The sequence below is a fragment of the Neoarius graeffei genome, chromosome 20, assembly GCF_027579695.1.
Source record: "Neoarius graeffei isolate fNeoGra1 chromosome 20, fNeoGra1.pri, whole genome shotgun sequence".
In the NCBI taxonomy this organism is placed as follows: Eukaryota; Metazoa; Chordata; class Actinopteri; order Siluriformes; family Ariidae; genus Neoarius; species Neoarius graeffei.
In genome coordinates, this window is record NC_083588.1 from 59030571 (window position 1) to 59174749 (window position 144179).

Below are 144179 nucleotides of genomic sequence, written 5' to 3' on the forward strand. Positions count from 1 at the left end.
GGTGCTGTTAGCACAGCAGTCCAGTTACCTTCCAGCCGGTGTAGCAGTAGCATTAACGAAGGCCAATGCTAGCTTACCCACGACTCGGTGCTGTTAGTGCAGCAGTGCAGTTACCTTCCAGCCAGTGTAGTGTTAGTGAAGGCCAGTGCTAGCGCAGTCAAGCTGAATATTATTATTTTCCCTGTGTAATTTACCGAGTTACTTTTAAAATCAACATCAACAGCTACACACAACGGAGCGACCTGGCAGCCAAAATTCTCTCAAAATATTCCACTTTTAATGAAACAAACCTGGCAGCAAACCTGGAACCAAAAACTCTTCATATATTGAAAAAAAATAACCAAATGAAATAAGTTAAAAATGCATAGGAAATCTTACACTGTCTGTCTGGGTTTTGAATATTCCACTTAAGTCCATATCACTGTAAAAAAAGAATAGTTGAGAATACTTGAAATTTCAAGGCAACCGTCTGCATTAAGAATTTTATGTTTTGCCAACGATGTGCCCATGATAATCCAAACTATGATAACACTGTTATCTTTATTAAGAATTCTTAATTAAGTCAATTTTCAATTCCTCATTCTGCAAACATAGATTTCTCTTTTTGCTGAACTGTGGCATTCACAGTAGTATAAAAAGGCAATTGAGGTTATCACAATTTATCATTAAACTATACATGCCTTTTTTCATTGTTCTACACAATTACAAAACTTCAATAATGTACAATAAACTTCACACCTTTTTAAAAACTTTATTTCAATAAGCACTTTTGAACAAAATCAAGTATTTGTATAATTACAGCGCATGCCCCCTGAGTTCAATCTATTTTCCGTCTTTTTAAGCATGAATAGGCTACATGGGGTTCTCATCTCATTATCTCTAGCCGCTTTATCCTGTTCTACAGGGTCGCAGGCAAGCTGGAGCCTATCCCAGCTGACTACGGGCGAAAGGCGGGGTACACCCTGGACAAGTCGCCAGGTCATCACAGGGCTGACACATAGACACAGACAACCATTCACACTCACATTCACACCTACGCTCAATTTAGAGTCACCAGTTAACCTAACCTGCATGTCTTTGGACTGTGGGGGAAACCGGAGCACCTGGAGGAAACCCACGCGGACACGGGGAGAACATGCAAACTCCACACAGAAAGGCCCTCGCCGGCCACGGGGCTCGAACCCAGGCCTTCTTGCTGTGAGGCGACAGCGCTAACCACTACACCACCGTGCCGCCCCCTACATGGGGTTTCATTTCTTTAATCAAAACATGGCCCTTCAGTACTTGAACTTGGTTTCACAGGCCAAGCTAGAGTGCAATAATAAGTGCACTTGTAATTGGGGCGTCTTGTCATTCTAATCTAGCTGCTCTGAAACACAAGCTACATCCATGTCAAAACATTGATGTTTAAGGGGGGGACATGGCCCTTCTAACTGTTAAGATGCAGATTGACTTAGAACATGACCCTGCACAGCCTAAATACACACAGCCCTTGCATTTGGGAGAGGAAACCCCGTGTCTTGGTCATTAAAGCACATGGGACATGGATTTTTTTTCTGGGTATAATTATGTATAAAGGACATAAGAAATGCCATCTAAATCACTGCAGGGCGTCAAAAATGTGAAAATCATCACATTATTCAACTTTTTTATACATCAGCGTAAAACAATGATTCGTTAATTAGCTAGGTGGTCACGTGACCCGTGACGTCACAAAAACTTTCCAAGGAGCCAGCGCTTGGGAATCTAATGTAAACAGGTTACCGAAATGGACACCATCGACAGTGATATTCCCGATGTTTCACAGAGATGTGAAGTTAGACCCTATCAATTCGAACCGATAGCTGGAAATTCACATGAACATGGATCTTGTCTTTACTCTGACGGGTCAGATGATTCTGAGAGTGAGAGTTCATTCAATCCCCATGAAACTGAAAGCGGTCGGCTCGATAACACTTCCTGGTAAGTTAAAAACAATTCTGCTCAAAGGCTAATGATCTGTTGAAAGACGTATTATTTTTGTATCATACATTGAAAGTTCATCATAGATCTAGCTAAAGTCCGTTGCAAGCTAGTTTTTTTTTTGCTGATATTTTTCGAGATTGATTGAGATACAATGCTTCCAGAATCCGAGATGAAAACATTCAAAATGGCGAAACGAGTCAGAATTATGATAATCAATAATTGATACACCCAAAATTATAATACTAATCCTTACCTCGGCTTTCAGTCGCTTAGCAAATGCACCTCGGCATTTTTCCGCATGAGGCCCATGGTAAAACCACACTTCCAGGAGAGGCTGCCGTCTGCCTCCCAAGCCGGCCGAGAGCGCTCCTCGTCGGGCACGGCCAGGCGGGCGAATGCCCTGGTCCGTCCACCCTGTCTAAAAAATAATGGTACAACTCCGAGTGAAGGTATCAATGCGCTGTCGAAACGCGCAGAAGGTGTTAGTACGCCTGTCATTATAGTGCGGACTTTCCATAGCATAGAAAATCGCCACGTTTCAATTTGTGTAACTGAACTTTGTTTCATGTCACTGGTCATATAAACCTATGTAAACAGGAAAAACGTGGAAGAGTTTGGTCGCATCTAACTACAGCCCCAAAAAATACCATTGGCCATGCTGAGCCTAGCTACATTGCTAACAGGAGTGACAGCGCGTCTGACTGACTGGGAGGTCGCAATACACCATAATGTTCAATGTACGTTAAACACTCTAAAAACGAAACAATTTTCTTGTCATCCAAGACACAAAAACTATTTTGTCGCATTCGTCATCATCACGATTCACACTTCTCCATATTCATCTACCCGCTTGTGCTGTACCCGAAAGTTTTAGTGACGTATGATCACGTGACAGCGGCTCTTCCGGTTGTAAAATATGCATATCGGAGCTCGAGCAGAAATGCCATATAATCATCACGAATATAACGATTTTGCTGAATTTAATAGATAATTTTGTATTTGTTGATGCAATTATTTCATATTTTTAATGGAAAGAAACTGATATAGCGTGCATTTATGTTTCATGTCCCATGTCCTTTAAGAGCATGCGCTGAATAAACACCTGTGGCAATTATGTATTTTCAATTCAGATTATTCACTATTGTATATTTACACATCATTGAGGTGCACCCTATCAGTTTGATGTGGATTTTTCTGTTCGTTAATAATTATTCATATTTTCTTGTCCATTCAATTGTGAATATGGAATTACTTGAACAAAGCGTAATTCTGTTTTTTACAGTGTACAGGACGTATCTAAAAGGTACAAACTATAAGATGCCTCATCATTATTGTATAATCAAATAAGCAAAATAAAGTGCATTTCTATTATGGTTGCCAGATATTCCTACTCTACTGGTCTGGAAATAAACAAAATCAACTGTGAGCTACTGCTCACTTATGTATCCCCTGCTCTCACTTATATCAAAACGCAAGCAATTGAAGGAATAGGACACTTATTATGAATGTTGACTTCAACAAATAATTAACCCTGAAACGAGTAAGTAAAGAGCCGTGTCGCTCCCCAGGGATTTCAAATAGCATCCTGGGAAACTGTCATTCTGAAATAGCATTTCGCTTCTTGAAATAGCATCAAAATCCACCCTATGTTTCGTAAATACATTTAGTTGGTAAACAGGAAGTCGATGTGCGACAGACCTGAAAACGGTATACACGGTATAGAACCCCAAGCTGAAGCTCAGTATCAAATATCAAGCATTTGTGATCTATAGTTGCTGAGAAAAGTTTTATGAAAATTTTGTAAATCCACGCTATACGTTTCGTAAATGCAGGGTGTTTCAAAAAATTTTGATAATTCACAATCCAATAACTTTGCCAATTCTCGTTCAACTGACCTCAAATTTTAACAGCATGTGTGTGGAAACAGGTCAAAAGTTTACGTTTTTTGTTTTTATCTTTTTAGGTAGGGTGGCACGGTGGTGTAGTGGTTAGCACTGTCGCCTCACAGCAAGAAGGTCCTGGGTTCGAGCCCCGGGGCCGGTGAGGGCCTTTCTGTGCGGAGTTTGCATGTTCTCCCCGTGTCCGCGTGGGTTTCCTCCGGGTGCTCCGGTTTCCCCCACAGTCCAAAGACATGCAGGTTAGGTTAACTGGTGACTCTAAATTGACCGTAGGTGTGAGTGTGAATGGTTGTCTGTGTCTATGTGTCGGCCCTGTGATGACCTGGCGACTTGTCCAGGGTGTACCCCGCCTTTTGCCCGTAGTCAGCTGGGATAGGCTCCAGCTTGCCTGCGACCCTGTAGAAGGATAAAGCGGCTAGAGATAATGAGATGAGATGAGATCTTTTTAGGTATAGAAATTCCATACACGGGGGTGGGGTGGGGTGTATTAGAGTACGCTCGAACACAGTCGAATAAGACTGTGCAGTTTGCATTTATGACAGAATTCTCTAAAAATGCACCGTTACCAGAAAAGACAGTTACCAAAGATATGCTGCAGTGTGGTTGGCAGGAGCCGGACTACCAACTTGACATGTGCCGTGACTCATTTGGCACGCATATTGAAAATTTGTGAAATTGTTCATGGAATCCACATACTTTTGAATTTCTCAAATTTTGAGGAATAAATCTTATACTATTCAACATTAAGCCTGTTCAGTTTCATTTGCTTAGACTATATAGTTTCTGGGATATTTACATCTCAGGCGGCACGGTGGTGTAGTGGTTAGCGCTGTCGCCTCACAGCAAGAAGGTCCGGGTTCGAGCCCCGTGGCCGGCGAGGGCCTTTCTGTGCGGAGTTTGCATGTTCTCCCCGTGTCCGCGTGGGTTTCCTCCGGGTGCTCCGGTTTCCCCCACAGTCCAAAGACATGCAGGTTAGGTTAACTGGTGACTCTAAATTGACCGTAGGTGTGAATGGTTGTCTGTGTCTATGTGTCAGCCCTGTGATGACCTGGCGACTTGTCCAGGGTGTACCCTGCCTTTCGCCCGTAGTCAGCTGGGATAGGCTCCAGCTTGCCTGCGACCCTGTAGAACAGGATAAAGCGGCTAGAGATAATGAGATGAGATGAGATTTACATCTCAAATAATATCATTTTTTGAAACACCCTGTACGTTCAGTCGGTAAACAGGAAGTTGATGTGCGACAGACCTGAAAACGGTATACACGGTATAGAACCCTAAGCTGAAACTCGGTACCAAATATCAAGCAGTTCTGATTTGTAGTTACTGAGAAAAGTGTTACAAAAATTTTGTAAACCCATGCTATATGTTTCGTAAATGCATTCAGTTGGTAAACAGGAAGTTGATGTGCGACAGACCTGAAAATGGTATACATGATATAGAACCCCAAGCTGAAGTTTGGTACCAAGTGGATGGATGGATGGACAAAGATAAACCAGTATTCCCCCCCCCCCGACAACCATTTGCTGGTGTGTGTGTTCTTTACATCAAACCTAAATCACCAATTTAATTCATTTTTAGTTAAGAAATCACACATCATCCCCAGCAACATGCTAGCACGGGCTGTGAACCTCAGATATGAATGGAATCCAAATACTGATAACATCAATATGGTAGAAAATCCCTGGTAAAGGAACCGTTTAACCGTTTAAAAAATGGCAAAGACACAAAAACACAGACACAATTCAAAGTTATAAATTTATTTTCCATACACAGACCTGCTTGCTTTCACATCCACATCTACCTTCCATGGCATTTCAGTCACCTCACAGAGCTCTTTTTATAAAGAGTAGGTTGGCGTAAGCAATGATCGTATATACGTAGTAGAGAAATAATATTCTATAACAATATATTCAGTCTCAAATCCTTTAGAGCTTGGATAGTATTTTATTGTCTCATTGTACATGTAGAATATATTAAATGAAAACTATTTCACAAAAGGGGAACTTGAAATGTGTCATAAATTCCAAAAGTTAAAGGTAATAATTCATTTTTTAAAAGCGCTATGAATTCCACTTTGCTTTCTGAGTCAGCGTATCTCGTATTTGGCACATACTGAAATGGGAAGACTTCTTCAGAAGATAAAGAATGTCTTAACATGAATACAGGAAAGGGAGTTGTAAAAGAAGTGACGGTTAAATGGACACAATGTTTTAAGGTAGGCTTCAATTTTTCTTTTAACCCCGCAAAAAAAAACAAAAAAACAAAAACCCGAATGTGGTTCTATGACTGAGTGGAGGACCAGACTGCCATGTTGATTTCCTAATATTCCCGTTTGCTCGAGTCATCGCCGAGTCCCAATCAGAAAGTCGTAACCATGACCTCATGTATGCGGCCTATAAAAAACCCGACTGTTACTCTCCTCCTCTTTTCCTTTGTCGTGTCCTCTGTTTTTACTAAGTGTACTTGGCAATGAAACAACAAAAAAAGGGAATATTTCGAGTTCTGAACGAAACCACTACGGCATTCCAAAACAAAAGGAAATTTCGGAAAGTCGAATTCTTAAGTTTCAACATGTAAAGTCAAGAATAGCTCTCTCTCATTTTTTATATGGGTCAAAAACAAACAAAAAATAAAAACTCCACACCTGATTCTGCAACAGTAACCAAATACGTTGATAATGTCTTCTAAATGAATACGATAAAAAGCACGGATACGAATACAAGGGGTGCTATTATTTTTGTTATTCCAGAAATGGCACCTATTTGAACCCAATGAGATCCTGCTGGATGTACAGCGTGCAAGTTGCACAAGGAGGAGGTTTTTACTTTCATGAGATACAGACGCTCATCTCCATTTAAGACGAGTTATGAACTGGAGCGATGTAGCTGAGGTTGAGGAACTGTCCTGAGTCAGAATTCACACGTGCTGACAGTGGTGATCTGTTTTTTTTCTTTTTTCTAGTGCTTTCCATTGTTTCCAGAGGTGTAGGGTTTATTTAAATAAAATAAATAATAATAAACAATTACATCAATAAGCCACGCCCATTTTGGATTTAAACCCAAACAGATAATTATATTTGGCGCACTAAATACTTTTTGTTCTTCATATCAGAACATTTAACATCAATATTTACAAATCGATCCGTTCAGAACTTTATTTCTTTCTTAGTAAGAGCTTTTCGAAACACGTTTGAAAGCTAAATTCAATGGAACGATATTTCATACACTCACTGGGCGGCCACTTTATGAGTGAAATTTAGTTTCCTCTGAAATTTGGTTATTGTGATACGTGTTTATTTCTGTAATGTCTCAAAATATTTCAGGTCATTCTGTGGCTGGGAAGTTATTTAATTTGAGGGGATTAAAGCAAATAAATGTGCATGAAATCGCTCGCTTCGCGCAGTCAAGCAGACAGAGGAAGTCCGTGTGCGCATGCGCAGGTTTACCTTCGTCATCTTCTTCTGGGTTTTACGGCAGCTGGCATCCACGGTGTCGCATTACTGCCATCTACAGGTTTACCTTTGAGCATGCACTGACAGTTCCATCGTTCTGTCGCCAAACGAACAGCTGATCACACCGAGGTGCTCGCTGAGCGCCAATATTTATTAGTTTGGTCCTGCGCTTCCTTTCCTTCGTATATAACATAACATCTTTTCTTCTCGCTTTCTTTCCGTTACTGTAGTCGGTCTTTCACGTTTCATTCGCACATTCGCGTCCTCCATTTTTCTCTCCGGTTTCAAATTTGCATCCCGCAATGCCTTGCGCGAACGGGGAAAACCCACCACGTGATGCATGACATAGTATCTTGTATTGGGTCATGGTGAAGCAGGAAAAAGTAGTGGAGAATTTAGAGCGACGTGGAGATAAATTTATTAATTGTTCTATTTTTAAAAAAACTAAAAATTGGAAAAAAAGTCTGTGATTCAAATTCAGTAGCTTTCGGTCCACTAAGCAGAAATAACTGGGTGTCGGGAAAAATTATTTTTATGACCTACACTTGAAAAATCTGAAAGGCAGTCTAGCTTTAATGTTCACTTCAAACATCAGAATGGGAAAATTGTGATCTCAAAGTGTGACTTTCTTTCACTGGTGGCATGGGTGTTGGTTTGAGCCAGATGGACTAGTTTGAGTATTTCAGAAACTGCTGCTCTCCTGGGGTTTTCACATACAACAGTCTCTACACAGAATGGTGTAAAAAACAAAAAACACTGAGTGAGTGACAGTTCTGTGGGTGGAAACAAATGTCGTCTTGATAAGAGACGGAGGAAAATGGCCAGATTGGTTAGAGCTTTTTTGCCAGGAAGGACATAGTAACTCATAGCAACTCTTTACAACCGCGGTGAGCAGAAAAGCATCTCAGCATGCAACAGCAGAAGAACAAGTTCCTATGAAAGTGGCTGGTGAGTGTATTTATGCATATTAATAATTTTCTGTGAAATGAAAAGCCTTGAGGCAAAACAACAACCAAAAAACCCCCGTCCTAAAGTGGTGTCTTTGACCCATATACTGTATAAAAATATGATCAGCAGATAAAAAGCAAATGAAGAATCTTGTCTGATTTTGATTCTGCTTTCTTGTAGGATGTATAACATTTGCGATTACTTACGAATTGGTGTGATTTTACTCGTGTATATAGATCAGTACCTTAAGATGGAATGTGTAGGAAACGCCTTGTGGATTGGTACGTGACGTTCCTTCGGCGGAAGATTTGAAGAGGTCGATTTGGCAAAAATGGAGCTAAATATTACATGTCACATCATGTCACATCAAGCACAATGATGCACAAATGTTATGCACTAAAGATCATGTGCGGTTAACAGGATTAAACTAGCACATTATGTTTTCTGTTCTGTTTAGCATGCTTTCGTTAATATTACAGAAATTATAGCATGGTTAAAGTTTTCGCAGCCTTCTCAAATCCTCCGTGTGGAGAACGCACTAAATAGTCGGTCAGAACGGTGAATTTAGTTTGGATTAGCTCATTACAACAGGGAGAAGAATCATAGAACCCACTCGCTTTTAAAACAACAACAAAAAGATAATAAAAGACCCTATGAACGAATCTCGGACAGTTCTTTCCTTTATCATTAGCTTGAAGTGCACATTCACCTTGTCGGCTTGTATGGTTCTTTTTTTTTTTTTTTGCTTCTTGTTACAGAACACCAGATGTGCTATGAAGATTAAAACATAATGGATACCCAGGGTTGCCAGAGTCACGCGTTTAAAAAAAAAAAAAAAAAGGTGCAGCGTATATCTATTTTTTCTTCCAATAATTACAATTACATCTCATGTCCAAAACATATGCGACAGCAAACAAAAGGAAAGTGAAAGTGTGGACAGTGTTGGCCATCTATGATGGACAGAATAATTTCTTTTGTAAGAAAATATATTGCCCCCCAAAAATGGAGAGGAAAATGTCCGTACCTGGTGATTAAAAAGTTTTACTACAGATAATGTCTATCAGAAATTATTCTATCCACATTCACTGGATATGAGCAATCGTGTGCTCTGATTGGCTACTCTACTACTAGGATAACAGCTCATATACCATGAGTGGGGGGAGGCGCAGCGTGTTGCTGAACCAACCGAGGACAAAATAACTTCTTGAAAACAAAACCCCAAAAAATAAAAAAAAAGTGAAAAAAAGAAGTATTTGAAGGTAAGAACGTACCTTTTTTAAAAAAAAAAAATTCAATAAATATTAATATTATCGCATTTTTCACAAATTGCTCCTGTCATTTCGCCGGTTTGTTTACATTCTAAGTGGAAATTATTTTGTTGGACGTTTTGTGTAAAAGTTTTTATTTATTGAATTTGCAAAAAATAAAAATGCTCCGTTTCTCAAAATCCAGTGAGTGTGGATAGAATAAAACAGTTATTCCACTTAACCTCGGTGCTACGCACCTCGTCGGCTATCAGCTCATGTACGACTTGATTTTGTGGAATAACTGTTAATGATTCCTGATTCCAATTCCTGAATATTTTGGGATAGTCTCAAGTCATTTTTGTGATGATGTGCTGTTGGTCTAGAATTCCTGCTGAAACATGGCAACCCTGTGGAAACTTGTGACTGTTGCTAGTTTATCTGCTTGTTTGTGCTACATAGTTAGCCACAGCTGAAATGTTAGCGCTGGAGTAGCCAGGGATCCCGTTTCGATACGGATTAGCGTTGCTGATATGAGATGGCATCGTTATAGAAACATTTCTTAAAAAAAAAAAAAAGTGTGTGAATGTTAAAGTAGCAAATGGCAAAGCTTTGCAGATTAGCGTAACAAGCTAACATTACAGCACGCTGCATAATCGCTAACGATAACATTATTGCAGATGTGAAGTTCATCCGTTTCCGTGTGAATAAACTGACCAAAACTAACAGCAACCATACATATGTCTCCTAGTTTGCAACTATACATGATGTAGAGGATATAAGGATGCTAAAACCGCTATTCAGAAGCTTGTGTACAGAGTTTACCACACCGTGAAAACGTTAACTGAAGTGAAGAACGCGCTCTGCTCCAGATTAGCCAAATTAGCAGCTTTTGACGCCTTCTTGTCAGGAAAAATAAAAAATATGTGAGTAATGGAAAGGGACACCCCTATCTGAGGTGATTTTTTTTTTAACTTTTCAGATTGATAAGTCGTTCCGTCATTGCTGTAGCATAGCTAAGTGAACATGAGGTACAAATATTCCCACATTACTTTGCTAATCGTATCATTCGTGTGCTAGCTCTGTAGCAAGTGCTACCATTCAGGACTAGCTAATGTTCTTAGTAGAATGTGAGCCATTTGCATTAGTATAATAGACTGTTATTTCCTGTACTAGCCTGCATGCTGCTAGCATAACAGAAACTGCTAAGTTAGCACATTTAGCTATGTGTATCTTATAGCTGGGGATTATTTGTTTAGCATTCCTGTCAGGTTAAGCTGGGAATGTTAATGCATCACTAATTAGCATATTAGCTAACCGAATAAGCTAACATTGTTAGCTAGCTTACGCTCTTTTTTTTTGTATAAAATAATTGTTGGAAATCCTTGACCTGTAAGAGTGATTTCTATTAAGAACACTAGCCTCTTTTTTTTTTTTACTTTACACACCAACAAACATGCTAGTCCAGACAATTCAATTAACCCCATGTTCTAAAATACCGAAAGTTTTTTATCCAAACTTTTTTTTTTTTTAATTTTGTGATATTTTGTCATGAGCGATTCTTTGATATCATACCGTTATCGTAATGTTATGACATCACAGAATCCCTTCTTGTAACCGAAGATGTATCCAGGCAACCACATTATAGAACTGCAGTCCTGAGTGAGGGGAGGTGCATTGCGGGCAGGAAAGACGGAAGGCGGGAAAATCAGACCACATCAATCTCCCTCTCGATGCCCACGTATTTGAGAGCGTCGGCTTGACTGTACCTACGAGGGATCCAGGGATGTACTATAAGTGAATATCAATGAGATGCAGGGTTTCAATCCAGCACAATCTTTAAAACATCAAAATAAATGTATACAAAAGCAAGTTAGCCTCTGCGCTTAGCCGAACTCGGACGTCCCTCAGTAAAAGAAAGCCGTTCTGCTCAAATCGAGGCTGCTTCCATGGACATTTTGGTATGCGTCAAAAAACATTACCTTACCTTTGGATTCAACATGAACATGTTGACTAGAACCTGGCACCACCATGGCACTACGTGGAAGCTAATCTTTCCAAGGAATGTATTCTGAGGTAACTACGCGTCAGTCAATAGGAGAGGGTCGGAGGCAGGGCTTCAGTCATTCATGCTGATTCTGACGAAGATGGAGGAGCAACTAACCTTGGCCAGCTACTCCATTTTTTCCCCTTATAGATTACAGATTATACTGCTTGTTTGAAAACAGTAATATAATGAGCGATAATACTAAAATGAAGTTAAAAAAATGGAAATGGATAACTATCAGATTATCAGTGTGAATTTAGCTACATGCAGCAATTTTCCATTAAAATGGAAAATTAAAAATAAATGTTGAATTTTCTCTAACATTTGCAAGAGGTTTTGTTTGGGAATTTTCTCTAACCTTGGCAAGGTTTTGTTTGGGAATTTTCTCTAATCTTGGCGAGGATCTGTTTGGGAATTTTCTCAAACGTTTGTAAGAGGTTCTAACGTTTGTGAGATTTTGTTTCCTAACATTTGTGAGGTTTTATTTGGGAATTTTCTCTAATCTTAGCGAGATTTTGTTTGGAATTTTCTCTAACCTTAGCGAGGTTCTGTTTGGGGAATCTTCTCTAACCTTGGCGAGGATCTGTTTGGGAATTTTCTCAAACATTTGTAAGAGGTTCTAACGTTTGTGAGATTTTGTTTCCTAACATTTGTGAGGTTTTATTTGGGAATTTTCTCTAATCATAGCGAGATTTTGTTTGGAATTTTCTCTAACCTTAGCGAGGTTCTGTTTGGGGAATCTTCTCTAACCTTGGCGAGGATCTGTTTGGGAATTTTCTCAAACTTTTGTAAGAGGTTCTAACGTTTGTGAGATTTTGTTTCCTAACATTTGTGAGGTTTTATTCGGGAATTTTCTCTAATCTTAGCGAGATTTTGTTTGGAATTTTCTCTAACCTTAGCGAGGTTCTGTTTGGGGAATCTTCTCTAACCTTGGCGAGGTTCTGTTTGGGGAATTTTCTCTAACCTTGGCGAGGATCTGTTTGGGAATTTTCTCAAACGTTTGTAAGAGGTTCTAACGTTTGTGAGATTTTGTTTCCTAACATTTGTGAGGTTTTATTCGGGAATTTTCTCTAACCTTAGCGAGGTTCTGTTTGGGGAATCTTCTCTAACCTTGGTGAGGATCTGTTTGGGAATTTTCTCAAACGTTTGTAAGAGGTTCTAACGTTTGTGAGATTTTGTTTCCTAACATTTGTGAGGTTTTATTCGGGAATTTTCTCTAATCTTAGCGAGATTTTGTTTGGAATTTTCTCTAACCTTAGCGAGGTTCTGTTTGGGGAATCTTCTCTAACCTTGGCGAGGTTCTGTTTGGGGAATTTTCTCTAACCTTGGCGAGGATCTGTTTGGGAATTTTCTCAAACGTTTGTAAGAGGTTCTAACGTTTGTGAGATTTTGTTTCCTAACATTTGTGAGGTTTTATTCGGGAATTTTCTCTAATCTTAGCGAGATTTTGTTTGGAATTTTCTCTAACCTTAGCGAGGTTCTGTTTGGGGAATCTTCTCTAACCTTGGCGAGGTTTTGTTTGGGAATTCTCTCAAACGTTTGTAAGAGGTTCTAACATTTGTGAGATTTTGTTTGGGATTTTTTTTGCCCCTAACATTTGCGAGGTTTTATTTGGGAATTTGTTTCTAATATTTGCTTGGTGTTTTAGGGAATTTTCTTGAATGTTTGCAAGAGGTTTTATTTGGGAATTTTCTCAAATGTTTGCGAGATTTTGTTTGGGAATAAACTTGGGTCCTTTCTCAGCTGGCCTCGAGTTCAGTCTTCTCACAGTAGACTCCAGATCCACTGCGACCAGGATAGAACACTTACTGAAAATGAATGAATGATGAACTTCCATTTTTAAACCTTGATTTCCGTGTATGCTTTTACCAAAAAGTTATATTTTCAAATTTTTGTTTGAAGAACAAGAACTGCCAGCAGTGTTGACTTTTACACATCAAAATCTCCACCTACCAACACGGGCTATCACAAACCAGCAACACATCACTGAGTTCACCAAAATGTCCTTGTAAAAGCAGCCTTAAACTCCACCTATTTTTATTCTACATTTCTTCAAAAAGCATGAGTTCTCTGTTGTCGATCAGGTGTAATATATATTTTAAATGCATGTATACTACACATTTATATAAAGACATAAATGCATGCATTGTGGTCTGGGAAAACCCACCGGACATCTCTGTGGCTGAATTTGGAAACTGGATGTTGGCCAAAATTAGTTTTTTTTTCCTGCCTATAAGATATATTTTGACACCTCATTGTCAAAATGAAACAGAAAATTCTGAAAAACCTGTAGCTTTAATAAGTCAGAAAATATCAATATTTTACCGTGTGAATGGTTTCCCCAAGCCACCATACACATGTTCAGTGGTGAAGTTTAACGGGAAGGGAACGACACAACAATGCAAACTTTTTAAAATATACTAAATATCAATAACAATCCTTTCACAATGTTCAGCTCCAGATCCAATCTGCTGCACTGCGCTGGATACAACAACCTCTTCTCTTAGATGGATGCGCTGGATCAGCTGTGTTTAGGTTTACAACCGAACACTTCAGGAAGTACAATGAATATAAAAACATACAAAACCACACATGAACAGACCGTGAAATCATGTCGATTCGTGTTTTCCTGAAGCCCTTAATCAACATTACAGAATACCTGTAGTCGAAAAACAGCTCCTCTCCCTGCTGGATGGCCCTTTTGGCAAAGATCCCGATGCGATGGTCGCCATTCACCATTACCACTGCAACAAAGTCCACCAATCAGATCTCACAAAAACAATACCATTTAAAAAAAAAAAAATCTGCACTTCATCCCTCAACAAAGACTACGTTCAGACTACACCCTGAAACGACCCATATCCGATTTTTTTGCCCATATGCGACCTGTATCCGATTTGTTATTGACAATCTGAACAACACAGATCCAATTTTTTCACATGCGACCCAGGCCGCTTGGATATGTGGTCCTAAATCCGATGCATATCCGTTATTTTCACATGCGACTGCAGTCTGACCGGACAGGTCGCATTCATGCGACCTACACGTCATCAACAAGAGACAAACGTCACTATTCTGCGTTGGCTAATCCCGCCTCTTTGGTGGAAAACAACAACATTTGTACAGTTTTCAGAATTTAAATAGACTTTTATAGAATTGATCAAGCTAATAGTGGATTTGGTAGGGACCTGGATGTTGATCTGTTAGCCTGATTAAATAAAACAGTTTCTATAACTGATTTATAACTTAAACCATCCTGTATTACAAGATTATAAGATTGTTCTGGAAATTTCCAGTAATTTGACACCTTCGGTCTCATTAGTCTGCTGCCCACATTAATCAGATTATTGTGTGAGTTCCGCCGCCGCCACAAAAACCACATCGCCAGGTCTCGCCTCATCTCCATCGCAAACTGCACTGGTGTTTCTGCACCTTGAGCCAGCGCTGAGAGAAGTTGCAGAATTCAGCTGGCTATAAACAATCTAAATAAATATTTATAAAAATGTAGAAAAAGTTTATTAATATGACAAAATAAATATGTGCAAATTATTAAGCCTGAATTAAGAGTTTGGTAATACAGCGGCCGTATCCCAAATGACTGCCTACTGAAGCTCGAGTGCACTATATAGAGTTTAAAAATCCATTACTTCCTAGTAACATGTAGTGCACTTGTATAGAAATTAGAGAGACATTTAGGAGTCAACCCTCGTTACCAGGCTACACTTTCATTTCAGTTCAGAAACAAAAACACACACGAGACCTCACACTTTAACACTAACCAGATAATTAAACAAACAAACAAAAAAAGAAATCATTAAACATGAAGAGTGCGCTTTTTTTTTGTTTACGTATTACGTAGATGTGCTTATTACGTGTCAATTTGCGCATGCGGGACACTTTTGGGTCGTTTTCCGTTCATATTGGAGATCGCATACAAGTCTCATATAATTGGTAATGTGAACGGCCTAACAAAGAAATCGGATTTCACAACAAATCGGATATGGGTCGTTTCAGGTTGCAGTCTGAATGTAGTGAAAGAAGCTGAACTTGCCTTTTGCGTAGCAGTTGGGATTGACCGAATGGTTAGCGAAGCGAATCTTGTTCCCTTTCCGTGTCGCGTCCACCACAAAGTCTGTCGAGGTCAAACACAGGGACAGGAAGTCTAAGCTCTCTCCATATGTAAAATAACGCAAGGTGGAATAAAAAACAAACAAACAAAAAAACCCCAACATCACAGGTATGATATGTACCGTTGTTCAGGTTGAACAGGAAGCTGGACATGTACTTGTCGTAGATTCTGCCTCTTCTGTCTGCTTCATCCTGGGAAATAAGCTGAACATACAGGAAATATATACACACACATATATATACACACATACATTAGGGTTATGACTGTGAAAATGTTTTCAAAATTCCTACTTTCCTGATGTTGCACTTGGTGAACTTTTACTCATATACTACTTTTTTGAAGTTATTTTTATCGGGTCATGCAAAAACCTCCCGCACCCAACATCACCTCACTTTTGATAAATACATTGCCCAAGCGCGAGAGTCCTGGATGGACGGATGATTTCAAGTTCCTCTTTGAACTCTGTGAAGCATACAAGTTTTACCAAAAAGAAGTAAAATGGCCTCAAATCAAATGGTGCAAACTGCCTTCGCTTCACAGTGCCAGACGGAACTCAAGAGGAATTTTTGCATTAATTGCCTTTTTCCTCCTTTCCAAGTGGAGAGATAACTTGAAACTCATTTGCAATTTTATTGCAACCACATGGGCACAGGTCTGGTTTTCTAATCAGCACTATTCACAGAATGCTTACGATGACCTGCTCTCGGTCATCTCAGAACTTAAGTGTTCCTGCTGTGAAATGCTTCACCACTCATTGGGTAACGGAACCTTCACTGCTTGATGTGCCTCGCTCCAATATAGTGGCTGAGCGAGGTGTAAAGCTGATGGAGCAGATCCACGCCACTTGCAAAACTGACAAATATCTGAACAGTAAATTTATCAACACTAATTCAGACATTTGAAACCCTTTGCTGCAGATCTTCAATAATAATATCTCATCTCATCTCATTATCTCTAGCCGTTTTATCCTGTTCTACAGGGTCGCAGGCAAGCTGGAGCCTATCCCAGCTGACTACGGGCGAAAGGCGGGGTACACCCTGGACAAGTCGCCAGGTCATCACAGGGCTGACACATAGACACAGACAACCATTCACACTCACATTCACACCTACGGTCAATTTAGAGTCACCAGTTAACCTAACCTGCATGTCTTTGGACTGTGGGGGAAACCGGAGCACCCGGAGGAAACCCACGCGGACACGGGGAGAACATGCAAACTCCACACAGAAAGGCCCTCGCCGGCCACGGGGCTCGAACCCGGACCTTCTTGCTGTGAGGCGACAGCGCTAACCACTACACCACCATGCCGCCCACATCACATCACATCACATCACATTATCTCTAGCCGCTTTATCCTTCTACAGGGTCGCAGGCAAGCTGGAGCCTATCCCAGCTGACTACGGGCGAAAGGCGGGGTACACCCTGGACAAGTCGCCAGGTCATCACAGGGCTGCGTGCCGCCCAATAATAATATATTATTTCTAACTTCTTCTGCCAATGTACTGGTTCATTTTGAAAATATATTTGGTTTACAGACGATTCTATGACTTAATTTGCTGTTTTAGCAATGTGAGGCTTTTGTGGGGTTAGCGGGCGTCATTTTTTGTTGTTTAAATAGTAAATTACTTAAGGTGCGGGAGGTTTTTTCAATGTATGAACATAAAAAGGTTATTTTTGTGAGTTTTAGGCTAAAGTTCATCATTTAAACCCACAGGCTCATCTCATCTCATCTCATCTCATCTCATCTCATCTCATTATCTCTAGCCGCTTTATCCTTCTACAGCAGGGGTGTCAAACCTGATCCATAAAGGGCCGTGTGGCTGCAGGTTTTCATTCCAGCCATGCAGCAGCACACCTGACTTGGCTCATTCAATCAACTGAACTGTCTTCACACAGTCAAATACTTGCAGCCACACCCACTCTTGATTAAAGGGTGGGTGTGTCAGTTGATTGAATAAGCCAAATCAGGGTGCTGCTGCATGGCTGGAATGAAAACCTGCAGCCACACGGCCCTTTATGGATCAGGTTTGACACCCCTGTTCTACAGGGTCGCAGGCAAGCTGGAGCCTATCCCAGCTGACTACGGGCGAAAGGCGGGGTACACCCTGGACAAGTTGCCAGGTCATCACAGGGCTGACACATAGACACAGACAACCATTCACACTCACATTCACACCTACGCTCAATTTAGAGTCACCAGTTAACCTAACCTGCATGTCTTTGGACTGTGGGGGAAACCGGAGCACCCGGAGGAAACCCACGTGGACACGGGGAGAACATGCAAACTCCGCACAGAAAGGCCCTCGCCGGCCACGGGGCTCGAACCCGGACCTTCTTGCTGTGAGGCGACAGCGCTAACCACTACACCACCGTGCCGCCACCCACAGGCTTAAAAATCTAAAATTAGTCATAACCCTAACGTACATACATACACACATACAGTATATAGAGGAGAGAGAGAAAAAAAATGATTGGGAATCAAAACACAGAGTGTAAAACGGCTCGGTGTTAAATTTTTCCTGTACCTGTATTTCTTCTTGCGATATTCTAGAGCCCGCTTGCTATAACGTATCCACTGTTTACAAAATACAGACGAGTCATGGAATACGGATTCACGGGAAAAAAAATACAAAAAGCATGGATCTTTTATTCATGGATATGTGATAATTTTCTATGAAATATCAATAGTAAATTCATAAAGTAAAGGCCCGGTCCCACAATACTGATAATGAGTAAAAATAAACAGACAAACACTTATTTCATGAAGTCAAACGTGAAACTGGTGACATGGTGAAGATTTGTGGAAGACGTGGTGTGTGTGTGTGTCGGATATCCGTACTGCACTTGCCTCTCCACAGTACTCGGAGATGAACTCGTTTTTCTGAACCGGCTCCTTGATGAAAGTTCCCCATCCTGCTACATCTGATGGAGCCAGGAGCAGGTGCTAAAGAGGTCAGAGGTCATTCGTTAAACTGCTTAAAGGAGTACGCCACCCCTAAGTGAAATTGAGTCAGTCCCTGCAGTCCCTAGAGTTGGATGAGTGAGCCAAAGCGTTTTGTAGCCGACCCAGCCATTGTCCTGATCTGGAAACGTCCTGGTTAGCTTTAGCTTAGCGTAGTCGCTGTAATCCGGCGTGTCCAGCTAGCATTGTCGTTGCAAAAGTGAATCAAATAACTCAAGATTTTTTATAATTATTTCTCATGACCTGTACATTCACATCGAGTCCACATATCAATGCAAATTAACACGAAGGGATTTACTAGACCAATTTATATCTGGAACTATTTTCGGCCACGGCACAGGCAAAGCACCGCTGCAGGCGCAAAGACACCACGCAGCACCGCAACTTCCGTCAATGCACCAGTGTTACCAGGGAAACCAGGGTCTTCAGGTGCTGCGTGGTGTCTTTGCGCCTGCAGCGGTGCTTTGCCTGTGCTGTGGCCGAAAATAGTTCCAGATATAAATTGGTCTCGTAAATCCCTTCGTGTTAATTTGCATTGATATGTGTACTCGATGTGAATGTACAGGTCATGAGAAATAATTATAAAAAATCTTGAGTTATTTGATTCACTTTTGCAACGACAATGCTAGCTGGACACGCCGGATTACAGCGACTATGCTAAGCTAAAGCTAACCGGGACGTTTCCAGATCAGGACAATGGCTGGGTTGGCTACAAAACGCTTTGGCTCACTCATCCAACTCTAGGGACTGCAGGGACTGACTCAATTTCACTTGGGGGTGGCGTATTCCTTTAAACCCATAAAAGCTTTAAATATCACCGTGAGAATGATTTACATGCTAAGAGACAACCCGATGTTGATTTCGATTCTTTACGACAAGTTATTAAAGCGAGCTAAGAGATACTGCATTTCACATAAATTATTTAACAGTTTATCCAACACTGAAAAACAAAAACAAACCCCACATGCTGCAGACTTTATGCTTCATGTCCAGCACTCCTGTCCACCTTAAACTTATAGTGATATTAAAAAAAAATCCCTGATGAACTGGATATGATTTTTCAGGCAGACGGTCATAAACTCAGAGTGTAATACTAATAAATGATCCTTTCATGTTTTATTTCGAGTCCATGACATGTGAGTTTTGTCCACATTGCCACGCCCCTGTGTTTTGGTCTTGTCTCCGCCCATCGCTGGTCTGTTATCTCATTTGGGCACCTGTTCTGAGTTCAGCCCTTGATTATTTGATCTATAGGGGTGTTCACACGGCAACTTTTACTCCGGTGTAGCACCGGGGCTGCCCCGGTAGAGCGTTCACACGGTACAAAGTTATACCGGTGTAGCCCCTGAAAGCTGCTTAAACCAGTGCAAATCTAACCCTGCTCGGGAGGTGGTTTAAGAAATTTACTCCGGAGTAAATGCTAGTTTGCGGGGCAGCACCGATATAAAATGGGACGTCTGAACGCTACAGGGGTAGACTCGCTACGCGTGAGGAGAGTTGATTACATACGGGCATTGCATACGTGTCTTCATCCACGTTGTTTTCCCGGCACTTGGTGATGCCATGACAACCGCCCACATGGCCATGAACGACACGAAGTCGTCGATTTGTTGCTGAATGAATTGTAGAATGCATTGTTTTCGTGCTCTCTTGTACTTGCACAACCTTTCCTTTCTCTCTTTTACCCTTTTACGGTGTCTGATAGACCACAACGTAGAAAGTTTGTCTGGAGAAGTATAAACCATGGTTTTTCGATATATCAATCACAAACAAGGCGGGAAAAGGAAGTACCGTATTTTTCGGACTATAAGTCGCACTTTTTTTCATGGTTCGGCTGGCAATGCGACTTATACTCCGGTGCGACATATATATGTTTTTTTTTTTTTCACCGCGGAATAACTGGAGCTGATGCTGAGTCTGACGACAGCCACGCAGAAGAAGAGGAAACGGCGCTTCATCTGCCGCTGGAGTTGGCAGAGTTGTTCAGAAGCGACACCGAGGATGAGGAATTCAATGGATTTGCTGATTTGGAGTGAAATCATCAGCTTGATAAACTTGATTGACCTGTGTTTTATTATTAATGATAGGGCTATAGTTATTTAAATAAGTTATGTAGTGATTTTAGGCAGTGCTTAATTTGTGAAGTGGGAGGTCCCGGAACGCAGGAGGTGGGTGGGTCCGGCGACTCAAAAAAAAAAAAAAAAAGGCGGGGGATGGTTTAATATAACTTAAAGCACATGCGCTTATTGTGTGTGTAAAATAATAATAATATCAGACATTATGATCTTAGAAAACGCTTTAGTGACAAACAGTTACAGACAGTAATATGTCGTGATATTATATTATAAAATATTAATTTTTATTAGTCTATATATTAAATTATGGCGGCACGGTGGTGTAGTGGTTAGCGCTGTCGCCTCACAGCAAGAAGGTCCTGGGTTCGTGCCCCGGGGCCGGCGAGGGCCTTTCTGTGTGGAGTTTGCATGTTCTCCCCGTGTCAGCGTGGGTTTCCTCCGGGTGCTCCGGTTTCCCCCACAGTCCAAAGACATGCAGGTTAGGTTAACTGGTGACTCTAAATTGAGCGTAGGTGTGAATGTGAGTGTGAATGGTTGTCTGTGTCTATGTGTCAGCCCTGTGATGACCTGGCGACTTGTCCAGGGTGTACCCCGCCTTTCGCCCGTAGTCAGCTGGGATAGGCTCCAGCTTGCCTGCGACCCTGTAGAAGGATTAAGCGGCTAGAGATAATGAGATGAGATGAGATGAGATATTAAATTATATATTACATTTATCTTCTAAAATAACAGACTGTACTCATCACAACCGGTTTATTTCACCATTGGAGATCAGATCACACAAGACATGAGTTAAATGACTCATTTTAAGGATTTAAGTAGGGGATTTAAAAGCGGTTGTTGTTGTTTTTTCACTAGACGGTTGTTTTTACTACCGTACCTGTCTTTGGAGATGATATACCTATAGCCTACTTGACCTCTGATTTGATGAAATAAAATTCGACAAAAATGAAGAATGACACTCCTCGATGATGACTACAGCTTTAATAACACAGATGAAAGAGCCATGGGGCGATAATAAGCCCTACCGGTAAAAATATTCTAAAAGCAAACTGATTAATGCATCAGTAATAGGCTACTAATATTAGTTATAATAATAATATAGGCTATTAGTAATAACGATAGTGATAGTATTAAAGATAGTAGTAGATATTTAAAATAATCAGACTAGGCTACTTACAGGGCAAAGGGCGCGTTATCACTGCTCAGCTGTTCGTTTATTAAATAAACAATGCAGTCGTGCAGTAACCACGCGCCGCTTATCAGATACAATCACAGATTCTATGGATAGAATAACCCTTCAAAAAAGTGCGACTTATAGTCCGGTGCGACGTATATATGTTTTTTTCGTCTTCATAATGCATTTTTTGGCTGATGCGACTTAAACTCCGGAGCGACGTATAGTCCGGAAAATACGGTACATTTTCACGCATGCGCATATTTCATTTCCGCATTATTACTATCGTATAGCACGGTCGCAAAAACTGCCGTGTGAACGCAAGTGGGGCTGCACCGGTGCTAACACGCTTCTCTCTAGTAAGCAGGTTTGTGACGTGTGAACGCAACACAATATTTACACCGGTGTAAGATATATCGCAACAAAATACATCGGTGCAGCATCGATGCAAATATGTGCCGTGTGAACACCCCTTATGTATGTACATCCTTCTGTTCTTTTGTCTTTTTTCATTTTGAGCAGATAATCAGTTCAGACCAGCCTCGAATCAGGAACGGCCCCTGCAATTGTCATGAAGGAGGCTATAATCTGGGGCCGATATTACACAGATTTACAGAGAAGATTTTATCTTTAGGGGAGACTTGAGACAGTTCGTATCTCTGTAAATTTATTTCAACCAATCAGGTTTTAGATTCCATCAGAAGTTCGATGTTGGCCCTTAGAGTAACCGACTTCCTTTGGAGACATGAAGCTGGACACTGCAGTAAAATCTGTGCAGTGAAATATTTTATCAACCAAAACTTGCAAGCAAAGTTTACAAGATGATAACTGTTTTGTGGAAATTTTGGAATGGATCCGAGTCATAGGGCGGTTCTAAGAATGTAGTTTCACTTTTGTTAATGTTGCAAGATGCAGCATTTGGGTTTGATGGAAGTCTGTGTTCGACAATGCCATACATTTTGAAATCCAATACATGGCAGTAAAGTTTCACAGGGATAAAACCTAACCAGTGTAGAAATACGATGACTCCGTATCACAGTCCACATTCACGGGTATCAGTAATCGTCTAGGATACACTTGTAGACACAGTTCTAATAGTTTTGAAATATATCCAGACACAGTATAACGTGATTGCGGTTGCAGACTTGCATATCATATCATGGAGGTTTGTGCTTTCCAAGTGTCTTTCGAGTATTTGTTATGAAGTGTCAATATTCTTTTTCAGGGAAACTTCATTCACCATTCAGTCAGGAAGCTCAAGACATACCCAAGTGCAAGTATTTTGAAGCTGCTGCCACCTTGTGTTTTAAATTGTGCATAATCTAAACCAGTGATTCCCAACCACTGTGCCGCGGCACATTAGTGTGCCGTGAGAGATCATCAGGTGTACCATGGGAAATTATCCAATTTCACTTAATTGTTCCGAAAATTATTATTTATTTATTGCAAATAATTTGTCTTTGTTCGTCTATAACAGCGACCTATAGTAACAGGCAGAACAATTAAATAATCTTCCACTAGATGGCAACAGGTAGCTAATTAACCTGTGTATCTACCTGTTGCCATTCAAACAATAGAATTAGTAATGCTTCGGGTGTGACAGCAGTGATGGCGATGGATAAATATTTGGAAAAAAAGTACACAATCCAAACTGGGTCCTGGAGAAAATTCTGACCCAGATGAAGGCCCTAGTATGAGTAGAGGTCAGAAGAAAGCAAAAAAGGTGATTTTCCACAACCTATCTATGCGAGCTGGGCTTTTCAAGCATGACTGCTATAAAAACTAAAAAAAAGGAGAGAGACTCCGAGCTGTTGAGGAAGATCTTTGTGTGTGTCTTTCTTCAATTCCTGCAAGTATATCAGCTTTGTGTTCAACTAAACAGGCCCAGGTTTCACACGGAGTAAGTAAATTGTGAGTAAATTGAGATGAGATGATCATACACACACACACACACACACACACACACACACACACACACACACACACACACACACTTTTTTGTGACAATTTGCTTGGTGGTGTGCCGTGGGATTTTTCGAATGTAAAATATGTGCCGTGGCTCAAGAAAGGTTGGGAAACACTGATCTAAACTCCCCCCCCCACCCCACTCCACTCCACTCCACTTTTCCTTTTGAAGCCTCTAGAGACCGAATTTAATTTTGTAAAAGAATACAATGCTATAAAGTAAATTGAATGAGCACAGTAAAGTGGGCCATCATGCTTTGTACTATATTTGATCATAAAATACACTCTGTTTTGCATCTCTATTATTTCTTGCAGTTTTATTTCAAGTACACCTTGGATCTTGATGCTTAATCTAAAGGAGGCTCATAAAGAGGGTTTTAAACGCAAACAGATCACCAACTGTATCTAACAGATTAGATACAGTACGACGTTTCTAGCATTTCATACAGGTTTAACTTCCAAGATCAGATGAGAAGAAATCTTGCATGTATTTTTCCTGTCAAAGTGTGAAGCTGCGAGTGGATTTACAATCATATTTATTTTCCAAGTGAATCACATTTCTTTAATAAGGTGTATTCATTTAAAGAAAAACTCGGTGTTGAATAATTCCTGAATCCTTAAGGAATACTGGATGTAAGACATGATTTCTTATTGCACAGCTGCCATTGTTACAGATGTTCAAAGCTAGACGGCCTTTCGATTTCATAAAATCGGTGAAATTTAGTTCCGTCTGAAATTTGGTCATTTTGATAGATGTTTATTTCTGTAATATCTCACAAAATATCAGGCCATTCTGTGGCTGGGAAGTTATTTAATTTGAAGGGATTAAATCAAATAATGTGCATGAAATCGCTCGCTTCACTTCGCGCAGTCAAGCAGACAGAGGAAGTCCGTGTGCGCATGCGCAGGTTTATCTTCTTCTTCTTCTGGGTTTTTCGGCAGCTGGCATCCACAGTGTTGCATTACTGCCATCTACAGGTTTCCCTTTGACCGTGCACTGACAGTTCCATCATTCTGTCGCTAAACGAACAGCTGATCACACCGAGGTGCTCGCTGAGCGCCGATATTTATTAGTTTGGTCCTGCGTTTCCTTTCCTTCGTATATAACATAACGTCTTTTCTTCTCACTTTCTTTCCGTTACTGTAGTCGGTCTTTCACATTTCATTTGCACACCCACACACGTCCTCCATTTTTCTCTCCTGTTTCAAATTTGTATCCCACAATGCCTTGCGTGAACAGGGAAAGCCCACCACGTGATGCATGACGTAGTACCTTGAATTGGGTCATGGTGAAGCAGGAAAAAATAGTGGAGAGTTTAGGGCCACGTGGCCTTAAATTCATTAATTGTTCTATTTTTAAAAAACTAAAAATTGGAAGTCTGTGATTTGAATTCAGTAACTTTTGGTCCACTAAACAAAAATAATTGGGTGTCGGGGAAAATTCTTTTTATGAGCTACACGTGAAAAATTTGAAAGTGTAACTTTTTCCCCAGAATGTAAAGAAAGGGGAAATAAAACATTTTAGGACTTTTTTTGCCCAAAATGGCCAGATAGGGAGAGTTGGGACAGTTCATCGTGTTCCAGGTTTTTTCCTGTGGTTTCCCAATGTAAAATTGTTTTAAAAATTTTTTTATTTTGATTACGTTCATTATGTCTTATATTAAATATAGTTAGTTTTTTTTTTTCTTTTTTATCAGACATCTAGTTTTTGGGTTTGTTTACCTGACATGTTTCGACGTACGACTGTCGTCTTCCTCAGAGTGTCACCGGATGTTATTGGTGACGCATCTTTTATCAGCTGATGTTTCGAATACATCCGGACAACAGATGCAACACCATATATGAGATTCCATGTCAATTATGCAATAAAACTTACATCGGGGAGACAGGAAGGAGTTTCAACACAAGAAAAAATGAACATAAGAAAGAGTGCGAAAAGGAGACAGCTACAAGACAAACCCGAACAATAAAAGAAAAGGCACAACAGGAAAATTATAAGTCAGCTATAACAGATCACTGCAAAAGGGAAAATCATATTATGGACTGGGGGAATGCCAGAGTCATCCGCACAGAAGATAATAAACATCAGCGCTGGATCAGGGAGGCCATAGAGATCCGTAAGCGAAGCCCGAGGACCATCAACCGGGATGAGGGAGCATACATGCTCTCCCACACCTGGAGTGCCATCTTGCAGGGGACGAACAGACAGTAGAAGGCGTGACCGACCTGTCAATCCAGACAGGAAGGCCACGCCTTCAGAAACATCAGCTGATAAAAGATGTGTCACCAATAACATCCGGTGACACTCTGAGGAAGACGACAGTCGTACGTCGAAACATGTCAGGTAAACAAACCTAAAAACTAGATGTCTGATAAAAAAAAAAACTATAAAAAAATTGTCCCTGCATGAGGATTAATCTTATTTCATTCCTTCTTGAGAATGGAACTGTTTTGTTTTTGAATGGAACATTTTTCTATCGCTGTACCAGCACTGTGTTCATACAGTTCATATGTTACAAGTTTGAGATAATAAATAAAAATGAAACATGTAGGATTAAGCTAGGTATTTTATTTCTGTCCCAAGTCTCCCAACATAAATGTCCCATGTTTCCCTTCAAAAAGTAATGACAGAATAAGTGAAGTGAAGCCTGAAGGCCAGGATATGTGACAAGCTGTGAAATTAATGTTGTGGTGAGATTAAAGGGTATAGTAAAGACGCTCTAATGCAGTATGAATGGGATGCTACCTGCAAAGAATTTCACACAATCTACACTACCGTTCAAAAGTTTGGGGTCACTTTGAAATGTCCTTATTTCTGAAAGAAAAGCACTGTTCTTTTCAACGAAGATCACTTTAAACTAATCAGAAATCCACTCTATACATTGCTAATGTGGTAAATGACTATTCTAGCTGCAAATGTCTGGTTTTTGGTGCAATATCTCCATAGGTGTATAGAGGCCCATTTCCAGCAACTCTCACTCCAGTGTTCTAATGGTACAATGTGTTTGCTCATTGCCTCAGAAGGCTAATGGATGATTAGAAAACCCTTGTACAATCATGTTAGCACAGCTGAAAACAGTTGAGCTCTTTAGAGAAGCTATAAAACTGACCTTCCTTTGAGCAGATTGAGTTTCTGGAGCATCACATTTGTGGGGTCGATTAAATGCTCAAAATGGCCAGAAAAATGTCTTGACTATATTTTCTATTCATTTTACAACTTATGGTGGTAAATAAAAGTGTGACTTTTCATGGAAAACAGAAATTGTCTGGGTGACCCCAAACTTTTGAACGGTAGTGTACAAAAGATGAAAATATGTCCCAAGTCTCCCTGCTCTCCCCAACTGATTGACTATGAAGATTTTTTTTAAATATATTTTTTTTCCTGAAATAAACCTGTACCTTTTTGAATCCTCTCTGGATGCTGCAGTTCTTGCAGGAAACCTGCTTGCTGTCCCAGCGGTCCGAAGCTCCACAGGTCAAGCAGAGGTCGGGGTCACACTCACGCACAGCCAGGTAACACGGACACTGCTTGGTGTTACACTGCGTCTTACAGCGGCAGCCTGGGAAACGGTTCTGACCTGCAGCAGGAAATGAAACAGTAAAAGAACTGAGTAAACCTGATTACTGAGGTACGTTTAGATTTACTCACATGGCATAAACTCCAGGACGAAAACCTGTCTGATTCGGTCAACCATTTTCAGAGTCGCTTTATATGCACTTTATATGCATGCACGGTAAATCTGTAGCAGAATATTTGGTGCAGTGTTTCCAGATATCATTTACTCTATCCACATTCACTAGATATGAGCAATTGCATGATCTGATTGGCTACTCTACTACTAGGATATCAGCTCATATACAGTACAGTGAGTAGAGAAAAACAAAATGGCGGAGCGTGTTGCTGAACCAACCGAGGATGAAATAAAAGCTCTACCTGAAAACAAAACCCCAAAAAGTGTAAAAAAAAAATTGAATAAAAAAATAAGTATTTGATGGTAAGAATGTCTTTTTTTTTTTTAAATTTCAAGAATTATCATCACATTTTTCACAAATTGCTCCTGTCATTTCGCCGGTTTATTTACATTCTAAGCAGAAATTATTTTGTTGGACATTTTGTATAAAAGTTATTTATTTAATTTGCAAAAAATAAAAATGCTCCGTTTCTCAAAATCCAGCGAATGTGGATAGAATAAAACCAGTGGCGTGCACAGATAGACACGAGGTGGTGCTCAAGCACCTGCCCCTCTGCCCTCTGTCCAAAAAAGCGCCCTTTTGAAATTTTTTTTTTTTACAGTTTACTGAGGCCAATGTCGACATGATCGTTTAGAAAAGCCGCGGCATTAAAAGCGTGTGTGAAAATAATGTCCCGATGTGTGCCCCCTCCGCACACACACCGGACCTCTGTCTCTCTTGCTCTGTCACGTGAACAAGCGTGCAGTGCATTCAATGTGAGTTTGCAGCAGCATAGCGTCCTGGAAGCCACGGCCTTGTCGTAGCGCAGACAACACATCGGGCAGTCAGTCAGCTCTTCCCCTGCCCCACCAGCCAGGTAACACATGAATCGAGTGAAAATGTATTGTTCGCCCTCTAAGCCCAAGCTGTAATTATTTTGTCGTGAAGTAGCCCGTCGCATACAGAAACAACTGCACGTAAGTATTATATTTATTGCTAGACCATTTTCAGATTTAGGAAAACAAAAATTTCTTTTTCTATTTTGTTCAACTAGAGATTCCTGGCAAAGTCAAAAAGCCTTGATGTAATAAATTAACATTAAGTGGTTGTTTTACACCTTTAAAAACTAAAACGGGTCAGTGGCGACCCGAACACAAGAGGAGGGTTAAATCTCAGACTTTTATAATAATAAGGTGTTCCACATGTGCAAAAAAGTGCCCTTTTCCCCCCCAGAGCACTTGCCGCCCAAAATGTCTGTGCACGCCACTGAATAAAACAGTTATTCCGCTCAATCTCGTCGTACATGGCTTATAGGAACTCGGTGCTACGCAACTCATTGGCTATCAGCTCATGTACAATTCGATTTCGTGGAATAACTATTAAATATATACACAGAAATATCATGAGCAACCCAATGGCCATTCAATCCCATCCGAAAAATGAACTGATGGTCAGTGGGATGAGTCCATTCCAAAACTTCTATTTATCCCAAACTGTATTAAATTCCAAAATCATGACTCATTGCCAAAGTATAACACCATACCATTGTTAGTTTTATAATGGTCTTATATTACTGAAGTATATTCACTGATGCACAACACATACTTTCATACAGTAAAAGTAACCTAATTTTATTTCATAACACATTACAGCAGAATGTTACATTACCGTATTCTTACATATATGCACACCGGCCACTTTAATAGGAGCTTGTTCTTGATTCTAAGATCCCTGTTCTTGGCTACAGGACTGGAACCCAATGTGCTGTTCTGCTGTTGCATTCTGAGATGCTTTTCTGCTTACCACGGTTGTAAAGAGTTGCTATGAGTTACTATATCCTCCTGGCAAAAAAAAAAAAAAAAAAGCTTGAAACGATCTGTCCATTTTCCTCTGACCTCTCTTATCAGCAAGGGGTTTGTTTCCGCCCACAGAACGGTCACTGACTCACTCACTCGATGTTTGTTTTTTGCACCATTCTGTGTACTGTTGTGTGTGTGAAAACCCCAGGAGATCAGCGGTTTCTGAAATACTCAAACCAGTCTGTCTGGCTCAAACCAACACCCATGCCCCAGTGAAAGAAGGTCACACAAAAACTGAGATCGTAATTTTTCCCATTCTGATGTTTGAACACTGAGTGATAACTGAAGCTCTTGATTTGTATCTGCATGATTTTATGCATCAAGGGCTCGGCTGATTAGAGAACTGCATCAAACAGCAGGTGGATGGATGGGTCTTTCTAATAAAGTGGCCGGTGAAGACCGGCATATCATGTACACACTTTTTTTCATGAGAAAACCCTTCAGCTTGTTATTCGACCTGCAAGCATTGATCTAATTCATCTCATCTCATCTCATTATCTCTAGCCGCTTTATCCTTCTACAGGGTCGCAGGCAAGCTGGAGCCTATCCCAGCTGACTACGGGCGAAAGGCGGGGTACACCCTGGACAAGTCGCCAGGTCATCACAGGGCTGACACATAGACACAGACAACCATTCACACTCACATTCACACCTACGGTCAATTTAGAGTCACCAGTTAACCTAACCTGCATGTCTTTGGACTGTGGGGGAAACCGGAGCACCTGGAGGAAACCCACGCGGACACGGGGAGAACATGCAAACTCCACACAGAAAGGCCATCGCCGGCCCCGGGGCTCGAACCCAGGACCTTCTTGCTGTGAGGTGACAGCGCTAACCACTACACCACCGTGCTGCCTGATCTAATTCATTTAAAAGATATTAAAAAAAACAACCAAAAAAACCCCACAAAAAACTCACAACTGACCTGTCACAGCGAGTCAAGACCAGTTGCAAACCTGGCAACCCTGTCCTGAACGTAATATTTAATCTCAGATGCTTTTCATAAATGACATGAAAACGCTGGATGACATTTAAACTTTGGGAGGTGGGGCTTAAATGAGAAGTGATGCAATCTGCATTGGAATAAACAAAAAGTACAAGCTTGTTTGGACGAAACATTACAGTTTAACCAAGAATCAATTTTTTAATTTTTATTTTATTTTTGAAATGTTGCAAAGTAATAAAAGTAATGAAGTTACAACAGGGGCAGCATGGTGGTGTAGTGGTTAGCGCTGTCGCCTCACAGCAAGAAGGTCCGGGTTCGAGCCCCGTGGCCGGCGAGGGCCTTTCTGTGCGGAGTTTGCATGTTCTCCCCGTGTCCGCGTGGGTTTCCTCCGGGTGCTCCGGTTTCCCCCACAGTCCAAAGACATGCAGGTTAGGTTAACTGGTGACTCTAAATTGACCGTAGGTGTGAATGTGAGTGTGAATGGTTGTCTGTGTCTATGTGTCAGCCCTGTGATGACCTGGCGACTTGTCCAGGGTGTACCCCGCCTTTCGCCCGTAGTCAGCTGGGATAGGCTCCAGCTTGCCTGCGACCCTGTAGAACAGGATAAAGCGGCTAGAGATAATGAGATGAGATGAGATGTTACAACAGTTAAACTGCAGTGCAGGTTGTTTCAGTAACTGTCCTGTCACTTGTCTGTTAAGGCCTGGTTTTACAGACAAGCACATCTGCCCTCTGGTGGTGAAGAACACATCTAGTGCTGGATTTACAAATCGTTGGTCGAGCACTAGAGGAAAATGGTCCATTTTGTCAACCTGTCACTGTTAGTTGACTGGAAAAGCTTTAAAAACAATCAGCTGAATGAATAAAAATAAAGCGTCTTACATACCATCAGGCAACTGACTTCATCGCAAAATAACAAGGACACCGGGTAACTGATGTGACGCAGATCTGAGTGACAAATACTGTATTTATCCTTTGATATTTGTATTTCTGGCTACAGAAATGTGTCCTGCTCTGACGGAGGGAAAGCTTCTGACTTTGGTTAATAAAAAAAAAAAATAAAAAAAAAAACACCCCAGTCGTCCCTGTGCAACAGAAGCAGACTGAAATATGTTATACAATACTGTGTATAAAATACAAACACTTACAATTACCATAAGTTAACGTTCGATGTTTTATATCTTTTAAAGGGGAACTGAAGTCATTTTTAAACTTGCTTTATTTCTTAATTAACGTGTTATTCAATTACGTTTTCGGTTTTAGTAACCTTATATCGTGACTCGTATTGGCAACTAATTGTAATTAAATATTATACTTATCAGCCTATTCGGCTTTTAGCCGTGTTGAATTTAGTTCGTTTGGTCCACGGCAGGCGTCGCTTATCTGCACGATCTTCACGAGACTTCGAAACGTGAAGTGTCAGCCAGGTGTCAGCGCCACCATTTTGAAAACTGTTTTCCAAACGAAATATTGCACAAAAACGAGTTTAAATGACGATTACTGTCTACTTTTTTCAAACTTTCCTGATCGCTATCAAAACAAACAAAACTTCCGGCTTGATCACATCAGCATTTGAAAGAGGGCGCGCGCGTCTTTTGACAATGTTGGCAGATGTCGGTCAGTTTGATTTCCGCTGTACGTTTTACTTCCGTCCTACGATGTCTCGCACAGGTCGCAACGAATCTCGTTTACGGCCGTCGCTTTGACATATGGACTGATATATTACAGAGCATATTTCAAACACTCATAACTTGCTATAGCAGCGACAAAATAGCGATCAGATATGCGTTCCTATATTTAATACTAGAAAAGCACTCGGAGAGCACAGACCTCCGCCAAGAATCCTTTAAAAAATTCCGGGATCCAGAAGGTGATCTGGATCATTGCCAAAATTTAATGGATTGTTACTTGTGCCCAGTCACACGTCTGGAAAAAATTTCAGAGCAATCCGTTCTTAACTTTTTCCGTAATGTTGCTAACAGACAAACCAACAAACCAATGCTACCGAAAACATAACCTCCTTGGCGGAGGTAAAAATGAGAAATAGAATTTTGATAAAATTTTGCCTTGAGTTCTCCTTTAAATGAATTAGATCAATGCTTGCAGGGCAAATAGTAAGCTGTGTGCATAATATGCAGTTACACTCACCGGCCAATTTAATAGGAACACCCTATAAACCAGTGGTTTTAAGTAGTTCTCTAATCAGCCGATCCCTTGATGCATAAAATCATGCCGATACAAATCAAGAGAGTTTCAGTTAACGTTCACAAATGTTCAAACATCAGAACGGGAAAAATTGTGATCTCAATTTTTGTGAGACTTTCTTTCACTGGGGCATGGCTGCTGGTTTGAGCCAGATGGACTGGTTTGAGTATTTCAGAAATTGCTGATCTCCTGGGGTTTTCACACACAACAGTCTCTACACAGAATGGTGCGAAAAACAAAAAACAAACATCAAGTGAGCGAGTGTTCTGTGGGTGGAAACGAATGTCTTGTTGATAAGGAAAAAGTCAGAGGGAAAAAAATAAAAGGCCAAATTAGTTTGAGCTTTTTTGCCAGGAAGGATATAGCAACCCATAGCAACTGTACAACTGTCGTGAGCAGAAAAGCATCTCAGCATGCAACAGCAGAACGACACATTGGGTTCCACTCCTGCAGCCGAGAACAGGAATCTTAGAACCAAGAACACGTTTCTATTAAAGTGGCCGGTGAGCGTACACGCATTATAGTGTAATTGTGCAAATACAATACACATGCGTTCATCTAAGCCTGTTTTTGTGTCGCTTCACACCAATCTCTAATGTGGAACACAGTCCTGGCTGTCAATGGATTCTGTGCCATGAAATGCATTAAAGGCACGGTAAGTAATTTTTAGAAGCTTTTAATTTGGTATATATGACCCCTCACCGAATCCAGGGACACATGTCGGCCGAAACGAATCCGAGATAATCGCAAAAGAAGCATTTTTTTTTCGAAATTTGTGATTTTTGTTTTTTTCCATCATGTGCAAGTTGAGATCTTGAAGAATGCAATCAGTATTTCAGATAAGAGACTGTTTTGTTGGAAAAGCATACATTTTTTGTTGCAAATTGTCTCGTTTTTGTCAGGACTGTAGCCTGCTGGGGGGTGTGGGTAAATTACCATATGGGCCATTCACATGATGATTTAAGTCTTTTTTTTTTTTTTTTTCGCGAATCAGCTGTATGATACGAGCTGAGCGCATGGCTACTTAGCTGCATACAGGCATGTAATTTCACTATGGAATGAGTTACTAAACAGAGCGCAGAGGAGCTGAAACACCGCGAAGCAAACAGACGCACGGTATTTACATCGGAGATCACCATTTCTAGCAAAAAAACCCCGCAACCTCATTTTCCAGATTGAATGGAATACTTGAATGATCGGATTATACACGGACCGTTCTAGGACTACATTCCATCGGAGACATTGGTGTGTGCAAGGCGCCGTTTCTCTTTCTGATGGGGTGAGTTTATTAATCTAAGGCTGTGTGGTTATTTTTGCATGTAACGGAGAGTGTTGTGGTTTGGTTAAGCCTAGGTCACAACCGGAAGTACGATTTTTTGGCCGTGTGATTTTTGGCGTTTCCCAAATCGCTGCGTTTTTTTTTTTTTTGTTGTTGTTCATGGAGAAAGACGCGCGTTGGCTGTAAGTTTGTCTTGCAACCTGAAAAAAACGTAAGCGCCCGTAGAGTTTGTTTGACATGACAAAGAACCTCTGCGGCCGGTCTGCAGCTCGAAAATCAGCACATCACACGCGCGCTCTCGTGCGTTTCATGCGCGCTCTCCGTGTGTTTCTTGCGTTTTTTGCATGTAGACCGGCCGTAGGAGCGCGTACAGTACGGCCGGTTGTGACCGAGGCTTTACATGAAACTAGTGTTGTGTTAGTTGTGTCATCATCGTGCTATCTTTCTTTCTTACGGTGTGAGTAATTTTTCAACCACAAAACGTTAAAGTATACTTTAGGACTTATTTTTGTACTTCATAATTGTGTTGGGCATACTTTGCATGGAAGGAAAATTGACGTGGTGATCTTTGTTTACATGAAAGTAGCATCGTGCTAGCTGGTAGGGGGTAGGGCTTTCCTTAATATCATGCAAATGAGCAGCATTATGTGCCCGCCCTGCACCCAGAGTAGCTGAGATGGAAAACTTTGAGGGCGATTTTCTCCCTTTTCTGTTTTAAGAAGTATACACTTTCAAAAGGCCACACATTCTTCAAATATTGTCAGATCTCCACATGGAAGGCATCATTGGAAAGCTTAGAAACTGTACTTTCTGAATCTGTCAATAACTCAAAATGCCCCCGGGCTGACATGTGTTCCTGGATTCTGTGATCTGCCACATATTTCTTGAAATTCTCTTTACATCCTGACTGGTATGAATAAATCAAATGCCCTGACAATAAAAAGGAAAAAAGAATCCGTCATCTGTAGCAGTCGCAGGGCTGTAAAAAGCCCGTCTAATCATTTCATTCAGACCATTTCTCTGCCTGAAGTCTCCCACAAGGCAAGGCAGACATATCGCAGATACACTGTTAAAGCGAGCGAGCTAGTCGACGGCTATGAGGAGTTACGATAGCAATGTTTGTTGGTTACACTGATTATGATAATGTTAGTGTTTTCTTACAGGTGAATGAAACATGAGGTAGTTAGATAGAACAGTGATGTGCGTCGCTCCTCCCCCAGTGCTCCCTCTCCATCTCTGGTGGACTCGTCCTCTAGCAGTAGTCAGGCAGTGCACGTTCATGTGTTTTGGAGCGAGGGGGTCGGATACTTTCAAAACTGGCTTACTCTTGCTGCCCTCATAAGGTCCACACCTTGTAGTGGTGTGAGGGCTTGCGTGCCTCAATGACCAAGAGAACTATGCCAGGGGGAGCATAAGCTCCTGGTATGGAGAAAATGTGGACCACCCTCTCCCCAGAGGTAAAATGGGTTTGCATCAGGCAAACAACCCGACCTAGAAAAAGCCAATGATACTGAAGCATCGACGAAAACCCAAATCCACACTTCCTATGTACACAAAGGACTCAACCTCTTTGACTGGCTCCCCACCTACTGTGACTGGAGTGTTTGCAGTGGTGTTGATCTTGCTGGTTTCTCCAAAATTACATACTCATGACACCACAGAAATCTCTCCCTTTCTTCCCCGTACTGCAGTTTCCCTGATCTTAACAGCTAAAGTTACGGTCACACTACAGCTCGCGATGCTTTGCAATGGATTATCGATGAAAATGAGGTGTTTTGGTGACTATACATGGTGATATACAAGCGAGCTAAAAGTTGTGGCCACACAGCAGGCAAACATTTGATGGTCACGCCTCTGCTCGCTCACAGGAGCCAGTCATTATGGGAAACACCTGATGATTTGAGTGCAATCAGCACGAGCATATAAGGACACAGAGGCTTCGCAAAGTACAGGTAGTCGTTGACTTACGACCTATGCGACTTACGACCGCTCGACTTTATGACCGTCTGGTTATGACTGGCAAGTGTTTCCCAGCTGAGCTAGCTGAGCGTACGACAGTTTCCGCCCCAGCTCCCGGCAGCGCCCAGCATCCAGCCAGTGTTGCCAGATACTGCTGACGGTTTCCAGCCCAAAATATGTTCAAAACCCGCCAAAATGCACTTAAAACCGCCCAATCTGGCAACACTGCATCCAGCCTCTTCTATTATGTGTGCAGTGTTTCATTGGGCAAACAACGAGCGAGCTACAGCACGCGTACAGCTTAACCAGATCTTGTGCTATAACGTGCGCAGCTGGTAATCAAAGTAACTTTCACTTTTCTGTTCTGTTACACTGTTCTGTGTCCAATGTCCAAAATGAAAAGTTAGTTTTCAACTGTTCAGCTAAAAAAAAAAAATTAATTAAAGGTGGAGTACGAGATTTTTTTCAGGAGTATTTTTTACCATATTGCTTGAAAAGCTCCTCACGCCCATGCTGCAAGCAGTACAATAGAAGGTTTGACCCAAAAACGAAATATTTTAATCCAGTCTACAGTGTAAAATAAAGGAAAAACGCCATCCAATCCTATCGAGGTACCACCTCAAAATGATTGGATACTGACACTTCAATCAGACTGAAGCCCGCGACCCCAAACCCCCCACCCCACCCCTCACCGCCCCACCCCCACCCCTACCCTTGCGCGTACAGTATGCGCAGGGACCACTCCTGCCATTTCAAAGCAACGGATACACAATGTAGGTTTTGCTAAGTTAGCATGATTTGCAAAGTTAGCTGACACGGATTGTTATACTAACGCGTATAGTCGTATTACGTCCTTGATGGTAGTTTTTCCATGGTATTTATTTCATGCATACAAACGATTTGTTAGCTTAGCTGTATGTGGCACAAACGATAACTCTTATTTATTGTTTTCTTAGTTATGAAGGCATGGCACAAGCCAGTTCGACACCAATGAAGCATGGGTTTTTGAAACCACCTCCTCCTCCCGTATCCACTATTCGTTCGGCTTCACTCTCAGGCTCTGACCTGTAAGTACCATTATGTTCACATAAACATGGTTTTAGCAACATGCTTTGGAGGCGCGGGTAGGGAGGGGGGTGGAGACGCGGGGGGAAGGGGGAGGAGGGGTGGAGACGCGGGGGGAGGGCGAGGAGGGGTGGAGACGCGGGGGGTGGGAGCATGGCGAGTGCTTCTTTTCAAAATATGGCTTGCGGGAACCGTTATTCCAAAATCTCGTACTCCACCTTTAAAACGATTGTGTAGTTAAAATGATGTGTTTGCAATTTATTTATAATCAAAAACTGATACAGGTGGATGAAAAAGAGTGATAGTGTGATAAAAAAGTACTATACTAGTACTACTGAGTGATAAGAAGTCCTAGTGAATGCTTGATAAGTAGACAATAATAAATAATTAGGTGTATTTTTTGGCACGCACTGCGCACTATGGCTCAAAATAATATACCGGCAAGAAATAAAAGTTACTTTCACCCCTGAGTATGCAGTGTTTGACTTAAACCAAATAATGAGCCAAGGTAATGAAATCAGAAAATGTTGATAAAATAAGACTTTAAGATGATTACAATATCATTACACATCACAATATACTTGCGTTCATTTAACATAGGCCGACTTACGACCAGATCGGTTTACGACCGGTCAGTCGTAACCAAACGCAGTTGTAAGTCGACGACTACCTGTATTATTACTATCACGTTTGTTTCTAACCATGTTTATGACTCTGCTTACAGTTTCATTTGCGTTTTGTTTTTGTAAATATCACGCCTGATAATAAACACTCTTTCTACACTTATATCCGTCTACCGCTGCATACCTGACAATACTTTGCAAAGTCTTTGTGAAAACAGTGTCCTTATACGTGTGTGCTGATTGCACCCAAATCAGCATCAGGTGTTTCCCATAATGACTGGGTCCCAAGCGTGTGGACAACATGCTCAGAAGGATCCCCGAATGTAAATGCACTTTTTAAGTCTTGGTGAAGGTTAGGCTCTGCTATACACGATGACTGTGGAAGAGCTGAGGTCGTTTTCTGTCACTCAATTCTCTTAATTTATTGTGCGTCACAAAGCATCATGAGCACTTCACGTAAAATAAGTCTACATTTCATAGTTAAAGGAGAACTGAAGGCAAATTTTTTTTATCATCAAAATTCTCATCTCATCTCATTATCTGTAGCCGCTTTATCCTGTTCTACAGGGTCGCAGGCAAGCTGGAGCCTATCCCAGCTGACTACGGGCGAAAGGCGGGGTACACCCTGGACAAGTCGCCAGGTCATCACAGGGCTGACACATAGACACAGACAACCATTCACACTCACATTCACACCTACGCTCAATTTAGAGTCACCAGTTAACCTAACCTGCATGTCTTTGGACTGTGGGGGAAACTGGAGCACCCGGAGGAAACCCACGCGGACACGGGGAGAACATGCAAACTCCACACAGAAAGACCCTCGCCGGCCACGGGGCTCGAACCCGGACTTTCTTGCTGTGAGGCAACAGCGCTAACCACTACACCACCGTGCCGCCTCATCAAAATTCTATTTCTCATTTTATTAAATATAGGAATGCATTTCTGATCGCTATTTTGTCGCTACTATAGCAAGTTATGAGTGAAATATGCTCTGTAATATATCAGTTCGTATGTCAAAGCAACGGCCGTAAACGAGATTCGTTGAGACCTGTGTGAGACATCGTAGGATGGAAGTAAAACGTACAGCGGAAATCAAAGTGACCGACATCTGCCAACGTTGTCAAAAGACGCGCGCGCCCTCTTTCGAATGCTGACGTAATCAAGCCGAAAGTTTTGTTTGTTTTGATAGCGATCAGGAAAGTTTGAAAAAAGTAGGCAGTAATCGTCATTTAAACTCGTTTTTGTGCAATACTTCATTTGGAAAACAGTTTTCAAAATGGCAGCACTGACACCTGGCTGACACTTCACGTTTCGAAGTCTCGCATAAGTCTCGTGAAGATCGCACTGATAAGCGACGCCTGCCGTGGACCAAACGAACTAAATTCAACACGGCTAAAAACCGAATAGGCCGATAAGTATAATATTTAATTGCAATTAGTTGCCAATACGAGTCACGATATAAGGTTACTAAAACCGAAAACGTAATTGAATAACACGTTAATTAAGAAATAAAGCAAGTTTAAAAATGACTTCAGTTCCCCTTTAATAAAAAAAAAAAATCTTGATAACACGAGCAGCTTGATGGGGGGGGGGGGGGGGGGGGGAACAGGAATTTTGAGAGGAGAAAACAGAGAGAAGGTTAAAGGGAGTTCAGTGGCTTAAGGGTATTAGGTACACCTGTCCTTATCTCATCTGTCCTCATAAGAGTTTCCTCATTCCACAGAAAGAGGAGGAATAAAAGGCTCTTTGACATCAGTGTGCGTGTGTGTGTGTGTCCTCTCACACTCTTGATCACACTGGCAGAATTTCTCGCAGAAGTTCTGGGTCATCACACAGGGACACGAGCTGTCGCACGGATGCTCGGGGTGGTCACATGGCTGGTAGTTGTACACCTGATTAGACGAATTATCTAAAATAAATAAATAAATTAATTAATTAAAAAAAAGACAGCCAGACAGATGGATATTTTTCCCATAATTCCTTCCTGTTTTTAGATACGATCAATTTGCTAGCTTAAACAGGAAGCGCTCACCTTTCTTTAACTGGATCTTGGCCCATAACCTGAACAACACAGAGACGTGATCATGATTTGTTCTGGTGCGTCACATGACATCAAATATAAATCATTAAAAACATATGAAGTATTATACAGACTATAAGAAGTGTTTATCTGCACTGCAATGAATACATACAATCATTAAAACCAAAAGATCCAAAGCAAATGATTATACAATTTCACTTTAAATTTGCCTGGAAACAAAAACAGTTGTTATGGCAACCAAATGTTAATCATGCCCATCCTTAGTATGATATGCTGATATGCTGATGAAACACTGTTTATTTATGCACCTGTTTTAAACACTGAATCTGGATTATTGAAAGGTGTTTGGGGTTTTTTTCCCCTTAGAACATATTACCTCTGGCATCTGTGGAATTTAAACCCATGATCTCCTGGCATGTCCAAAAAAAATTCAATAATGTTTGTTAAAATTTGCTAATAAATGAGAATAGTCCTGTTCTACCGGTGTTTTCTTTTCTTCTTTTGGGGTGAGATGCCTCCATCTTCTAGAGGAACTCGATGAATCAGGACCTCTTTCACGGCAAACTCGTATACCTGAGAGACACACACACGTAAACAAGAGCAATGAAAGAAAAGCTCGCTAATGTTTGAGAGAATTCCTGAATAAAAGTTCATTATATCTACCAACTGTGTTTGAAGAGGTCATGTTTTCGCCTCCGTTTATTTGCTCGTTTGTTCCCAACATAACTGAAAAAGTCGTGAACGAATTTGGACGAAATTTGGAGGAAAGGTGAATCATTGGCTAAGGAACAATTGATTTGATTTTGAAGCAAATCTGAATACGTGGCTTGGCAGAGGTATGCACTCTACTGAGTTTCCTTCTAGTTCATTTGTTGATTCATCTTCACCAAGTGTTTTATCTTGGTTCATATCGTGATTGATCCAGAGCCAATTCCGGATTCACTGGGTGAGAGGCGAGAACACACCCTGGATGGATGGGACGCAGGACACCAGGACATTCTAGACAAAGCATAAAGTTGGTGCAAATTCTCAAACAAAAGAGAATGATGGAGAAAATTTCCAAACAAAAGCTAATTGATCTGCAGTAACCACTTTACCCTGGTCCTAGCGGATCTCGAGTCTATCCTGAACATTTGAAACGCACCCTGTACGAGATGCCAGTCCTTTGCAGGCAAAAACTATAGTTAGAAAGGTTAAAATTTCCCAAACAAACCCTCACCAACTATAGACAGTGTTGTAGTTGAGTCGCTAAACCTCGAGTCCGAGTCCAGTCTCGAATCCCCAGTGTTCAAGACCGAGTCAAGTCCAAGTCATTAAAGAAAATTGAGTCGAGTCCGAGTCGAGTCCACTATTGATCCGAGTCGAGTCCCAGAACAAGACTCCAACCACACCATTTGATGGTGGCTGTTGCTGCCTTTATGTGAAACCGTCTCTGCTAACCCTAACGTTCCTGCTCGACTGCCCCATTTTAGTTAAAAGGCTACAGATAAAAAGCCTCTTCATCGCTCAGCAAGCCCCGCCCACTATCAACAGGGCAAATAACCATGAGAGAGGATTAACACTAGCTAGTTCATCGCTCAGCAAGCCTCGCCCACTATCAACAGAGCAATGAACATAGTGTGTCACTTCCTTCTCTGGGTGGAGTCTTACCAAATGACGATTGAAGTTCGAGGTTGTCCCCGTCGTCTCCTCGATAGTTCTTCTACATATGGAACACATAGCAGTGCGTTTTTTCCCACTGCACGAGAAGTCTGTATAAACAAAGCGGACAATCCTAGGGGCGTTCTCTCCAGGTATTTTAGCGCCATTAATGTTAGTTTATTCCTGAACATGATGTATGAACAGGTGAATGTGAATTCCCTTGCACGAAATTAGTATAAAAATTAATGTAAATATAAATATCTTATGACAATTATGGCATGTTACAAAAAAATAAAGAAAACATCCGAGCCCTCGTCTCCAGTTTACGAGTCTGAATGCAGTTAATGCACGAGTCCGAATCATCAGTGCTCAAGTCTCATCTCGTCTCATTATCTGTAGCCGCTTTATCCTGTTCTACAGGGTCGCAGGCAAGCTGGAGCCTATCCCAGCTGACTACGGGCGAAAGGCGGGGTACACCCTGGACAAGTCGCCAGGTCATCACAGGGCTGACACATAGACACAGACAACCATTCACACTCACATTCACACCTACGGTCAATTTAGAGTCACCAGTTAACCTAACCTGCATGTCTTTGGACTGTGGAGGAAACCGGAGCACCCGGAGGAAACCCACGCGGACACGGGGAGAACATGCAAACTCCGCACAGAAAGGCCCTCGCCGGCCACGGGGCTCGAACCCGGACCTTCTTGCTGTGAGGCGACAGTGCTAACCACTACACCACCGTGCCGGCCCAAGTCAAGTCATGAGTCCTTAAAATCAGGGCATGAGTCAGACTCGAGTACTACAAGCCTGCCTGTAGATACAGGGGCAGATCAAACAGGAAGGCCACTGGAGGATGACTTCCTGTCCTTCTTGATGCACAAATGCCAGTCAAAACATATCACCCAGCTCGGTGCTTCATTCCCATAAGTTTGCTGAAGCATTCCCAGGGTGTTTTGTTTTTTTTACTCTGATGCGTAGTAAAATCTCGAAAGTGTACATTTATTACACACATTTTTGTAACATCCTGACTCACGAGAGTTACTGCTCGCGCCTGCTGCATGTGCATAACTTTGTCGCGCTCCTCCGTTCATTCACAACAGGAATATTCGCAGAACTTTTTGACATCGTATGTGTGTATACCTGTTTGCAGGTCTTGGTGCCGAGGAGGCGTGCGATGGAGCAGAAGTTGTTGTAATACGTGCCGTGCAGAACTCTGAAGAGCGACTCGTCTGCGCCGCTCCACTGCAGAGGAGACGCGCCTTCCTCCATCAGCTCCTCACCCTGCCTCAGCTTAGTGGGGCTGGGACACCGAGAGTTACCCTCTAACACACACACACACACACACACACACACACACACACACACACACACACACACACACACACACACACACACACACGTGGCATTAGTACACAGCTGCCAAACAGCTTCGATGTGGAATTTTACCCGTTGTTTTAGTTCTTTCAACTTCCTGTTAACAAAGTATTCATTAACAGAGTTCATTTAAAACTCAATGAAACAAAAATGTGAATAGTGGAGGATTTTAACAGGTTTTGTCCGTACTCTATTTTCTATTTCCGCAATAAATTACACAGATGTGAAATTAATTCATTCTCACTTAAAGCTGGTTATGTTTTGCTATTTTCCCCCCCACACACACTCAGGCACTCCAGATGTTTTCATCTGTCTAGACAGATGCTGCTTCTTAACAGTTGCCAAGCCTTTGCACAGTGTGTGTGTGTGTGTGTGTGTGTGTGTACCCGAGGAACTTGTGGTCTCATGGTCACTCTCTCCATCTTTCCTCTCCTCGGCTGAACCCGAGGGGGCAGGGCCTGTTGAGCTGGAGGGGCGTGGCTGGCGCCTGCGCCGACGAGACCTCCGTGACCTCAACATGTACTGATCGGCAAACTCTTTTGCTCCTTTCTAGATGTATTCAGAGAGAGAGAGAGAGAGAGAGAGAAAGAGGGACTGTCAGTTGATGTGGGTGGAGTTTGGGTAAAGTTTCTGAATGCTGATTGGCTTTAACCTGTAGCAGGAAGCAGTCTAATCCACAGGGCTCCGTCTCTTTCCGGATCTCTTTAGTCTTCCTCTTATAGACATTAGGGGAGGCATGGAATGCTGTGTGCGTGAACACACACACACACACACACACACACAAATACATGATCTTTACAATGTGATGTACAGGAATAGATTAGGTTTGGGTAAATGTAAGTCACAGAAAAGCAAGAAGATTAATAGACAAAAAGGGTCATGATTTTTACATAAATCACCTGAGTGAAGCTATTTGAGTGGATTGTGATCATCTTCCATACCGATTAGATTTTCATGTTTACTCTAAAACAAATGTGTATTAGATACACTGGACACACTGAGGCAAATACCCAACACACAACTACCTGGGACACAAACCGTCTGATACACAAATAAACTCCCTGATAACCAAATAAAGTCCCTGACACACAATTAAAACATCTGACCGACAAAACTCCCTGAGACACAAATAAACTCCCTGAAGCCTAAATAAACTGTCAGACACAATTAAACTCCCTCAGACACAAACAAAACATCTGACACACAAATAAATTCCCTGAAGCACAAATGAAGCATCTGAGACACAAATAAACTTCCTGATGTGCAAATAAATTCCCTGACACTCTAATAAACTCCCCGAGACAAAAATAAACCATCTGAGACACAATGAAACTCCCTGAAGCCTAAATAAACTCCCGAGGCACAAACAAAACACCTGAGACACAAACTTCCTGAAGCACAAATAAAGCAACTGAGACACAAATAAACTTCCTAACACCCAAATAAACTCCCTGACACACAATTAAAACATCTGACAGACAAAAAAAACCCAAAACAAAAACACCTCCCTGAAACCCAAATAAACTATGAGACACAAACAAAACATCTGACACACAAAACTCCTTGAAGCACAAATTATCTGAGAAACAAACTCCTTGATGCAAAATAAACTCCCTGAGACACAAACAAAACATCTGACAACCTAATAAACTCCCTGAGACAAAAATAAACCATCTGAGACACTAACAAAGCATCTGAGATACAAATAAACTCCCTGAAGCACAAATAAAGCATTTGAGACACAAATAAACTTCCTAATACCCAAATAAACTCCCTGACACACAAAACATCTGACAGACAAAAAACTCCCTAACACACAAATAAACTCCCTGAGACACAAACAAAACATCCGACAACCTAATAAACTCCCGAGACAAAAATAAACCATCTGAGACACAAATAAACTCCCTGAGACACAAACAAAACATCTGACAACCTAATAAACTCCCGAGACAAAAATAAACCATCTGAGACACAAATAAACTCCCTGAGACACAAACAAAACATCCGACAACCTAATAAACTCCCGAGACAAAAATAAACCATATGAGACACAAATAAACTCCCTGAGACACAAACAAAACATCTGACAACCTAATAAACTCCCTGAGACAAAAATAAACCATCTGAGACACAAATAAACTCCCTGAGATACAAACAAAACATCTGACAACCTAATAAACTCCCTGAGACAAAAATGAACCATCTGAGACACAAATAAACTCCCTGGGATACAAACAAAACATCTGACAACCTAATAAACTCCCTGAGACAAAAATAAACCATCTGAGACACAAATAAACTCCCTGAGATACAAACAAAACATCTGACAACCTAATAAACTCCCTGAGACAAAAATGAACCATCTGAGACACAAATAAACTCCCTGAGATACAAACAAAACATCTGAGACACAAATAAACTCCCTGAGATACAAACAAAACATCTGACAACCTAATAAACTCCCTGAGACAAAAATGAACCATCTGAGACACAAATAAACTCTCTGAGACACAAACAAAACATCTGACAACCTAATAAACTCCCTGAGACAAAAATAAACCATCTGAGACACAAACTCCCTGGGATACAAACAAAACATCTGACAACCTAATAAACTCCCTGAGACAAAAATAAACCATCTGAGACACAAACTCCCTGGGATACAAACAAAACATCTGACAACCTAATAAACTCCCTGAGACAAAAATGAACCATCTGAGACACAAATAAACTCTCTGAGACACAAACAAAACATCTGACAACCTAATAAACTCCCTGAGACAAAAATAAACCATCTGAGACACAAATAAACTCCCTGAGATACAAACAAAACATCTGACAACCTAATAAACCCTTCTGAGACAAAAATGAACCATCTGAGACACAAATAAACTCTCTGAGACAAACAAAACATCTGACAACCTAATAAACTCCCTGAGACAAAAATAAACCATCTGAGACACAAATAAACTCCCTGAGATACAAACAAAACATCTGACAACCTAATAAACTCCCTGAGACAAAAAAAAACCCCATCTGAGACACAAATAAACTCCCTGCTGAAAAAAAGTTAACGCTGGCTAAAACAGAAAGGTGTCAGCATTAACTTTTTCAGCAGTTTGTGCTACAGTAGCTCTTCTGTGGGATTGGACCATATGAGCTACCCTTCGTGCCCCATGCGAATCAATCAATGAGCCTTCAACACCCATGACCCGGTTGCCGGTTCACAGGTTGTCCTTGGGATCCCTGGACCGCTTTTGTTCGGTACTAACCACTGCATACCGGGAACACCTCACAAGATGTGCCATGTTGGAGATGTTCAGGCCCAGCCATCTCACCATCACGATTTGTCAAAGTCGCTCAGATCCTTACGCTCGCCCATTTTTCCTGTTTCCAACACATCAACTTCGAGAACTGACCGTTGTCTTGCTGCCTAATAAATCCCACCCCATGACAGGTGCCACTGTAATGAGATAATCAATGTAATTCACTTCTTCACCTGTCAGTGGTTTTAATGTTATAGCTGGTCGGTGTGCACTTGTGAAAATACATGGATGTGGAAATTCAAAAGATATAATTTAGTAGCGTTTTTCCATTTCATACTGGTGTGTAGAGTTTCGATGCAAAAATACTATTTTGAAAAGAGTCGAAATGGTTGTTTTGCTTTTTGAAGAAACGTGTGATGTTTTGCATGTTGTGTGTGTGTGTGTGTGTGTGTGTGTCCTTGGATTTTGAGTGTTTGACAAAGTGAGCCATAGTTTCAAACACTGTTGAAGCATTAGTTACGGGGAAAAAAAAAAAAAAAAGAGCTGTACTAAATAACATTGTTAAATCCTTTTACTACGATGCTGTGTGTCTGCTTGACAAGTGCCAGTGGTCTCACGGTGAAGGAAGCAATCGTATTTGAAGCAGCGGCGGCAGAAGAGCGTATGGAAAGAGTGCAGACTCTGTTCTCGCTGCACGGACTTGGCGAAGGGGCCGTCCATGTTGGGGGTGCAGAGAGGAGGAAGCTTCACCGCACTCGCAGGCTCCAGCAGGTCTTTATACCTGACAGAAAGTCAGACACAAACAACGTGGCTCTTATATTTTTTAGTGGGTAACAGGCTCAGGACAGATAAAGATACAGATAAATGTGCTTACTTCTCCTTGAGCTCCTCCATCGTGCCTTTATAAGGGAACATGGACGCGATGGCAGTGAAGATCTTGTCGTGAGGGATTTTCTTACTGACAGACAGCTCACTGCCTAGAGGAGCAGAAGTGCAAAAACTTTACTCGTTTATCTTCAGTAAGTGCTTCATCCTGGCCACGATCACGGTGGATCATGATGGAGATGAGACTATCCCGGGAATACTGGGGGTGAGGTGGGAATACAAACTGGATGGGGTGCCAGGGCAACGTGCACACACGCTTTCACTCTATAGGAAATTTATCTTCACCCAGCCACTTTGGGACGTGTGAGGAAACCTTCAAGGACATGTGGAGAATATGCGACAGGAGACAGAGACGGAGTGAGCTCAGAGAAACTTGGAACTGCCCGGTGTGTCATCGCACCGCTCGGTACACCTCAAACAATAATCAACGAAAATCAGTCGCATCTGATAGATAGATAGATAGATAGATAGATAGATAGATAGATAGATAGATAGATAGATAGATAACCGTTCAAAAGTTTGGGGTCACTTTGAAATGTCCTTATTTTTGAAAGAAAAGCACTGTTCTTTTCAATGAAGCTCACTTTAAGCTAATCAGAAATGCACTCTATACATTGCTAATGTGGTAAATGACTATTCTAGCTGCAAATGTCTGGTTTTCGGTGCAATATCTCCATAGGTGTATAGAGGCCCATTTCCAGCAACTCTCACTCCAGTGTTCTAATGGTACAATGTGTTTGCTCATTGCCTCAGAAGGCTAATGGATGATTAGAAAACCCTTGTACAATCATGTTAGCACAGCTGAAAACAGTTGAGCTCTTTAGAGAAGCTATAAAACTGACCTTCCTTTGAGCAGATTGAGTTTCTGGAGCATCACATTTGTGGGGTCGATTAAATGCTCAAAATGGCCAGAAAAATGTCTTGACTATATTTTCTATTCATTTTACAACTTCATCTCTAGCCGTTTTATCCTGTTCTACAGGGTCGCAGGCAAGCTGGAGCCTATCCCAGCTGACTACGGGCGAAAGGCGGGGTACACCCTGGACAAGTCGCCAGGTCATTACAGGGCTGACACATAGACACAGACAACCATTCACACTCACATTCACACCTACGCTCAATTTAGAGTCACCAGTTAACCTAACCTGCATGTCTTTGGACTGTGGGGGAAACCGGAGCACCCGGAGGAAACCCACGCGGACACGGGGAGAACATGCAAACTCCACACAGAAAGGCCCTCGCCGGCCACGGGGCTCGAACCCGGACCTTCTTGCTGTGAGGCGACAGCGCTAACCACTACACCACCGTGCCGCCCCATTTTACAACTTCTCATCTCATCTCATTATCTGTAGCCGCTTTATCCTTCTACAGGGTCGCAGGCAAGCTGGAGCCTATCCCAGCTGACTACCGGCGAAAGGCGGGGTACACCCTGGACAAGTCGCCAGGTCATCACAGGGCTGACACATAGACACAGACAACCATTCACACTCGCATTCACACCTACGGTCAATTTAGAGTCACCAGTTAACCTAACCTGCATGTCTTTGGACTGTGGGGGAAACCGGAGCACCCGGAGGAAACCCACGCGGACACGGGGAGAACATGCAAACTCCGCACAGAAAGGCCCTCGCCGGCCACGGGGCTCGAACCCGGACCTTCTTGCTGTGAGGCGACAGCGCTAACCACTACACCACCGTGCCACCCCATTTTACAACTTATGGTGGTAAATAAAAGTGTGACTTTTCATGGAAAACACAAAATTGTCTGGGTGACCCCAAACTTTTGAACGGTAGTGTAGATAGATAGATAGATAGATAGATAGATAGATAGATAGATAGATAGATAGATAGATAGATAGATAGATAGGTGTGTGTGTAGTGTAGTGATGGTCAGTATAACCCAATACTGCAAAGACAAACAGGTTTATCTTGATTTAACAGGGAACAGAGTCATTCACATCAAACACACACACATTCACTGACACACAAATCCCTTTACACACACACACGCAAACAAATCCCTTCACACACACACACACACACACACACACACACACACACACACACACACACACACACACACAAATCCCTTCACACACACACAAATACCTTTACACACACAAAATCCAGATACTTACCCTTTCAATGACTCACACAAACACACTCCAAACACCCACACACTTCAAGGGCCAACACACACACCTCACTTTCTTCCACGCTAACACCCATTCGCATTCATGGTACATTCACACACACGATATGCATTCTCAGTCCTATTATTTCAGTGTGTTATGCAAATGGTGTATAACCCCCCCGCCCCGCCCCGCCCCCCAGCTGTAAGTCAGTCACTTATCTCACCCTCAGTGACTCTCCTGCGCTTCCTCTTAAAGGCCAGAGATCCAGCCTTGTTCTCAGCCGAACTCTCTCCTGTGCTCTTCCTCAGGCATCGCTCCTGCTCTCCATCCTCCTCCTCCTCCTCCGTGCTCTCCTCCTCCTCATCCTGATCCGAATACTGACTCAGAGCCTCCACAAGCTCCTTAAAGATCTCGTCGTTGATGAAGCCTCTGTCTGTGTCACACATACATGTACACACACGCACGCACGCACACACACACACCTCACTCATGATCGGTTACTTGGACGTTTATAGGATTTATAAATAATTATCACTGTATCCAGCAGATAAACATGAGCTTTGAGAACTGATCCAAACAGGGTCCATTTTGTGCTAATTTTGTTCCTTGGTCAGAACTGTGAGCTGAAACGTCAGCTATCACTGATATACTGAGCTAATGTTACCGATTTAGGTCACTAATTACTTACTGTGTGGGGAAAAAAACCCTTGTATTTCCTGCTTTCTTCACTTTTTAGCTGTTACTTCCTTCATTTGTTCACCTCCACTGACTGAGCAACTTAACAACCCCGTCAGATTACGACCCAAAAACTGCGTGGCTCTGCCCACTAATCAGAGGGTTTGAGAAGCTCTTTAGCAGAAATATATAATTAAGTTCATTTTCACAGCTTTGGCTTTTGCTAAACAACTCGGCTCATCCGAGTCAGATTAACACACACACACACTTCAAGCGTAATCCACTGCTAACACACTTTAGCCTTTTAAACACCTCCGCTGAAAACACTGGATGATAAACGATTGAATTGTGTCTCAATGTGGAACTGAAAAAGTTGTGCATTTGTTCACATTTTATGAAGAACTACAGGTGTGTGTGTTTACCTCTATCCCCATGGACCCCATCATAGTTATCTATGAGCTCCTCAAGAAAAGCTTCATCCTGCTCCAGTACCTCGTCTCCCATATAAGGGATGTTGTGCAGAAATGTTTCATCCTCCACCTGAGAGAGAGAGAGAGAGAGAGAGAGAGAGAGAGATGGAACGAGGGAGGTTTGTATAATATGCCTGCATATCACAATGAAATAAGAGGACTGAGAATGCGCATCATGCGTGTGTGTGTGTGTGTGTGTGTGTGTGTGTGTGTGTGTGTGTGTGTGTGTGTGTGTAAAAAAGGGATTTATGTATGTGTATGAACATCATGAAAGTGAATGTGTGTATAAAAGGATTTATGTGCATCACTGTGTGTGTGTGTGTGTGTGTGTGTGTGTGTGTGTATATTTTGGCCCTTGAAGTGTGTGGGTGTTTGGAGTGTGTAAATGTGTTTGTGTGACTCATGTAAAACGGTAAGTATCTGGATTGTGTGTGTGTGTGTGTGTGTGTGTGTGTGTGTGTATAAAGGGATTTGTGTGTGTCAGTGAATGTGTCAGTGTGTGTCTGTTTTTAAAAAAAAGCTCCTTCTTTATCCGAGAGCTGACCTATTTTCACACACGACCATCTCATCTCATCTTTCACTCACTCTCTCTCTCACACACACACACACACACACACACACACACACACACACACACACACACACACACACGCAATCCCTGTTACTCTCTTTCTAAATTTTAGCTGACCAGGTTGCAACTGTAAAGATGTGTGTGTGTGTGTGTGTGTGTGTGTGTGTAAGATCACATGACACATGCGGTACCATGAAGTTCTGCTGCAAGGGGGACCAGGAGTACATGAATGGTATCCCAGCAACCGTTGTCAGGGGTCTCATGGCAACTGCCTGGCTGGGGAATGAGGGAAAGTCGAACTCCACCATGCACTGCTGTGGGGACGGAGTGGACACACACACACACACACACACACACACACACACACACACACACACACACACGTTCCTTAGTGGTAGCAGAATTTCAAGCCAACTGTATCCAGTGACTGAGAGAATGGAAAAGTTATTTGTCACATGATCACATTATGGGATGTAAAGAGAGGTTTTTTTTTTTAACAAAAACAGAGTTTAGATTCAGGATGTTTATCATCGGCATGACCTCAGACACTCTCGCACGCCACCACCAGGTGTCGCTCTCTGGTATTACCAAATGGTTTGGTGCTCTGGCCATGTACAGATGTAAATATCAGGAACAGGTGAATAATTTCTGATAAATGCGTTTGTGTCTGGTAGGTTTTCGTTCACCTTCTTACTGGCCAGCGAGCCACTCGGTGTGGATAGAGGGATGGACTGGATCCTGAGCTTAGACCACTCCTCGTTTAACAGGTCGGTCCTTCCCTCAATCTTACGCCTGTTTGACAGGAACAGAGCCTGTAACACACACACACACACACACACACACACACACACACACACACACACACACACACCTAATGATCTGGTGTTCACTCGGACAAACCATTTCCCCTTTTCAAGTCAAAGACTCTAAGCCATGCAGCTTATGGACTAAATGAGCAAGTGATGACTGATAAAGCAAAATAACAGCTAAGACATGACTGATTACTGAGAGAGAGAGAGAGAGAGAGAGAGAGAGAGAGAGAGAGAGAGAGAGAGAATACAGACAAAGCACCAAGTATCAGGGAAAACATCTATGCTGGGTTTCCCGGAAGCCTCTTAAGGCTGAGAGCGTCTTTAATTGCCTCTTAAGATCCATCGTTAAGCTAATGTAGTTTTCCCGAACCATGACGCTGCCAAAGTAGTACTTTAGTTCACTCTTAACTTATGATGGATCTCAATCACGCTTTCATTTTTTCATTTACTTAAAGCTAGATGACCTTTCGATTTCATAAAATCGGTGAAATTTAGTTCCCTCTGAAATTTGGTCATTTTGATAGATGTTCATTTCTGTAATATCTGACAAAAAATATCAGGTCATTCTGTAGCTGGGAAGTTATTTAATTTGAGGGGATTAAAGCAAATAATGTGCATGAAATCGCTCGCTTCGCACAGTCGAGCAGACAGAGGAAGTCCGTGTGTGTGCGCATGCGCAGGTTTCCCTTTGAGCGTGCACTGACAGTTCCATCATTCTGTTGCTAAACGAACAGCTGATCACACCGAGGTGCTCGCTGAGCGCCGATATTTATTAGTTCGGTCCTGCGTTTCCTTTCCTTCGTATATAACATAACGTCTTTTCTTCTCGCTTTCTTTCCGTTACTGTAGTCGGTCTTTCACGTTTCATTCGCACACTCACGCCCTCCATTTTTCTCTCCCGTTTCAAATTTGTATCCCACAATGCTTTGCGTGAACGGGGAAAACCCACCACGTGATGCATGATGTAGTATCTTGAATTGCATCACGGTGAAGCAGGAAAAAATAGCGGAGAATTTAAAGCCACGTGGCCTTAAACTCATTAATTGTTCTATTTAAAAAAAAAACAAACAAACAAAAAACCAAATAAAATTGGAAGTCTGTGATTTGAATTCAGTAGCTAAACAAAAATAATTGAGTGTCGGGGAAAATTCTTTTCATGACCTACACTTGAAAAATCTGAAAGGCGGTCTAACTTTAATTATTTAGTTTATTATTTGCTCATTCTTTTGTGTGAACGTTTGTTCATTTAGTTAAAAAACACGCTTGGAATTAAAAAAAAAAAAAAAAGTTCTTGTCCAAAAAATTTAAAATAGTTTCAATTATTAATTACCACATAGTGGATGTAATGCTTAACAACAATACAATATATTTTAATACTTTATATTGCTTTCGTTTTTTTTTTTGGTTAAAAACGAACGCCACTGACGTCATCGACTGGATTTAGCAACTACTAATGCCTTTAACACTGACAATACGAACGCCTTTAGCAGCTACTAATGCCTATATCGAGGACTTGCGCTGCAAAGGTGCTCTTAGCAAAGCTGCTCTTCAGACTCCTTCTTACGAGCAAGTTTGGGAAAACCACGTACAGGGACAACGTTTGTTGCTTACGAGCATCTTTAAACTCGCTCTTTAGCCCTAAAGTGCAACGTTATCAGGAAGCCTACCCCAGCTCTATTCAAAGGAACTCCCTCAGTAAGGATCCTGAGAGTATGAGGTACTGACTGTGTGTGTATACGCCTGCGTACTCATCCTCACCTTCACCTCCTCGGCCTTGCGGAAGCGCTTCAGCTGCCTCAGCCTCATGTACTCGGACTTGACCCTCTTCCTCCACTTCATCAGGCTGCCCGGGGCTTTAGTGGGACAGAAGCGAGCAGCAGACGCCTCCTCCATCACCTCCATCCTCCACCTAAAACACAGGAGGACACACTCAACACGCGTGTTCAAATACGTTTTATCATTATTAGCCTGTTTCTCTGATCACTTGGAATAAGAAATGCTTCAGGAATAACAATCCGAATGGCTCGAATAAATAGCTGAATTATAATTGTACACATTTATCTTCTTTTCCTTTCAGCTGCTCCCGGTAGGGGTCGCCACAGCCGATCATCATATTTGATTTGGCGTAGGTTTTTACACTGGATGCCCTTCCTGACGCAACCGTCCCCAGTCTATCCGGGCTTGGGACCAGCACTAAGTACGCACCGGCTTGTGCAACCCCGTTGTCTGGGTATTTTAACTAGTCTACATGTCTTTGGAGGAAACCCACACAGACACGAGGAGAACATACGAACTCCAGACAGAAACCATTACACCACAGCGTCATCCTTATCGTCCATGTTTATATCACGATCCTAATATTTGTATAGTTTGATTATTACTCAGAACATCCGAATAATCTGCGCAAGGCATTTACAGTGTTTATTCATTCATCGTTAGTACCTGCCTGGTCAGGGGAGGGGGTGGTAGTGATTTAAATGATGTGAATCGTTTGTGTATATTTTGGGAAGTAAAACCAAGGGAACTAAATTCGTCAGAAAATATTGTCAGAATATTGACAGTATTGACAGACAGTGCTGTCATCACTGATGCAATCCTAGAGGTCAACTGATTATCAGCCCAACTGATAACCGGAGCTGATATTCAGCAGTTTGTGAGATTACCAGAATTGGAATTTGAACCTGTGTCCTTGTTGATACAAGAGTCGTCAGGAGAGGACGTATCCCCCCCCTCGGCCCCTACATGAAACGTTCTTGAGTTGAACTGGTTGGCATGGAAATACGGAAAAAATAAAAAAAATCACAGAAATCTCAAAATATAAAAAGGCACAATTCATCTAGTCACTTTACATGAGTGTCAGGTTTTGTGAAAAAAATTGCGAATAGTTTTCGAATTAGGCGGCACGGTGGTGTAGTGGTTAGCGCTGTCGCCTCACAGCAAGAAGGTCCTGGGTTCGAGCCCCGGGGCTGGCGAGGGCCTTTCTGTGCGGAGATTGCATGTTCTCCCCGTGCTCGCGTGGGTTTCCTCCGGGTGCTCCGGTTTCCCCCACAGTCCAAAGACATGCAGGTTAGGTTAACTGGTGACTCTAAATTGACCGTAGGTGTGAATGTGAGTGTGAATGGTTGTCTGTGTCTATGTGTCAGCCCTGTGATGACCTGGTGACTTGTCCAGGGTGTACCCCGCCTTTCGCCCGTAGTCAGCTGGGATAGGCTCCAGCTTGCCTGCGACCCTGTAGAAGGATAAAGCGGCTAGAGATCATGAGATGAGATGAGTTTTCGAATTATGCTCTAGAAAATAAAATGTTTACAGACAGACAGAGCGATAGTTATATCCCACCGCATTATATGCTGGGGGGATAAAGAGGGATTTTTTTTGTATGTATCAGGGTTCTCCAGAAAATCTAAACTAGACGACTTTTAAAAATAAAATAAATAAATAAAAAATAATAATAGTAGGCAGCTCTGTAATTTGCGGCAGCAAAATTTTTAAATGCGCATGCCTTCTGGTGCGTTCTCAGCTAATAAATTACTAACCATTTCCCTGTAAAATACTTGCAAAATATATGCATGAAATTTCCCTCCAGGTGTGCGAGAGCTCGTCTTTCTCAGTTCCCCTCTGTAGTACGCTGTCTGGCTCTGTAACATAACTACATACACTCCGGCGTGGTCACGTGGTCCGGCTCAGCCAATCAGAGTGCGAGAACTGATCGACAACTATGGTGTTACTTCCGGTCATGCTTGACCCGAATCAAAGACAATTTCATGGTGGAATAATTGAATTTGAAGCAAATTATGGGCAATGGAGACAATATGAACACTGAAAGGCAAGCTTTTATTTTTTTTCTGGGATTGAGTAGCCGGCGCAGACCGTCTGTCAGGCGGCGGAGAAAACCGCCAGTCGCCGGCGCTTGTCGACACCTCTGTGTATGCACATATCTGATGCAACCATGATTAAAAAAAACAAAAAAATCCCCAAACACTTCTGTAGTCTGTCTCTATGTCCCGCCCACAGGGTTATTGGATCGGTAGAAATGTGGACCATGTGTCGAATCCAATCAAACATACTTTTTGGTTTTTGTGAAAAGTGCTGGAATGAAGCAGCTCCTGTGTTCGCTTGTGCACTGAGAGGAAAGGTAAGAACATGTCGAGATTGAACAACGGAGTTGGCAAAAAGCACACTGTATAATTTCATTCACTCACTCGCACACACGTCTTGAGATGACAGCTGTTGTCAGTATACTTTTCGCAGTTTTTGTTCAAAGTACTTAACTTTAAAAAAATTTTAAAATAAATTAATAATAATAATAATAATAATAATAGGGTGGCACGGTGGTGTAGTGGTTAGCGCTGTTGCCTCACAACAAGAAGGTCCGGGTTCAAGCCCCGTGGCTGGCGAGGGCCTTTCTGTGCGGAGTTTGCATGTTCTCCCCGTGTCTGCATGGGTTTCCTCCGGGTGCTCCGGTTTCCCCCACAGTCCAAAGACATGCAGGTTAGGTTAACTGGTGACTCTAAATTGACCGTAGGTGTGAATGTGAGTGTGAATGGTTGTCTGTGTCTATGTGTCAGCCCTGTGATGACCTGGCGACTTGTCCAGGGTGTACCCCGCCTTTCGCCCGTAGTCAGCTGGGATAGGCTCCAGCTTGCCTGCGACCCTGTAGAACAGGATAAAGCGGCTACAGATAATGAGATGAGATAATAATAAATAATACATAGGGCCAAATTACTCAATTCTGATTGGTCAATCAAGGAGGGCTTTTTTCCTTAACACGGGGCTGTATTTCTGAAATGCTATTGGTTAGTTCGTTGCTTGGTTACGGTTACAAAAATGTGCAAATTTTGTCAACAAAACGGCTTTTGTAAAGAAGTTCCAATAAAATTTTGTAAACCACTTTCAAAACCCTCGTGTCGTGTCACCATGCCATGATGAAAGACGCTTTAGAAACTGATTCAAACGTGCAAGATCGTCTCGCGCCCTGATTGGTTCAGAAAACGTGAATGACAAATGTTGTGAACTTGAATGGCTTCCGAAGTATGAATTTGGCCGTATATATTATAAACACTGTGATGACCTGGCGACTTGTCCAGGGTGTACCCCGCCTTTTGCCCGTAGTCAGCTGGGATAGGCTCCAGCTTGCCTGCGACCCTGTAGAAGGATAAAGCGGCTAGAGATAATGAGATGAGATGAGATTTTATAAACAAGTAATCGTATGGTTCCTCGTAAAATTAAGGATCAATTTTACTCGTGATTTCAAAGTTTTGAAATTTTCAAAACTTCGAAATCACTCGTGAAATTAATCTTTAATTTTACTCGGCCCCATACGATTACCTATACTAATAATACTCCAATTTTAAACATTATGTTCATTTAATGGCCAGTAGGTGGTGAGTAAGAACCGAATTCTTGTAAATTTCTTGCAAAATACAAACATCAAATTTACGGTAAATGAATATTGGCTCTGAATATCGATTATGTTACTTGATTACTAATAATCAGTATCGGTCCAAAAACATATCCGTCAACCCCTAAGCTCTATCGCTGTTTTTCATATGTAATAATACTAAAACATGGGCGGCACGGTGGTGTAGTGGTTAGCGCTGTCGCCTCACAGCAAGAAGGTCCGGGTTCGAGCCCCGTGGCCGGCGAGGGCCTTTCTGTGTGGAGTTTGCATGTTCTCCCCGTGTCCGCGTGGGTTTCCTCCGGGTGCTCCGGTTTCCCCCACAGTCCAAAGACATGCAGGTTAGGTTAACTGGTGACTCTAAATTGACCGTAGGTGTGAATGTGAGTGTGAATGGTTGTCTGTGTCTATTGGCCCTTTTCGACTACCCTTTTTCAGCTCACTTCAGCTCGCTTCAGCTCACTTCAGCCCGACACGGCTCGCGTTTCGACTACCAAAAACCAGCACGACTCAGCTCGCTTCAGCCCTGCTTAGCCCCTAAAACTCGCACCGTTTTGGAGTGGGGCTGAAGCGAGCCAAAGCGAGCTGAGTGAGGTTGGGGGCGTGAGCAGACACTCCCCTGTGCACTGATTGGTGAGGAGGAGTGTCCTCACATGCCCACACACGCCCCGCGATCTGTAAACACCGCAAACCCGGAAGAAGAAGAATTACGAGAATTTCTGGAGCCTTATGCGCCTCGCCTCATCTATATGCTCTTGCCAGTATCTGTCCGCGTTGTCGGTGACAACAAGCCACAGCACCAAGACCAGCAACACTAACGACTCCATGTCCTCCATGTTTATTGTTTACTATTCGGGTCGTGAGACTACCGCTTAAAAGCTCACTGATGTCACTGTTTGCGCTGCTTAACGACATCACCTGACGTCCACCCACTTTCGCTAACTCCACCCAATGTGTCCACCCACTTCCAGCCAGCACGGTTCAGCGCGGTTGTAGTCGAAATGCAACTCCAACAGCCCCACTCAGCCCGACTCAGCACGGCACGGCTCAGCCCAACTCAGCCGCGTTTGTAGTGGAAAAGCGGCATATGTGTCGGCCCTGTGATGACCTGGCGACTTGTCCAGGGTGTACCCCGCCTTTCGCCCGTAGTCAGCTGAGATAGGCTCCAGCTTTCCTGCGACCCTGTAGAAGGATAAAGCGGCTACAGATAATGAGATGAGATATTATAAACAAGTAATCGTATGGTTCCTCGTAAAATTAAGGATCAATTTTACTCGTGATTTCAAAGTTTTGAAATTTTCAAAACTTCGAAATCACTCCTTAATTTTACTTGGCCCCATACGATTACCTATACTAATAATACTCCAATTTAAAACATTATGTTCATTTAATGGCCAGTAGGTGGTGAGTAAGAACCGAATTCTTGTAAATTTCTTGCAAAATACAAACATCAAATTTACGATAAATGAATATTGGCTCTGAATATCGATTATGTGTACTTGATTACTAATAATCAGTATCGGTCCAAAAACATATCAGTCAACCCCTAAGCTCTATTGCTGTTTTTCATATGTAATAATACTAAAATATGGGCGGCACGGTGGTGTAGTAGTTAGCACGGTTGCCTCACAGCAAGAAGGGCCTGGGTTCGAATCCAGTGGCTGGTGACGGCCTTTCTGTGTGGAGTTTGCATGTTCTCCCCGTGTCCGTGTGGGTTTCCTCCGGGTGCTCCGGTTTCCCCCACAGTCCAAAGACATGCGGTTAGGTTAATATGGGACGGCCTTGGGCTGAGGTGCCCTTGAGCGAGGCACCGAACTCCCAACTGCTCCCCGGGCGCTGTTAGCATGGCTGCCCACTGCTCCGGGTATGTGTGTGTGTTCACTGCTTCAGATGGGTTAAATGCAGAGAGGAAATTTCACAAGTGTGTGATGAATAAAAGTTATGCTTTCTTTCTAGATACAAATACAGATAAAGAGACTGGCACTGTGTTACATCCCTAAGGGGCTGGCTCTGTGTGTGTGTTAGGAGGATTTCCACTTTTTAGTTCTGAGGGATTTTTTGTTTTCACAGTATTTTTACAGATGTTGAGTCATCTTCTGATGATGCAGAGATGATAAAAAATCCCAGCAGAAACTTTTCCAGCTTTTCAGCAGCTTTCCCGCACTAGCAATGAGTCACCGACACACACACACACAGAGACAGAGGGGCCTCACAAATCCCACACATGACTCAAACTTTGTCACTGAACAGCATGCATGATTGGCTGATTCCCTGGAGCGTGTTCTCGCGCGCCCCCTGCTGGCCGCAAAACAGAACTGCCGTTCACCATTTTTAAAAGGATTTAAATCCCTTCCTCGTTTTCTCGTCATTTCCGGAAATAAACAGCCGTTTTAAACGCAGTCTCTGGTGAACCGCAGTGGCGGTGTTTTCTGTAACTCTGAACCGGGCGCCGGTGAGGCTGAAATCGGTAACGGAGGGCGTCATCCAGGGCCGCGCGTGACACGCTGTCTGCGAGAGGAGCACGCGCTGCTCGCTTCAAGTGGGCGTGTCCACTGTGCTCGCGTGAGGCCATAGCAAAACGACACGCAGAAGTGCGTAGATGCCACTTTAGCGCATTTCGCAGTGTTTCGCGTCTCCGCACAAGCACCGGAGCGGAATAAATGTGGAGGGGGAAATTTACGGGGCATAAAAGATCAAAGAAAGAGGCTCGAGGCTTCCATATCGGGGGCGCGTGCGTGAAGCGCTGGCTGCGCGCGGACTGGCGTTCGGCTCAAAATACTTCATCAACATCACAACTCCGCTCACAGCGAGCGCGAGCACACAGGAACGCAGCAAAAAGCACGCGCGCGTGCAGATTCACCGTCGCAGTTACACGCACGCACGCGCCGATCCCACCTACCTTCAGTCCAGCGGCTCACGCGCAGAACTCCGCGATCCCCCGCTCCGGAAAAGAGCAGTAACGGCGTCCCGGCACCGAAAACACACAGAGCTCGCCCACGGAAACCTTCCGGTACTGCTGAGTGCGCGCGACAACTCCTCGGGCCTCCGCGAGCATGCCGAGGCTGTTAGTTACACAATTTGGAGCTGCGCACTTCGCCTGAGTCGGACCGAGCTCGGGGGTGACGTGTTGATTAGCAACGTCGAAGAGCGCGGAGGGATAAAAACACCCCCTACAGTACCGAATACTACACAGCCTGATTAAATACTACACACTCATTAAATACCACACAGCATGATTAAATACTACACACTCATTAAATACCACACAGCATGATTAAATACTACACACTCATTAAATACCTGATTAAATACTACACTCATTAAATACCACACAGCATGATTAAATACTACACACTCATTAAATACCACACAGCATGATTAAATACTACACACTCATTAAATACCTGATTAAATACTACACACTCATTAAATACCACACAGCCTGATTAAATACTACACACTCATTAAATACCACACAGCCTGATTAAATACTACACACTAATTAAATACCACGCAGCCTGATTAAATACTACACAACCTCCTTAGATACCACACAACCTCATTAAAATACTACACAACCTCATTAAATACCACACAGTGTGATTAAACACCATGCAACCTCATTAAATACCACACAGCCTGAGTACAACATACTATGCAACCTCATTAAATACTATGAAGCCTCATTAAATATTACACAACCTCATTAAATACCATACAGCCTGAGTACAACATACTATGCAACCTCATTAAATACCACACAACCTGGTTAAATATTATACAACCTCATTACATACCACACAACCTCGTTAAATACCACACAACACAATTAAACACCACACAACCTCATTAAATACTACACAAAATAATTAAATACTACACAGCCTGGTTAAATACCACACAACCTCATTAAATGCCACACAGCCTGAGTACAACATACTATACAACCTCATTAAATACCACGCAGCCTGAGTACAACATACTGTGCAACCTCATTAAATACCACACAACCTGGTTAAATATTAGACAACCTCATTAAATACCATATAACCTCATTAAATATTAGACAACCTCATTAAATACCACACAGCATGATTAAATACTACACAACCTCATTAAATACTACACAACCTGATTAAATAACACACAGCCTAGTTAAATATTACACAACTTCATTAAATACCACACAACCTCATCAAATACCACACAGCCTGATTTAATATTACACAACCTAATTTAATACCACACAACCTCATTAAATATCATACAACCTGGTTAAATATTACACAACCTGGTTAAATGCCACACAACCTCATTAAATACCACACAACCTCATTAAATAAGACACAACCTCATTAAATACCACAAAGCATGATTAAATACCATACAACCTCATTAAATACCACAAAGCATGATTACATACCAAACAACCTCATTAAATACTACACAGCCTCAATAAATACCAAACAACATCATTAAATACTACATAGCCTCAATAAATACCAAACAACCTAATTAAATACTACACAGCCTCAATAAATACCAAACAACCTCATTAGATACCATACAGCATGATTACATTCTAGACAGCATGATTAAATACCACACAACCTCATTAAATACTACACAAAATAATTAAATACTACACAGCCTGATTAAATACCACACAACCTCATTAAATACTACGCAGCATGATTAAATACTACACAACCCCATTAAATACCACACAACCTCATTAAATACCACAACGCATGAGTCAATACTACACAACCTCATTAACTACTACACAGCCGCAATAAATACCAAGCAACCTCATTAAATGCTACACAGCCTAAAAAACCCCAAACAACCTCATTAAATACTACACAGCCTCAATAAATACCACACAACCTCATTAAATACTACACAGCATGATTAAATACTACACAACCTCATTAAATACCACATAGAATGATTAAATACTACACAACCTCATTAAATACCACATAACATGATTAAATACTACACAACCTCCTTAGATACCACACAACCTCATTAAATATTACACAACCTCATTAAATACTACATAGCTTGATTAAATACTACAAAACTTCAATAAATACAACATTTGTTTTTTTGTTTGTTTATTCCTCTCCCCCGTCCGATTTATTCCCCCCGCAGTGTCTTGGACATTAAGAGGTTAATTAAAGGTGATTTTGTGCCATAACTTTTGAGTCTCGGACCAGCAGCACGCGCACCTACCTGGCCACTGTTTCCTGTAACCGTTACTCAGACAACCGAATAACAAACCCCGAGCTGTGTTCACCTGTTTCTCTGCGTGCTCAGCTGCGGTGTCCTGTTTACACTCTGCACTCAGCTGATGGCTAGTAAGCTGCGCACTGACTCGCCGTCTGTCTCGCGGCACTGAAGGGAAAACAGTGATGACGTCAAAGTAAGTTCCGATTACAGAGGTTTAACTGTACCCAAGTGCTCGCGCCCATAATCGGTTAACACACTATGCACTACTCCTGAGTGCACTAGCTAGTGGACCAGTGGACGGAATGGGACACGAGGCTCCGAGTTCAGGCATTTTCTCAGACGCTCCGTCCGGGCAGCGCGTGCTGTTTGCTTCTCTCGCTCGAGACAGAGGGCGCGAGCGCTGGGGAACTGCCCCGTTGATGACTCACGGCGAGCGCGAGAGCGCCGCTGGAATGACGTAGAGTCTGTCTGAGCATCCAAGTTTGGACTTAGAGGCATTCATTCATTCATTGAAAACTTGGCTGCACATTATTATGCACAACCTAGGTTCTTGGGCGGCACGGTGGTGTAGTGGTTAGCGCTGTTGCCTCACAGCAAGAAGGTCCTGGGTTCGAGCCCCGGGGCCGGCGAGGGCCTTTCTGTGTGGAGTTTGCATGTTCTCCCCGTGTCCGCGTGGGTTTCCTCCGGGTGCTCCGGTTTCCCCCACAGTCCAAAGACATGCAGGTTAGGTTAACTGGTGACTCTAAATTGAGCGTAGGTGTGAATGTGAGTGTGAATGGTTGTCTGTGTCTATGTGTCAGCCCTGTGATGACCTGGCGACTTGTCCAGGGTGTACCCCGCCTTTCGCCCGTAGTCAGCTGGGATGGGCTCCAGCTTGCCTGCGACCCTGTAGAAGGATAAAGCGGCTAGAGATAATGAGATGAGATGAGATGAGAACCTAGGTTCTTGGATCATGGACTCTGGGAAAGACTTCCTCATGAGGAAAGCTCAAGCTTGGGAAGCTTGTAATAAAATGGACAGCTCCAACCTGCCAAACTCATTGTCCACCAATCCTAATGTACAGCTCAGAGGCTTGGACCCTCATTGCATGCCTCCATAAACACCTCGACGGTTGCTATACCAACTTGCTCTGCGGGGTTCAGGGTTTGTCCTGGAGGTCCCACCTCACCTTCTCACCTTGGACCAAACTTACAGTCCCCTGCTGAGGCTAAGCACTTACCTGAGCCAGCACATTTTGCATGCCACTGCTTCCATGCCAAGGAGGAGCTACTTTCCAAGCTCTGGAAATTAGCCAGTAGGGGTCGCCTTACCTATCCCCAGGTGGCTGTGAGGGACACTGAGATCAAGCTCACGGAACATGAGAGACCCGGACTGCTGGCAGAACCTTGTGCGTAGTCTCTCGCCCAAGGCCACACAATGATGATGATGATGATGCATATCTTGACACCCTGAACTTCGCACACATTAGAAAACCACAGTAGATATATTACATTTATACACATCGTTTATGAAGAACACCTGTATCTACACTTGCACATTCGTGCAATTATCCAATCCGCCAATCATGGGGCATCAGAATGGAGAAAAATGTCATCTCAGTTGCATGGTTGTTGTTGCTGCCAGATGGGATGGCAACCATCCAGTAAGCAGGACGTTCTACAGGCAGAAACACCTTCTTGATGAAAGAAGTGAGAAAAAAAATGGTCTGACTGCTTTGAGCTGACAGGAAGGCTATGGTAACTTAAATAATCACTCTTTGCAACCGTGGTAAGCAGAAAAGCATCTCACAGCACATTAAATCTTCAGGTGGATGGGCTATAACAGCAGAAGACCACACCAGGTTCAACTTCTGCCAGCCAAGAGCAGGAATCTGAGGCTACAGTGAGGCTACAGTGAGGATGAGTGAGGTGTACAGCATGAGTGTATCATCTTGGGTGAGCTAGGTGGCCTGAAAAGAAGATTTATAGTACATTTCACTTTTAAAACCCATTCCAAGTTCTTCAACTTGCACTGAGCAGGTTTCTGCCACCAGATGGTAGCAGGATGTTATTTTTGCAACTCGCCAAGAACATCAGCTCCCCATTGTAACACCAAATAAAACAGATCTGTCATCGACGTCTTTTCCTCTCTCAACCGGGGCCAAGTGGTGACTCAAATGTTTTTGGGAAGACAGAAAGTAAATTCCAGTCAATAACAATTATAAAAGTAATCAGTGCTTTTGTAATTTTGGCACAACTTTGTACTTTGTAGAACCCTACAGCACGAAAAGGGTCCCTCACTTCACATATGTATGTTTCTCATATAATTTTGTCCGTATGTTTTTCACACGCGACATGAGCCTGTGAGTGGGACACGCTCAGTTGGAAAATGATTGTGCATTTTGACATGTTATATGCCAAGAAACTGGAGACATGCACTCAAGTAAACATGTGGCATCATGTGATTGATATGCAATGAAATAAAAGCATATGTACTGCACATGAAAAAAGAAAACCATGTGAAAGAAATCACAAAAAAAAACAGTTAAATATAACATGTTTAAAACCCATATGGCTAAAATTCATCCATGAAGCTTTTGTGTGTGTGTGTGTGTGTGTGTGTGTGTGTGTGTGTGTGTGTGTGTGTGTGTTTAAAGAGTATGCTTCCAGGTGCTGGGGTTGAGTTAACAAGCTGTAACATGGGATAAACCCAGAATTCAGTGTTTCAAACCAAGTCACTGCATTTTTCACACATGCAGATAAATCATAGTATCTATTACACATATTTTTATCCATATACTGTATACAATAGATATAATTAATACAAAACACACTCACCTTGAAATATCTTTTTTCCCCTCGTAATGTCACAGGAGTCTCTATAAAGGGATTTGGTTGATGTTCCGGCAACCATTTTGTCTAAATCACCTGATCTAAGTACAGTATTTTTCAGACCGCTCCCTGTGAGCCAGGTGGAGTTTTCAGCTTGTCCGGGATATGCACTCAGCATCTGGCTCTTCTTCTGAAAAAGCGATTTCGGTCTTCCACCAGGCTTGACTCTCACCATATCACTCATATCTGAGGCGATTTGCTGTGGTATAAAAGACTTATTCTTAAGACCAACGAAACACTTATTCCTCTTGTCGGATGTGCTGTTTTTGGAAAACGATCCCCTCCAGAGTCGTATCAGTAGCTTCCACTTGGTGTCATGCTGTGTCATTGATTATTCTCATCTGTATAACAGCACGCCCATAAGTGATTGATGAATCTTTCATAAATAGTAATAATTAGTCCACTATGTACATTATTACTACTGGCCCTTGGCATAGCATCATAGACTCTAGGATAGTTTGTACACAACTGATTCTGATTGCACAAATCTTTACAGGTAACATCTTTTCTAAAACATCAACATGGCGATTTTTTACTGAATAGTTAAAGGTTCACAGGAGGACACGCTGCCTCCAACATGTGCTCCAAATCTGTCGAGCTTGCAATAGCACTGACAATGCAAAACACTGCGGATTCTCTTCAAGAACACCTCGGATCTTTCAACAACTCTTAAACATGCAGAAACACCCTTAGCCGTCCTTTCCATCTGTATAATGGGTGTGTTTGTGTCAATTAGGCTCATGTCGAACTCCAGACGGGCAGCTTTCAAGTCCAAGTCATGTCTAATGATGTTTTTACACCAATTACACCAATTAGTTTGCTTGCCAAGTCAGACTCTGAATGAAATTAATATGTTTGGTTTGTTTGGTATTTGGTTTCATTATTTATACATAATTTAACAGACCAGAAAGAAAGAAAGAAAAAAAAGAAAGAAAGAAGGCCTGAAAGGTGTATCAGGCTGAAAACGTACTCGTAAATCTGTCATTCATTGGTCAGAAATAACATCAAAAAGATAAACAAACCTTCATCAAGTGTGTAATCACAAAAAGTACCTGAACATGGATTAGATCAGATAATTAAAACATGATATATATGTCACATCCTGCTTTGCTCTTCTTCTTGTGTGTGATTTTCCAGAAAACAAGGCATTTCTGAAGCTCTGCTGTCCTGATAGACATCTTTGGCGCCAGCTTGGGGAGGCCTTCGCCCTGCAGTTGGCTGATGATGACTGTCCTTCGGTTCAGATTGGGTCTCGTGACTCAGGTTAGCAGCCCACATTTACAAAAAAAAAAAGCTCCAAGCCAATACAAATTGCATGTTTGGTTCACTTCCTGTAGTCAAGTTGATTCAAAGTTGAATCACATTTTCATTGCTTTAGAACCACACCTAGATGCTCTTGGACTGACTGTTTTGGTCTGCACCCGAGTGCAGTTGCTGTGTTCTCATCTGGCTAAAGAACTGCCTAAAGTCCTTCCCATGCCATTCCCTGGTCTTCCCAGGCAGTCTCCCGTCTCAGTACTAACCAGGCCCTTAGGGCTCATTGGGTGGCGCCGATCTACATTTCCCTCGGCCTCTCACCTATACAGCTAGGGTTACAATGGGGGGCTAGTCTTCTGGTAATCGCGAAAGTTTGACTCCCCACTCGCATCTGTATTCCAGCGTGCCTTGCCTGATGGCAATAGGTACCATTTTTATGATGGACTTTTGTATGACCAGACCACGAGTAGAACTCATGATCTCCAATCAAGAGGTGGACATGCTAACCACTAGGCCAGCTCATGGTCTAAATAACTGCACAGAGGGGAAATACCCCAGGGTTCCATTCTCATAAACGGTCTCACCTTCACATCCAAGTCAAGTCTAATCTAAGCTGCTCTACGCTGCTACTCAAATACAGAATGTCAAATCATGTGAAAGTTACTAGAATCAAGTCTCAAATCATGGATAAGTCTGGGGGTGTTTTCACACCTGCACTTTTCATCCAGCTAAATCAGACTCTGGTTTGTTTTCCCCCTTGGTGTGATTTGTTTGGGCAGGTGTGAACACAGTTATCAATTGTGTGTGGACCAAAACAAGTGCACTGAGACCCTTGAGAGGAGGTCTTGGTCTGGTCCAAAATAAACTCTGGAGGGATTTGTTTGTGCTGGGAACATGATCCGACCTCGATTGACCAAACTACCTGGTGTACTCTGCAGGCTTGAGTTATTGGCTCCTGTAGCCAGGTGTACTTTGCCTTCTGGGATGTAGCAGAGCACGCAAACTGTAGCAGCTTGTGTAGAAGTAGTAGTAGTCGTAGCAGCACATCTTCTCTGCAAAACATGAAGCAGTATAGCATTTTCAAGACATTTCTTTGAAGTGTATTCAACATTTTGCTGGTGTAGTTACCTTGCCCAGGACAGAGTCCACCAGGGGGCAAAGTATTGTTTTCAGTAAGGTTTGTTTGTTTGTTTGTTTGTTTTTTGTTAGCAATATTACAAGAAAACAGCTGGACCAATCTTCATGAAACTTTCAGAAAAGATGGGCATTGGTCTCAAATAGAACCTCCAACATTTTGAGGGTCATCCAGTCAAGGTCAAGGTCACCCAAAAGGTCAAAATTGTTTTCTTCATGATATCTTCCTTCATATTCATCATATTTCCTTCAAACTAATTCCAAAACGTTCATCGTTCAATTCTGCTTCCATTGATATGCTACATGATGGGGTATCTCTCATGTTTTTTCTTAGCAGTTGGGGGTAAAATGTCAGGGGGGGTCAAGGTCATTGTTAAAATTTGCATAGTTTCCATTATAGCTCAAAAATGGTTCGAGATAGATGTTTATCATTACCAACATATAGGAAGTCATATATGGGCGATGTAGCTTACAGCAGGTTATGGTCGCTGAACTGCTGGTTGTCCAGGTGGTGCTCTGAAAACAGTGTGGGCTTTATAGATAATTGGGCTAATTTTGAGGGCACTGCTGGCCTGTTAGGGTGGGACGGTATCCATCCCACTCGGGAAGGTGCTGCTCTCATTTCCTGCAGCATAGGTCATAGTCTCAGAACAGGCCTAGTTAATTTCTGACAATCCAGAGCCAAGGCCAGGGAGCAGACGGACAGGCTAAACCGACTGTTTGCTAGCTGCACAGAGTCGTCACTCAGGGTCCACTACATCAAGACTGTGTCTGTTCCCCGAGCTCAACAAAAAAGTAGAAATATTCAGAGAGTTTGTTCCAGTAACCTAATCAGTATAAAATTAGATCATACTGACTGTACAGCCGCTGCCAGCACCTTTGATCTAAAGGTGGGGCTATTAAATACTAGATCGCTTACATCTAAATCGCTAATGGTTAATGAACTCATTACTGATCAGGAGTTTAATGTACTTCGTTTAACTGAAACATGGATTAAGCCAAAAAAATATATAGCATTAAATGAAGCGAGTCCTCCTGGATACAGTTATATACACCAGCCTCATCTAACTGGTAGAGGAGGAGGCGTCGCTGTTATTTATAATGATTATCTAGGTGTAACACAAAAACCTGGTTATAAATTTAATACATTTGAAGTTCTTCATACTCATATAATGTATGTAGCCTCGAAAAATAAGTCTACCCAGTTAATTCCATTACTTATTATTTACAGGCCCCCGGGGCCATATTCTGAGTTTCTTTCTGAATTTGCAGATTTTATCTCTGATCTGGTTATTTCCTTAGACAAAGCTTTAGTTGTTGGAGATTTTAATATTCACTTCGATAACCCAGAAGACCCTTTGAAAACAGCGTTTGTGTCCATTTTAGATTCAGTAGGGATTAATCAGAATGTCATAGGACCGACCCATAATGGTGGTCACACCCTTGATCTAATACTAACATTCGGGTTAAACATAGAAAATATAGTCACACTTCCACAGTCTGAAGTTATCTCAGATCATTATCTCATCTCATTCAAAATATGTCTGAATAATAATATATGCACCTCACCATGCTACTGTATTAAACATACATTCATGTCAACTACTGCACAGAGCTTTATAAATGATCTCCCAGAGTTATCAACTTTGATTGGGTCACTGTCAGCCCCTGCAGAACTTGATCAGGCAACTGAATGCTTAGAGTCAACGTTCCGCCATACTTTAGGTAATGTAGCTCCTCTTAAATGGAAAATGGTCAGAGACAAAAAATTAACACCCTGGTATAATGATGACACTTGCACTTTAAAACAGACCACTCAAAAATTGGAATGTAAATGGCAGCAAACAAAATTGGTAGTGTTCAAATTAGCGTGGAAGGAGAGCTTCCTGAAGTATAGAAAAGCTCTTAGTGCTGCTAGATCAACATATCTCTCCTCCGTAATAGAAGATAACAAAAATAATCCTAGATTCCTATTTAATACTGTAGCAAAATTAACCAGGAATAAGTCCACTATAGACACATGCACACCTGTAGTATGTAGTAGCAACGACTTCATGAATTTTTTTAATGACAAAATTGAGAATATCCGACAAAAAATTCAAACTACTAATTTAAGGTCAGACAATGTAAGTGACCCTGTAGTTAACAATATAACTATATCAGATCATCAATTAGAATGTTTTACTCCCCTTAGAGAAACTGAATTACTTTCATTAATCTCGGCATCAAAAGCCTCAACTTGTGTACTAGATCCCTTACCTACATGTCTATTCAAACAGATAATACCTGAAGTAATTGAACCGCTTCTAAAAATAACAAATTCTTCTCTTAGGATTGGCTATGTACCCAAATCCTTTAAACTAGCAGTGATCAAACCCCTGATTAAAAAACCTGACCTTGATCCCTGTCAGCTGTCCAATTATCGGCCAATATCAAACCTCCCCTTTATCTCCAAGATCCTTGAAAAAGCTGTGGCACAGCAGTTAAGCTCATATTTACATAGGAACAACATCCATGAAATGTATCAGTCAGGATTTAGACCTCATCATAGCACAGAGACAGCACTGGTTAAAGTAGTAAATGACCTACTGTTGGCATCTGATCAGGGCTGTGTCTCGCTGCTTGTGTTGCTTGACCTTAGTGCATCATTTGATACCATTGATCATTCTGTTCTTCTGGATAGACTAGAAAATGTTGTGGGAGTTAAGGGAACGGCCCTCTCCTGGCTCAGGTCTTATTTAACTGATCACTATCAGTATGTTGATGTAAATGGTGATTTTTCTAGACATACTGAGGTAAAGTTTGGTGTTCCACAAGGTTCTGTCTTGGGTCCACTGCTTTTTTCTTTATATATGTTACGTCTGGGTGATATTATTCGTAAACATTGTATTAGTTTCCACTGTCATGCTGATGACACACAGTTGTATGTTTCTGCAAAACCTGATGAGAGACACCAGCTTAAAAGAATTGAGGAATGTGTGAAGGACATTAGACACTGGATGCTTATTAACTTCCTTCTGCTTAACTCTGACAAGACTGAAGTACTTGTACTCGGATCACATGCAGCTAGAAGTAAGTTTTCTGATTATACAGTAACTCTGGATGGCCTTTCTGTTTCTTCACGTGCAGCAGTAAAAGACCTCGGAGTGATTATTGACCCCAGTCTTTCATCTGAAACTCACATTGATAACATTACCCGGATAGCTTTCTTTCATCTCAGAAATATTGCTAAGATAAGAAATTTAAAGTCACTACATGATGCGGAAAAACTAGTTCATGCTTTTTTTTTACCTCCAGGTTGGATAACTGTAATGCCTTACTGTCTGGATGTTCCAATAAGTGCATAAACAAGCTCCAGTTAGTTCAAAATGCAGCAGCAAGAGTCCTTACTAGAACTAGAAAATATGACCACATCACCCCTGTCTTATCCACACTGCATTGGCTCCCAATCAAATTTCATATTGATTATAAAAAAACTACTATTGACCTTTAAAGCACTGAATGGTCTCGCACCACAGTACCTGAGTGAACTTCTGGTCCTCTATGACCCGCCACGCCTACTTAGATCAAAAGGTGTAGGCTATCTGCTGGTACCTCGTATAGTGAAGGCTACATCAGGGGGCAGAGCCTTTTCTTACAAAGCCCCGCAGTTATGGAACAGCCTTCCAAGTAATGTTCGGGAATCAGATACAGTCTCAGCGTTTAAGTCTGGGCTGAAAACATATCTGTTTAGTCAAGCCTTGTGTTAATGGTGTTTATGAGGTAAAGGTGTAGATCTGGAGGGTCCTCAGACATAGAGTGTTTTGGTAAACTGGGATGTATGGATGCTGTCAGTCCCCACTCGCTTGCTCACTTGAGTTTGTTGACGGTGTAGTGGCTGCTGCTTTATGTCCCGGGGCTCCCTCATGCCTGTGTTACCTTCTGGCTCTCCCCTTTTAGTTATGCTGTCATAGTTAGTTGCCGGAGTCCCTGCTTGTATTCAGTGCAATATGTATACTGTTCCTACTTATTCAGGTGACATTGGACATGTTACGGCATGGGCTCGTTCACACACCACAACATAAGAAGGGGGACGCAACACAAGGGTTTAAAGTTCAAACAAAAATACGTTTATTAACCAATACAAAATATAACAACTCAAAAGTGTCTAGGGTATGAATGTAGTGATGGTCGTGCCTGAGTGGATGTGTGTTTGTGTCAGTATATGGTAAATGTTGAGGCAAAGAAAAAGAGACGGGGAGAAAAAGAGCAAAAAGCCAGAAAACAGGAGGACAACAAAAAGTGCCCACACAAAGAATAAAAGTGCCTACCAGAGAGGGAGAGAGACCCCACCTTATAGGCCGTACCACCTACACAGATGTACTTAATGATCTAGCCTAATCAGTCAGGCCCAGACCTACCCGTGCACTGGCAGACTGGTGCCTGAAGGGGGCCCAAGGGGTTGTCACAGACATACCTAACAACCTGTCCCCCCCCCCCCCCCCCCAATCTGTCCCTCTGAGTTACATGTCAGTCCTGGGATCGAGATGCTGACCTCTTCTGCTCCTCGGACCTGCCTGATCCATCCTGGTGCCCTGTGTCTGGTTGGAGTCTCATCGCATCGCTCCTGTGGAGGACTGCCCCATGTGGACAGTTGAAAGTCACACCTGGAGGACGTTCTGGACACTTACAGTAATGCTTTTTATGGCTGAGGACTACAGTTGACTTGCTAACTTTAGGCCTGCAGTTGTCATGAACAGTTTTGCACTCAAGTTTCCATCAATGAAGAGTGTATAACATCAACGAAACTGACTTCATGTTAAAACTGTTAATATTATAGTCATGCTGTCTGTTGTTGCCCAAATGAGGATGAGTTCCCTTTTGAGTCTGGTTCCTCTCGAGGTTTCTTCCTCATGTCGTCTGAGGGAGTTTTTCCTTGCCACCGTTGCCACAGGCTTGCTCACTGGGGATAGATTAGGGATAAAATTAGCTCATGTTTTAAGTCGTTCAAATTCTGTAAAGCTGCTTTGCAACAATGTTTATTGTTTAAAGTGCTATACAAATAAACTTGACTTGACTTTCATTTGGCACCATGACCTTTCACCTTGTTTGTTTGTTTGTGTGCGTGACTGTCTGTTAACAATCTAGTATCTAGACGGTTGCACCGATTGACTTCAAATTTTCAGGGTAGGTGGGGAATGGTCCGTAGATTACCTGATTAAATTTTGGGGGTAATCAGATCAAGGTGAAGGTCAAGGTCACCAGAAAGGTTGACCTTTCGGTCAAAATAACATATTTTCCATTATCACTCAAAAACGGTTGCCGATAGACAAATGTTTACTATTATGAGCATATAGGAACTCCTATATGGCCTTTCATTTGGCACCATAATCTTTGATCTTGAGTGACCTTGAAAGGTCAAACTCAAGGTCATGGATTTTCAGAGGGTTGTAACTTGAAAACGGTTGTAGTGCTGCAGATTAATGAAACAATCTTTGACTTTGTGATAAAAGCATCAAATTTGGCACACATTATCTTTGGGACCTACTTTTTACAAAAAGCCCATTAGCCACCTGAAGATCCAAGATGGCCACCCTTGAAAGCCATTTTATGCAGTTTTTGACCTGGAATGTGACTGGTTAATAAATTTCTGATGATCTTGACATCAAAATATAGGTTTTTGAATATGACTAAGTTAATTCTGTATTTAAAAAGTCAAAATTGTGATAAATTGTGAAGACAGAAGCAATGTAATTGCAAAAATAGTGTCCTATGGCTCCGAATTTGACACAGTGTCTATCTAGGCAATATTATAATAGAAGTGTATACTCAAGCAGTATAAATTTTTGAAATTCTATGCTTAAACACTATGAACTTTCACAACTCTTGACTGAGGAGTATGTTGATTGATACCTATTCTTGTTTTCTTGAAATGAAAGAATTGACATTAGCATTACACAGAATTTAGGATTTTTCACAAATTGAGCAGAAAGGGACTTGGCTCAGTCCATGCTTTGTGTTACGATTGATGTATACATGAAAAATGACCATGAAGTGGGTGGATGCATAACTGAACTAGTTGTCTTAATCATCACATTTGCATGCACACAGCTGTGTGCACTTGAGGCCAAAGCGGTAGCACTTGCATCATCCATGACATTCTGTCTTGCACCCACACTTTGTCAATTGCTGACAACTCTGGGCAATTGGTGGAAGTGTTGTCCACACTACTTGCCAAACATCACCTTCTTTTTGCCACCCCCAGTTGGCAGGGCTCTCAGCATGCATCTGACATACAGTTGCTTGGGCCCAGACACAGGCCGCTTGGTATGTGGCATGTTTCATGTGCTGTGCTAGAGATGCCTTTGTAGGGGGAATGGCATCATAGGGCCTCTGCTTTCGAGCAAACAGGTCAAGCCTAGCCTCATCAACCCCATCAGCGGTGCTGTTCTTATCATATATTGTGACAACAAACTTCTCAAGCATGCTGAGATCTGCATCATCAGTTACTGGTGGATACTGACTGACACTCTGGAAGAGACCAAACACTTCAGGGCACACCTCCCATGTTTGCCAAGCAGTCTTTTTGCCTTTACCATGGAAGGCTGACACCACATCACACCCAGTGAATACATGAAAGAACAGGATGCCACGGGATTTTTCAGGGCCTAGAATGTTTGCCATGTCATGAACTGGCAGCCACCTGATGGACTGACCTCGACAAATTCCATCCACAGCTCTTCTAGGCCTGCATCCTTGAGAGTCCCAAAGGCATACACTGCAATGGTGAGAATATCTGTGTCACAGGCCTTCACCAACACAGATTTGCTCTGCTGTTCAGTTGCATGCAGTGCATGTAGGAAGATTCTGGTGTCAGCCTCTTCATGGTTGCAAGGACTTAAGTCTTCCAGACCGCTGGATTTATTGCTAAGAACATGTTCTCCTTTGGTCACAATCACCACATTGTACTGACACAAAGCTACAGTTTTGTCAGCAAGAAATCCAAAAAGCTCAGTCTTGTTGTCATTGTCTTGGGGGAAGCTTCTCCAATTAGGTGGAACTTTGGTTTTGTCAGTCACCCTGCTTCTACCTCCTCTGCCTCGTTTTGATCGAGCTTCATCCTTCAGACTGGCATCCCAGTAGACATCAAATACTATGTCTGTCCTGTCATACTTTGAAGAGTAAGTATGCATGTTTGGAACAAAGTCTTGAACAGCATAGTCCTCAAAAGTCTTTGATGCCTTTGGAGACAATGAATAAACAAGAGAAGACCCATCTATGATGATGACATCACATTTTGGTTCTGTGTCTGGAGGAGAAACAGTTTCCAGAATGTTGACAAGCTGAGACTTCTGACCACTGTGGAGTTTTCCATTGTCACTCAGTGCTGCAGGGAATGACTGGTTCTCATGCTTAAAGAACTCAAGCAGATCACATTCACGTGATTGTCAGGATATGAAGAGCTGTGAGAAGAGGCGACAGTCATCTTTCAGCACTTGCTCTTTTGATTTGCCTGCACCTGAGTCTGCCTCTTGGCGAAAAATGTCAGTCTTGTTCTTCCTAATTGGTTTGTAGAAGGAAGCCTCATCATCCAGACTGTTGAAAAATTCTTTGAAGGCAACCTTGCCTTTCTCAAGATGAGTTTTAATAAGCTCTGCAGCACTAGGATGTGCAATGGTTTTGGTTTCCTAATGTAAGAAGGTCTCTGGACTCCTCTTGAAAAGGGTTGCCCAGACAAAGCTCCATACTTTGTCACTGAAGGATTTCTGAGACCTGTAAGCCTGCTCATGGTGTCTGACATCTTCACTGGCTGCTTTCACTTGAGATACTGATTCATATTGAGAAACCAGATGACTATCCTCTGGTCCAGACACCATCCATCTCCTCAATGCAGATGAATCCTCAGTTATTGCAATGGCACCACCATCACCTTTGATGAATGCATTGGCCTGCTCATGGGCCTGGTCAATAGCCAAGTCAGAAAACTCCCTGTGGGTCTTATGGACCACAAACTTCCCCTGCTGAAATTCACTGGCCAGCTGAGGATGGGTTTGTGCCAAAGAGACCATGTCTCTGAGGTGTATGGGAAGCCAGCAAGCATAGTTAACATTGTTGTTTGCAAAGAAGAAGGGAATGAGTGCAGACAATGCTTGACAATACAAAGTGAAGTTAGCCTCTCTGAAAGACCTGATCAAGGAGAAAGTCACCAAAGAGACCATGTCTCTGAGGTGTATGGGAAGCCAGCAAGCATAGTTAACATTGTTGTTTGCAAAGAAGAAGGGAATGAGTGCAAACAATGCTTGACAGTACAAAGTGAAGTTAGCCTCTCTGAAAGACCTGATCAAGGAGAAAGTCACCAATTGCATCGACAGCGCAAGCTCCCAGAACTGAAACTGTGGACTCTCCATTTGTCATTTCTGACACTGGTCCTCAAAACTTATTCTGTCTGTCATTTGCAAGTAAAACACACATCAGTTTTGGCCTAACACTGGTATTTTTACCCTTTATATCCTTCATTATCACTGGCGCATCAAATTGACCTGAACAGTATGTGTGTAATATAAACAAATAAATGGCTGCCATCTTGAAAACAGCAGCCCTATTGATTTTTAAATGATATCATTTAATTAGTCACATCAAAATACATACATCTTGATATTTTGACAATTAAAATATATCCAGCCATTCAAGTTCTACAGTGAAAAAAACATTTTTGAAATTAGATGCGGCGGCCATCTTGGAAAATAGCCGCCATCTTGGATTTTCAGGTGGCTAATGGGCTTTTCTGAAAATACAGGTCCTGGACATTATTCATGCCAATTTTTATGCTTTTATCACCAAGTGAAAGATTCTTATGGAATATTGACTTAACCTGCAGGACTATTGATGGTAGACAGATGTTTATCATTATCGACATATAGGAAGTGCCATGCGGGCTTTCATTTGGCATCATGACCTTTGACCTTGAATAACTTTGAAATGTCAAACTCAAGGTCATGGATTTTCATAGGACTATAACCTGACAGCTGATGATTGAGAAATATTATTTTATATACAACCCCGATTCCAAAAAAGTTGGGACAAAGTACAAATTATAAATGAAAATGGAATGCAATGATGTGGAAGTTTCAAAATTCCATATTTTATTCAGAATAGAACATAGATGACATATCAACTGTTTAAACTGAGAAAATATATCATTTAAAGAGAAAAATTAGGTGATTTTAAATTTCATGACAACAACACATCTCAAAAAAGTTGGGACAAGGCCATGTTTACCACTGTGAGACATCCCCTTTTCTCTTTACAACAGTCTGTAAACGTCTGGGGACTGAGGAGACAAGTTGCTCAAGTTTAGGGATAGGAATGTTAACCCATTCTTGTCTAATGTAGGATTCTAGTTGCTCAGCTGTCTCAGGTCTTTTTTGTCGTATCTTCCGTTTTATGATGCGGCAAATGTTTTCTATGGGTGAAAGATCTGGACTGCAGGCTGGCCAGTTCAGTACCCGGACCCTTCTTCTACGCAGCCATGATGCTGTAATTGATGCAGTATGTGGTTTGGCATTGTCATGTTGGAAAATGCAAGGTCTTCCCTGAAAGAGACGTCGTCTGGATGGGAGCATATGTTGCTCTAGAACCTGGATATACCTTTCAGCACTGATGGTGTCTTTCCAGGTGTGTAAGCTGCCCATGCCACACACACTAATGCAACCCCATACCATCAGAGATGCAGGCTTCTGAACTGAGCGCTGATAACAATTTGGGTCGTCCTTCTCCTCTTTAGTCCGAATGACACGGCGTCCCTGATTTCCATAAAGAACTTCACATTTTGATTTGTCTGACCACAGAACAGTTTTCCACTTTGCCACAGTCCATTTTAAATGAGCCTTGGCCCAGAGAAGACGTCTACACTTCTGGATCATGTTTAGATACGGCTTCTTCTTTGAACTATAGAGTTTTAGCTGGCAACGGTGGATGGCACGGTGAATTGTGTTCACAGATAATGTTCTCTGGAAATATTCCTGAGCCCATTTTGTGATTTCCAATACAGAAGCATGCCTGTATGTGATGCAGTGCCGTCTAAGGGCCTGAAGATCACGGGCACCCAGTATGGTTTTCCGGCCTTGACCCTTATGCACAGAGATTCTTCCAGATTCTCTGAATCTTTTGATGATATTATGCACTGTAGATGATGATATGTTCAAACTCTTTGCAATTTTACACTGTCGAAGTCCTTTCTGATATTGCTCCACTATTTGTCGGCACAGAATTAGGGGGATTGGTGATCCTCTTCCCATCTTTACTTCTGAGAGCCACTGCCACTCCAAGATGCTCTTTTTATACCCAGTCATGTTAATGACCTATTGCCACTTGACCTAATGAGTTGCAATTTGGTCCTCCAGCTGTTCCTTTTTTGTACCTTTAACTTTTCCAGCCTCTTATTGCCCCTGTCCCAACTTTTTTGAGATGTGTTGCTGTCATGAAATTTCAAATGAGCCAATATTTGGCATGAAATTTCAAAATGTCTCACTTTCGAAATTTGATATGTTGTCTGTGTTCTATTGTGAATACAATATCAGTTTTTGAGATTTGTAAATTATTGCATTCCATTTTTATTTACAATTTGTACTTTGTCCCAACTTTTTTGGAATCGGGGTTGTATTATATTATTATTCTTAATTTCCCTGAGGGAACCCGCCCAAAGGGATCAATAAAGTTTAATCTAATCTAATCTAATCTAATCTAATCTAATCTAATCTAATCTAATCTAATCTAATCTAATCTAATCTAATCTAATCTCAACATATAGGTATAAAATAAGTGCTGCTGGGCGAGGTTTGTTTTGCCTGACAACACTTGTTTTGACTAGTATATTTCCCAAATTCCAACTCTGCCATTGCCCCATGTTAAATTGCATGCCAACGTTTCTCTCACAGAAATATGCATTCATCTAGAACACAGGCCCTTCTTCCTGTATCTACTTTTTTTTTTGCTTCAAATAAGCAGGGTGAGCATTCTCACAAGGTTTGTAGTGATGCATTTTGGTTCACTTGGATTTTTCTCTGTGTGAAAAGAAACTGAACCAAGTGGAAAATGATCCAAGTTTACAAACTCATCATCTGGTTCAGACCAGAGCAAATGAACTATAGGTGCAAAAATGCCCAGTGTCACAAATGTACAGGTCTATCGAGGTGTACTTTCACTCACTGTGCTGCAAGTGGCTACTGATTGGAAGGTCATGATTTCAAATTTTGGCATCATCAATCTGCCACCTTTAGGCCCTTGAGCAAGACCCTTAACCCGCAACTGCTCAGTTGTATCTGGTCTCAGTTGTAAATCACTTGGATTAAAGCATCAACCAAATAAACTACATGTAAACACAAAACTCTTCACTTTCATTGATGTTATATCCTTTCCCCCATATAAGTGGTAGCTCAGCTGGAATGTTGTGAGTTCAAATCTCAGAAGAGCCACTGTTGGTCCCCTGGGCAAGAACCTTCACCCTCGACTGCTCAGCTAAGCAAATTATTGCATCTGAATGTCAAAGCAACACAGACCAGACTCTCTGCTCTTATCCCAAGCTTGATTTATTGGCATGAAAAAAAGATTTGTTCCCCTTTACATATTCCCAATATGTCTCTAAATTTCTCCTGGAACCTTTCCCAATGGTTTCCCATCACTCTGACCAGCTATACGAGCTGCATAAACAACATCATGTTTCCATTTTCTGTAGCTTTCAGAAGGAGGTCCAAATGTGTGTGGGTTTGAGCGATGGGAAAACGATTTAATCACAACTGCCTTGTTGTATAAATAGAAGATTTAATAAATTGGCTCGTCCAAGTATTTATTTGCAGATCTGTTGTGCAGATATTTATTTTGGAGTGGAGTAGGTCTTTGTGTGGACTTCACATTATGCAATATTTGGGAATTGTGGATTAGACCTTGGGAGGTTTATGTGGAAATCTTGGGTAATTCGATGCATGCAGGTGTTTTGGGGCTTTGTTGGGGGGATATATATGGATGGAGCTTGATGATGGACAGGGGTTTGAACAGTTAATGAATCTCAAAGGTTGATTTCTGATTTATGTCAAGTTTATCCTGGATGTTACAACAAGAGCGAGTGTCATCAGGAAGATAAGGCATACGACAGAGAACTTATCTGTCAGATGTTTGGCATTTTGCGTAATGTAAACCAAGTATGTTGGCTTTGGCTGCTGAGGTGAAGGATAATCTGTTAGGACCAAGCAGAAACTTCCTTGCTCATGCATGAGTGATTTCAGCATCTTTAGACTAAAACAACAACAACAACAACAACCCAACACTACATATTCAGAGCACTACATGCACATTTCAGCCAGAATTCAAACCAAAATCATTATCTCTACAATCTACCATACAGTACCATCTGTACTTGGAAACAGAACTAAAACCCTGATGCATTATCTTGTTTGCAAATCACATTAAACCTCACGCTTTGGTCTCTGTAACTCAATCCGCCATCACATCCAGAAACAAAGCAGCACTGGAACACCAAAAAGAAAAAAGGAAAAATGCCCTGGATGAAATGTGGAAATCATTTGGCCCACATCAATACACAGGGCCTGAGCCCAGTCGAGTGAGAGCAAAGGGAATTGCTTGATGACGTATATATATCTGTGTGTGTGTGGCTTTTATTTGAGGCTATGCCACTGGGGAGCAAATTGTGCTTCGTCTTGCACCATCAGCACCGTGTTGTGTATGTGTGCCTGTGCTCAGATTTGTGGTGTACATGCGTCAGTGGCAGGCCTCTCATACTGAACATACGTCAATAGCACAGGGAGATGTTCCTCAGAAGGGGTGAGGATATATAATCTCTCTGTCTTTCTTTTTGAAACAAATTTGGCATTCTGCTTCCAGAACCCCCAGCGTGGTCCCATGAAGTTGGAGTACCCCCCTCCTCCATGATTATTACATTACATTGTGTACCAAATTGTGCATGAACAATGTATCATGCCATTAAAAACACAATAATGATTGAGACACCATCCTGACTCTCACTTCATTTTCCCCAGTGTAGAATTACAGGCTGTTTCTGTAGTTCTGTACTATTTCTCAAGCCATATTTTTGTAGTTCTACACCAGTAACCATAATGCTGTAAGTTCAAATACCAGGAATTCCTTAAAGGAATACTCAAGCATTTCTCAAACCCAATACATCTGAAGTAAGGCAAGAATTTCAACACAATTTCCTGTTCTGAGAAAAGAATGATGTCTAAGGGTAAAATGTATGACTACATTTACATTTATGGCATTTGGCAAACACCTTTATCCAGAGTGACTTACAGAAGAGCTTTGACGTCTCTATCAATAAACATATCCTCCTACTGTTTCACAAGGTCGGGGAGTAAGAGTACTAACAGTCTACAACCCTGTTGGGGAGGTAGTATGGTATGAAAAACACACAAGTCAACATAAGAATTTTCTTTTATAACACAAGTTCAAAATTAAAATCAGTATACTACCTGGTAATGTCTGTAACAAAGAAATAAGATGATGTTTATACAGTATGTATGAGTTAAGGAAGGACACGATAGCATAAAATCAGCATAGATCAAAAGACCATCAGAGGAACGTCCACAACCAGTAATCAAGCTCAAGAAAACAGCTACAGGCTGAAACATGGAAGTAACTAGAAATATAGCTAATGAGAACAAAGGAAACCAAGGCTTGTTAATGCACATTAACAATGATGAGACATCACAATGAACTAAAGACACAAGAGGTTATATAAAGGCAACCGAATTAAGAACTAATCCAAAAGAGGTGCACACAATAAGCAAATGATGAAACCTGGTATGGAACAAAACAGAAACCAACACAAACTTGAACACATAGTGTTTCTCGCCTTGGGAACTGCAATGTGAACAGGGAATCCTTGACATAACTGACGCTTGCACTTTTCCAAAGGTTTTATTGTGTCCATGCATCAATCTGACACACTTTTTCGGAAAGCCGATCTATCATCCATACATTTATCTTCGGTACCCTGGTAATATCCTTGGGGCGGTACAGTGGTGTAGTCGTTAGCACTGTCGCCTCACAGCAAGAAGGTTCTGGGTTCAAGCCCAGTGGCCGACAGGGGCCTTTCTGTGTGGAGTTTGCATGTTCTCCCCATGTCTGTCTGGGTTTCCTCTGGGTGCTCCGTTTTCCCCCACAGTCCAAAGACATGCAGTTAGGTTAACTCCATCCATTATCCATCCATCCATCCATCCATCCATCCATAACCACTTATCCTGTGCAGGGTTGCGGGCAAGCTGGAGCCTATCCCAGCTTACTATGGGTGAGAGGTGGGGTACACCCTGGACAAGTCACCAGGTCATTGCAGGGCTGACACATAGAGACAAACAACCATTCACACTCACATTCACACCTACGGTCAATTTAGAGCCACCAATTAGCCTTACCTGCATGTCTTTGGACTGTGGGGGAAACCGGCACACCTGGAGGAAACCCACACAGACATGGGGAGAACATGCAAACTCCACACAGAAAGGCCCCCGTCAGCCACTGGGCTGGAACCCAGAAAGTTAGGTTAATTGGCTACTCTAAACTGTCCATAGGTGTGAATGTGTGTGCATGGTTGTTTCTCAAGCCCAGAAATGGGAAGGCTGCAGCAGAAAGGGCATCTGGCGTAAAACTATGCTCCAATTAATATGACATGGATTAATAGGATTTCACATGGACCCTGACCTGGCAAAAGTGCTGGACAAGGGAGAAGATGATGATGACCCTGCTAATACCCTGGTGGATTTGGATCTGGGCTCTATCCTGTATACAAGGTTGGAATAGACCCTGGATAGGACACCGGTCCACCATAGGACACCATGCATGCACACATTCACACTGGGGCAATTTAACATATCCAACCTATTAACCTTTGTGCTTTTAGGAAGTGAAAAGAAACTAGAGAACCTAGGAGACATTCAAAACACCACATGTACATTAACCAGAGCTCAAGATTGAACCATGGACCCTGGAGCTGGGAAGTGGCAATGCTACCTGTTGCACTGCCCATGTAGGTAACCCATAACCACAAATCTTCTCTCTGAAAGGGTAGCCCAAGTCTTAAAGGACTAATAATCAATTTCTAGAGCTTAACCTACAAGTATCTTCAATCTTCACCCACATCTTCAGGGACAAAATTCATCAACGGCCCTTAGACTTCCATTTTAAGTAAGTCTTTTGAAAGCAGGTCTTCTGTTTACTTCTTTACCCAGCACCGCACTGGGAAATGTTAAAATTCTCATTCAAGGCCATTTGTTGCAGAAACAGATGATGGAAGTAAGGTTGGAGTAATCATTTAAACCCTGATTGCCCAGCCACACTTGGATAAAAATCTGTGAACTTAATAAATGTCAAATTGCAGCTCTTGAATGGTTTATCTTCATCTTTACTGTCCATAGAAACATCTTTCAGGACTTTTGTTAGTTCTTGCAAAACTTCAATGTGGCTTTTCTGTTTTTCACTGTAAATCCATCTTGCCCTCTATAAACAGCACCTCATCTCTGCTCTGAGGAAGTTGTTGGTATTTTCAGTGACAGTTGTTTTACGTTTTATCCCCCTATCTCCGGCCATTTGGCCTTGAATGCTTGGATCACTGGGTTTTTGTTTTTGCTGCAACATAATCAAACTTGTTGATTTTGCTATTCCCAACATCTGCCTGATGGTTTCTGGGTTGAATTGCTTTCTTTCAACATTGAAACTCCAAGCTAAACCAGTTCTTATGTTTTCTACAATTAACCATTTGAAGAGAGATCTGGGAATTCTGCATTAAAGGTTGCTATAGTGTGACCTTTCCACTGCTCACTGATCTGGTCACTGCTGTGGCTGGGTGATAGATAAGGATATCATGAAGTATCACACAATGATGAACATTTCTGAGAGGACTGGTATGGTTGATAAAGACTGGTTATGGTTGATAAAAGGTTTTCTTACCATTCTGGTCTCCATGACATCACAATCAAGATGGATACAAGTGGAAAACATTGAGCACTATTGGTGTAGGATTTATACACCGATGTTCATAGCATAAAATCTTTAAACAAGCAAAAAAAGAACCATTGGGTGAGCACTAAGCATCCACACTCATCTCATCACCCAACTACTGAGAAATTCACTGCTGAAGTTTCTTCTTCCAGCTACTCCTGTTAGGGAGTTAGGGGCCACTACAAAGGAACATCAAGATCTGCATATTTGATTTGGCATAGATTTTACACCGGATGCCCTACCTGATGGAACCCTCCCCACTCTATCCAGGCTTGGGACTGGCACTAAGTATGCACTGGCTTGTGCAAACCCCAGTGGCTGGGTATTTTACCAAATCAGCATGTCTTTGAACTGTGGGGGAAACCAGAACACCCAGAGGAAACCCACATAGACATGGGAAGAACATATAAACTCCACACAGAAAGGCCCCTATCAGCTGTGAGGTTCAAACATGGAACCTTCTTGCTGTGAGGTGACAGTGCTAACCATTGTACCACCGTGCTGAAGTTTGAAGTTTGATAAAAAACAACTGTCAAACATAGGCGCTGGAGGTGGATGCAAATGCAGATGTTGAAGTTTGTTGCACAGCACAGGCACACACGTCCAAAAACGTGAAGCAAGAGACGTAGTTACACACAGGTAAGTTTCAGGTGCTCAACAACCAACGTGAAAAAGAGCAACAATCACAAAATGCCAAACAAGGAAATAAGAATGATGACTGAGGCACTAGAACGACTAAATCTGGAACAAAAATCTGAAAGTCAGGCTCACAACACTGAATAAATACCTTGCAGTGATGAGTCCTGAAATAGTTTCTGTGCTATGACTCAGATCAGGTGTGCATAATCATGGGTGTTGTACTCTGTGGCAGCCATATCCACAGGGTGTGGTGAACTCTGAGAAACGTACCGGTAGTCCGGAATGCCGTCTGGAAGCATAGCTTACAAGTGCAGTCTGGTACTGACACGAAACCAACCAGAACTACTTCTCAAGCTGTGTTCCATGGACACCTGAGATGGCATTTTTGGTAAATGCATGCGACGCAAAACCTTTAAAAATGATCCTGGTGTGAAGCGTGATGGTGGTAGTACAGTAGAAAAAGATCACGTCTCAGAGTTTGATTGGTTTGCAATCATTACACGACTGACACAAGGACATCAGATGATATGTGTATGATTTAATACTGAACTGGACTGGTTCATGTGGGTCAACATGTTAATGATATAAAACAGAAGAAATATATACAAATGAAACCTTTATCAAAGAAAAAGGAACTTTCAAACAGCTGGACAGGATGGACAATGACAGAAATTTGAAGTTGAAGTTATAAGATCTATCATATGGGTAACACGGTGTACCATTGCTGTACAGTTACTGACCATCGCTGTTACAATCTATCAGTCATGCTCTACCTCACTCACCCACCCACCCACCCACCACTGGATCCTCAACTGAGCTGATTATTACAGTATTTGGAAGATGGATCATTCTCAGCATAGCAGTGACACTGACGTGGTTTGATAAAAGGGTTCTTCAAGGGTTCTCAGCTTCTTAAATTTCCTCACAAACATAAAATTTGATGGTGGCACAGTGGTGTAGTGGTTAGCGCTGTCGCCTCACAGCAAGAAGGTCCTGGGTTCGAGCCCCGGGGCCGGCGAGGGCCTTTCTGTGTGGAGTTTGCATGTTCTCCCCGTGTCCGCGTGGGTTTCCTCCGGGTGCTCCGGTTTCCCCCACAGTCCAAAGACATGCAGGTTAGGTTAACTGGTGACTCTAAATTGACCGTAGGTGTGAATGTGAGTGTGAATGGTTGTCTGTGTCTATGTGTCAGCCCTGTGATGACCTGGCGACTTGTCCAGGGTGTACCCCGCCTTTTGCCCGTAGTCAGCTGGGATAGGCTCCAGCTTGCCTGCAACCCTGTAGAAGGATAAAGCGGCTAGAGATAATGAGATGAGATGAGATAAAATTTGATGAAGGTAGAATATTGGTGAGGAGACTCCATCACTTATCACCAAATACAGTAGTGTTAACTAACTTTAACTGTTTTTTTTTTATTAATACATGGACTTTCATAGAGTCATGAAGACTACACAGAAAAAATAAAATTTTTTGTAACACAAACTTAGTCTTGTGCAAAATTTGAAAGAGTTTAAACAATGAAATGATGGAACAGTGGGATCCGAGAGTCTGGAGTCTGAGAGCACTAGTTTGACACTCTTTTTCAGTTTAACACAAAGGTTTTCATGACAAATGATATTATCAGCAGCAACTTGCATGAAAAGTAGAATCTTAACAGTATTTACAAGTATTCCAGAGTTTCTTAGTATTGGGTACATCCCATTTTTGCTTTAATGACAGTGTGCACTCAAGCTGACATGGAGAACCTGATGAGCCACGTTTAGATCAAATCCATCGGCATGTCATCTGAACATGTGCTTCAATCAAGGGTCGCGGAAAATATGACCTTTTGTTTATTTTCAGTTTTAAATAAAAAATTCCAAGATTTTCAATGTGTTGACAGACTTTTGGACCACATTTTATAAATATGAGGTTATACATTCTCATGTCAAAGTCCTTCCCATGCCAGAACCTGGTCTTCCCAGGCAGTCTCCCATCCCAGTACTTAACCAGGCCCTTAGGCTATGCCGATCTCCACTTCTATAGCCCTCAGCCTCTCACCTATATAGCTAGGGTTACAGTGGGAGGCTGGTCCTTTGGTAACTGCGAAAGTTTGACTCCCCGCTCACATCTGTAATGCAGCGTGCCTTGCCAGACGGCAGGAGGTACCATTTTTATGATGGTCTTTGGTATGACCCAAGTGCAAGTAGAACTGACAATCTCCCGATCAAGAGGAAGACATGCTAACCACTAGACCAGCTTGTGGTAATAAATTCTCAAGTATTGGTCAGAAATTATTGTTAAACATCTCATAAATTGGCGTCTATCAATACTCATTTACTTTTTGCTTTAGATTTATAATAAAGCTGTCATGCCCATCTTTAGAAACTGTTAGGGTTTTGCTGGGATTCGAACCTGGTTCGTTGGTGTGATAATCCAGCAAACCCCCACTAGGCCACCAGGGGGATGACTCAAATGCAGAGGCGTGAGGCGGAAGTAGAAAAAGAATCAAAAGGTTTATTTAAACTATATACACTATATACAGGGCAAAACAAAAGACAAAAAAAACCCAAAGAGTATAATCCAAAAGAAAAGCAAAGTGCAAAAATACAAAAGCTAAGAAGATCAAAAAACACAGTACAAAGGAAACTGGAGATAAACATAACAGCACAAAGACTCCGTGACAAGAGGACTGAACTCAGGGGTATAAATAGACAAACTAATTAAGGACACAGGTGAAGATAATTAGGCAATTAACACAAACTCAAAACACAGGAACAGTGGCGGCCTCTAGAGGCCAAAATGAACACGACATGAAAAGGAAATAACAGCGGCCTCTAGAGGCCAAAACAGTCCTAGTCCTAACAGGACCCCCCCCTCTAGGAGCGTCTCCTGACGTTCCCAGGGCGATCCGGATGGGCCGAATGGAAGTCCCGACATAGTTCTTTATCAAGGACATCCCGAGCAGGAACCCAGCAGCGTTCCTCAGGACCATAGCCCTCCCAGTCCACCAGATATTGCAACCCGCCGCGGACCCGGCGGGAGTCAAGCAGGCGATTCACAGTGAACACAGTCTGCCCCTGGAAGATGCGGGGGGGTGGGGGGTTCCTAGGGGCAGGGGCATACGTAGACGTCAGTACGGGCCGTAACAGGGAAACATGGAAAGTGGGGTTGATCCTCAGAGTCCGGGGCAACTGGAGCCGGTAGGAGACAGGGTTCACCCTGCGCACCACCTTGAAGGGGCCAATGTAGCGAGGAGCAAGCTTGCGGTTCTCCACCCGCAGTGGAAGGTCCTTAGTGGACAGCCAAACACGCTGCCCAGGGCGGAAAGCGTGTGCAGGTCTTCTATGGCGGTTGGCCTGAGTCTGGTTGGTTCTGGAGGTCTGTATGAGGGTCTTCCTGACCTTGCTCCAGGTCTTGCGACACCGTCTCACATATTGGTTGACCGAGGGCACCCCCGCGTCCTCCTCCTGGTCCGGGAACAGAGGTGGCTGGAACCCGAATTGGCACTGGAATGGCGATAGCTTGGTGGCCGATGACTGCAGGGTGTTGTGGGCGTACTCCGCCCATGGCAGCCAGGTGCTCCACGATGTCGGGTTATCCATAGCCAGGCCTCGCAGGGTGGTTTCCAGGTCCTGGTTGAGCCTCTCCGTCTGACCATTGGACTGTGGGTGAAACCCAGAGGAGAGGCTGGCAGTGGCTCCGATGACCTTGCAGAACCCGTGCCACACTCGGGAGGAGAACTGGGGCCCTCAGTCTGAGACGATGTCCTGTGGAAGACCAAAGACTCGGAAGACATGATTAAACAAAAGTTTCGCAGTTTCAAGAGCAGAGGGGAGTTTGCACAGTGGTATGAAGCGGCAGGCCTTGGAGAATCTGTCAACTAAGACCAAAATGACCATGTTACCTTGTGACTCAGGGAGACCCGTGATAAAGTCGACTGCCACGTGGGACCAGGGACGCCGGGGAATGGTCAGAGGATGCAGGAGACCCTGGGGACGCTGTCGTGGGTTCTTGGTTCTGGTGCAAACCTCACAGGACAGGACAAATGACCTTACTTCCTTCTCCATGTTAGGCCACCAGAAGCGTCTTTTCAGGAAGTCCAGGGTCCTCCGAGCTCCCGGGTGGGCGGTGAGAGGGGAAGAGTGACCCCACTGGAGAACCTTGGCCCGGGCTTGATGTGGGACGTACAAGAGGCCTGGTGGCCCCGTCCCAGGACCGGGGTCCTGGTGTTGGGCTCGTCGGACAGCCTCCTCAATACCCCAGCGGACAGGGGCCACAATCCGGGACACAGGGATAATAGGCCCGACTTCATTCTCCCTGTTAGTGGCAGAGAACAGTCTGGACAGTGCGTCAGGTTTGGTGTTCTTGGAGCCGGGGCGGTATGAGAGGGTAAAGTCAAACCGACTGAAAAACAGGGCCCACCTAGCCTGTCGAGGGTTCAGTCTCTTGGCTTGCTGGAGGTACTCCAGGTTCTTGTGGTCAGTCCAAACCAGGAATGGATGTTGTGCTCCCTCCAGCCAGTGCCTCCACTCCTCAAGGGCCAGTTTGACCGCTAGCAGTTCTCGATCCCCCACATCGTACCGGGACTCCGCAGGACTCAGGCGGTGGGAGAAGTAAGCGCAGGGGTGCAGCTTTCCTTCCGAACGTTGAGAGAGCACCGCACCGACACCACTGTCCGAGGCGTCCACCTCCACGATGAATGGTTGGGAGGTGTCCGGGAGAACCAGAATGGGTGCCGTGCAGAAGCGGTCCTTGAGGTCTTTGAACGCCTTTTCTGCCTGAGGAGACCAGCCATAAGATCCACCTGTCCCTTTGGTGAGGTCTGACATGGGTGCTGCCACAGAACTGAAGTTCCTGATGAACTTGCGGTAGAAGTTAGCGAATCCTAAGAACCGCTGAACCTCCTTAACGGACTTGGGAGTAGGCCAATCCCGGACGGCCAGGGTCTTGGCAGGGTCCATTTGGAGTTGGCCTGTCCGTACAATAAATCCCAGAAAGGAGACCTCGGGAACATGAAATTCGCATTTCTGGGCCTTGGCGAACAGATTGTTCTGTAGCAGCCTCTGGAGAACCTGGCGGACATGGTGGCGGTGCTCCTGCACGGTCTTGGAAAAGATAAGGATGTCGTCGAGGTAGACAAAAACGTATAGGTTAATCATGTCCCTTAAGACGTCGTTGATTAGGGCCTGAAAAACAGCTGGTGCGTTGGTGAGTCCGAAGGGCATCACCTGGTATTCGTAGTGCCCAGACGGGGTGTTAAAGGCAGTCTTCCACTCGTCTCCCTGTCGGATACGGATGAGGTGGTATGCGTTCCGTAGGTCCAACTTGGTGAAGACGGTGGCGCCTTGGAGCAGGTCGAAAGCTGTGGACATCAGCGGAAGGGGATATCGGTTGCGCACAGTGATCTTATTCAGGCCCCTGTAATCAATACATGGTCGGAGCCCCCCATCCTTCTTGCCGACAAAGAAGAAGCCGGCTCCAGCAGGTGAAGTGGAGGGTCGAATAAACCCAGAGACCAGGGCATCTTTGAGGTATTCCTCCATGGCCTTGCGTTCTGGCTGAGAGAGTGAAAACAGTCTGCCACGAGGAGGGGTAGTCCCAGGGAGCAAGTCGATGGCACAGTCGTAGGCCCGGTGCGGAGGAAGAACGGCGGCCCTGCTCTTGCTGAATACCTCCTTGAGATCCCAGTACTCTGTGGGAACTTGAGATAACTCGGTGAGATCAGGGGGCTCGGCAGGAGACACAGGAGAGCTAGAGAGCAGACAAGAGGCATGGCATGCAGGGCCCCATTCCACAACCTGGCTTGTTACCCAGTCTATGCGAGGGTTGTGGCGAGTAAGCCAAGGAAGGCCTAGAATAACTGGGAACTCAGGTGAAGGAATCAGGTGCAGGGATATTTCTTCCTTGTGACCTTGAGACTGGAGGAAGACTGGAGAAGTAACTTGAGTGACTCTTCCATCACCTAACGCTTGGCCATCGAGGGCAGACACAGACAGAGGGACTTCAAGAGGTGCAGTAGGTATATTGATGCTTTGGGCGAAGTGAATATCCATAAAGTTCCCAGCCGCCCCTGAGTCTATCAAAGCTTGACAAGAGTGGACAGACTCACCCCAGGAGATGGAGACCGGGATGTAGATTCCTTGGCCAGGGAGTCCGGGAGAGAGGGTAGGCCCCGTCACAACCCTCCCTCGGCTGGACGGGGCGGTCCTTTTCCCAAGAGTTCGGGACATGATGCTCGGAAGTGACCAGGCTTGCCACAGTAGATGCAGCACTTGTCCCTCCTTCTGCGCTCCCTCTCAGATGCGGAGAGGCGAGTACGACCCACTTGCATGGGTTCTGGACAGTCACTGAAGGAGGTAGACGGTCTCCAGGTAGAGGTAGGGAGGCTGGGGGGGCTCAAGGCTTGGTGGCGTTCTCTCATCCTGTTGTCCAGACGAATAGCATGTGAGATGAGGGTTTCGAGGTCACTTGGGCATCCAATAGAGGCCAGACCGTCCTTGATGGGGTCAGACAGACCATGGTGGAAGGCTGACACCAGGGCAGTCTCGTTCCATCCACTTACTGCTGCGAGTGTTCGGAACGAGATGGCGTAATCTGCGACGCTTCCTCCTTGCCGGATGGACATGAGCTTTCGGGCTGCGTCGGTACTGATGTCTGCCTGATCGAAGACCCGAAGCATCTCTTCAGAAAACAGCTGGAAATCAAAGCACTCAGGTCCCTGTCTTTGCCAGATAGCAGTAGCCCAGGCTCGCGCCTTACCAGCTAATAAGGTGATCACAAAGGCAATCTTGCGGCGATCCGTAGTGTAGGTGGTAGGCTGAAGCTCAAAGGTGAGTTGACACTGGGTAAGGAACTCTCGGCACTCACTGTGCTTGCCGTCATACCTCTGTGGTGCAGGAAGGCTGGGTTCGCGAGGTGAAGAAGGCAGCATTGCAGGAGGCACTGGAGCAGGAGTGGGAGCTGGATCAGGAGCAGGAGATGCAGGCAGAGATGTCAGCTGTGCCAGGGTTTTCCCAATTTGCTGAAGCAGTTCCTCATGGCGAGCGAGGGCCTCACGTTGGCTGGTGAGCGTACGTCCATGAGCGTCCATGGTCGCTCCGAAGCGTGTCAAAGCTGCCATAATTCCCTGAAGATTGGCCGGGTAGACAGTTGAAGCAGCCTCTGCTGAGTCGGTCATGACGGAGTCTTTCTGTTAGGGTTTTGCTGGGATTCGAACCTGGTTCGTTGGTGTGATAATCCAGCAAACCCCCACTAGGCCACCAGGGGGATGACTCAAATGCAGAGGCGTGAGGCGGAAGTAGAAAAAGAATCAAAAGGTTTATTTAAACTATATACACTATATACAGGGCAAAACAAAAGACAAAAAAAACCAAAGAGTATAATCCAAAAGAAAAGCAAAGTGCAAAAATACAAAAGCTAAGAAGATCAAAAAACACAGTACAAAGGAAACTGGAGATAAACATAACAGCACAAAGACTCCGTGACAAGAGGACTGAACTCAGGGGTATAAATAGACAAACTAATTAAGGACACAGGTGAAGATAATTAGGCAATTAACACAAACTCAAAACACAGGAACAGTGGCGGCCTCTAGAGGCCAAAATGAACACGACATGAAAAGGAAATAACAGCGGCCTCTAGAGGCCAAAACAGTCCTAGTCCTAACAGAAACACCTATCAGCTCTTGGCCTTCTAATCGACTTCCACTCATCTGTTCCTCCATGAGCATGAACATTCTAGAAACCCAGTTCCTTCTATGACACAAACGGTGCATTCCTATTTAACACTTTGTGGTTGATTACCAGGATATCATATACTGTCTTCTTCCTGTTTGGATTAGTTTCCTTAGTGCTCTATTGTTTTTTAGTGCTTGACTTGGACTGTATTTATTTCCCAGCTCTGTGCTCTCATACGCCAGCTATAAATCATGGAGGATGAAGGTTAACACGCTCCCTCCAAGACATGCAAAGCAAATATCAGTGTCAGCTCCATATTTTTATCACATTGCAGTGGAACACGCTTAGACAAAACAGCTATCTACCCTATTCTGCATACACGAGCTCACCAACACATACAAGAAACCAAGAAGCCTTTATCTGTCACACGTACACCCAAGCACAGACTTAAGCACACAGTGAAATTTAACCTCTGGATTTAACCCATCTGAAACAGTGAACACACACATGCACACCCATACACAGAGTAGTGGGCAGCTATGCTACAGCACCCAGGGAGCAGTAGGGGGTTAGTTGCCTTGCTCAAGGGCACTTCAGCCCAACCTCAGGCCATGGCTGCCCCATGTTAACCTAACCACATGTCTTTGAACTGTGGGGGAAACTGGAGCATCCAGAGGAAACCCATGCAGACAGGGGGAGAACATGCAAATTCCACACAGAAAGGCCCCTGTCACCCGCTGAGCTTGAACCCAGAACATTCTTGCTGTGAGGCGACAGTGCTAACCACTACACCATCCCAATTGGTTAGGGTTACTGTAATTAACAAAGCCATCCCTTTCCCCCAAATAACTCAGCCAATGTTTCTGTCTTGGTTCCTGGACATGGATAGCTGTGGCATCATCAAAATTTGAACTTGTATTCTCTTGATGACAGGGTGAAAGCTTTTCTGTTGCTCCACTCAGAAGCGCAGACTTGGACTGTATTTTGCATCCACATGTGTTTTGTGGGTCAAAAGACCCAAGATTTGTAATCAAATGGCTTAAATACTTTGAAAATATGGCTTGGTAAGCTGGAAATATAAGAAAAAAAAACCCCAAAAGGTTCCAACACTGGTAATCTCATTAAAATAAATGTTTTAGTCCTTTCAAAAATATTGGATGAAAATAAAAGGAACAACTTGGACGTTGCCAATATTTCGCAGTGAAGCTGTAAAATGAAGTTCTTCCCACTGTGAAGATCATCAAGTTCAGAATGTTCCTACAGGAGCTTTTTCTCTTGATGGACATTGCGGGTCAAATTGCTTCTCACAATCTTTAAAACCACGGAAACCTCAAAAGCAAGCGAGCTTTTCACATATCACATATCTTCGGAATCAATTTGTCCTTTCACTGAACCTTCGCTGGATCGCTTGCAAAGCAGGTGCTGACCTTAATGCTGTGACATTCTAGTCAAAATAAGCCAGTCACTTCAATGTGGGTTTGAGGTTACTGAAATTGGTTCCATTGGAGCAGCCAGTGTTGGCTTTGGAGGAGATCTGAGGGAGGGAAAAGACAAAATGAGGGAGACAAACAATGATAGAGTGAGAGTGGGAGTGGGTCTTGACAGACAGAGAGACAGAATGAGAAAAGAGGGAAAGAGAGGGGGAGAGAGAGAGAGGTGGTCTACACAACAGCAGCCCGCCCTATCTGTGGCTTCTGTCCCATTGTGTGAGTCCACCACCCCTTTAAGGAAATGAGCACATCCTGTTGTTTTAGTCGAATCTTCCTGCATAAAGGTTCCTACATGTGATCAGTGTTCACTAAGACACACACAGAGCTCGCAGTGGACTAAAAGACCATGTCTCCTCACGTGTCCTCATCTCGATTAAGGCCAACATGGAGCCCCTCTTTTTGGGGTAAGTACTGCCAATGCACCGCCTCCAGGTTTCTGATCTTTTTATATAACCAGATACAAATTCTCTGAACTTGAGCTATGGATAGAGTATATACTGGACTGTAAAGGTAGAAACAGTAATAATGCACTCTCAGAAATAAAGGTACCAAGCTGTACCTTTCCTCATTATAAAGGTACAAAAGATGTACCCGTGATACCATCGATCATGGGTACATCTTTTGTAGCTTTAGAACGTACCTTTCACTTAAGGGAAATAATTGGACTTTCCAGATCACTAATGTAGCTTTACTCGAATGCAGGAGTGTCACATGCTAATTGCACAAGTACTCATACCAAAAATAGTACTTTTACAAAGAGTTGTGGTTAAAGCATCAAAGTTTTGTGTGTTAATAAAGAATTGCATCATTAGCACATTTTGTCAGTAGCTAAATCTAAAGCCCTGAGGTTATTACCACCGCCAACTTTGTTGGAAGAGGTTACATTTTCACCTCCAACTGTTTGTTTGTTTGGTTGCTTGGTTGTTTGTACCCAATGTAACTCAAAGTAGTGAACGGATTTTTGATGAAATTTTGAGGAAAGATGAGCCACGGGCCAAAGAACAATTAGTTAGATTTTGATGCAAATCCAGATATATTTGCAGATCCATGATTTTTTTTTTGTTTATTCCCAACGTAACTCAAAAAGTCGTCAATAGACTTTCAGGAAAGTTTGACAAAAGGTGGCCCATTGGCCAAGGAACAATTGATTAGATTTTGATGCAAATCCAAATTTGGCTTGGCAGAGGTACCGTATACACTCTACCAAGTGCTCTTCTAGTTGCTCTGTGTTTACCCCTAGTGGAATGACAGAGACTAGCACTTTTTTTCCAAATCGTTCAATTCAATTTTGGGTCACAAGGAAATTTTTTCCCAAGTTAACATGGATCCTAAGTTTATTTAGTCCACTGGCTTACAAACTTTCATTGACCAGTTTTGGCTTGGAGGCACTTTTTCATTTATAGGTACTCATGCCGAGGGCCTTTCTATGAGGAGTTTGCATGTTCTCCCGGTGTCTGTGTGGGTTTCCTCCGGGTGCTCCGTTTTCCCCCACAGTCCAAAAGCATGCAAGTTAGGCTAATTGGTGGCTCCAAATTGAGCGTAGGTGTGAATGTGAGTGTGAATGGTTGTCTGTCTCTATGTGTCAGCCCTGCGATGACCTGGCGACTTGTCCAGGGTGTACCCCGCCTCTCGCCCATAGTCAGCTGGGATAGGCTCCAGCTTGCCTGTGACCCTGAACAGGATAAGCGGCTACAGATAATGGATGGATGGATGGATGTACTCATGCCAGTTGTTCAGCACTAGGTGGTCAGGGACATGTAGTTTTTTCCCCCTTCAGATCCAGAGTGTGCATGCATTTCATATTGGAAAAACTCTAAAATAGACAGCTCAGGAAATGTGCCAGTTGAACAGGACAAAGAGAGGATGCCCTCCTGCCATACCAGTTATCTTTCTCCTCCTCCCTTCCTCTGGGTGATGATTGAGGGAGAAAATGTGTGTGTGTAAACATCCAAAAAGTTGTTAAAAAGCATCAGGATTAGAAATCCATTTTTTTGGTCACGACATCAGCTTTGAGAGCAGACGTTTGTGTCCTCCATCATTGTTGGATCTGACAGCATCTAAGTAGCCACAAAATAAAACAGCCTACGTTAAATATCCTTCAGTTGTAGTTGTTTGTGGAGTTGTTAAATTCAGACTCATCAAGGGTTCTTTGCTGCTCCTCTAAGGAAATGTGAAAGGTTAGATGATTTCAGAATGGGTTCTATGTAGAACTTTTGGAGAACCAGATGAAGAGATTGTGTTTTAAAAAAAAATATTATTGAACTTGATTATCACTTGATTTGGTGTGTATGTCAGTGTGTGTTTTAAACCACGTGTTTCCTCTTTTGCAGTCGCCTGCATGGTTTTGATGTTTGGTCGGCTCCAGGCACTCGTTCCGAGTGAAGCCATTCCTCCTAAACGTTCAGAAGAACAGCACGGTGAGATTTTTTAGCTAACACATTGTGGACTGACAAATTGCTTGAAGTGTATTTGATGTGAATGATACCAGAGGTGTGAAAAAAACAAAACAAAACAAAAAGCAAAGCACAATTCATTTGTTACTCAAGTACCTTTCCTCCCCATGAAATACTTTTTACATTCACTCACAACATTTTAAAACATATCAGCTACTCTACAGGACGGCATGGTGGTGTAATGGTTAGCGCTGTCGCCTCACAGCAAGAAGGTCCGGGTTCAAGCCCCGTGGCCAGCGAGGGCCTTTCTGTGTGGAGTTTGCATGTTCTCCCCATGTCCGCGTGGGTTTCCTCCGGGTGCTCCGGTTTCCCCCACAGTCCAAAGACATGCAGGTTAGGTTAACTGGTGACTCTAAATTGAGCGTAGGTGTGAATGTGAGTGTGAATGGTTGTCTGTGTCTATGTGTCAGCCCTGTGATGACCTGGCGACTTGTCCAAGGTGTACCCCGCCTTTCGCCCGTAGTCAGCTGGGATAGGCTCCAGCTTGCCTGTGACCCTGTAGAACAGGATAAAGCGGCTAGAGATAATGAGATGAGATGAGCTACTCTACAATCAGCTTTGAGGCAGCTTCATGCAAGCAAAACAGAAGTCTTAAACCTAGTCTTGGTGTATCCATTTATAAATGTTTACATTTTACAGACAGGAAAATGCTAGCAAGCAGAGAGAAAGAGCAGAAACTGGGTACACATAGTACACTCTCAGAAAATAAATTACATTATTGTACCTTTAGGGGTACAACAGCTTGACACTAGGGCAGGACCCTCTAACGTACTTATTTGTACCCTTTATATACTGCTTGGGAAAATATATGCCCCTTTTTGGCCCTAAAAGGGTACACATGGTTACCTTGAGGTCCAATGAGCCCTAGGTGGTACATTAGTGTAGATTATACCTTGGGGACAGAAATGGACTCCTACTGTAGTCCTATTTCTGACAGTGTAGGATGAGGTGGATCAATGAAAAATAGCACATTCTACCCTGTGGTAGATCAACCAGAGATCACACTTTCTTTCTGTTATTGGTTTACAAAAGCACGGGCCAGGTTTACCAAGCAGGACAAATTAGCATGAGGCCACAATAATTAAATAAATAAATAAATAAATGCGGGCGGCACGGTGGTGTAGTGGTTAGCGCTGTCGCCTCACAGCAAGAAGGTCTGGGTTCAAGCCCCGGGACCGGCGAGGGCCTTTCTGTGTGGAGTTTGCATGTCCTCCCCGTGTCCGCGTGGGTTTCCTCTGGGTGCTCCGGTTTCCCCCACAGTCCAAAGACATGCAGGTTAGGTTAACTGGTGACTCTAAATTGACCGTAGGTGTGAATGTGAGTGTGAATGGTTGTCTGTGTCTATGTGTCAGCCCTGTGATGACCTGGTGACTTGTCCAGGGTGTACCCCGCCTTTCGACCGTAGTCAGCTGGGATAGGCTCCAGCTTGCCTGCGACCCTGCAGAAGGATAAAGCGGCTAGAGATAATGAGATGAGATGAGATAAATAAATGCAGATGGGAGTGGCTAGTTCAGCAGGCGTTCTGCTAACAATGCGCAAATTAATCACCATAGACGCAGTCCGTTAATTTTAATAATGACCAAGACAGTCTATCAAGAGCAATGCAAATTAGCACACAAACAGGTGCAGAACAACACACCTCTTTTTTGTGCCTCAAACAAAAAAACTGCACTCACCGGCCACTTTAATAGGAACTTGTTCTTGATTCTAAGATCCCTGTTCTTGGCTGCAGGAGTGGAACCCAATGTGTTGTTCTGCTGGTGCATGCTGAGATGCTTTTCTGCTCACCACGGTTGTGAAGAGTTGCTATGAGTTGCTATATCCTTCCTGGCAAAAAAGCTCGAACCAATCTGTCCATTTCCCTCTGACCTCTCTGATCAACAAGGTGTTTCCTCCAACAGAACTGTCGTCCATTCACTCAGTGTTTTTTGTTTTTCGCACCATTCTTTGTAAACTCTCGAGACTGTTGTTTGTGTGTGAAAACCCCAGGAGATCAGCAGTTTTTTAAATACTCAAAGCAGTCCATCTGGCTCAAACCAACACCCATACCACAGTGAAAGAAAGTCACACTTTGAGATTACAATTTTTCCCATTCTGATGTTTGAACATTGTGAACATTAACTGAAGCTCTTGATTTGGATCTATATGATTTGATGCATTTCGCTGCTGTCAAGCGATTGGCTGATTAGAGGACTGCATCAAACAGCAGGTGGGTGGATGGATGGGTAATAAAGTGTCCAGTGAGTGCATTCTGTGCATGCGCAACTGGGTGCTGACAGACACCTGCTCTGTCGCTCACAATGTCTCTAACGCTCAGTCAACATCTCAATGTCAAGCACAATATTATGACAATGGTGCAATGAGCAAACTGACTATTGCAAACCTGAGTAAATCACGTCGCATGACTCATTTAAACACTCTCCTCCCTCAAGGAGTTTCCTTTTCTCCTGCAGTCTTCCTACAAATACAGTACACATGCAATGAGCTCAGCAAGCAAAACTAACCATGTCCACAGACTTCCATTGCTAACTTTTCACTGTGCATCTTTAGTAAATCCTGACAGTATTTAGTTTAACGCCAACAGAAGGTTTGTGTGCAAATCTGGCTCCAAGACTTTGCAAGTCCAAGACATTAAAATTATTTCTGGTAAATAGGTCAGTATTCCTAGGGTGGATATAGCTTCTATATATAGCTTGTATATACTGTGTATATAGCTGGCAACATTTATTGCGCAAGGTGGCCTACTTTAGATCGTTCCTTCTGGACTAGACGGGGCCAAAGTGAGCTACGCGATCATTGACGGTTTTGCTTATACAGTACATGAATTCTGCCATGTTTCACTCTGACTCTACCAAGTAAACTTAAGAGTGCACATGAACTTAAGTGTTCCTCGCTTTTCTCATGCCTTTTGTATGCCCTGGCAAAGTTGGCCAAATCTCCCAAACCCACTTTTGACCAAACAAGCCATCCCTGGGATAGTTTCATTCAGAGACAAGGCCGACAGTACATTCTCTTCATCAAAGCACTCCCAGTTAACTGGTTTACTTTGTCATACCAAGACAGCTGAAATGAGCGACTGTGTCTCGCTGACTTTTGAATTCAATCAATCTTGGGCATTGATCTGCCCTGTTGTTTAATTTTGAGTCTCTCCTCATAAGGAAGAGCATCAAAACCAGGTCTTCTCCAAAATCAGGTCGACAACATTAGCAATGTTTCCCATTTCGTACAGCTAAGAGCTAGCTAGCTCACGAACTCCACATTTACAAGTTTATTTACAGTATATACAACTGGAAATAGGAACTGTATACTGGTAGGGAAAAAAAAACAAGAATGAGCAGCAGCTAGTCTTATGACTTCACTTGCCAACACACCACATGGACTGAGCTTGAATCCCTCTGATCGATGCGACATATAATTTTAAAATGCTGTCAATCACATGACATTCAAAAGAGATTTGAGAGTTCCTCCAATCATCAATCATCATATAGAAGCCCAGCGTCCAGTCCCGCCTTACTGTCAGCGACTCTCCATAGACCCTCAGTGAAGCCGGGCATCTGGAAATTACATTTTAAAAGCATGTTGTCCAATAAATGTGTAGCTTTGCTGCACTAAGATCAAAGCATATCCCATAGTGGTATTAAACTACAGAGACGCTGAGCATCAGTTGGTTTTCAATGGGTCATGCTTCCATGGGGAAAACTCATGTTATTAGATGATGATAACCAATGAGAAATAACTGCTGAACGAATTAGCCATAAAGCTGAGCACTTTCTAGCAGAGAATATCTCATCTCATTATCTCTAGCCGCTTTATCCTGTTCTACAGGGTCGCAGGCAAGCTGGAGCCTATCCCAGCTGACTATGGGCGAAAGGCGGGGTACACCCTGGACAAGTCGCCAGGTCATCACAGGGCTGACACATAGACACAGATAACCATTCACACTTACGGTCAATTTAGAGTCACCAGTTAACCTAACCTGCATGTCTTTGGACTGTGGGGGAAACCGGAGCACCTGGAGGAAACCCACACAGACACGGGGAGAACATGCAAACTCCACACAGAAAGGCCCTCGCTGGCCACGGGGCTCGAACCCAGACCTTCTTGCTGTGAGGCGACAGCGCTAACCACTACACCACCATGCCGCCTGCACAGAATATCGATTTGGAATAAGATAGTTAAGTCGTGTAAATACATGTTTAACAGACGAATGACATTTTACAGGAAGCTGGGCTTCCCTTGTAGTTTAGAGCAGTGGCCTCTGGTGTACAAGCAAGCACAATGTACTACATCAGAAAAGGGGTGGGGAGAACAAGCAAACAAATAAACAAAACCCCAACAACAACAGCCATAATAAAAAAAAAAAATAGAACAATTAATGACTTTAGGGCCATGTGGCCCGAAATTCTCTGCTATTTTTTCCTGCTTCACCATGACCCAATTCAAGATACTACATCATGCATCATGTGGTGGGCGTTCCCTGTTCACACAAGGCATTGTGGGATACAAATTTGAAACAGGAGAGAAAAATGGAGGACGTGAGTGTGCGAATAAAATGTGAAAGACCGACTACAGTAACGGAAAGAAAGTGAGAAGAAAAAACGTTATGTTATATACGAAGGAAAGGAAACACAGGACCAAACTAATAAATATCGGCACTCAGCGAGCACCTCGGTGTGATCAACTGTTCGTTTAGCGACAGAATGATGGAACTGTCAGTGCACGCTCAAAGGTAAACCTGCGCATGCGCACACACATGGACTTCCTCTGTCTGCTTGACTGCGCGAAGCGAGCGATTTCATGCACATTATTTGCTTTAATCCCCTCAAATTAAGTAACTTCCCAGCCACAGAACAAAATGGCCTGATATTTTGTCAGATATTACAGAAATAAACATCTATAACCAAATTTCAGAGGAAACTACAGTAAATTTCACTGATTTTATGAAATCGAAAGGCCGTCTAGCTTTAAATTTCTAAGACATTTAAAACAACACCAGGTCAATACAGTATCTATCGCTACAAATATGTTTTTAGCTATGGTTTGTATTTATTTAGTTAGTTTATATCATGACAGCTAGCTTTGAGTTATTAGCTCTTGTTAGCTTGCTGGGTTTCTTGATTCCTTGGTAAAATTTGGAAACAACAATAAAACCAGTGTGTGGTTTAATACACAAATGTCTCATTACTGATTTTTTTTCTTGTACTTTTACTTTTACATCAGCATTTACTCGACAGTATTTATACATGAATGTTTGCACTTTTTTTCAACTTAAATAAAAAACGTTGGACGTCTACCACCACAGCATGACACATAAACCATGATTCTTTATCTATCTCGATTTCAATCTCTTTGTCTCTGTGTGTGTGCACTCCAGGTCTGGGTAACACCCCCCTCTTCCCAGGAGTCCTGACCACACCGTTAACCACAACAGGTGAGAGATCCTGGAACACACAGCTGTCAAAACACACCGCGCTAGCCCAATACGACATCAAGGGCTTCGACTCATACTTAGCTTGTCACATCTGACGGAGTCATGCTACATTCCTGGGGCCAGATTTAGTGCTTTTGACATGCTTCCCAGGCCATCTCGCACATGTTCTTAGTTGCAATGCCAACAAAATTAACCAAAGATACAACTGTATCGTATAAAAGAATAAATAATGATATAAAAATTGGGGGTATAAACCAGACTGGAGGCTTGTGATGATGCTACTAAAGATCAGCTTACACAGCTGTCTGGTTTTACACTGTTGATGCCTCAGATAGCGATTAATATTTTACACATCATGCTTGTTTAGAGTTCAAAGGTCAGGATGTTTGTGTAACTTAAATATGCTATGGTGTGATTGGATAAGGATATGCATTAAGGGATTTTTCTACACAAGTCAGTACCTAGGAAGACATTTTTTTAAAAATATTTCTACTTGTTGTAAATCAGTAAAATAGTGCTTATAACAGTTAATTAGTAACATAGTAACTAAATAATATCAGCTTTTGCTTAGAGTTAGCTTTAATAGATCACTAGATGTGTTCAAATAGCTACTTATTTACCCAGAGATTGTTCCTGTGGTGTAGAACATCAGTGATAAAAAACAGACTTCTTCTTTGGAGGAAACTCTTAAGCTAAAACATATTACACTTGGATAAGGATGTCTACCTGCCTCCACATGCTTCAGGAGTTAATGTAAATATGAGTTATGGGTATGAACTGCTCACTACAACCAGAGGAACGCAATAAGACTCGTTTCAGGTCCTGGATAGTGTTACTCTTCATCACGGTTGTTTAGATTAACTCCAAAAATTTGTGAACTTTGGAAGCATGAGTCAATAGAATGCATGTAGGATGATGGTAGTCTTTTATTTCTGGAAAAACAAAAAAGCCAGAGGAATGGCTAATTGTTTAATGTAGCACCAGAGACTGTATAAGTAGAGACAGTCCGCTGACTAATATGTGAATAGTTTAGCACATGATGCTCAATATGGTATCTGTATTATATACTGTAAGTCTGGCTTCTACAATAAAAACTAAAAGGGCACACATTATAGTTCATACTTCCGCTGAGCCACATATTATCAACATCCAACTCAAGTCACTTGAACCTATGATAATACTAAAGCTGTCCACCAAATTTCATCCAAATCTGTTCACTACTTTTTGAATTACATTGGAAACAGACAAAAGAAAAAAAAATCCTGGATACACATACATGTCTGGATTGTGGGTACACATACATATTTGGATTTGCATCAAAATCTAAACAATTGTTTCTTGGCCCATGGCTCACCTTTCCTTCAAATTTCATCCAAATCTGTTCACTACTTTTTGAGTTGCATTGAGAAAAGCAAAAGCAAAAAAAAAAAAAAAATCCTAGATCTGCATACATATCTGGATCCTGGATCCACATACATATCCAGATTTGCATCAAAATCTAATCAATTGTTCAGTGGCCCAAGGATCACCGTTCCTCCAAATTTTATCCAAATCCATTCACTACATTTTGAGTTATGTTGGGAAAAGCCAAAAAAAAAAAAATCCTAGATCCGCATACATATCTGGATTCTGGATCCACATACATATCTGGATTTGCATCAAAACCTAATCAATTGTTCCTTGGCCCATGGCTCACCTTTTCTCCAAATTTCATCCAAATCCGTTTACTACTTTTTGAATTACGTTGGGAAAAGACAAATGGCTGTTCAAATGGTCTAAGGAATGTGTGGAAATATTAATCCATTTCTGCTAAACAAGTTTCTTTTCACTCATTGACTCATTGCCAGTATGGTCACTGAGGAGATGGACTTTACAAGCAGGACCTTGGGAGTCCTGGCACCTAACTTGTACCTTGCAATTTTCATTAAAAAATAACTAGCAAGCTAACTTTCTGTTCAAGGAACTACCTTTCAAAACCATCACTGGTTCTAATAAAAGTCTGAAGGCTCCAAAAGGTAGAACTCACCCTGGATTTTACTCGAAAGAAATTCAAGAACAAAGTCTGACTGGATAAAAGCATCGAATTTGTGTTGAATAAGTGGGAAGCCCTTAAAGACACACACAAAAGCATATAGAACAGGTATATACTGATAGAATGCATACAGTATAGTCAATATTCTTCTTTTTTTTCTTCTTCTTTTGGCTGCTCCTGTTCGGGGTCGCCACAGCAGACCTGTTCTGGATATTTGATTTGGCACAGGTTTTTACACTGGATGTCCTTCTTGACGCAACCCTTCCCAATCTGTCCAGGCTTGGCACCAGCACTAAGTATGCATTGGCTTGGACAAACCCAGTGGCTGGGTATTACAGTATATTTGACATTAATAACACCAAAGGGATACTAACAAAGCATTTAATATAGTAGTATGTGGTTTGGGACACAGCCCAAGTATTCATGATGTGCCATGGTTTTCTTGGTAGCATGATTTGCTGCATTCCTTCAATATTATTGATGAAATATGAGGATAGACAAACTTTATTGCGTACATCAATGTGACTGTCACTTGTTACTGAGTACCAGGTAAAGGAACAAAACATCTTGGTTGTTCCGCTGTGTTCCGTGTGCTTCTGTGTTGGCTCGCATTAATCTGCATCAGAAACCGAGTGGCACGGTGGTGTCGTGGTTAGCACTGTCACCTCACAGCAAGAAGGTTCTGGGTTTGAGCCCAGCAGCTGATGGGGGCCATGGAGTTTTCATGTTCTCTTTGTGTCTGAGATCAGAACACTGTATCTGCAATTAGGTTAACATGGGGCAGCCATGCTATTAGTCCTGGGTATGACTTTAAACTGCAACTGGTGTTGAGTCTCAGGTCCAGGAGGACTTGAATATTGGGGAAAGTGGAGTTGCCCCTTAATCACCATTGCTCCCAGGTCCGCTCTGACCCGGAGTGGTAGCACCTGCCTGGGTTCCAGCTATGGGTTAAATAGTACATTACCAATAAGATGCTGGCAGCAGGGCACTTTTTTATCATTGCTAGCGATGGACAGCTGACGCCACCGACGACGATGGGGCAGCCATAGCCTGAGGTTGGACTGTAGTGCCCTTGAGCAAGGCACCTAACCCCCAGCTGTTCCCTGGGTACTATAGCATAGCTGCCCACTGCTCTGAGTATGTGTGTGTGCTCATTGCTCACTTGTGTGTGTTCACTGCTTCAGATGGGTTAAATGCAGAGGAGACATTTCACTGTGCTTAAGTCTGTGCTTCTTAGGCTTCTTAATACTAATCAGAATCAGAAAAAAATGTATTGTCTGTCATGACAGAAAATCATCCTAGGTGTGGCTCAACAATATACAAAAACAATGAACAGACAATTGACATATAAAGGATATGTTCCTAAAAGCAGAAAAAAAATAATAATAAAGGCTTCTTGTCTTGTCGAAGTACTGTATCTTTGAGGCCAATCAAGTTACCCAGCTAACTCTAGCTAGCTAAAATGCACTAAAGAGGACAAAACTATCACATCTGGTCATTTACTACATGGGTATTTTTTTCTTAGTGTATTTTATTTGCGGAATCTCTGTACTTTGAACTCAATGCCAGCTCTCAATGCTAACCCTGAACAAAACCAACGAACCAACCAACCAAACAAACAAACAAACAACCTCCAAAAAGTATCTACATGGGCGGCATGGTGGTGTAGTGGTTAGCCCTGTCGCCTCACAGCAAGAAGGTCCGGGGTTCGATCCCCGTGGCCGGCGAGGGCCTTTCTGTGCGGAGTTTGCATGTTCTCCCCGTGTCCGCGTGGGTTTCCTCCGGGTGCTCCGGTTTCCCCCACAGTCCAAAGACATGCAGGTTAGGTTAACTGGTGACTCTAAATTGACCGTAGGTGTGAATGTGAGTGTGAATGGTTGTCTGTGTCTATGTGTCAGCCCTGTGATGACCTGGCGACTTGTCCAGGGTGTACCCCGCCTTTCGCCCATAGTCAGCTGGGATAGGCTCCAGCTTGCCTGCGACCCTGTAGAAGGATAAAGCGGCTAGAGATAATGAGATGAGATGAGAAGTATCTACACCAGAATGAGCAGAAGCTCCAAATAACACCTTTAGTTAGTCAGTAGGCAGCTATTAGGAGTTCTGTATCTTAACAACTTTACAAATCGGTAAAGATACTATTTACACAATGAAGATAAATCTTCATTGAAATGAGGATGCCTTTAGGATGAGAGGTGAAACGTTTTCAAGAATCTTTAAGCAAGTCCAGTTGCTCTCTTCAACCAGCCACAGATTACTATGTACCTGGATGACTGAGATTCGTCACAGATATGTTTCTATGCACTTTGGGATGAGATCCCTTCGACTGGTGCGGGAGTATGAGAGGACTTCCAGCAGGGGCGATTTCTCAGAGACAACAAGGGAAGCCGAGCTTCCCCTAAAATTCTCTCCCCAAACTGCGGCGTCTACGACATTGAATTCTCATTAAAACAATAACTTGCATAACATAATATATGCCCAAGATTGTATTTATGTTCATAACTATCCTGTAACTTATTTGAGTGATGTCTGACGAACTTGCAGTTCGCTACGAGAATCACCTTTGCTGCCAGGCTGTAACCTTTCTTATTTCAATGGGCTCTATGGACTGGCAGCAGTGTTGCCAGATTGGGCGGTTTTAAGTGCATTTTGGTGGGTTTTGAACATATTTTGGGTGGAAAACGTCAGCAGTATCTGGCAACACTGACTGGCAGCCAGGTATCCGTTGCAGTCTACGAGACGGCTCTGAACAGCCAATTTCGGCTAGTTGTTATTGGTTAAAATCAACAAAATCGTCACTTCCAGGGAAGCCGGGCTTCTCTGGGACTAAACGAGACAGTGGGAGGGACAAGAAGCCGGGCTGATAAAGGATTATTGGAGGTAGTGTTTGAAAGACATGAGGAGGGCAGTACTTCGGCGAGGAACACGGAAGTATGATCAGTCAGTCCCTAGCGGATGTCGAGAAAGTGTAGTCGTGTGCTAAAGTGCTGTCCGAATTTCTTTTCATATAAACGCTTCTTCTCCTTGATGTCTCTGTACATTACTCTGTAAATAAATGTAAATATTACTCGTTGTGCTCCGTTAACTTTCATCCATTCTATCAGTTTGATCATTCGTGAATTCACTCGTTTATTTCATTTGTAGTTCAATCTGGTTGTAGGCTAGCTTGAGCCTTATTGGGATCTGCAGTGCTAGCTGCTAACAGAAATTGGTAAAGTCTCTGGAAAGCACAACCAGCTGGTATGACAGGGTCACAGACCATTTTCTGGAAAAGGAGCGGAGGGCAGAATTTGTGTATAAATAGTGTTCATGTTCATGAATCTGAAGTGTGTATATTGTTCAGTAATGTTAAGAGAATGGTGGGCTCTGTGTTATAGGTTATACCTGGGTATAATATTCAAGGTTCTGTGTGTTGCATAGCCTACCTGGTTATGAATTTCCAGACTGTGTTGCAGAAGATGTTCAAGGATGTGTTGCACAGCTGGGTGTTGTGTTAAAGACTCTGTGTTGCATATCAGGGTATGATGTTCAAGGCTCTTCGTTGAATAGCCAGTGATTTTTGGATGTTTGATATTTTTGATTAAGGATATGAGGCACTAGCCTGGCAAGCCAGACTATAACATGAAATGTACAAGCAAAAATACTTTCTGCCACTAGGTAGGGTTGTCTAGTTCACTATGCTAATGGGGCACACCTTTCTATGCTTTGATATCTGGCCTACAGGTTTTACGATGAATGCGTAAAATGGGCTTCCCCTGTTTTAAAAACCAGCAGCCGCCACTGACTTCCAGAAAACTGGCAGACATCTTAGCCAGAGAGGATCGTTCATTTTTGTCAACCTGGAACGACCATCATTGAACAGAGACAGACAGAACTGAGGATGCCTTTAGGATGAGAGGCGAAACATTTTCAAGAATCTTCAAGCAAGTCCAGTTGCTCTCTTCAACCAACCACAATGAAGATAAATCTCATGACTATCATTCAGTAGCTGTTGGCCAGTTAGTCAACAAATAAAGACTCTATCTCTCCTAAACCTGTTTTTTCTTTCATAGTACCACACTGACTCGGATTTCTGTTTGGTTTGTGGATCCTCTCACACTCTTACTCTTCCCCTCTCCTGACTGGCTGCCTTTCATCATGAAGTTGGACTTCTTTCACGCCTAAAATTGGTGTGATGATGCTTGACATACCCGAACTGGCTTGGGATCTGTGTGTACAACTTTCCTGCCAATTCTGACCCAAAGTGTAAGTGAGAGGAGGTGAAGTTTAGGAAAGAACATAACAGAACAGAACAAAACAAAACAGTCAACAGCTGTGTTTGATAAAACACATCAACTTATCTTTTTTTTTTGTATTCTACAAATTAAAAGGTTTTAAACTTGACAGTAATATAATTCATCCGAGTTTAACCTCTGCTACATCCTTGGATGAGAATAAAAGTTCCTTGACTCTCCAACAATTTAGTAAAACTTTGAAGAAAATCAGGCTTCATTGAGCTACGAAAACCCGCTGATCTGAGCAAACTGGTAGACCATCTTTCATCTTTGTAATTTATTTATTTCCCAGCTTCCTAATTACTGATTAACTTTAATCATTAAATGACAAATTGCTGTACTGTTGTGCTTTTTTTGTGTGTGTATTTTTTAAACAAAATGTCTACCATGTAGCATTACTATGTAGCCCTAATTCAGAAACTGTTCCCATTCTAGCTGTGCCTACCAGCTGGTAACTTTGGTAACTGGTCAGACCAAATTTAGCCTGATTTTGCTGCCAAGAAATTGCACATTGCAAGTTCTTTGGCCTTAGAACATTACATTAATGCCATTTAGCCAGTGTTGGAGTTGAGTCACTAAACCTCAAGTCTGAGTCCAGTCTCAAGTCCCCAGTGTTCAAGTCCGAGTCATTAAAGAAAATAAAAAAGCCCAAGCTGAGTCCACTATTGATCTGAGTTGAGTCTGACAAGCCCCGCCCACTATCAACAGGGCAAATACCATGAGAGAGGGTTAACACTCGCTAGTTCATTGGTCAGCAAGCAAGCTCTGCTATTAACAGAGCAATGAACATAGCGTGTCACTTCCTTCTCTGGGTGGAGTCTTGCCAATGACGATTGAAGTTCGAAGATGTCCCTGTCATCTCCTTGATAGTTCTTCTACATATGGGACACATCAGTGCATTTTTTCCCACTGCACGAGAAGTCTGTATAAGCAAAGCGGACAATCCTAGGGACGTTCTCTCCAGGCATTTTAGCTCCATTAACGTTAGTTTGTTCCTGAACATGACGTATGAACAGGTGAATGTCAAGTCAAGTCAAGTTTATTTGTATAGCGCTTTTAACAATAAACATTGTCGCAAAGCAGCTTTACAGAATTTGAGAATGTGCATTCTCTTGCACGAAATTAGGAAAAAATTAATGTAGATATAAATATAAATATCTTATGGCAAATTATTCTGGCATGTTACAAAAAATTAAGAAAAAAATCTGAGTCCTCGTCTCCAATTTACGAGTCTGAATGCAGTTAATGCACGAGTCCGAGTCCAAGTCCAAGTCCGAGTCATCAGTGCTCAACTTCAAGTCAAATCACAAGTTGGACTTGAGTACTACAAGCCTGCATTTAGCAGACACTCTTAACCAGAGAGATGTACAACATACCCAGAGCAGCCTGGGGAACAGTTGGGGGTTCGGTGTCTTGCTTAAGCCATTACTTCAACCATTCCTGCTGGTCTAGGGAATCAAACTCGTGAACTTTTGGTCCCAAAACTGCTTCTTGAACCATTAGGCCATGGCTTCCCATGAATACATAATCTGACACATTCACCAATTTCGTGAAAATCTCATCTCATCTCATTATCTCTAGCCACTTTATCCTGTTCCACAGGGTTGCAGGCAAGCTGGAGCCTATCCCAGCTGACTACGGGCGAAAGGCGGGGTACACCCTGGACAAGTCGCCAGGTCATCACAGGGCTGACACATAGACACAGACAACCATTCACACTCACATTCACACCTACGGTCAAGAAGGTTCCGGGTTCGAGCCCCGTGGCTGGCGAGGGCCTTTCTGTGCGGAGTTTGCATGTTCTCCCCGTGTCCGTGTGGGTTTCCTCCGGGTGCTCCGGTTTCCCCCACAGTCCAAAGACATGCAGGTTAGGTTAACTGGTGACTCTAAATTGACCGTAGGTGTGAATGTGAGTGTGAATGGTTGTCTGTGTCTATGTGTCGGCCCTGTGATGACCTGGCGACTTGTCCAGGGTGTACCCCGCCTTTCGCCCATAGTCAGCTGGGATAGGCTCCAGCTTGCCTGCGACCCTGTAGAACAGGATAAAGCGGCTAGAGATAATGAGATGAGATGAGACTTTTTAACGGTAAATGTACCTCTTTTTAAAGCAGCACTTACTTTTGAAGCACTGTGAGCTTCAGTAGAGGAGCTCTGCTCTTCTGCCATGATCGGAGATCTCAAACACGGAAGAGGAAAGGAATCGGAAACGTACGAGAGTTATTTATCCTCTCCTGGATCAGAATCAGAATCAGAATTCTGATGACCAGCTCATCTAAGGTGTCATTGAGGCATCATGTTAGTGTGGGTCACTGGAGACTGGGTGTGAACGGCGAGTCATTAGAGTGATCAAAGGATTGCCCGTTAGGGTGATCAATGGCAAGTTTAAGATGCCATTCCTCACTCAATCTGGCAATCTGACTCTCTCTGCAAATTTAGGTGTTAGGACTAGGACTGTTTTGGCCTCTAGAGGCCGCTGTTATTTCCTTTTCATGTCGTGTTCATTTTGGCCTCTAGAGGCCGCCACTGTTCCTGTGTTTTGAGTTTGTGTTAATTGCCTAATTATCTTCACCTGTGTCCTTAATTAGTTTGTCTATTTATACCCCTGAGTTCAGTCCTCTTGTCACGGAGTCTTTGTGCTGTTATGTTTATCTCCAGTTTCCTTTGTACTGTGTTTTTTGATCTTCTTAGCTTTTGTATTTTTGCACTTTGCTTTTCTTTTGGATTATACTCTTTGGTTTTTTTTTGTCTTTTGTTTTGCCCTGTATATAGTGTATATAGTTTAAATAAACCTTTTGATTCTTTTTCTACTTCCGCCTTACGCCTCTGCATTTGAGTCATCCCCCTGGTGGCCTAGTGGGGGTTTGCTGGATTATCACACCAACGAACCAGGTTCGAATCCCAGCAAAACCCTAACAGAAAGACTCCGTCATGACCGACTCAGCAGAGGCTGCTTCAACTGTCTACCCGGCCAACCTTCAGGGAATTATGGCAGCTTTGACACGCTTCGGAGCGACCATGGACGCTCATGGACGTACGCTCACCAGCCAACGTGAGGCCCTCGCTCGCCACGAGGAACTGCTTCAGCAAATTGGGAAAACCCTGGCACAGCTGACATCTCTGCCTGCATCTCCTGCTCCTGATCCAGTTCCTGCTCCTGATCCAGTTCCTGCTCCTGATCCAGCTCCCACTCCTGCTCCAGTGCCTCCTGCAATGCTGCCTTCTTCACCTCGCGAACCCAGCCTTCCTGCACCACAGAGGTATGACGGCAAGCACAGTGAGTGCCGAGAGTTCCTTACCCAGTGTCAACTCACCTTTGAGCTTCAGCCTACCACCTACACTACGGATCGCCGCAAGATTGCCTTTGTGATCACCTTATTAGCTGGTAAGGCGCGAGCCTGGGCTACTGCTATCTGGCAAAGACAGGGACCTGAGTGCTTTGATTTCCAGCTGTTTTCTGAAGAGATGCTTCGGGTCTTCGATCAGGCAGACATCAGTACCGACGCAGCCCGAAAGCTCATGTCCATCCGGCAAGGAGGAAGCGTCGCAGATTACGCCATCTCGTTCCGAACACTCGCAGCAGTAAGTGGATGGAACGAGACTGCCCTGGTGTCAGCCTTCCACCATGGTCTGTCTGACCCCATCAAGGACGGTCTGGCCTCTATTGGATGCCCAAGTGACCTCGAAACCCTCATCTCACATGCTATTCGTCTGGACAACAGGATGAGAGAACGCCACCAAGCCTTGAGCCCCCCCAGCCTCCCTACCTCTACCTGGAGACCGTCTACCTCCTTCAGTGACTGTCCAGAACCCATGCAAGTGGGTCGTACTCGCCTCTCCGCATCTGAGAGGGAGCGCAGAAGGAGGGACAAGTGCTGCATCTACTGTGGCAAGCCTGGTCACTTCCGAGCATCATGTCCCGAACTCTTGGGAAAAGGACCGCCCCGTCCAGCCGAGGGAGGGTTGTGACGGGGCCTACCCTCTCTCCCGGACTCCCTGGCCAAGGAATCTACATCCCGGTCTCCATCTCCTGGGGTGAGTCTGTCCACTCTTGTCAAGCTTTGATAGACTCAGGGGCGGCTGGGAACTTTATGGATATTCACTTCGCCCAAAGCATCAATATACCTACTGCACCTCTTGAAGTCCCTCTGTCTGTGTCTGCCCTCGATGGCCAAGCGTTAGGTGATGGAAGAGTCACTCAAGTTACTTCTCCAGTCTTCCTCCAGTCTCAAGGTCACAAGGAAGAAATATCCCTGCACCTGATTCCTTCACCTGAGTTCCCAGTTATTCTAGGCCTTCCTTGGCTTACTCGCCACAACCCTCGCATAGACTGGGTAACAAGCCAGGTTGTGGAATGGGGCCCTGCATGCCATGCCTCTTGTTTGCTCTCTAGCTCTCCTGTGTCTCCTGCCGAGCCCCCTGATCTCACCGAGTTATCTCAAGTTCCCACAGAGTACTGGGATCTCAAGGAGGTATTCAGCAAGAGCAGGGCCGCCGTTCTTCCTCCGCACCGGGCCTACGACTGTGCCATCGACTTGCTCCCTGGGACTACCCCTCCTCGTGGCAGACTGTTTTCCCTCTCTCAGCCAGAACGCAAGGCTATGGAGGAATACCTCAAAGACGCCCTGGTCTCTGGGTTCATTCGACCCTCCACCTCACCTGCTGGTGCCGGCTTCTTCTTTGTCGGCAAGAAGGATGGGGGGCTTCGACCATGTATTGACTACAGGGGCCTGAACAAGATCACTGTGCGCAACCGATATCCCCTTCCGCTGATGTCCACTGCTTTCGACCTGCTCCAAGGCGCCACCGTCTTCACCAAGTTGGACCTACGGAACGCATACCACCTCATCCGTATCCGACAGGGAGACGAGTGGAAGACTGCCTTTAACACCCCGTCTGGGCACTACGAATACCAGGTGATGCCCTTCGGACTCACCAACGCACCAGCTGTTTTTCAGGCCCTAATCAACGACGTCTTAAGGGACATGATTAACCTATACGTTTTTGTCTACCTCGACGACATCCTTATCTTTTCCAAGACCGTGCAGGAGCACCGCCACCATGTCCGCCAGGTTCTCCAGAGGCTGCTACAGAACAATCTGTTCGCCAAGGCCCAGAAATGCGAATTTCATGTTCCCGAGGTCTCCTTTCTGGGATTTATTGTACGGACAGGCCAACTCCAAATGGACCCTGCCAAGACCCTGGCCGTCCGGGATTGGCCTACTCCCAAGTCCGTTAAGGAGGTTCAGCGGTTCTTAGGATTCGCTAACTTCTACCGCAAGTTCATCAGGAACTTCAGTTCTGTGGCAGCACCCATGTCAGACCTCACCAAAGGGACAGGTGGATCTTATGGCTGGTCTCCTCAGGCAGAAAAGGCGTTCAAAGACCTCAAGGACCGCTTCTGCACGGCACCCATTCTGGTTCTCCCGGACACCTCCCAACCATTCATCGTGGAGGTGGACGCCTCGGACAGTGGTGTCGGCGCGGTGCTCTCTCAACGTTCGGAAGGAAAGCTGCACCCCTGCGCTTACTTCTCCCACCGCCTGAGTCCTGCTGAGTCCCGGTACGATGTGGGGGATCGAGAACTGCTAGCGGTCAAACTGGCCCTTGAGGAGTGGAGGCACTGGCTGGAGGGAGCACAACATCCATTCCTGGTTTGGACTGACCACAAGAACCTGGAGTACCTCCAGCAAGCCAAGAGACTGAACCCTCGACAGGCTAGGTGGGCCCTGTTTTTCAGTCGGTTTGACTTCACCCTCTCATACCGCCCCGGCTCCAAGAACACCAAACCTGACGCACTGTCCAGACTGTTCTCTGCCACTAACAGGGAGAATGAAGTCGGGCCTATTATCCCTGTGTCCCGGATTGTGGCCCCTGTCCGCTGGGGTATTGAGGAGGCTGTCCGACGAGCCCAACGCCAGGACCCCGGTCCTGGGACGGGGCCACCAGGCCTCTTGTACGTCCCACATCAAGCCCGGGCCAAGGTTCTCCAGTGGGGTCACTCTTCCCCTCTCACCGCCCACCCGGGAGCTCGGAGGACCCTGGACTTCCTGAAAAGACGCTTCTGGTGGCCTAACATGGAGAAGGAAGTAAGGTCATTTGTCCTGTCCTGTGAGGTTTGCACCAGAACCAAGAACCCACGACAGCGTCCCCAGGGTCTCCTGCATCCTCTGACCATTCCCCGGCGTCCCTGGTCCCACGTGGCAGTCGACTTTATCACGGGTCTCCCTGAGTCACAAGGTAACACGGTCATTTTGGTCTTAGTTGACAGATTCTCCAAGGCCTGCCGCTTCATACCACTGTGCAAACTCCCCTCTGCTCTTGAAACTGCGAAACTTTTGTTTAATCATGTCTTCCGAGTCTTTGGTCTTCCACAGGACATCGTCTCAGACCGAGGGCCCCAGTTCTCCTCCCGAGTGTGGCACGGGTTCTGCAAGGTCATCGGAGCCACTGCCAGCCTCTCCTCTGGGTTTCACCCACAGTCCAATGGTCAGACGGAGAGGCTCAACCAGGACCTGGAAACCACCCTGCGAGGCCTGGCTATGGATAACCCGACATCGTGGAGCACCTGGCTGCCATGGGCGGAGTACGCCCACAACACCCTGCAGTCATCGGCCACCAAGCTATCGCCATTCCAGTGCCAATTCGGGTTCCAGCCACCTCTGTTCCCGGACCAGGAGGAGGACGCGGGGGTGCCCTCGGTCAACCAATATGTGAGACGGTGTCGCAAGACCTGGAGCAAGGTCAGGAAGACCCTCATACAGACCTCCAGAACCAACCAGACTCAGGCCAACCGCCATAGAAGACCTGCACACGCTTTCCGCCCTGGGCAGCGTGTTTGGCTGTCCACTAAGGACCTTCCACTGCGGGTGGAGAACCGAAAGCTTGCTCCTCGCTACATTGGCCCCTTCAAGGTGGTGCGCAGGGTGAACCCTGTCTCCTACCGGCTCCAGTTGCCCCGGACTCTGAGGATCAACCCCACTTTCCATGTTTCCCTGTTACGGCCCGTACTGACGTCTACGTATGCCCCTGCCCCTAGGAACCCCCCACCCCCCCGCATCTTCCAGGGGCAGACTGTGTTCACTGTGAATCGCCTGCTTGACTCCCGCCGGGTCCGCGGCGGGTTGCAATATCTGGTGGACTGGGAGGGCTATGGTCCTGAGGAGCGCTGCTGGGTTCCTGCTCGGGATGTCCTTGATAAAGAACTATGTCGGGACTTCCATTCGGCCCATCCGGATCGCCCTGGGAACGTCAGGAGACGCTCCTAGGGGGGGGGGTCCTGTTAGGACTAGGACTGTTTTGGCCTCTAGAGGCCGCTGTTATTTCCTTTTCATGTCGTGTTCATTTTGGCCTCTAGAGGCCGCCACTGTTCCTGTGTTTTGAGTTTGTGTTAATTGCCTAATTATCTTCACCTGTGTCCTTAATTAGTTTGTCTATTTATACCCCTGAGTTCAGTCCTCTTGTCACGGAGTCTTTGTGCTGTTATGTTTATCTCCAGTTTCCTTTGTACTGTGTTTTTTGATCTTCTTAGCTTTTGTATTTTTGCACTTTGCTTTTCTTTTGGATTATACTCTTTGGTTTTTTTTTGTCTTTTGTTTTGCCCTGTATATAGTGTATATAGTTTAAATAAACCTTTTGATTCTTTTTCTACTTCTGCCTTACGCCTCTGCATTTGAGTCATCCCCCTGGTGGCCTAGTGGGGGTTTGCTGGATTATCACACCAACGAACCAGGTTCGAATCCCAGCAAAACCCTAACATTAGGCATCTTAAAATGTTTTTATTAATGCCAAATAAAATATCCAGCACAAATTATACATGATAGACATAAATTAATAATTTATAAATTTTATTTTAAACACATTTTTAGTTAGCGGGACTGCAGCTTATCACCGCTCCCACCCGTGCCCGCGTATGTGCACTCCTGCTCCCATCCGCGCCCGCAATGAGCTTTCAAAATTTGTCCCGCGCCGCACTGCTTTGCGGTGGGTCCCACGAGTCCCGCGGGACGCCCGCGGGAGTGCAGGGCTCTAACCTGGCGGCCATGTTTGTTTACAAATTGTCAGTCACTCGCTAGCATGGAAGTTTAATGTCTCTGACATGTGACGTCATGTTGTCTTGACAACCATGCAATATCGTAAACCATATTCAACGCTCATTCTCCATTGGGTAGAGTGTCGTAATACACGTAGGATATGCTAACAATATTGCATGCTATCAAACCAAACGAATGAAACCTGCAAGAAGGGAATAGAACATGTTTTCATTCCATCGAAAAAGTGCATTGTATGTATAATAATTTAGGATAATTTATTAATTTATTTATATATGAGCTGTACACAAAAACAGTCAAAACTACAAACAAAAAAAATTGTACGTACATGCCATTAGTTTGTGTACAACTAAAATTGACATTTTGCTTGGATCAGCTGATTGTGTGTTCAAACAGAGGAGTTGCAGTGTGCCCTCTGGTGGACAAACTACGCCATAACAACACTCATAACATGGTTGAAAAATTCATCATCCGTCTCCATCATCCGTATCTCGCAGCTACAAATATGTACACGTAAACAAAACATGCCAAAGGACAGAAAAATATCCTTTTCCTCAAGCTCACATTGAAGAATGTTTGTGTTTGTGTGAACCCGATTTCTGCACTGTTGTCTAGCAGTGATGGAAACATAATGATTATAGTCATGCTGTCAAGATTTGGAGTAAACCTGTTGTTGGAATGGAGATGATAACAGGGAGAGTTTCATAATCTTCTTCAAGAGTTGAAGCCGAGAGACGGGATGTTGGGCAACAAGAAAGAAATATATTTCATGGGTGAAAGATCACCGCTCAGCTCGCGGATGTGATTGACACCAGCACATGGTGGAGGCTGTCTGCTAAATTCGAGACCATTTTACTGAATTTTTCCTGCTTGTTGTTCAAAAGTGTGACATCAACAGAACCCTGCGATCCGGTATCATTTTCACCTGTGAAATTTAACAACAAACAAGACAGATATGAATGTATTATTTTTTTTTACATGTGTAAAGCCTAATAAGAACATGTGTTTAATGATCTGCGTGATTTCAAGCGAATATTTTGTCTGAAAATTTGGCCTTGGTGTGCAAGCAACTTGATAATTAAAAAAAAAAAAGGTTCCATGAATCCACAGTTCCGTTGGACAACCATCTTTTTTTCTCAGGCGTTTACTTCATCATGGGTTACCCCAAGATGGCACCCTGTGTTGACTGGTTTTAGAGCAGTGGGAGATTAGGGATGAGGTTTTTGTTTAAAAACCAGCTGACGTAAAGAGAACAGAACAGCTGGTGGACTTTTGGTCAGGATTCCTGGACCTCAGTTCACTTAACACGAGCCGTTTTATTCGTTTATACCCGTTTCATCACGGTCCTAAATGTTTACTCGTGTTTCCTATTCGGCAACAGATGCGAACCGAAATAAATCAGAGAGGCGCAGTGAAGCAGCAGAGAGCGGCCTGTGAGAAAATACAGCAGAGGGGTGGGGTGGGGGGCGCTAAAGGGGTTTCAGATGTGTGTGTGTGTGTGTGTGTGTGTGTGTGTGAGAGAGAGAGAGAGAGAGAGAGAGAGAGGAGACAAAGAGCGAGAGAAAGAGCCCAAGATGGAGTGAGAGACAGACATGTGGGCGTGTGTGTGTGTGAGAGAGACAAAGAGAGCGAGTCAGAGATGGAGTGAGGTAGACAGATGTGTGTGTGTGTGTGTGTGTGTGGGAGAGACAGAGTCCGAGATGGAGAGAGAGAGAGAGGAGACAAAGAGCGAGAGAAGAGTCCAAGATGGAGTGAGAGACAGACATGTGGGTGTGAGAGAGAGAGACAAAGAGAGCGAGTCAGAGATGGAGTGAGACAGACATGTGTGTGTGTGTGTGTGTGTGTGTGTGTGAGAGAGAGAGAGAGAGAGAGAGAGAGAGAGAGAGACAAAGAGCGAGAGAAGGAGTCCAAGATGGAGTCAGAGACAGACGTGTGTGTGTGTGAGAGAGCGAGAGAGAGAGAGAGAGAGAGTCAGAGATGGAGTGAGATAGATGTGTATGTGTGTATGTGAGAGAGAGAGAGAGAGAGAGAGAGAGAGAGAGAGAGGAGACAAAGAGCGAGAGAAAGAGTCCAAGATGGAGTGAGAGACAGACGTGTGTGTGTGTGTGTGAGAGAGAGAGAGAGAGAGAGAGAGAGAGAGAGAGCGAGAGAGAGAGACAAAGAGAGCGACTCAGAGATGGAGTGAGATAGACAGGTGTGTGTGTGTGAGAGAGAGATAGAGTCTGAGATGGAGACAGAGAGAGAGAGAGAGAGAGAGGAGACAAAGAGTGAGAGAGTCCAAGATGGAGTGAGAGACAGACTGTGTGTGTGGGGGAGGGTGAGAGAGAGAGAGAGAGAGAGAGAGAGAGAGCGAGTCAGAGATGGAGTGAGATAGACAGATGTGTGTGTGTGTGAGAGAGAGAGAGAGAGAGAGAGAGAGAGAGAGAGAGTCTGAGATGGAGACAGAGAGAGAGAGAGGAGACAAAGAGTGAGAGAGTCCAAGATGGAGTGAGAGACAGACTGTGTGTGTGGGGGAGGGTGAGAGAGAGAGAGAGAGAGAGAGAGAGAGAGAAAGAGAGCGAGTCAGAGATGGAGTGAGATAGACAGATGTGTGTGTGTGTGTGAGAGAGAGAGAGAGAGTCTGAGATGGAGACAGAGAGAGGAGACAAAGAGCGAGAGAAAGAGTCCAAGATGGAGCAAGAGACAGACGTGTGTGTGTGTGAAGGAGAGAGAGCGAGTCAGAGATGGAGTGAGATAGACAGATTGTGTGTGTGTGTGTGCGTGAGAGAGAGAAATAAGAGAGTGAGAGAACGTGTGTGTGTGAGAGAGAGAGACTCACAGGGGGGAGAGACAGAAACAGAGAGAGAGAGAGAGAGAGAGAGAGAGTCCAAGATGGAGTGTGAGGCAGACACATGAGAGAGAGAGAGACAGGCAGACACACACACACACACAGAGACAGACAGACAGACAGGAGGAGACAGACACACACACACAGACAGACAGGAGGAGACAGACACATTGAGAGAGAGAGAGTCCAAGATGGAGAGAGAGACAGGCACACACACACACACACACACACACACACACACACACACACACACACACACACACACACACAGGAGGAGACACACACACACAGACAGGAGGAGACAGACACAGAGAGAGAGAGACAGACAGGAGGAGACAGACAGACACACAGAAGGAAACAGACACAGAGAAAGAGAGAGAGAGAGAGAGAGAGAGAGAGTCCAAGATGGAGTGAGAGGCAGACACGTGAGAGAGAGAGACAGGCACACACACAGACAGACAGACAGGAGGAGACAGACAGACACACAGACAGACAGGAGAAGACAGACAGACAGGAGGAAACAGACACACACACACAGACAGACAGACAGGAGAAGACAGACAGACAGACAGGAGGAGACAGACACACACACACACAGGAAGAGACAGACAGAGAGAGAGAAAGAGAGAGAGTCCAAGATGGAGTGAGAGGCAGACACGTGAGAGAGAGAGAGACAGGCACACACACACACACACACACACACACACACACACACACACACACACACACACACACACACAGGAGAAGACAGACAGACAGGAGGAGACAGACACACACACACACAGACAGGAGAAGACAGACAGACAGGAGGAAACAGACACACACACACACACACACACACACACACACACACACACACACACACAGGAGGAGACAGACACAGAGAAAGAGAGAGAGAGAGAGAGAGAGAGAGAGAGAGAGAGTTAACAAAGATTGTGGGTGTGTCCTATAACGGAGCTCCCTTTGAAACATCTGGCTTAACCGTGTCGACATCTCTCTCTCTCTCTCTCTCTCTCTCTCTCTCTCTCTGTGTCTCTCTCTGTGTCTCTGTCCGTGGAGCTGCGGTTCCACACCGGCCCGATCCCGATCGGATTTACTGCGCACTATGTAGCGCGTGGAAGCGGATTGTCTGTGTCGCTCACACAGTGCGCACGTGCAGGGAGCAGCGCGCGCTTCCACTCTGTCCGCATTTCCTCTTCCTGCCCCGCGTGCACACTTCACTCAGTCACTGTCCGCGCGCTCAGTGGCGCCTCGCGCTCTCTGCGATGAGGGGACCGCTCTTCTTCTGCGGGCTGTTATTCTGCGCTGCTTCCGGTGAGTTCACACTCACAGCTTCCTCTCTGTTCATTCAGCGCTTTCACTCACTGCAACAGATTACACACTGACTGGACTGGAGGCGAACAGAAGCCATTAATGAGCCACAGAACTCTTTACAAATTGCTAATGTAAATAAATACACACACACACACTGGTAAAACTCTATTACAGAAGACACCACTTTTCAGACAAAAAACAAAGGGTCGTCCCATCAAATATGGACTTTGTTTCATTTATTATTGTTTACTGATCTTTACTGCATTTATTTTAACGTAGGAGCATCATTTAATTTCATTATAGTATTATGTAAATGTGTCCAAACCTTTGACTGTGTGTGTATATAGCTCTGGAAAAAAAAAATTAAGAGACCACTTCATTTTTTTCTTAAATCATCATCTCTATGTATGGCAGCCATTTCATTCCAGTGTCTGTGCTGGAATTCCAACACAAGTACACCTCATTTTTCATTTCATTACTTAAAGGTCCCATGGCATGAAATTTTCACTTTCTGAGGTTTTTTACGTTAAAATGAGTTCCTCTGACCTTCTTAAGTCACCCCAGTGGCTAGAAATTTCATAATGTGTAAACCAAACTATGCCCAACATTTGAGAATGGCGCGTCAAAACGGCGCGTTGATAAGCTCTTCCCTTTACTACGTCAGCAAGGGAGATGATCCCCACGCCCCCCCCTCTGGATTCCCACCCACTGTATGGATTGCCCCGCCCAGTTGTAGTGAGGAGACCAGAGAGGACACAACAACATGGCATCACCTAAGCGAGCGAAACATGGAAATTGCGCTGTACATGGATGTGACAACACAGAAAAGAGTCTGTTTTTACTGCCGACGGGAGAGCCCCTGAAGACGCAGTGGCTTAATTTTATTTACTCCAATAATACGCCGTCGAGTCTACCTAAGACGGTGTATGTTTGTCGGAAGCATTTTCCTGATGAATGTTTCCACAACTTGGGACAGTACAGGGCAGGTTTTGCACATCAACTGTCACTGAAGCCTGGGTCTGTACCAAGCATCCCTGCCGCATCAGCAACAAACACCGAACAAGTAAGTGTATAACTGTTAAGTCGTTTTGCCGTGTTTTAAAATTGGTGCCACGTTAGCCTTGCAATGGCTACATTAGCTGTGCAGCTAACCGCTTCCTGCAGTTAGCCAGGTACTCTGCGCTACAAAACCAAAAAGCATGCAGCATGCTCTGTTATAATAGCCAATCAAAACAGTTTTTACAAAGACACCCACATTCTTTTTTTTAAGTCACTCGTTCATTTTATTTGTTTGTTTGTTCAGTAAAAACCCAAACATTTGTTGAATTTATTTTATTTCCTCGCGTCGCACCTTAATGACGTCAGCGCACGGTATTTTTCCCTTCGCGGTTTGTTCCTTCTCTCTCGCCATAGTAAGACACCACATCCGCTTGTTCTGACCCACTGGAGGTAGCGTCACAGTGCTGTTAGCCAATCAGAGGTAACACGTTTACATGTCATGGATATTAATGATAAGACCCGCCCCCACCCTCTACCCTTCCCCACCTCCATGCTTCTCATTAGCAAAACGACGCACTGGGAAAAGCGCTGAAATGGGGCTTTCTCCCAGGAGGCTATATCTACGTGCCGAGGGTTCATTTTGAGAAAGGCTGCGGATATAACATCCGGAAACCTCCACGAGCCCGTTTAAAGCATCAACAAACCACCATGCCATGGGTCCTTTAATGAGGTCCTGCTGAGGTGATAACTTGAAACAAATCTCATTTAATGAGGAAAAGTATAAAAACCACTGCTGTGGTCATCACTATCCTTTTGCAATAGGACCAGTTTGGATGGCAAAAACGGTGCTAGAAGTGACTTAAATTTCTTTGGAATACAAACATATCTATTTGTCATGCCAAAAGAGTTAAAAAGAAAAGTTTTGAGTGAGAAAAAGAAGGGCTCAGTTCTGGCTTTACTGTCAGAGGGATACAGTGAGCGTCAGGTCACTTCCATCCTCAAAATTTCAAAGATGGCAATTCATAAGAACAAGGTCCTTTGAATAGTTTTAGACCAAACTCTGTAGCATCTTTAGTGCTTTTAGGAACAGGATTTTCTTTAATAATTTTTAATTCTTCCTCACTTACGGTGTAAAGCGATTGGCAGCCATTTTGCCGAGTCGCTCGAGATGATTATTAAGAAATAGTCTGAATTTCTTGACCAATCAGCACACACGATTTTCTATATTCACCTGTGTATTTACACGATTTTCTATATTCACCTGTGTATTTACACTAAATACATATAATGATAATAACCAATATGATAAACACAGCTTTCATAGTTATTCAAACATATTAGAGGTGACACAGTACCAGTTTAATTTTTTTCCGATGCCAATACTCAAATCGATATCCATATTCATCCAATATGTTAAAAAAACTACTAAGATCAACTACTACGATTACTAACTACTAAGATTTAAAAGGATTTTGTAGCTTTTTTATTCAGTTAAAGTCAGTGTACTCAGTTCACAAACAAATCTCCTTCATCCATCCATCCATCCATCCATCCATCCATCCATCCATCCATCCATCCATCATCTATGCCGCTTATCCATCAGGGTCACAGGTCAACTGGAGCCAATTCCAGTTGACATCGAGCGAGAAATCATCTACATTTCCACTATAATAATTAAAGTATAAAGTGTGTAAATATCATAAATATATGACAGTAAATACAATCAAACAAGTGTAAACATTTTCTGAAGGTTCCAAATCCTGTTCCAGTGCTTTCCATTTGTTACAGAATCAGATTAAATTCATTCTTTTTTTGGATCAGATCCAGTCCAGTGTTATTTGCTGATATTGGCTTGTTATTGGCTAGCGTACCTGGGTGTTGTCTCTTTGCCATCTCTATAACACAGTTATTACACTTTTTCATTTATCTGTATGAGTATCAGTTCAGATAAAATAAAACTCTCCTTATAAGGAATAGTCAAATTACCCAGGTCTTTAAAATATCAGCACAATAAAACTGGGTTACAAAAATTAACCAGTTTAATCCAAAACGATTATAATGAATGAATGAATGAATGAATGAATGAACAAGGCATGTTTTATTCCTCTTACACCACACAAATATAATGGTACAGATTATTGTAAATGCACAGACTGCATTTTTTTAAATTAAAGTATGCTGGGATTTTTGTGTGTGTGTATATATATATATATATATATATATATATATATATATATATATATATATATAAGGGCGGCACGGTGGTGTACTGGTTAGCACTGTCGCCTCACAGCAAGAAGGTCCGGGTTCGAGGCCCGTAGCCGGCGAGGGCCTTTCTGTGCGGAGTTTGCATGTTCTCCCCATGTCCGCGTGGGTTTCCTCCGGGTGCTCCGGTTTCCCCCACAGTCCAAAGACATGCAGGTTAGGTTAACTGGTGACTCTAAATTGACCGTAGGTGTGAATGGTTGCCTGTGTCTATGTGTCAGCCCTGTGATGACCTGGCGACTTGTCCAGGGTGTACCCCGCCTTTCGCCCGTAGTCAGCTGGGATAGGCTCCAGCTTGCCTGCGACCCTGTAGAAGGATAAAGCGGCTAGAGATAATGAGATTATATATATATATATATATATATATATATATATATATATATATATAATTTACCTCCTGTCAATCATCATATAAACATGCTACAGACCATGACAGATCTTGGGGGCGGAGCTTGGTGAACATAATATGTGGAAATGGGAGAGTCATGAAAGCGTTCATGAAAACGTTCAACTCACTTCACCATTAAACTCCTAATCTTGAGGATAAAAAGACTAATTTTACCTCCTGCACCTTTGGATTTTTAACTGTTAAATATTAATATTTTGGAATTAGACCAGGTTACATGAATAAACCAGTTTAGCTATTAGTCCAGAAAGTCTGTAGCTAATTTTAAACCCTGGTTAAACTTGATGTTTTTTGTTCATTAATGAAGAAGACTTTAATGATGTGAAAGGTGTGTGAGCAGAAAAACACTCATCATAGAGTTCCAGGACTGGGACGGAAGAAGAAGAACGTTTCTTGAACTTGGGAACTGACTGAAACATAGTCAGTTGTTTTAAAACAACATACTGTATAATCGATGCCAGGTTCTCATGCCACTTACTTTAAAGAGCAGAATTTCCTCAGTTTTCCATTTGCTCCAGCTGGACTGAGTCAGCCAAGACATGTTTTTGTGTCTGAAGTTGCTGCTTTTTGGTTTAGCACTGGAGCTACGAGGCTAATAGCAAATAAAAGCTGTATTACAGCAATCAGTTTTTGTTGTTATGACGACCAGGAGCTTTCTGCCAAGTACTGTTCCATCCTACAAGTACAAGTACGTATCGTATGTTTCCCCTCTGTGAGTTCTCTATCACTCGAGAACATTCAGTATTTCAGATGTCAAAAAAATTCTCAATTTAGCCCAATTTAAATGTACACTGTGTGTAAAACGGCACAAGTCTGACTCCTGATACAGTTCAGTACCAGTGGTATTACATGTCCATTTCAGACATAAGTTCAAGTTTCTGTTCAGCACATTCTCACCAGCAGGAATAAAACATAACACAATGATCATACACTTTCATACATGTTCAGGTACAGCTAATAACATACAGTATCTCGCAAAAGTATTCATCCCCCTTGGTGTTTGTCCTGTTTTGTCGCATTACAAGCTGGAATTAAAATGGATTTTTTGGGGGTTAGCACCATTTGATTTACACAACATACCTACAACTTTAAAAGTGAAAATTGTTGTTTCATTGTGACACAAACAATAATTAAGATGAAAAACAAAAATCTGGAGTGTGCATGGGTATTCACCCCCCACCCCAAAAGTCAATACTTTGTAGAGCCACCTTTTGTTGCAATTACAGCTGCAGGTGTCTTGGGGTATGTGTCTATTACCTTAGCACATCTAGCCACTGGGATTTTTGCCCATTCCTCAAGGCAAAACTGCTCCAACTCCTTCAAGTTAGATGGGTTGCGTTGGTGTACAGCGATCTTCAAGTTATGCCATAGATTCTTGCTTGGATTGAGGTCTGGGCTTTGATTAGGCCGTTCCAAGACATTGAAAATGTTTCCCTTTAATCCACTCCACTGTAGCTTTAGCGGTATGTTTAGGGTCATTGTCCTGCTGGAACGTGAACCTTCATCCCAGTCTCAAACTTCTGGCCGACTCAAACAGGTTTTCCTCCAGAATTGCCCTGTATTTAGTGCCATCCATCTTTCCTTCAGTCCTGACCAGCTTTCCTGTCCCTGCAGATGAAAAATATCCCCACAGCATGATGCTGCCACCACCATGCTTCATGGTAGGAATGGTGTTCTCAGGGTATTGGGTTTGCACCACACATGGCGTTTCCCATGATGGTCAAAAAGATCAGTTTTAGTCTCATTTGACCAGAGAATCTTCTTCCATGTGTTTGGGGAGTCTGCCACATGCTGTTGGGCAAACTCCAAACGTGTTTTTTTAAGCAATTACTTTTTTTCTGACCACTTTTCCATAAAGCCCCACTCTGTGGAGTGTACAGCTTAAAGTGGTCTTATGGACAGATACTCCCATCTCCGCTGTGGATCTTTGCAGCTCCTTCAGTGTTATCTTTGGTGTCTTTGTTGCATCTCTGATTAATGCCCTCCTTGCCCGGTCTGTGAGTTTTGGTGGGTCGCCTTCTCTTGTCAGGTTTGTAGTGGTGCCATATTCTTTCCATTTTGCTATAATGGATTTAATGGTGCTCCGTGGGATATTCAAAGTTTGGGATATATTTTATGACCCAACCCTGATCTATACTTCTCCACAACTTTGTCTTTGACCTGTTTGGAGGCTCCTTGGTTTTCTTGTTGCTTGCTTAGTCATGTTGCAGAGTCAGGGTCCTTCCAGAACAGGTTGATTTATACAGACGTCATGTGACAGATCATGTGACACTTTGATTGCACACAGGTGGATCTTAATCAACTAATTATGTGACTAATGAAGTAAATTCGTTGGAGCAGCTCTTATTTATGGGTTTCATACGAAAGGGGGTGAATACCTATGCACACTCCAGATTTCTGTTTTTTTTTCATCTTAATTATTGTTTGTGTTACAATAAAAAAAAAAATGTGCACCTTTAAAGTGGTAGGCATGTTGTGCAAATCAAATGGTGCTAACCCTCCAATAATCCATTTTAATTCCAGCTTGTAATGCAGCAAAACAGGACAAACACCAAGGGAGATGAATACTTTTGCAAGATACTGTACGCTGTTGTGAGAACCAAGGATGAATTTCCGAAGTTGGGGTCCATGTTTCTTGTTTCATTGTTTAGCATTTAGGGGGAAAAAGGACATTCATGGAAGTCTCGTGCTTGTTTATTGTGCATGGATATTAAAAAGATCCTTTAAAAGCTTTTAAAAACATCCAGGAGCTTTGTTAGTGTTTCATCAGTGCTTAAACGTGGATGTAGGATGCAGGCAGGCGTATCAGATGCTCGCTGGCTGTGCTGTGAAAATTGTGCATACAGACGCTCATTTAAATTTCCAAACCTGTCATTGCTTAACTCTTGAATATTTTCTATCGTGAATATGATCATTAAAAAGCTTATAATCTCTGCTCTCCAAAGAAATGTATCTGGTTAAGATCTGTTCAGTACTTTGGGAGTAATGGCAGGTTGAAGTCGGTACAACAGAGTAAAAACTCTGCTCGCGTGACGTCGGGAAACTGCCGGTGCTTTTTGAGTTACGGGAAAGCAATCAGGCTCTCTCTCTCTCTCTCTCTCTCTCTCTCTCTCTCTCTCTTTCTTTCTTTCTTTCTTTCTTTCTTCTGATTGGTTTCTGACTGGATTACTCGTGAATATCGATCAGATCACTTTTATAGAGATGTTCTCTCGCTCTCACTGTTTCTGATGAAGCATTCAGCAAAATTTTCCATCAGCTAGTTTTGATGTTATGATTCACGAAGACTTTGAAGTGAGTTTTCATAGCTTTACCTACTTATTTTTTCAAATAAAACTGATTCCTGTAAATAAATAACTATTTTACAATATAACTGGAGTTGTTTTGATGAAAAATACTGAGATGTTAGTGGTCAGAATGAGATTTAAAAAAAAAAGGAAGTCAGAAACGTGAGTGTCAATTTCAATTCAGTAAATGTGAATTGTTTATTGGATGTGGATCAGACAGTTTTTTCGAGGTTCGCCTTGAAAGCTGTGAATATTATCATTTATATTCTTTAAAAGAAACACTAGTAGGCCCTACTTTTGAGAAATACAAAACCCTACAGAGCACAAAGAGGGGATTAGAAATTATCTTTTATTACTTTTTTATTGAGTGTACCGATTTAACGTTGTTACCTAATTAACATAATTAATACTAACTAAATACTAATTTGCATATTTTGTTTTTACTAAATTTTCAAACATTGTATTCAGTATCCAACCATCTATGTCCCTGCCAATTTACATGTAAATATATTTTAAAATAAAGAAGTTATTAAGAAAAAACATTTTATCTCATTGGTTAATGAGGCCCATTTTGGGCCATGTGATCCTTATACAGAATATCACGGCCGTTTTCTAAAAATTAAGCCTTTTTTTCCCCAAATCTTTGATTTGTAATATCTCAAGAACGGATAAACATAGTTTAATTCTGTAAAACGTATGTTGTTCTGCATTCAATTCTGAATTCAGTGAGAGCAGTTTCAAGCAATTTGGATTGAATTTGAATTTTCACCTGATATGCCTAATGTAGCTACCGCCTTGTCGGAATTACATTATGGCATTTCGGCTCCTGAGGAAGTTTAAATTTTTCAGAGTGGCAGTTACGATTGTACTGTAGACTTGATCTCAAAGCTACATTTAAGCTAATGGGGAAATTATTTCATTTTTGGCCAAACTGTTCGTTAATGCTGTGGTAGCTTAGCTGTTAAAGAAAACATCAAACTTTGACGTCCTGGTTTGAATATTTGCTCTGACACTCATGTCGCTTCTTTACTAGGCACCAGCGTTGAAGAGAAAACAACATGTAAGTTTTCACTGTGTTACATCCTGTAGTGTTGGTTTAAGTGGAATTGTTGTTTAGTAAGGAACAAAACACAAGTGAGCTTTTTGTTGTGGGAAATGACTCAGTGACAGGATGGTGCTATGAAGTACAAGTTGAAGCGAAGTTACTGTTACCATCCTGAAACTGATTATTTCCCAATAACACAGTGTTTTATTCCTCTTATATGACAGTAAAATTTATTGAAGAATGATACATTGTATTTTTTATATGTTCAATGTTGTGGAACATCCTCAAAATGTTGCTTTTTCTCTTGAAGACAAAAAATTTCAGCTTGTCAAAAAGCCATCAAGAATAAACTTGTGTCATGAAAACCTTCAAACTTATAGTTAAACTGTGAAATAATTCAAATGAATTGTATTTCTCCTCTCAGTGTATGGGAATGAAGCAAGCATATGTGAAGAATACCGCACCTTATGTGATGTCACTCAACTACCAAGGGTTCAGTGCTACTCTGAATTCCTTAAAGTTTGCAAAAGTAACTTTGAGAGTGAGATAAACAATGTCAACACCTCCGACTGGTGCATGTGGGACAAAGTGAAAAGGTTAGTGATGTTCCTGCACTTCATTAAATCATGTGTTAGAACTTAGAGAGAGACAGAGAGAGAGATATATACCGTATATAGAGAGAACTGAAATCAGATACTGATGAAAGACAAGAGATCACATGGAAATTTTTGCAGGTAGGAAACCCCAGATGAAAAGGCAGGAATTCTTTTTGTGGTATAAAGTGCATTAAAAAAGTCCTTTCTGCTTTCTTGTTCAGGTATAAACCAGAATATCTTGGAGTGTTACCCATGTCCTTTGAAATTTGTGTGTTAAATTCTAGTGATGCAGTGAAATTTTGAGTACAAAAACGTCTGAAAAAGTTACAATGATGAAAATTTCAACAAAAAAATTTCATTTGGTCGTTAAAAAAATTCTAAGGATGCTCCAAAGTTTCAACTACCAAAACGTGAAAATAAGTTAGAATTCTGAAAAATTAATAAAAAAAAGTTTTCATTTGACATATTTACAACTTTTATCATGAGCCTGAATTAAAAAAAAATGGCTGAAAAAGTTCAAAATTGGAAAATTTCAGCTGGAAAAGTTTTCATTGGGCATCCTAAAAATTCTAATGATGCTACAAAATCTTGACTACCAAAGTACCTGAAAACAGGTTAGAATTCTGAAAAATTCATCAAAAAAAGTTTTCATTTTGCATTTAAAAAACTTTAGTGATTATCCTTAAAAAAAGAAAGAAAATGGCTGAAAAAGTTCAAAATCGGAACATTTCAGCTAGAAAAATTTCATTCGGCATCCTAAAAATTCTAGTGATGTGCCATAATTTTGATTGTCAAAATTGCATGAAAAATTTAAATCCTCAAAAAAATTAGACAAGAGAATTTTCAATTGGTATTTTAAAAGTTTTTAGTGATGCTCCCAATTTTTCACGACTGAAATACCTGAAAACAGGTTAGAATTCTGAAAAATTAATCAAAAAGTTTTCATTTGACATTTTAAAAACTCTTTGAATGATTCTAAATAAAAAAAAATGGTTGAAAAAGTTGAAAACTGGAAAATTTCAGCTAGAAATGTTTTCCAAATCCCCCAAAAAAGATTTCAACGGGAAAAGTTTTCACTTGGTATTTTACAAAATTGTTTAGTGACTAATTTTAGAAATATCTGGAAAAAAAATTAAAGTGCTGAAAATTTCAACAAGAAAAGTTTTCATTCATTAAAGGAGTGCAGTATGGGGTTTGATACCTCACTGGAAAGCATGTTATTCAAGTCAATATAAAGACCATATATAGGATATAATTTTATACGATACTATAATATTATATTATAATACTATAATGTTATTATTATTATTTTTTTTAGGGTTTTCCACTAAGCATTAACTCATTATTTGAACTAAATTAATAATTAATTTTATAATTAATAATTTATGCAACAAAGAAAAAGGCTAAATAACATCAGCACCAACAAAACCTCCACCACCAACACCTCCACCACCACCACCACCAACAACACCAACATGACCACCTCCACCACCACCAATACCACCACCACCAACAACACCACCTCCTCCAACAACACCTCCACCACCACCATCAACGACACCACCACCAACAACACCACCAACAACACCAACACGACCAACAACACCTCCACCACCAACACCACCACCAACAACAACACCTCCACCACCACCAGCAACACCTCCACCATCAACAACAACATCTTCACAACCACCAACACCATCAACAACAACACCAACATCGCCTCCACCACCATCAACAACAACACCAACACCACCTCCACCACCAACATGACCACCACCAACAACAACACCACCTCCACCACCACCACCAACATCACCAACACCTCCACCACCAACAACACTAACACCACCACCACCAATAACAACAACAACAATAATAATAGGAATAGTACAACACTTTGTATTCAGTTTTGTTTTTTGGTTCAGAGTGGAATAGATTTTAGTTTCAGTTTCATTTAGAATTTTCATTCTCATGCCTCACTAAGAATGTATACTTGTTTGGAACATTTTAACCAGTCTACCTCCTACCAGTACTTACCACTATTTATTAAGAAATAGTTCCTCAAAATCTGATGCTAAATTTCACTTTTATTTAAAAAAATAAATTCCTGAAGGTTTTTTGGCTGGTTTTCTTTCTCCACAGGGACCTTGACAAGGAAACACTCTGTGGTTTAGTTTTTATTTATAAGAACATAAAAATTCTCTGTATATGTTGGTATACTATTGTAACCTACTATTTAGGGATTATACCATTTCAGATGTAACCTGTGATTGGCTGGTGTTGTTTGTGATGTCATTTTGTTTAGCCTCTTTGGAACATTCGGTCTCACTACACATTAGTCATTGAAAAGCCATTACATCATTCCCATAACACTACAGACTTTTAGTAGGACTTATCTGATTGGAAATGTCCACACTCTGGCTTTATCTCTCTTGCAGTCCCTACAACAAGTTCACGGTGTGTTCGGAGAATACTGCAGAGTGCCTGATGCTCCCGTGGCCCAACACTCTGGTGGAGGACATGTTTGTGGAAATCCACTCCTCCTATTTCCAGGAGTGTCCCACTGAGTCACTTAGGGATCCGCCACCTAATGTCATCTTCGCACTCGTCATGACCCCTATATGTCTTATCCCGGCTATGGTGGTTCTCGTTGTGTTGAAGACCAAAAACGGAGACAGGAGGTCATAAAGCTTGGCTTCATCATCTGGATTTGCTCCATCTGCCCTTTTCCTGGAAAAAAAAAAACTGGCACTCACAGTTTCTTCTGCTTTCAGACATAAAGATCTTTCTGTATTCTATCTTGACCAACAGTATCCAACAGTAGTTCTGTTTCCATCCACATGCTGCATGAATTCTGAAATATCGCGAATGGAAATGAAAAACGATGACCAGGAATCCAAGAGAGGATATCAACTTGGTATTCTCTGTGGATTTGAAGGAAGGCCTTGCTTTTAGCATTTTGATGAGTGCAGCACTAGAACATATTTTGTCAGCTTTCTAATTTGGTCGCTGTTTCACTGACCATTTTGGATAACGGAGTAGGAATTGCCAACAACTAAATTGGGATGAAATTGGGTTCGCAAATGAAATCAAGACATTGGGTAAGAAATTCATCCAAGTGGAAGCTCCAGTATTCAACCCAGAACCATGTTTTGTTGCCTGGAAACCTAAGTGACGAGGCTAAAATATGTTAGCTAGCAATGTAATAACGTATGCTGAGTTAGTTAGTTGGGTACAGTAAGTGCATTTATACAGACGAAGAGAAACAACAAAAAAAATGTTACTCATCTTGATCAAGTTTCCTCACATCACAAGTTAAATATAATTTGAGTCTGCCTAGCATTTATATTTTCTTGCAATATGATTAAATACAAAGTGAAGTAATGTGCGTATCATGCTAGCAGGAGAAGACAGCTTCATGTTTCTCAGTTTTGTTAGAATTTCCACGTACCTGCGTTTCCCGATCCTGAAAAGATTGTCTGTTTTACGTGCCGCTAATTAACCCACCGTGTTAAAATGTTCCACGAGCATTAGATCGGCCAATGTGTGTAGTGCAGCAGGTGGCAGGATTTGGAAGCTATAGTTATAGCATCAAGGTGAAATTTAAACATAGCTCCAAATAAAAAAATTAAAAAAATAAATTGCCACATGATGCGATAAATGATGATTTCTCTCACATTTCATACTTTTTTTTTCCCAAAAATTCGTTCTACGTTTTTTGCAAAGCATCTGTATGGAAACAGACCTACTTGAGCAATATTTATTTATCATGCATCGCTGATATATTACGCGCTTACAATCATGTTTTGTTTGAATTTCTTATTTTATTTTTTCCCATTTTTAATCCTTGCGGATGATTAAGAGAGTTCGTTCAAGCGTTAAACACTCATGCAGACGCTTTTCAAAAGCAACGTTTGATCGTTTACTCTCATGCTTCTAACATCAGTTCATTTCACTCATTTGTTCTCTCAAATCCTGATGCTGATATTAACATTACAGTGCTGAGTGCTGGTCCACCTCTCTTATTAACACCTGTATAAGCCACTGAAGCCTTACTTCATGTACTGTAAGTGTGTGTGTGTGTGTATTTTTTAATAATATAATTGGTATTTTTATAGGAATGAGTGTCAGTTGAGTAACAAAGGCTAATTTGCTGGCTCGGGGATGATTATGATAAAATGTCAATGCGTATTTTTATGATTTTATGACCCAAGTCACAAGCGATGACTATCGGTTTTGTGAAAGGACGACTAAGAGAGAACTTCACCCATCTTTCATTCTTTCATATTTAAACCATTTACGTATAATCATCCTCTGTCACTGAAATAAGATAGAAGATTTAAAAAAAAGTGCTTTGCTGGAGGATGAACTTTTCAAAGAATGCTTTATGGTTTGGAAAGGAAACAGACCGTAGAGCGGAAATTTCAACTGTCCAATCACATCCAAGCAGGTTGGTGATTTTTAGATCACAGTACCATATACGCGTTCTTGTCAGATTCTGTAGGCTGTCGGGAGAAACTCTGATTTTATTGGCTCTGCAGGTTCTGTAAAAATAAACAAATAAATAAAATAAACGACATGGACCTCCAACATGTAGCCAATCAGGAACATCTAAACTGATCTAATAATCTTGGTGATAATTCAGAAACTTTTGCATCTTGCTTTAGTATTCTTTGCATGCATGGCTTTGGATTGGAAACTGAATAAAGGGAAGAGCTGTTTTGTTTGGATGAGTTTCAAAACAGCTAGCTTCAGCAAGGGGGAAGCCATGGTTAAATAGTTAGAGAAAAAGCTTTGAAACCAAAAGGTTGCTGGTTCAGTTCCCTAAACCAGCAGGATTGGTTTAAATGCCCTTGAGCAAGGCACCTAACCTCCAACTACTCTGCCAAGTGTGGTGGTGCACCTTGTGTCTGATTAGCGAAAGAAAAAATTGATGATGTGATTATCAGTTTGGGCAAGAACCTGGCCATGATGATAATAGCTTCAGAGAGCTATTGCTGAAAAATCTAATTAAAGAGTGAGAAGATGAAGACTATCGAGTACAAATGTGCAAGCAGCAATCCATATTTACTTGTTTACGGTTTAGAAGAAGAAGAAGAAACCTTTATTCATCACATGCATGCTTCAAGCACAGTGAAATTCATCCTCTGCATTTAACCCATCTGAAGCAGTGAACACACGCACACACTCAGAGCAGTGGGCAGCCACACCAGAGCAGTCAGGGGTTCAGTACCTTGCTCAAGGGCACCTCAGCCCAAGGCCGCCCCACGTCAACCTAACTGCATGTCTTTGGATTGTGGGGGAAACCGGAGCACCCGGAGGAAACCCACACAGACATGGGGAGAACACGCAAACTCCACACAGAAAGGCCCTCGCCGGCCGCTGGGTTCGAACCCGGAACCTTCTTGCTGTGAGGCGACCGTGCTAACCACTACACCACCATGCCTTGCACTTTATTGGAAACAAAAAATTTAAATACACAGAATGGCATGAAGTAGAAGCTGGGGCTGATTTCTTTCTAGCACAGACCATATTACATTACATTAATGGCATTTAGCAGAAGCTTTTATCCAGAGCAATGTACAATATACCCAGAGCAGCCTGGGGAGCAGTTAGGAGTTCGGTGCCTTGCTCAAGGGCACTTCAGCTGGTCCAGGGAATCAAACCAGCAACCTTTTGGTCCCAAAGCTGCTTCTCTAACCATTAGAACATGGCTTCGTGCAGTCAAGGAACTCATGCAGTCGAGTCAAATGATTGTAATAAACACGAATGAGGTGGATTACCTTCCTGATTACCTCACTGACCACATGATCATTTCGTGCTTGGATTAGATTCTTAAAACTTGGTGCATCCTTTCCATCTTGTTTCAGTTACAGATCCCAGTATTTGATGCAAATATAAAGAACAAAATGGGTGAACTGTTTTTAAGGAGCAACTGAACCACATAAACATCTCAATTTATCAATGTATATATTTTTTAATGACAATGCAGTGTTTTCTCTGTCGGCTTAGTGAATGTTTAAAGGGTTAAAAGTTTAAGGCAAGCACATGGTTGTGTATTCAAATCCCATGACTGCCCCTGCTGGGTCACTGAACCAGACGATTAACCCTCAGTTACTCTGTAAACGTGTGCTCGGATCGTCTCAAAGCCATTTTTGGAAATTTCGGACCTCACAGCTGCTTTGGTGCAACATCCACAGTAATTTAGCGCAGTAGAGGTGAAAGGTTAAAGGGAACACTCTTAACTGGAAAACCAGCTGGAATGAAGGCTGTGTGCTTACCTGTGTGAATCTGTATATGAATAAAAGGGTCTTAGTTCAAGGTCTGACGGTGGGACTATAAAAATGGAAAAAAAAAGTATGTATGTTTATACTTAATTGTTTTACTGTTTCATGTAATGGGAGATGTTGTCTTTGTATACTTTGCACATTTTGTAATGACTATGAAAGTGTGTGCCTTCGTCGAATCTGTGTATTTGAGCTGCTCTGTCCTGTGGTATGGCCTCACTAACAATCTGTGAATCATTTTATACTGTTCCTCTGGAAGCACTTAGACAATACAATTAAACAGTGTCTTTTACATGTGATTATTTCCCTTCCCCCCTTTACGTAAGTGATTTTTTTACCCTTTTCAACTCGGTGTCAGAAGATGACTTCAGTGTCTCTAAAAGAAACCAGATCTCCAAACAGGCAGATGGTCATATGTTTGCAATTTTAATTCCTTGTAATTCCCGCTAATTAACAGCCCATGAGATAAACACATGAAACATTAAAGCGTCCATTTCCTTTCTGCTCAAGTGCCACGAATTTGCCAGAATGTTCTAAAACATCATGGGAAAACAAACAAACAAACGTTTCCTTTTGAACAAAAATGGCCACATTGCAATCAAACCACCGATGAGTTGCCATGAAGTTACCACAGTGCTGTTGAATTCTTCATTCGGGTAGAATAGACAGAAGGGTTCGAAAACGTCCACCTTTTGGTGAAGTTGCTTCATCTCACACTAAAAAAAAAAAAAAATGCACTACCGTTCAAAAGTTTGGGGTCACCCAGACAATGTTGTGTTTTCCATGAAAAGTCACACTTTTATTTACCACCATAAGTTGTAAAATGAATAGAAAATATAGTCAAGACATTTTTCTGGCCATTTTGAGCATTTAATCGACCCCACAAATGTGATGCTCCAGAAACTCAGGCTGCATCCACACGACAACGGCAACGAGATTTTTTTTTAGCGGGTAAAAAAAATATCGCGTCCACATGGGCAACGGATCAGTAAAATATCAGGTACATATGGCAACGCAACGCTTGCTGAAAACGATGCAATACACATGCTACACCTCTACGTGCGCTGTAAAGGCCAATTTATGCTGACAACCCAGTCCTCGCAGACGGTGTCGCAGACAGTGTCTGCGTAGCCCCCCCACCTTCGCAGACGCTCTGCGCGCACCTCCCAAAAATTGTGACCACCGCAGAAGCCTCGCAGACAGCGCTGCAGACAAGAGGGCTCTGATTGGTCCACTCTACCCGCTGTACACGCACTTCCGCTTCCCTACTTTCCCGGTTTTTGTTTTCACGACCGGCATTTTTAAAAACACGAGCGAAGATGGAGCAGCATGAAGAGCGGTTGATTGAGGAAGTACGTACATCTACACGACTCCAGTTCTAGTCATTATAAAAAAAAAAAGTTCTAGTCATTATAAGTAACCGGAGGATAAACACTCCACTAACCACACCCACCAACTACTCCTAGCGACTTCGCGCCCCCTTGCGTTGTGCCGGTGAATAACATCGCGCACGCCTATTCCCCCGCTCAACAATAAATTACAACTGTCTGCGAAAAGCTATCTGCGAAAGCCTTGTCGCAAGAGCATGCAGAGGCCTTAAGACGGTCCCATCGGAGACACCAGAACAATAGAAGAAGTAGGACGCATGCGCATAAACCCCTTCTTCTACCCGGCGTGAATGAGTGAGTGCTGCTTGTTCTAGTCATGTGGTTGTGACGTCATCGTAAACAAATCCGTTCTACTCATCCAGACGACTTCGCAACGGCGCCGTTGCCAGATTTTTCCACTCTGGAACCCGTTCTCAAAAAATACCGTTTTGGGGCACCCAAAACGCCGGTGCTGTGTGGACGCCAGGCTGAAACGATAAAAAATGTTATCGGATTCACCTGAATCCGTTGCCGTGTGGACAGGGCCTCAATCTGCTCAAAGGAAGGTCAGTTTTATAGCTTCTCTAAAGAGCTCAACTGTTTTCAGCTGTGCTAACATGATTGTACAAGGGTTTTCTAATCATCCATTAGCCTTCTGAGGCAATGAGCAAACACATTGTACCATTAGAACACTGGAGTGAGAGTTGCTGGAAATGGGGCTCTATACACCTATGGAGATATTGCACCAAAAACCAGACGACATTTGCAGCTAGAATAGTCATTTACCACATTAGCAATGTATAGAGTGTATTTCTGATTAGTTTAAAGTGATCTTCATTGAAAAGAACAGTGCTTTTCTTTCAAAAATAAGGACATTTCAAAGTGACCCCAAACTTTTGAACGGTAGTGTAATAAAAGAGAAAAATCAAGAAATCATTATTTTCAACAAAAAACATGTGGCACTATTATCAGCACCCCTGGAAATGTGAACACAGTGTCACTGAAGCATGTTATGTGTCCCATTTAAATTGTACAGTATGTTTGAGTTGATTGGGGTGTGTAGGAACTTTCAAGCTGTAATCCATGACTTCCTGTTTACCTGGGGTACAAATATGAGGTGACGCAGAGGACAAATTCCCTCAACATCAACATGGGAAAGATAAAAGAGAACACACAAACCAAATGAGGGAGAAGTGTGTTGAGTTTCATAAGTCAGGGAATGGTTATAAAAAAATCGCTGCTCGCCTGAAAATATCTATTTCCAATGTCCTGTAAGGGCAATAATAAAAAAAGTGGACACCAACTGGAACTGTTACAAACTTGTCTGGAAGAGGAGCCAAGTTTATTTTACCCCCTCATAGTGAGGAGGAGGGTAAGAGAGGGGAAAAAATCCCCAAGGGTCACTGTTAGTGAATTACAAGAAAAAACAAAATTGTGGGGTTTCCAAATCTCCAAAACCACTATCAGATGCCACCTCCATGCCAACAGATTATTTCGAAGGTTTGCCAGAATAAAAGCCTTTTCTGTCAGTTAACCACAAACGTAAGAGCCTGAAGTTTGCGAAACACTACTACAACTTTGACTGGAACTGTGTTCTCTGGTCTGATGGAACAAAAATGTGGCAATAAACACTCAAGGTGCATGTCTGGTGGATGTCTGACAAGAGGCTGAATTGGAGGTAGCAGAGTTGAAGATGTTGAGATTTTCAGTTGGAGTGATGAAGTTGAACAGGATCGGAAATGAGAATATTAGAGGGACGGGACATGTAAGACAGCTTGGAGACAAAGTGAGAGAGGAGAAGTGATATTGAGATGGTTTGGACACATACAGAAGAGAGATCCAGGGTATATTGTATTGGGAAAAGAATGCTGGAGATGGAGTTGCCAGGTAATAGGAAAAGAGGAAGAACAAGGATGAGATTTATGGATGTAGTGAAGGAGGACATGAGGACGGTTGGTGCTCCAGAAAAAGATACAGAGGACAGGAGGAGATGGAAGGACATTATCTGCTGTGGTGACCCCTAATGGGAAGAGCCAAAAGAAGAAGAAGACTCAACGTGGGTTTGGTGTAAAAAGAAGGATGACTATAATGAAAAGAACCTGATCCCAACTGTAAAATATGGTAGAAGCTCTGTGATGTTTGTTTTGGGACTGTTTTTCCTCCAAAGGCCTGGAAACCTTGTTAGGGTCCATGGCATCATGGACTCCATGAAATACCAGGAAATTTTAAATCAGAATCTGGCTGCCTCTGCCAGGAAACTAAAACTGGGTCATCATTGGATCTTCCAGCAGGACAATGATCTGAAGCAGATGTCCAAATCAACACAAAAATGGTTCGCTGAACACAGAATCAAACTCCTGCCATGGCCATCTCATACCCCTTTTCCACCAAATCAGTTCCAGGGCTGGTTCGGGGCCAGTGCTGGTGCTGGTTCACAACTCGTTCAACTTGTGAGCCAGCTGAGAACCAGTTTGCTTTTCCATAGCTCGCGGTGCTAAGTGGAGCCACGTCATTACGTCGCTGTATACGTCAGTTACGTCGCTACGTTTGCTTAAACCTTGACGTGAATATCGAAGCAAAAACAACACGGAAGAAGCAGCAGCAGCAACAACAACAACAATAATAATAATGGATGACTTCGCGTTTGTACAGCTGCTGCTTCTCGCCGCTTAAAAATGGCGATCTTTCGCGGTCTTGTTATTGTTGTTGGTCTTAACAACTCCGCCCCCCCCGCTGACGTAAGCAGTTCTTTCCTCTGGCCCAGCAGAGAGTTGGTGCTAGCCTGGAACCGGTTTTTCTGGCCCCAGAGCCAGTTCTTTGTCAGTGGAAACAGAAAACCCGGTTCCAAACTAAGCACTGGCCCCGAACCAGCCCTGGAACTGCTTTGGTGGAAAAGGGGCATCAGTCCCCTGAGCTGAACCCCAGTGAAAACCTGTGGACTGAGCTGAAGAGGAGACAGCACAAGAGAGGGCCGAGAACCCTGGATGATCTGGAGAGATTGTGTAAAGAAGAATGGTCTCAGATGCCCTGCTCTGGATCTCCAACCTTATAAAATGTTATATGAGAGACTCAGGGCTGTTTTACTGGTGAAGAGAGGTTCGTATCGCGTTCATATTAGTACATTATTGCTTCCACAAACACTTTTATGCAAAACACTCTACATGTTTTGTGTTTTTAACAATCAGAGGTAAGGTTGTAATTTGTCCATCATGGGATCTTGTTTTGTGAACATTCCACACCTTAAATGTAACTGTACATATATAAAAAAAGTGTTATTTTAAGTGCCATTTTAATATATAAAAAAACTGTATCAAAATCGTTGGATAACTGCTGTGGTATAAGAGAAATAAAACACTTCAGGATGTTCTGAAAGGAAAACAATCAACAATGGAATGGTTAGCATCCATGATAATGGCATAAGGACATTAAAGGTAGACTACCTTTCAGATTTTTCAAGTGTAGGTCATAAAAAGAATTTTCCCTGACACCCAGTTGTTTTTGTTTAGTGGACCGAAAGCTACTGAATTTGAATCACAGACTTCCAATTTTATTACTTTTTTAAAATAGAACAATTAATGACTTTAGCACCACGTGGCCCTAAACTCTCCGCTATTTTTTCCTGCTTCACCATGACCCAACTCAAGATACTACATCATGCATTATGTGGTGGGCTTTCCCTGTTCACGCAAGGCATTGTGGGATACAAATTTGAAACAGGAGAGAAAAACGGAGTGTGTGAATGAAACGGGAAAGACCGACTACAGTAACTGAAAGAAAGCGAGAAGAAAAGACGTTATGTTATATACGAAGGAAAGGAAACGCAGGACCAAACTAATAAATATCGGCGCTCAGCGAGCACCTCGGTGTGATCAGCTGTTCGTTTAGCGACAGAATGATGGAACTGTCAGTGCACGCTCAAAGGGAAACCTGCGCATGCGCACACACACGGACTTCCTCTGTCTGCTTGACTGCGCGAAGCGAGCGATTTCATGCACATTATTTGCTTTAATCCCCTCAAATTAAAGAACTTCCCAGCTACAGAATGGCCTGATATTTTGTGAGATATTACAGAAATAAACATATATCATAATAACCAAATTTCAGAGGGAACTAAATTTCACCGATTTTACGAAATCGAAAGGCCGTCTAGCTTTAAGGACTTTGAAATCATTCACTTAAATTAATATTTTAGCTTAAAGTGCCATTCCACCATTGGATGTATTTTTTTGGCATAAAATACAATATAGTTTATGACAACATGACTAGACAGAAAAATCTTTTAGCTTCAAAATGATATATCAAACATAATTTTTTGACAACAAGAAGTATATTAATTTTGCGACCAAAGTCACCTACCCTTTTAATTTCCGCGCGGTAGTGAAACGTGATGTCATCGGCAGGTTCCCCTTCTTGTGTACCACGTCACGTGTGACGTGGCACAGATTATCAGCAATGGCGGATAGAACGCGATTGTCAGCTTTGGAAAAGAAGCGAAGGAAAATAGCAAGTGATGCCCAAAGGAGACGGTCGATGGTGAATATCGGCACAGCAATCGACAAGTGGAAATCGCGTTCTATCCGCCATTGCTGATAATCTGTGCCATGTCACACGTGACGTGGTACACAAGAAGGGGAACCTGCCGATGACATCACGTTTCACTACCGCGCGGAAATTAAAAGGGTAGGTGACTTTGGTCGCAAAATTAATATACTTGTCGTTGTCAAAAAATTATGTTTGATATATCATTTTGAAGCTAAAAGATTTCTCTGTCTAGTCATGTTGTCATAAAATATATTGTATTTTATGCCAAAGAACACATCCAATGGTGGAATGGCACTTTAAGTGTGTAATTTGAGAAACATTGCTGCACTTTCCTCATCACAAGTGACCTCATCACTCCATATCACAATATCATACAGCAAATACTGTCCAGAAATGGAACTTAGTTTTCTTCTTCCAGTGAGCTTTAGGAAATTTGGATATAACTTCCTGTTGAGCATGTGACTTGCAGAATAGTCTAAACATTTCACGGGGTGAATGTGTTCTGGTAACACATGAGTTTGACTAAAAATGTACATTTTTCATCAGTTGTAATGAACGACTCAAGGAAAAGGATGTTTCATGGTATAATTATAATATGTTTTTTTTTTTTGAAGGGCTTTAAGGATTAGGTTTGAATTTGAGGTGAACTGTAGATACAGTGGGTTGAGATGGAAAAAAAATGCTACAGATTTTTTCATTTAGATGGTTTTATGAATGTTTTAAGTACTTTATCTGAGGCATGCACACAGGATGTGAAGAACGAAGCTTTACATATGTTTAAACTGTCTTTACATACAGATTCGTAAATATAATATCAGCTGGTGTATATGAACTAAATGGGATTTGACTTGTGCACATTAAATATGTATCGTATCATGTATATATTTATCATGTGTATTTAATGTCCCGGATTCTTGAGCTACCCCAAATCTCCCTTTCGCAATCCCACCATCTACACTCACCAGATGGAACACCCACACATAGATCCACTTGCTGTTTGATGCAGTTCTCTAATCAGCCGATCCCTTGATGCATCAAATCACGGAGATACAAATCAAGAGTTAATGTTCACAATGTTCAAACATCAGAACGGGAAAAATTGTGATCTCACAGTGAAGTGTGACTTTCTTTCACTGTAATATGGGTGTTGGTTTGAGCCAGATGGACTGGTTTGAGTGTTTCAGAAACTGCTGATCTCCTGGGGTTTTCACACGCAAAGAACAGTCTCTAGAATTTACACAAAATGGTGCGAAAAACAAACATTGAGTGAGCAGGCGACAGTTCTGTGGGTGGAAATATCTTGTTGATGGATAAGAGAGGTCAAAGGAAAATGGCCAGATCAGTTTTTGCCAGGAAGGATATAGTAACTCATAGCAGCTCTTTACAACCATGGTGAGCAGAAACGCATCTCAGCATGCAACAACAGAATAGCACATTGGGTTCCACTCCTAAGTTCCTATTAAAGTGGCCGGTGAGTGTATCTATTCTTGTATCTAAAGGTTCTCATCTCATTCTCATCTCATCTCATTATCTCTAGCCGCTTTATCCTGTTCTACAGGGTCGCAGGCAAGCTGGAGCCTATCCCAGCTGACTACGGGCGAAAGGCGGGGTACACCCTGGACAAGTCGCCAGGTCATCACAGGGCTGACACATAGACACAGACAACCATTCACACTCACATTCACACCTACGGTCAATTTAGAGTCACCAGCAGAGTAACCTGCATGTCTTTGGACTGTGGGGGAAACCGGAGCACCCGGAGGAAACCCACACGGACACGGGGAGAACATGCAAACTCCACACAGAAAGGCCCTCGCCGGCCATGGGGCTCGAACCCAGGACCTTCTTGCTGTGAGGCGACAGCGCTAACCACTACACCACCGTGCCGCCCGTATCTAAAGGTTGTTTGAATATAAATTGTTATTTTTAAGAAAGGGCGGCACGGTGGTGTAGTGGTTAGCACTGTCGCCTCACAGCAAGAAGGTCCTGGGTTCGAGCCCCGGGGCCGGCGAGGGCCTTTCTGTGTGGAGTTTGCATGTTCTCCCCGTGTCCGCGTGGGTTTCCTCCGGGTGCTCCGGTTTCCCCCACAGTCCAAAGACATGCAGGTTAGGTTAACTGGTGACTCTAAATTGACCGTAGGTGTGAATGTGAGTGTGAATGGTTGTCTGTGTCTATGTGTCAGCCCTGTGATGACCTGGCGACTTGTCCAGGGTGTACCCCGCCTTTCGCCTGTAGTCAGCTGGGATAGGCTCCAGCTTGCCTGCGACCCTGTAGAAGGATAAAGCGGCTAGAGATAATGAGATGAGATTAGATTTTTAAGAAAACAACTTGTCCACGTTAAGCTTTATTGAGACTTCCAGAAAGTGTGAGCTTTAACTGAAGCTGGATGGCTGGATTAAAAAAATCCACATCGATGACACGCACACACACACAGCCATCTGGACACTTCTGGGCAGCGTTTCTGTTCTGCCTCCGTCTGGCAGGGTGTAGTGGGAAAGACAGGGTAAGGGTGATCACCCTCCTTCCTGTTCTCTCAGTTTCTCCTCCCTCAGCTCAGATCAGCTCATCCACATGGCTCCACCTTCCCTTGCTGATCTCCTCCAATCCTGCGTCATTTTCACAAGGCCCATGGGACAGTTCACACCTCACATGTTGAACCAAGGAGCCAATCAGAGCTGGCCAGATGCTCCATACTTCCCAGTGTCACTGGCTTGGGCCCAAACATGGCTGCAACTTTTTCCCTCACACCACAGTCTTTTTTTTTTAAGATCCATTTATTTGTAAATGCGATGTCTAGGGCAGTTTGAAATTCTGGCCTGAAAATCTTTTATGCTTTGTCCTACTTTTATATTCTTTTCCTCCCCTCTGACTGTCCAAAACAACATTAGTAAGTCTTTACAGTCTATTGGTGCGACAACACTGCCACATAGTGGTAACACACAGCAATAACACACCACAATCAATAAAATCGACTGCACTGAAGAAGATTTATTCATCTCCCAAGGAAGAACTTGGTTTGAACAACTACAATATGAATAAAAAATGAGGTGAAATAATATGCAAATAAAATGCTCACTTATTGATCCTTAAAGGTAGACCACCTTTCAGATTTTTCAGGTGTACACTACCGTTCAAAAGTTTGGGGTCACTTTGAAATGTCCTTATTTTTGAAAGAAAAGCACTGTTCTTTTCAATGAAGATCACTTTAAACTAATCAGAAATCCACTCTATACATTGCTAATGTGGTAAATGACTATTCTAGCTGCAAATGTCTGGTTTTTGGTGCAATATCTCCATAGGTGTATAGAGGCCCATTTCCAGCAACTCTCACTCCAGTGTTCTAATGGTACAATGTGTTTGCTCATTGCCTCAGAAGGCTAATGGATGATTAGAAAACCCTTGTACAATCATGTTAGCACAGCTGAAAACAGTTGAGCTCTTTAGAGAAGCTATAAAACTGACCTTCCTTTGAGCAGATTGAGTTTCTGGAGCATCACATTTGTGGGGTCGATTAAATGCTCAAAATGGCCAGAAAAATGTCTTGACTATATTTTCTATTCATTTTACAACTTATGGTGGTAAATAAAAGTGTGACTTTTCATGGAAAGCACAAAATTGTCTGGGTGACCCCAAACTTTTGAACGGTAGTGTAGGTCAGAAAAAGAATTTTCCCCGACACCCAAGTATTTTTGTTTAGCGACCGAAAGCTACTGAATTCGAATCGTAGCCTTCCAATTTTATTAGTTAAAAAAAAGAACAATTAATGACTTTAGCACCATGTGGCCCTAAATTCTCCGCTATTTTTTCCTGCTTCACCATGACCCAATTCAAGATACTACGTAATGCATCACATGGTGGGCTTTTCCCGTTCGCGCAAGGCATTGTGGGATACAAATTTGAAACAGGAGAGAAAAATGGAGGACGTGAGCGTGTGAATGAAACGTGAAAGACCGACTACAGTAACGGAAAGAAAGCAAGAAG

The 144179-nt window shown here is 42.7% G+C and overlaps 2 protein-coding genes across 8 annotated transcripts; one reads left to right on the forward strand and one right to left on the reverse strand.

Moving 5' to 3' along the window:
• Positions 1-5604: 5604 nt before the first annotated feature.
• Positions 5605-62132, reverse strand: ezh1 (enhancer of zeste 1 polycomb repressive complex 2 subunit). 6 transcript variants are annotated; one of them, XM_060902080.1, is made up of 20 exons: positions 62046-62132; positions 53104-53254; positions 51220-51345; positions 50725-50847; positions 49915-50032; positions 49041-49250; positions 46673-46775; positions 46374-46579; positions 43182-43273; positions 42916-43078; positions 42296-42477; positions 39992-40083; positions 39502-39530; positions 39253-39378; positions 27258-27436; positions 18531-18626; positions 15804-15885; positions 15605-15685; positions 14213-14297; positions 5605-11275 (listed from the first exon to the last, which is right to left on the reverse strand). In XM_060902080.1, the coding sequence occupies exons 2-20, from the start codon at positions 53245-53247 to the stop codon at positions 11215-11217; spliced, it is 2298 nt and encodes a 765-aa protein (XP_060758063.1). In that variant the 5' UTR covers positions 53248-53254; positions 62046-62132; the 3' UTR covers positions 5605-11214. The 6 variants fall into 6 exon arrangements, with proteins under 6 accessions (XP_060758063.1, XP_060758067.1, XP_060758064.1 ...); XM_060902084.1 differs by lacking the exon at positions 62046-62132 and adding an exon at positions 59640-59841 and having other exon boundaries at positions 46416-46579; positions 50725-50844; XM_060902081.1 differs by lacking the exon at positions 62046-62132 and adding an exon at positions 59640-59841 and having other exon boundaries at positions 50725-50844.
• A 31189-nt stretch (positions 62133-93321) lies between these two features.
• Positions 93322-134581, forward strand: ramp2 (receptor (G protein-coupled) activity modifying protein 2). 2 transcript variants are annotated; one of them, XM_060902085.1, is made up of 6 exons: positions 93322-93432; positions 95359-95445; positions 100856-100912; positions 127392-127418; positions 127828-127999; positions 130441-134581. In XM_060902085.1, the coding sequence occupies exons 1-6, from the start codon at positions 93375-93377 to the stop codon at positions 130688-130690; spliced, it is 651 nt and encodes a 216-aa protein (XP_060758068.1). In that variant the 5' UTR covers positions 93322-93374; the 3' UTR covers positions 130691-134581. The 2 variants fall into 2 exon arrangements, with proteins under 2 accessions (XP_060758068.1, XP_060758069.1); XM_060902086.1 differs by lacking the exon at positions 127392-127418.
• Positions 134582-144179: the final 9598 nt, after the last annotated feature.

Excerpts from the sequence above, each read along its gene's own strand:
- ramp2 (XM_060902085.1), top strand. The coding sequence starts at position 93,375 with ATGTCTCCTCACGTGTCCTCATCTCGATTAAGGCCAACATGGAGCCCC. Across the intron at positions 93,433-95,358 it reads ATGGAGCCCCTCTTTTTGGG|TCGCCTGCATGGTTTTGATG; the intron begins GTAAGTACTGCC and ends CCTCTTTTGCAG. Across the intron at positions 95,446-100,855 it reads ACGTTCAGAAGAACAGCACG|GTCTGGGTAACACCCCCCTC; the intron begins GTGAGATTTTTT and ends TGTGCACTCCAG.
- ezh1 (XM_060902080.1), bottom strand. The coding sequence starts at position 53,247 with ATGGAGGTGATGGAGGAGGCGTCTGCTGCTCGCTTCTGTCCCACTAAA. Across the intron at positions 43,079-43,181 it reads TAGACTGCTTCCTGCTACAG|AAAGGAGCAAAAGAGTTTGC; the intron begins GTTAAAGCCAAT and ends GAATACATCTAG. Across the intron at positions 42,478-42,915 it reads TGAGACCACAAGTTCCTCGG|AGGGTAACTCTCGGTGTCCC; the intron begins GTACACACACAC and ends TGTGTGTGTTAG.